Source organism: Lynx canadensis, chromosome E2 (genome assembly GCF_007474595.2).
Source record: "Lynx canadensis isolate LIC74 chromosome E2, mLynCan4.pri.v2, whole genome shotgun sequence".
NCBI lineage: Eukaryota > Metazoa > Chordata > Mammalia > Carnivora > Felidae > Lynx > Lynx canadensis.
This window is the reverse complement of record NC_044317.1, coordinates 45,422,954-45,567,132: the sequence shown is the minus strand read 5'-3', so window position 1 is coordinate 45,567,132 and position 144,179 is coordinate 45,422,954. Positions and strand designations below refer to the sequence as shown.

Sequence of the window (144,179 nt, the reverse complement as noted above, 5' to 3'; positions counted from 1 at the left end):
CTCTTTAATTCCCATCACCTATTTCACCCATTCCCCTACCCCCTTCTCCCCTCTGGTAATCATCAGTTTGTTCTCTATAGTGAAGAGTCTTTTTCTTGGTTTCTCTTTTTTTCCCCTTTGCTCATTTGTTTTGTTTCTTAATTTCCACAAATGAATGAAATCATATAGTATTTTTTTCTCTGATTGACTTATTTTGCTTTGCATTATACTCTCTAGCTCTATTCCTATTGTTGCAAATGGCAAGATTTCATTCTTTTTATGGCTGAATAATATTGTTTTATATATATACCACATATTCTTTATCCATTCATCTATCAATGGATACTTGAACTGCTTCCATATTTTGGTTATTGTAAATAGTGCTGTGATAAACATAGGGGTGCATGTATCCCTTTGAATTAGTGTTTTTGTATTTTGGAGGTAAATACCTAGTAGTGTGATTATTAGATCATAGGGTAGTTCTATTTTTAATTTTTTTATGAAACTCCATAATGTTTTCCACAGTGGCTGCGTACAAAGATTCCTTTTTCTCTACATCATTGCCAATACCTGTTGTTTTTTGTGTTGTTGATTTTAGCCATTCTGACAGGGGTGAAGTGACATCTTATTGTAGTTTTGATGTGCATTTTCCTGAGTATCTGATGATCCTCATGGGTCTGTTGGCCATCTGTATGTCTTCTTTGGAGAAATGTCTGTTCATGTCTTTTGTGCATTTTTAATTGTATTATTTGCTTTTTGGGTGTTGAGTTGTATCAGTTCTTTATATATTTTGGATACTAACCCCTTATTGGGTAGTCATTTGCAAATGTGTTCTCCCAGGTTTTTCTTTTTTAATTTTAAGGAGGCTTCATGCCCAACGTGGGGCTCGAACTCACACCCTAAGGTCAAGAGTCACATACTCTGCTGACTGAGGTAGCCAGGCGTCCCTTATCTTCTCCTATTCAGTAGGTTGCCTTTTAGTTTTTGTGATTTTTGTTGTTGTTGTTGTTGTGCAGAAGTGTTTTATTTTGACATAGTCCCAGGAGTTTATTTTTGCTTTTATTTCCCTTGCCTCAGGTAACATATCTAGAAAAATGCTATGGCTGATATCAAAGGTTACTGACTACGCTCTCTTGTACGATTTTTATGGTTTTGGTTTCAGGTGTCACATTTAAGTCTTTAATCCATTTTGAGTTTGTTTTTGTGCATAGTGTAAGAAAGTGGTCCAGTTTCGTTCTTTTGCATGTAGCTGTCCAGTTTTCCCAACACCATTTGTTGAAGAGACTGTCTTTTTCCCATTGCATACTCTTGCCTCCTTTGTTGAAGATTAATTAACCAATAATTGTGAGTTTATTTCTGGGACTTCTATTCTGGTCAATAGAAATTGATCTATGTAGTTTTTTTTTAATGCCAGTACCATAGTATTTTGATTACTACAGCTTTGTAATATAACTTAGAGTCTGGAATTGTGGTACTACCAGCTTTGTTCTTTTTCAGGATTGCTTTGGCTATTTGGGTCTTTTGTGGTTCCATACACATTTTAGGATTGTTTGTTCTAGTTCTATGAAAAATGCTGTTGGTATTTTGATAGGGATCGCATTAAATCTGTAGATTGCTTTGGGTAATGTGGACATTTTATTTTATTATTTTTTTTTAATTTTTTTTTTTCAACGTTTATTTATTTTTTGGGACAGAGAGAGACAGAGCATGAATGGGGGAGGGGCAGAGAGAGAGAGAGACACAGAATCGGAAACAGGCTCCAGGCTCTGAGCCATCAGCCCAGAGCCTGACGCGGGGCTCGAACTCACGGACCGCAAGATCGTGACCTGGCTGAAGTCGGACGCCCAACCGACTGCGCCACCCAGGCGCCCCTGGACATTTTAATAATATTTGTTTTTCCAGTCCATGAGTGTGGATTGTCCTTCCATTTCTTTGTGTCATCCTGAATTTCTTTCATCAATGTTTTTTATATATAGTTTTCAGAGTATAGGTCTTTCACCTAGATATTTTATTATTTTTGATACAATTGTAAATGAGATTGTTTTCTTAATTTCTTTTTCTGCTACTTCATTGTTAGTGTATAGAAATGCAACAGTTTTCTATACATTGGTTTTGTATCCTGTGACATTACTGAATTTATCAATTCTAGTAGTGTGTGTGTGGGGGGGAGGCTCTTTAGGTTTTTCTATATGTAGTATCATGTCATCTGCAAATAGTGAAACTTTTACTTCTTCCTTGCCAATCTGGATGTCTTTAATTCCTTTTTGTTGTCTGATTGCTGTGGCTAGGACTTCCAGTACTATGTTGAATAAAAGTGGTGAGAGAGTATATCCTTGTCTTGTTCCTGACCTTACGGGAAAAGCTCAGTTTTTCCCTGTTGAATATGATGTTTGCTGTGGGTTTTTCATATAAGGCCTTTATTATGTTGAGGTATGTTCTCTCTAAACCTCCTTTTTAGAGGTTTTTTTTTAGTCATTAATGGATGTTGTACTTTGTCAAATGCTTTTTCTGTGTCTATTGAAATGATCATATGGTTTTTATTCTAGTTTACTGATGTGAGGTATCATGTTGATTGATTTCTGAGTATTAAACCACCCTTGAATCCTGGGAATAAATCTCACTTACTTGTGGTGAATGATTTTTTAACATATTGTTGGATTCGGTTTGCTAGTATAATGTTGAGAATTTTTTCATCTATATTTATTGAGATATTGGCCTGTAGTTTTCTTTTTTTGGTGTTGTCTTCATCTGGTTTTGGTATCAGAGTAAAGCTAGCCTCATATAATGAATTTGGAAGTTTTCCTTTCTCTTCTATTTTTTGTTTTTGTTTGTTTGTTTGTTTGTTGTTTTTTGGAATATTTTGAGAAGAATAGGTATTAACTCTTCTTTAAATGTTTGGTAAATTTCCCCTGTGAAGCTGGCTGGTCCTGGACATCTGTTTGTTGGAGTTTTTTGATTACTGAGTCAATTTCTTTGCTAGTAATTGGTCTGTTCAAATTTTCAATTTCTTCCTGCTCCAATTTTGGGAGGTTATATGTTTCTAGGACCTTATCCATTTCTTCTAGATTGTCCAATTTGTCGGCATATAATTGTTCATAATATTCTCTTGTAATTGTTTGTATTTCTATAGTGTTGGTTGTATTTCTCCTTTTTCATTAGTGATTTTATTTATTTTCATTCCCCCTCTCTCTTTTTTTTAATGTGTCCGGCCAAAGGTTTATTAATTTTGTTGATCTTTTCAAAGAACTAGCTCCTGGTTTCATTGATCTGTTCTGTTGTTTTTTTAAATTTCTAAATCATTTATTTCTGCTTTAATCTTTATTATTTTCTTCCTTCTGCTAGTTTTGGGTTTTGATCTTTTCTAGCTCATTGAGGTGTAAGGTTAGGTTGTTTATTTGAAATTTTTTCTTGCTTCTTGAGGGAGACCTATATTGCTATAAACTTTGCACTTAGAACTGCTTTTTGCTGAAGCCCAAATATTTTGGACCATTGTATTTTCATTTTCAAGTTCCAAAATGTGGAAGTGAGTAACAGTGAAAACACTAAATGCTAAATTGTAGGACACAACTTATATAGTAGAGGGAAATGCAGCAGGGGCACCTGGGTGGCTCAATCAGTTAAGGGATTGACTTTGGCTCCGGTCATGATCTCACTGTTCCCAAGCTGTTCGAGCCCTGTGTTGGGCTCTGTGCTGACAGCTCAGAGCCTGAAGTCTGTTTCAGATTTTGTGTCTCCCTCTCTCTCTGCCCCTCCTGCTCGTGTTCTGTCTCTGTCTCTCTCAAAAATAAACATTAAAAAAAATTTTTTTTAAAGAAAAACAAAAAAATCTAAATCCGCAACTCAAAAATGTAGGGACAGAGCACACTCAAACAAAGAATTAAATTATAAACATAAAGGGCAGAAATCAATAGAGAATTAGAATAAATAAGAGAAAGGAATAGCAAACCAAGAGATAGGTTTTTAAAAGATCAATGATCAATAGGTTATATAAACCTCTGTCAAGGATGATAAAAAGTACAAAGATGCAAATAAGAAAATGAGTAAGATGGGAATGCAAACTGGTGCAGCTACTCTGGAAAACAGTATGGAAATTCTTTAAAAAATTAAAAATAGAACTACCCTATGACCCAGCAATTGCACTACTAGGTATTTATCCAAGGGATACAGGTATGCTGTTTCAAAGGGGCACATGCACCCCAATGTTTATAGTAGCACTATCAACAATAGCCAAAGTATGGAAAGAGCCCAAATGTCCATTGATGGATGACTGGATAAAGAAGATGTGGTATATATATAAAATGGAGTATTACTCGGCAATCAAAAAGAATGAAATCTTGCCATTTGCAACTATGTGGATGGGACTAGAGGGTATTATGCTAAGCGAAATTAGTCAGAGAAAGACAAATATCATATGACTTCACTCATATGAGGACTTTAAGATACAAAACAGATGAACATAAGGGGAGGGAAGCAAAAATAATATAAAAACAGGAAGTGGGACAAAACATAAGAGACTCTTAAATATGGAGAACAAACAGAGGGTTGCTGGGGGGGGAGGTTGTGGGAGGGGGGATGGGCTAAATGGGTAAGAGACATTAAAGAATCTACTCCTGATGTAATTGTTGCACTATATGCTAACTAACTTGGATATATATTTAAAAATAAATTATTAAACAAAGAAAATTAATAAGAAACCAAATGAAGTTAGAAGAATAATAAAAGAATCTTATGAATGACTATTTACAAATTTTATACCTTAGACAAATGAATATATTTCTTAAAAAATACCAAAATTGGCATAAGAAACAGAAAATTTGAATAAACCTGATAAGTTGAAATGGTATACAAACAGTTCCTCAAAGGAAAACACCTAAAGCCCAGATAGATTTACAAGTAAATTTTAACCAAACTTTTATGAATGCAGTTGTTTACATATTTGATAGGAGACAAACAAGGTAAGAAACAACATTTGATAGAGTCCAAATGACTTAGAAGTATATGAAGATATGCTCCAACTCACCAGTAGTCAATAATAATGCAAACTAAACAAACAAACAAACAAACAAAAACAACCAAGGAAGATATTATCAAGTTTTACCAGGACATAGAAAAAGGTGCTGCTGGTGAGAATGTAAACAGATGCAGCCACTATAGAAAGTAAGCTGGTTGTACCTACAAAAATTGTGTTGAAAAAACAAAAAAAAAAACAAAAACAAAAAAGCAGATGCAATACTCCTGGGTAAATATTCTAAACTAGTTCAGATCTGCAAGGGGATACACTCTGGAACGTTCTTTGTTGCAGCCAGGACTTGTATCCTTCACTTCAGCCAGAAAAGAATAAATAAAATGTAATAGATATATACTATTAATTACTATGTAAGTGTTAGAAGTGATGAATGGCATTAGGTGACTGTCCATAGAGGAACATGATATATCTAAAAACAGTGCTGAGTAAATGGATGTCAAAAGAAAGCCAGGATAGCATTATTTATATTGGACAAAATAGAATTTAAAACAAAGACTATATGTAACAAGAGACAAAGAAGGACACTATATAATCATATAAGGGGACAATCCAATAAGAAGATACAAAAATTGTAAATAATTATGCACCCATTATGAGCGCACCCAAATACATAAGACAAATAATAACAAACATAAAGGAAATAATCAATAGTAATACAATAATGGTAGGGGACTTTGACATCCCACTTACATCAATGGACATATCATCTAAATAGAAAATCAAAAAGGAAACCATAGCTTTGAATGATACACTAGACCAGATGGATCTACGTATATATTCAGAACATTCCATCCTAAAACAGCAGAATACACATTCTTGTCAAATGCACATGGACCATTCTCCAGAATATATCACATATTATGCACAAAACATTCTCAAAAAATTTAAAGCATTGAAGTCAAACCATGCATCTTTTCTGACCACAGCGCTATGAAACTAAAAATCAACTACGAGAAAAAATGTGGAAGGAGCACAGATACATGGAGGTTAAAAAAAAAAAAAAAAAAAAAGGAACACGTAAAGTGTGATCTATCTATTTGGGATATTCCATATAGATGGAATCATATAATATGTGACCTTCTGTATCTGACTTCTTTAGCATAATGGCTTGCAGGTTCGTTCATGTAAGCCTTATCTGTTACTTCTGTACTCCTTTTTATGGTTGAATAATACTCCACTGTATGTATATGCCACATTTTGTTTATCTGTTAATATTTTGGTAGAGATTTGGGATAGTTACACCTTTAGGCTATTGTGAATAGTGTAGTGCTGCTATGAACATGCATGTACATGTTCAGTTCTTTGGGATATATACCTAGGAGAACTGTTGGCTCATATGGTTATTCTGTGCTTAATTTTTTGAGGACCTGCTAACTGTTTTTCTACAGTGGCTGAAGCATTTTGCATTCCCAGTAGCACTGTACAAGGTTTCCAGCTTCTCCATACCCTAACACTTATTTTCCTTTTTAAAATTATAGCCATAGTAATGGATGTGAAGTGGTACCTCATGTGGTTTTGATTTGCATTTCCCTAATGACTGATGATGTTAAACAACTTTTCCTGTATATCTTTTTTGGAGAAATGTCTTTTCAAGTCCTTTGCCCAAATTTTAACTGGGTCATTCATCTTTTTTGTTGTTGGGTCATAAAGAGTTCTTTGTATATATTGGATTCTAGATCCTATCGTCTGTAAAAGATTTGCAAAGATTTTCTCCCATTCTGTACGTTATCTTTTCATTTTCTTGATGATGTCTATTAGTGCACAGTAGTTTTAAATTTTTATCAAGCCAAATTTACTTGAACAATGAGATGTAAGCAAAGGGGATGATTGTCGTTTCTGTGCCTGCTTTCTCTGACCTTCCTCTGCCCTACTGGCTGGGAGATACTGAGAATTTTAACATCCCCTTTTGCCCCAAAGATGGAAATTACTTGGTTAGGAAAAGCAGAGCAATTCCACCAGTCGTGGATTGCTCTTACCTAGACTCTCATATGAGGGAGGAAGAAAATATATATTTAAGCATCCAACTCTTGATTTCTGCTCAGGTCATGATCTTATGGTTTGTGAGCTTGAGTCCCACATCGGGCTCCACGCTGATGGTGCGGAGCCTGCTTGGGATTCTTTCCCTCTCCCTCTCTCTCTGCCCCTCGCCTGGTTGTGTTTTCTCTTTCTCAAAAATAAATAAACTTTGGGGGCACCTGCGTGGCTCAGTCAGTTGAGCATCAGACTTCGGCTTAGGTCATGATCTCACGGTTTGTGAGTTCGAGCCGTGCGATGGGCTCTGTGCTGACAGTTCAGAGCCTGGAGCCTGCTTTGGATTCTGTGTCTCCCTCTCTCTGTGCCCCTCCCCCACTCGTACAGGTTCTCTCTCTCTCTCTCTCTCTCTCTTTCAAAAGTAAACATTAAAAAAATAAACTTTAAAAATATATCATATATGTATTATATGATATATATTTTTTAGATCACTGTGTTTTGGGGTCTTTGTTATATCAGCTTAATCTAGACCCTAGCTTATACTGCCTCAGTGTGCCATACAAATATTCATTTTGTTTCTGTTTGTGCCGTGATGAAGGTTGGGAATCACCATGACCTGGACCATTTCTTCTTTGTCCCTTTTGCTAACTCCTCCTCCCCAGTGTCATCAAGGGGGAAATCCTTTCCCTCCTACCTATTCAGGTATGTAGCTTATTCTGGTCCCAAGATAGATTGGATACCCCCAATTCTTGCAGAAAAATTGGGCATATGGGGGTGTTGACCATTACCTTGCTTTGGGTAGCACCTGGAGTAAAGCTTGGTGAACCTCGATGCTGGAAGTCCCCAGGATGTCCCCATCCACAATCCCCCCCAGGAGCCCAGCACCCGTGAAAGACTGTACCTGCATCATGAGTTGCCCTGGCATAGTGTTTCCTCATGGGTTCCTTTCCTATCTGGGAGACAGTAGTTCTGCCTCCTCCAAGAAAGACACTTTCATTGTTGTTTCCGCAGCTCTCACAAGTCTTTCTTCTGCTCTGCCCGGTCTGAGTCGAACAGTGACACCAGGAAAACCAAGCCTCCCAAAGTTTATCTCCATGCTTCTGAGCTAGGTCATAAGGCAAGAAGCTGCCAAAATTAATATGAACTTCGGGCTCCTTGGCTTACTGGTACCTTTGGACGAGCCCCACTAGAGCGCTCCTCTCCCAGGAGGAGCCTCACACTTCCAGGGCTTCTTGACAACAGCACCTGGGGGCTGCGCTGGTGGGCAGGGGTCCATAGAACTGTCCTTCCTCCACCCTTCAGAGTTGATTCCTTTCCACCTCTGACTTCGGTGCCCTTCATCCGCCCCCCGCCAGTACCCCTTCTCTTGTGCAAGAACACCACTTGAGGCCCTAGCCCTAGCTTGGCTGGCTGGAACCGGAAGCCGAGGGGATTTGGCTCTGGGGCGCACCAGTGCCCGCCAGTTGTGCGGGTTAGATCACTCGGAGCACCTGCTTCTCCCTCCTGAACTACGAGCCCCAACGTCCTTCGAGACGGATCGGTTCCAGCCTTCCCCCAACTACATTTCCCAGAGTCCACCGGGGCCCTTTTGGGCCCTCTGAAGCGCGTGGCAGCCTGCGTGCCTGGCCTTTCTTTAAGGTGAGAGGAGGGGGCGGGGTGTGTGTGTTTCTGTATGATTTTCGCAAAGGCCTTGGGCGCTGCTTCTCTCCTGCTGCACGTGAGGTGGTGCGGCCTCCTGCCCCTCTTCCTCCCTCCCACTCCCCGTCAGGAAAAAAAGCTGTGAACTCAAACTCCCAGAGCCTAGGGCAAGTTCCGTGGAAGAATGCAGCCGTTTTGACCCGGATGCAGGCCCTCTTTGGTGTTTGAGTGACTCAAAACCAGACTTCTGGGGTTTTTTTTTGCGGGGGGTGGGGGGCGTGAAGAACCTTAATGTGTATCAGGGGCCAGAGAAGGAAGCGGAATGAGTTTGAAATCATGCATGATTGGAAGCTGCGAGACAGGTGTGGAGTCTTCTGTCTCCTTTTTCTTCCTCCAGACTTCTAGAACTCTAGGCCTAACAAGAGGAGCCTGAGGGAAGAAGTTTGCACTACTTAAAGCCTTAAAGTCTTGGCCAGGTGAGTTGTATCTTCCCTCTTTCTTCAAACACCGTCTTATTTTTCATGACTTATGCTCCATATTTTGTCTAAAGGTTGCTATCCTGACAGGCTTCTCTGGGCAGTTGGTCCTCAGTCCTCTCACTACAGTGGGTGAGAGGGCTAAAGATATGCTCGCAATTAGCCCACTCCCCACTCTGATTGTTCCTTCCCTCCCCACCCTGTCTTCATGTAATTCGGAAATTATTCCACACATCCAGGGAACTCGGTGCTCTGCACAGCTCTGATGGTGCAGAAATACATACCCTGGAGAGAATTAGCTTTGCAACTTGTGGGGTCATCTGGAGTATTTACCAGCCTATGAAGCACAGGCACTACCCAGCCAGAAAGACACAGGTCCCGGATGAAGCAAGGCCTTGGAAGCCGCCTGCTAGATCTGATGTTAACCTTTAGTTTCAAGATTGGGGAAATTGGGGAAGGGGATTTGAATAGCTCAGTTTGGAGGGTGGTTGGTGCAGCAGCTGTTTACCAACCATTTTATCAATCTGTAAGGCTCTAAGACTGACACATTCTCATTGCATTTTAACATTTCTGAAGTTGGGATGCTTGTTTTTCAGTCAGTTCAGTTTAATGAAATAACAGTAACCTTGCCAGCATCATGCATTGCAGTTTTTTTTTTTTTAATTTTTTTTCAACGTTTTTTATTTATTTTTGGGACAGAGAGAGACAGAGCATGAACGGGGGAGGGGCAGAGAGAGAGGGAGACACAGAATCGGAAACAGGCTCCAGGCTCCGAGCCATCAGCCCAGAGCCTGACGCGGGGCTCGAACTCACGGACCGCGAGATCGTGACCTGGCTGAAGTCGGACGCTTAACCGACTGCGCCACCCAGGCGCCCCACATTGCAGTTTTTAAAGCCACAAAGGAGATAGTCCTGACACCTGACAGGGGCCACCTGCTTTAGGAGGGATTTAAAACGTTTGTGATTCAGGGCACCTGGGTGGCGCAGTCGGTTAAGCGTCCGACTTCAGCCAGGTCACGATCTCGCGGTCCGTGAGTTCGAGCCCCGTGTCAGGCTCTGGGCTGATGGCTCGGAGCCTGGAGCCTGTTTCCGATTCTGTGTCTCCCTCTCTCTCTGCCCCTCCCCCGTTCATGCTCTGTCTCTCTCTGTCCCAAAAATAAATAAAAAACGTTGAAAAAAAATTAAAAAAAAAAATAAAAGGTTTGTGATTGAGGCCTTTAGCACAGATGTGGGTCAACAGGTAAGTTTGGGCAGAGAATTGATGGGAGATGAAGCACAGAGTTCATTATTTATTTCTGAAGGGTCCGGTTAAAGTTGAAGGTTTGGGCAGTGAACATGTATGTGCAACTCTGGGTCAGCCTCCCCAGTTCGTCAGGGTGTGGTGGTGTCCAGTGGACAGTTACAAGTCACAAGTAAGGAGATGATCTCCTTAACCTGAAGTTTGGGGACTCCCTAGACAAGTTCCTGGAGGCCCATGAACTCTCGATGTATGCACAGTGAGTTGTATATATTGCATGTTAGGGCCTAGCTGTATTTTTCTAGGCACCAGGTCTGAAATTTGGCTTAGATTCCTAAAGAGATATATAATTCCTGTCTTAGTTCAGGCTCCTATAACAGAATACCATAAACTGGGCGACTTACATAACATTCATTTCTCACAGTTTTGGAGTCTAGAAGCCAGATTCAGAGTGTTAGCATGGTTGGGTTCTGGTAGGGACCCTATTCCAGGCTGCAGACTGGCAACTTCTTATATCCTCACATCGCCCAAAGAATCCCTTTGGGCGCTCTGGTCCCTTTTTTGTCTTATATAAAGCACCCCCCCCCCATTCATGAGGGCTTTATCCCCAAGGCCTAATTGCCTCCGAAAAGCCCCACCTCCAAATACCATCATATTGGGTATTAGATTTCAACATGTGAATTTTGGGAAGATGTGTTCAGTCCATAACAACCCCCAAAGTGTTAAGAACCCCTAGACTATTCTGTAAGAACTGGCAAGGGTGTTTGCAATAATCTTGCCCTAAATTGGTATATAACAGTGAATGTATAGCTAAGTAATTTATACATACCATAAACATATAGCTAAGTAATTTGTACATACCATAGAACTTTGTACAGCCATAAATCATATTTGATTGTTCACAATTACAGCTGAATATAGACCGGATATTAGGTGATGTGAAGACTTATTGTTAATTTTGTTAGTGTGGTGCCATTTTGTGAGATGCTATTTTTTAGAGATGTAACCTTAAACTATTTAGAGCTGAAATGTAGTCATATCTAATTTAAAGTAGTTTAGCAATATACATAAATGAAATATGGCACTATGTGAACAATCATTAAATATAAGTGATGATTATGAGCCTGTTCATTGCTTTCCTTTGTATATTAGAAAAATTTCACAATAAAACCATTTTTAAAAATTATTATTAAAAGATTTTATTTTTTATTTTATTTTTTAAAATTTTGTTTCATTTATTTATTATTAAATTTACATTCAAGTCAGTTATCATACAGTGCAACAATGACTTTAGGAATAGATTCCCTAATGCCCCTCACCCATTTAGCCCATCCCCCCTCCCACAACCCCTCCAGCAACCCTCTGGTTGTTCTCCACATTCAAGAGTCTCCTATGTTTTGTCTCTCTCCCTGTTTTTATATTATTTTTGCTTCCCTTCCCTTATATTCGTCTGTTTTGTATCTTAAAGTCCTCATATGAGTGAAGTCATATGATATTTGTCTTTCTCTGACTAATTTCGCTTAGCATAATACCCTCTAGTCCCATCCACATAGTTGCAAATGGCAAGATTTCATTCTTTTTGATTGCTGAGTAATACTCCGTTGTATATATATACCACATCTTTTTTTTAATGTTTTTTTAAATTTATTTTTGAGACAGAGACAGAGCATGAGCAGAGGAGGGGCAGAGAGAGGGGGAGACACAGAATCAGAAGCAGGCTCCAGGCTCTGAGCTGTCAGCACAGAGCCTGACGCGGGGCTCGAACTCACAGGCTGTGAGATCATGACCTGAGCTGAAGTCGGACGCTTAACCGACTGAGCCACCCAGGCGCCCCGACATCTTCTTTATCCATTCATCCATCGATGGACATTTGGGCTCTTTCCATACTTTGGCTATTGTTGATAGTGCTACTATAAACACTGGAGTGCATATGCCCCTTTGAAACAGCATACCTGTATTCCTTGGATAAATACCTAATAGTGTAATCGCTGGGTCTTAGGGTAGTTCTATGTTTAACTTTTTTGAGGAGCCTCCATACTGTTTTCCAGAGTGGCTGCACCAGTTTGCCTTCCTACCAGCAGTGCAAAAGAGATTCTCTCTTTCTGCATCCTCACAAACATCTGTTGTTGTCAGAGTTGTTAATGTTAGCCATTCTGACCTGTGTGTATCTCATTGTAGTTTTGATTTGTATTTCCCTGATGATGAGTGATGTTGAGCATTTTTTCATGTGTTGGTTGACCATCTGGATGTCTTCTTTGGAGAAGTATCTATTCATGTCTTTTGCCCATTTCTTCACTGGATTATTTGTTTCTTGGGTGTTGAGTTGATAAGTTCTTTATAGATTTTGGATACTAACCCTTTATCTGATATGTTGTTTGCGAATATCTTCTCCCATTCCATTGGTTGCCTTTTAGTTTTGCTGATTGTTTCCTTCACTGTTCATAAGTCTTATTTTGATGAGGTCCCAATGGTTCATTTTTGCTTTTGTTTCCCTTGCCTCTGGAAACGTGTTGAGTAAGAAGTTGCTGCGGCCAAGGTCAAAGAGGTTTTTGCCTGCTTTCTTCTCGAGGATTTGGATGGCTTCCTGTTTTACATTTAGGTCTTTCATCCATTTTGAGTTTATTTTTGTGTATGGTATAAGAAAATAGTCCAGGTTCATTTTTCTGCGTGTTGCTGTCCAGTTTTCCTAGCACCACTTGCTGAAAAGATAGTCTTTATTCCATTGGATATTCTTTCCTGCTTTGTCAAAGATTAGTTGGCCATATGTTTATGGGTCCATTTCTGGGTTTTTTATTCTGTTCCATTGATCTGAGTGTCTGTTCTTGTGACAGTACCATACTGTCTTGATGATGACAGCTTTGTAGTACAGCTTGAAGTCCGGGATTGTGATGCCTCCAGCTTTGGTTTTATTTTTCAAGATTGCTTTGGCTATTCAGGGTCTTTTCTAACTCCATACAAATTTTAGGATTGTTTGTTCTAGCTCTGTGAAGAATGTGGTGTTATTTTGCTAGGTATTATATTCAATATGTAGATTGTCTTGGGTAGTATTGACAATATTTGTTCTTTCTATCCAGGAGCATGGAATCTTTTTCCATTTTTTGGTATCTTTTTCAATTTCTTTCATAAGCTTTCTACAGTTTTCAGCATATAGATTTTTCACCTCTTTGGTTAGATTTATTCCTAGGTATTTTGTAGTTTTGGTGCAATTGCAAATGGGATAAATTCATTGATTTCTCTTTCTGTTGCTTCATTATTGGTGTATAGGAATGCAACTGATTTCTGTGCATTGATTTTATATCCTGCCACTTTGCTGAATTCATGGATCAGTTCTAGCAGTTTTTTTGTGGAATCTTTTGGGTTTCCCATATAGAGTATCATGTCATCTGCAAAGAGTGAAAGTTTGACCTCCTCCTGGCTGATTTGGATGCCTTTTATTTCTTTGTGTTGTCTGATTGCTGAGGCTAAGACTTCCAATACTATGTTGAATAACTGTGGCAACAGTGAACATCGCTGTCTTGTTCCTGACCTTAGGGGGAAAGCTCTCAGTTTTTCTCCACTGAGGATGATATTAGCGTTGGGTCTTTCATATATGGCTTTTATGATCTTGAGGTGTGATCCCTCTATCCCTACTTTCTTGAGGGTTTTTATCAAGAAAGGATGCCGTATTTTGTCAAATGCTTTCTCTGCATCTATTGAGACGATCATGTGGTTCTTTTCCTTTCTTTTATTGATGTGATGAATCACACTGATTGTTTTGTGGATATTGAACCAGCCCTGCATCCCAGGTATAAATCCCACTTGGTTGTGGTGAATAATTTTTTTAATGTATTGTTGGATCCGGTTCACTAATGTCTTGTTGAGGATTTTTGCATCCATGTTCATCAGAGAAACTGGTTTTCCTTTTTAGTGGGGTCTTTGTCTGGTTTTGGAATCAAGGTAATGCTGGCTTCATAGAAAGAGTTTGGAAGTTTTCCTTCCATTTCTATTTTTTGGAACAGCTTCAAGAGAATAGGTGTTAACTCTTCCTTAAATGTTTGGTAGAATTCCCCTGGAAAGCCATCTGGCCCTTGACTCTTGTTTTTTGGGAGATTTTTGATGACTAATTCGATTTCTTTACTGGTTATGGGTCTGTTCAAAAGTTCTATTTCTTCCTGTTTCAGTTTTGGTAGTTTATATGTTTCTAGGAATTTGTTCATTTCTTCCAGATTGCCCATTTTATTGGTGTATAATTGCTCATAATATTCTCTTATTATTGTTTTTATTTCTGCTGTGTTGTTGTGATCGTCTCTTTTGTTCCTGATTTTATTCATTTGGGTCCTTTCCTTTTTTCTTTTTGATCAAACTGGCTAGCAGTTTATCAATTTTGTTAACTTTTTCAAAGAACCAGCTTCTGGTTTCATTGATGTGTTTTACTGTTTTCTTGATTTTGATAGCATTGATTTCTGCTTTAATCTTCATTATTTCCTGTCTTCTGCTAGTTTGGGGTTTTATTTGCTGTTCTTTTCCCAGCTCTTTAAGGTGTAAGCTTAGGTTGTGTATCTGAAACCTTTTTTCCTTCTTTAGGAAGGCCTGGATTGCTATATACTTCCCTCTTATGACTGCCTTTGCTGCATCCCAGAGGTTGTGGGCTGTGGTGTTATCATTTTCATTGGCTTCCATGTATTTTTTAATTTCTTCTTTAACTTCTTGGTTAGCCCATTCATTCTTTAGTAGGATGTTCTTCAGTCTCCAAGTATTTGTTATCCTTCTAAATTTTTTCTTGTGGTTGATTTCGAGTTTCACAGCGCTGTGGTCTGAAAGTATGCAAGGTATGATCTCGATCTTTTTGTACTTGTTGAGGGCTGATTTGTATCCCAGTATGTGATGTATTCTGGAGAATGTTCCATGTGCACTGGAGAAGAATATATATTCCACTGCTTTAGCATGAAATGATCTGACTATATCTGATAAGTCCATCTGGTCCAGTGTGTCATTCAAAGCTGTTGTTTCCTTATTGATTTTTCTGTTTAGATTATCTGTCCATTGCTGTAAGTGGGGCGTTAAAATCCCTTAATATTATGGTATTATCAATGAGTTTCTTTATTTTTGTAATTAATTGATTTATATATTTGGGTGTTTCACATTTGGAGCATAAATGTTTATAATTGTTAGGTCCTCTTGGTGGATAGAGCCCTTAATTATGATATAATGCCCTTCTTCATCTCTTGTTACAGTCTTTATTTTAAACTCTAGATTGTCTGATGTAAGTATGGCTACTCCAGCTTTCTTATGTCGACCATTAGCATGATAGATGGTTCTCCATCCCCTTACTTTCTTTTTTTTTTCAATATATGAAATTTATTGTCAAATTGGTTTCCATACAACACCCAGTGCTCATCCCAAAAGGTGCCCTCCTCAATACACATCACCCACCCTCCCCTCCCTCCCACCCCCCATCAACCCTCAGTTTGTTCTCAGTTTTTAACAGTCTCTTATGCTTTGGCTCTCTCCCACTCTAACCTCTTTTTTTTTTTTTTTCCTTCTCCTCCCCCATGGGTTTCTGTTAAGTTTCTCAGGATCCACATAAGAGTGAAACCATATGGTATCTGTCTTTCTCTGTATGGCTTATTTCACTTAGCATGACACTCTCCAGTTCCATCCACGTTGCTACAAAAGGCCATATTTCATTCTTTCTCATTGCCACGTAGTATTCCATTGTGTATATAAACCACAATTTCTTTATCCATTCATCAGTTGATGGACATTTAGGCTCTTTCCATAATTTGGCTATTGTTGAGAGTGCTGCTATGAACATTGGGGTACAAGTGCCCCTGTGCATCAGTACTCCTGTATCCCTTGGGTAAATTCCTAGCAGTGCTATTGCTGGGTCATAGGGTAGGTCTATTTTTAATTTTCTGAGGAACCTCCACTCTGCTTTCCAGAGCAGCTGCACCAATTTGCATTCCCACCAACAGTGCAAGAGGGTTCCCGTTTCTCCACATCCTCTCCAGCATCTATAGTCTCCTGATTTGTTCATTTTGGCCACTCTGACTGGCGTGAGGTGATACCTGAGTGTGGTTTTGATTTGTATTTCCCTGATAAGGAGCGACGTTGAACATCTTTTCATGTGCCTGTTGGCCATCCGGATGTCTTCTTTAGAGAAGTGTCTATTCATGTTTTCTGCCCATTTCTTCACTGGGTTATTTGTTTTTCGGGTGTGGAGTTTGGTGAGCTCTTTATAGATTTTGTCCATCCCCTTACTTTCAATCTGAAGGTGTCTTTAGGTCTAAAGTGGGTTTCTTGTAAACAGCATATAGATGGATCTTGTTTTCTTATCCATTCTGTTATGCTATGTCTTTTGATTGGAGCATTTAGTCCATTGACATTTAGAGTGAGTACTGAAAGGTATGAGTTTATTGCCATTGTGTTTCTTGTAGAGTTGGAGTTTCTGGTGGTATTCTCTGGTCCTTTCTAGTCTTTGTTGCTTTTGGTCTTTTTTCCCCTCCATCTTTTCTCCCCTCAGAGAATCCCCCCTTAAAATTTCTTGCGGGGCTGGGTCAGTGGTCACAAACTCCTTTAATTTTTGTTTGGGAAACTTTTTATCTCTCCTTCTGTTGTGAATGATAGCCTTGCTGGATAAAGAATTCTTGGCTGCATATTTTTTCCTATTTAGCACATTGAATATATCCTGCCACTCCTTTCTGGACTGCCAAGTTTCTGTGGATAGGTCTGCTGCAAACCCCATCTGTCTTCCCTTGTAGATTAAGGACTGTTTTTCCCTTGATGCTTTCATGATTCTCTCCTTGCCTGAGTATTTTGGGAATTTGACTATGATATGCCTTGTTGATGGTCGGCTTTTGTTGAATCTAATGGAGTCCTCTGTGTTTCCTGGATTTTGATGTCTGTGTCTTTCCCCAGGTTAGGAAAGTTTTCCGCTCTGATTTGCTCACATAACCCTTCTACCCCTTTTTCTCTCTCTTCGTCATCTGGGACCCCTATGATTCTGATGTACCTTTTTAATGAGTCACTGATTTCTCTAATTCTTAAATCGTGCTTTTTTGCCTTAGTCTCCCTCTTTTTTTCTGCTTCATTATTCTCCATAAATTTGTCCTCTCTATCGCTGATTTGCTGTTCTGTCTCATCCATCCTTGCCGCTGTGGCATCCATCTGAGATGGCAGCTCAGCTACAACATTTTTATTTCATCCTGACTAGCTTTTACTTTTTATCTCCACAGAGAGGGATTCTAATCTGTTTTCAATCCCAGCTAGTATTCTTATTATCGTGATTCCAAATTCTGGTTCAGACATCTTGCTTGTATCTGTGTTCATTAAGTCCCTGGCTGTAGTTTCTTCCAACTCTTTCTTTTGGGGTGAATTCCTTCATTTTGTCATTTTGAAGGGAGAAAGAAGTTAATAAGGTAAAAAATTAAAATTAAAAAATTAAAAACAACACACACACACACACACACACACACACAAATCAAATAAATGATGCTAGATCCTAGGTGTGTTTTGGTCTGGTTGTTGAAAGGAGCTTGACAGATTAGAGAAAAAGGGGAAAAAAGAAAAAAAAAGTTTGAAAATTTGAAAAAATGAACACAATGAAATAGAATAAAATGAAATGATGGAAGTAAAATAGAATTTGAAAAATTTACAAAAAAATAAAAAAAATATAGTAGAATTAAGGGAAAACATTTTTAATAAAAATTGAAAATAAAAATAATTTTTTTCTTTCTGTATTCAAGAAAAAAGAAATGAAAAAGAGAAAAAAAAAACAAAAAAAAGAATATTGAATAGGTGGACCAGCAAACAGACTGAAATACAATTGAAATTATATCATTTTCCCCTACAAGTCAAACTATGAAGCAATTTATAGTCCATAAACTAAGCAGGCAGAGAGACTTGCGGTGTTCCTGAAGAGCGAGGTTGGCCCAGTTGCTCGAGGCTTAGTGTAATGGCTCCATTCTCCACTAGATAGCACTGCTGAGCTTACTGGGGTGGATGGTTGTGGCGCTTGTAGGTGTGTATGTGTATGCGTGGGAGGGGTGAAAATGGCATCACCCAGCTACCCAGTCTTTAGTATCAGAACTCTGTTCTCCCTGATCAGCAATTGCGCACCCGTCCTCTGTCTCCGGCTTCTGTCACTCCCTGCTTTTACACTGTCACCGAGCCATCAGGTTGCCAGGCGGCACCTCCCTCCTGAGTTTTATCTCAGATGTGGCTGTGTTTCCCAACCCCTCACTTCTGAGAGACTGCGGCTTTGTCCCACTCAGACTTCTGGGGGAGGGTCTCACTGAGCAATGGCTGGGTGCTGACAACACCCAGGAACGTTTGAGGGACTGTGCTGCTGCCAATGCCCAGAGACTGCAGCTGGGTGCCAGCCTGCCCCAGAAAACATTCACGCGACTGTGTAGCAGCAGCATTTCAGGATTATGGAAAATCATAACACACATCTGGCACCAGGCTTCACCCTTAGTGACCTTGTTCCAGCACCAGCTAATGTGGTTTTCCTCTGGGGTCTGCTGGCACCTTTGCCTGTAGGGGGGCCACACAGCTTCTACCAAATGTCCTCCCAGTAGGGGAACCGCCTCTCCCCATGTTGCCCGAGGACTGTCTGGACTTCACTCTGCTCTTGGGGATTCGCCCTTCCTACCAGCACACCTCCAGGTATTGAGCTGCGGAGTTTCAGACTCTGTGCTCCCCTGTTTATAGAGTCTTAGTGGAATTTAAACCCTCTCCTTTCTCCTTTCTCCCTTTTTAGTTCAGTCCCTGTGGCTGTTTCCACTTTCTCTCCAGCTGCTTTTTGGGGGAGTGCTTTTCCCATACTCTCCTCCAGTCTCTGTCCTCTCTCTGCAAGCAAAAACAACTCCCTGCCCTCTGCGGCTACTCTCTCCCCCAGTTTACCTCTCCATGCCGTGTACCTGCTGAGATCTGTGGCTCAGGTTGTGCAAATTGTTGTGTTAATCTCAAATCAATTTTCTAGGTGTGCAGGATGGTTTAGTGTTGATCTGACTGTATTTCATGGATGCAAGATGAAACCTTCCGTGCTGTTCCACCATCTTGGCTTCTCCAAGACTTTATTTTTTAGAATGGTTTTAGGTACATTGCAAAGTTAAGAAGAAGGTACAGAGATTTCCCATATTTATCTTGTCCCAACACGTGCATAGCTTTCCCTATTACTAACATCACCCACCAGAGTGGTACACAGTTGATGAACTTACACTACCACATCATGTCACCCAAGTCCCTGGTTTACATTAGGGTTCACTCTTTGTGTTGTACAGTCATTGGGTTTGGACAAGTGTATAGTGACATGTATCCATTATTATAGGATCATACAGAGTATTTTCACAGCCCTAAAAATACTCTGTGCATCCCTCACCACCCCTCCCCCCCCAATCTCTGGCAACTACTGATCTTTTTACTGTAGTTTTGTTTTCTCCACAATGTCATATGGTTGGAATCATATTGTATATAAACTTTTAAGATTGACTTCTTTCAGTTAGTAATATGCATTTAAGCTTCTTGCATGTCTTTTCATGGCTTCTTAATACATTTTTTTAGTGCTGAATGATATTCTGTTGTCTGCATGTACCACAATTTATTTATCCATTTACCTACTCAAGGATATCTTGGTTATTTCCAAGTTTTGGCAGTTGTGAATAAAGCTGCTATAAACATCTGTGTACAGATTTTTGTGTGGACATAAGTTTTTAGCTCGTTGGGTAAATACCAAGGAGTGTGACTGCTTGATCAGATCGTTAAGAGTAAGTTTAGTTTTAGGGCACCTGGGTGGCTCAGTTGGTTAAGCATTTGACTTCAGCTCAGGTCATGACCTCGTGGTTCATGAGTTCGAGCCCCGCATCAGGCTCTGTGCTGACCACTCAGAGCCTGGAGCCTGCTTTGGATTCTGTGTCTCCTTCTCTATCTGCCTCTTCCATGTTCACACTCTTTCTCTCTCTCTCAAATATATAAACATTAAAAAATGAAAAAAGAGTATGTTTTGTTTTGTAAGAAACTGCCAAACTTCCAAATGGCTGTACCATTTTGCATTCCCACCATTAATATATGAGAGTTCCTATTCCGCATCCTTTTAGCATTTGTTGTCAGTGTTCTGGATTTTGGCCATTTTAATAGGTGTGTGGTGGTATCTTGTTTTAATTTCATTTCCCTGATGACATGATATGGAGCATCTTTTCATATGCTTATTTATCATCTGTATGTCTTTTTTGGTGAGGTGTCCCGGTCTTTTGCCCATTTTTAAATCAGGTTATTTGTTTTCTTATTGTTGTGTTTTAAGAGGTCTTTATAGGGGCGCCTGGGTGGCTCAGTTGGTTGAGCGTCTGACTTCAGCCCGGGTCACGATCTCGCAGTCCGTGAGTTCGAGCCCCGTGTCAGGCTCTGGGCTGATGGCTCAGAGCCTGGAGCCTGCTTCCAATTCTGTGTCTCCCTCTCTCTCTGCCCCTCCCCCGTTCATGCTCTGTCTCTCTCTGTCTCAAGAATAAATAAACGTTAAAAAAAAAAGAATTATTAAAAAAAAAGAGGTCTTTATATATTTTGTTTAACTCCTTTATCAGATATATCTTCTGCAAAAATTTTCTTGCAATCTGTTGCTTTTTTTCTCATTCTCTTGACATAGGTAGATATTTAAAAAATTCCTACTTTTTGAAATAAATCACAGAAAAATTAAACAAAAAATGTCACTAGGAAAACTATTAGCTAATATTCACCATGATGAACCAGAATACTCCAGAAATTAAATTGTATGTAAATAATATTTGTAGTAAAAAAAATTAAAAAAAAATTTTTTTAATGTTTATTTATTTTTGAGAGACAGAGAGAGACAGAGAATGAGAAGGGGAGGGGTAGAGAGAGCGAGGGAGACACAATATGAAGCAGGCTCCAGGCTCCAAGCTGTCAGCACAGAGCCCAATGAGGGACTTGAACCCACGAGCCATGAGATCATGACCTGAGCCAAAGTCGGATGCTTAACCGACTGAGACACCCAGCCTCCCTTATTATTTTTTTTTTAAATTGAAGTGTAGCTGACATATTAGTTTCAGGTGTACAACATAGCGATTTGGCAATAATGTGCATTATGAAATACCACAATAAGTGGTTACCATCTGTCACCATACAAAGCTATTACAGTATTATTGACTATATTCTCAATACTTTTCATTTTTGTGACTTATAACTTATGTTATAACTGGAAGTTTATACCTCTTTTTTAAAAATATTTTTTGGGGCGCCTGGGTGGCGCAGTCGGTTAAGCGTCCGACTTCAGCCAGGTCACGATCTCGCGGTCCGTGAGTTCGAGCCCCGCGTCGGGCTCTGGGCTGATGGCTCAGAGCCTGGAGCCTGTTTCTGATTCTGTGTCTCCCTCTCTCTCTGCCCCTCCCCCGCTCATGCTCTGTCTCTCTCTGTCCCAAAATAAATAAAAAACGTTGAAAAAAAATTTTTTTAAATATTTTTTAAGTTTTATTTATTTATCCAAGTAATCTCTACCCCCAATGTGGGACTTGAACTCATGACCCCAAGATCAAGAGTTATATGCTCTTCCAACTGAGCCAGACAGGCACCCTGGAAGTTTTTGTATCTCTTAATCTCCTTCACCTATTTTGCCTAGCCCTTTTCCCTTTCTCCTCTGGCAACCACCAGTTGTTCTCTGTATTTATGAGTCTGCTTCTATTTTTTGTTTGTTTTGTTTTTAGATTCCACAGATCAGTGAAATAATATGGTATTTGTCTCTGACTTATTTCACTTAGCATGATGTTGCCAAGGTCCATCCATGTTGTTGCAAATGGTTTTTTTTTATGGCTAACATTCCTTTGTGTATATATACCACATCTTTTTTTTTTTAAGTTTTTATTTAAATTCCAGTTAGTTAACATATGGTATAATATTAGTTTCAGGTGTACAATTTACTGATTCAACACTTACATACAACAATTTCCCTCGTTAATCCCCATCACCTATTTAAACCCATCCCCCCCACCCACCTCCATTCTGGTAAACATCAGTTCTCTATAGTTAAGAGTCTGTTTCCTGTTTTGCTTCTTTTCACCGCCCCCCCTTTGCTCATTTGTTTTATTTCTTAAATTCCATATATGAGTGAAATCATATGGTATTTGTCTTTCTCTGATGTATTTCACTTAGCGTGATACTCTATAGCTCCATCTGTGTTGTTGCAAATGGCAAGATTTCATTCTTTTTTTATGGCAGAGTAGTATCCCATTATATATATATACACACACACACCACATCTTCTTTATCCATTCATCAGTCGATGGACATTCAGGCTCTTTCCATTATTTGGCTGTTGTTGATAACATTGCTATAAACATTGGGGTGCATGTATCCCTTTGAACTAGTATTTTTGTATTCTTTGTATACCACATCTTCTTTATCCATCCATTTATCTATGGACATCTAGGTTGCCTCCATATCCTGGCTATTGTAAATGCTGCAATATACATAGGGGTGCATATATCTTTTCAAATTAGTGTTTTTGTTTTCTTCAGTAAATATCCAGAAATGGAATTACTAGGTTGTATGGTAATTTGCTTTTCAATTTTTTTGAAGAACTGTTTTCCATAGTGACTACACCAGTTTCCATTCCTACCAGCAGTGTACAATGGCTCCTTTTTCTCTACATTCTCACCAGCACTTGTTAAATTTCTTGTCTTTTTGATATTAGCCACTCTGACTGGTGTGAGTTGATATCTAATTGTGGTTTTGATTTGCATTTTCATGATGACTAATGATGCTGAGCATGTTTTCATGTGTTTGTTGGCCATCTGTATGTCGTTTTTTGGAAAAATGTCTATTTAAGTCTTTTGCCCATTTTTTAATCAGATTTTTTTTTGGTGTTAAACTTCTTTTACCCAGCAAAACTATGTCTAGTTCTTTATTTAACTGCTCCATAACATTGCAACTTTATTTGCCCACTGCCTGAGTGATGGATACTAGATTGCTTCTCTCCCACCATCAAACACCACCCCTTCAACAACACAACAAACAAAACTGATTAAAATTCTTCTATATCTCTCTTACGGAAATGTAAAAATTTCTTTGGGTTATATACCTGAGAATGGAATTGCTGTATCATAGGGCTCACTTGTGCTTCATTTGACTAAAAACTGCCAGGCCACTTTCCAGAAGAGAAGGGCTGGCTATTCCTGCCAGTAGCATATAGGAGTTCTTCTTTACCACACTACTAATCAACATCTGGCATTTATCTAGCTTTCTAATTCTTCACAATCAGTTAAGTATAATTGGTATCTTGTTTAAGTTTTATTTATCTGACTATTGAAAAGTTCAAATATTGTTTATTTGACTTGTTAACTATTTGGTTTTCCCATTCTATAAATTAATTTCTCATATCTTTTTTTTTTTTAACTGGGATATTTATCTTTTTCTTTTTGGTTTGTATAGCTTAGCTGTGTATTCTACTTCATAGACTAGTTGATATTTATGTTAGTGTTAGATGTTACAAATATCTTCTCTTAGACTGTCCATTTTTTTCCTGGTAACTTTGGGGTGCTTTGCTTAATAAACATTAATTTATTAGTAAGTTAATTATTAATTATTTTTTGTTATTAACTATTAATTATGTAGTAAAAGCCATTAATTCCTTTTTTCTTTTACTTACAATTTCTGCTGTTCTCGGCTCTTGTTTAAGGTCTCCCCAATTTAGGTCACAAAAATATTCTATAAGACTTTCTCCCATTAATTTTATCTTTCACAATTAGGAGTTTATTCCCCATGGAATCGTTATTTGTATATGGCACATGGTAATAACTCACTTTTATTTTTCTCTGTAATGAGCAGTTTCCTAATACTATTTTCTAAAAGTTTATCATTTCCTCATTGACAAAGAGAGTGTGTGTATTTATTCCATTCCATTGGTCTATGTTTAAGTGTTGGTTCTCAGCCTCTATAGTTCCCCATGTGAAATTTGAAATTGGCCCCTATACACAGAGGGCAAGGAGAGACTCAAGAAAGAGGCCCACCACTCCAGATTGGGTAGGTGGCAGGGTTTTGTTGTTGTTGTTTATTTTTATTTATTTTTTTTTGTTTTGTTTTTAGGTGGTAGTTTTAATAAGCAAGGGAACTTACATATGAGGCTTGTCTTGGGTGGCTGTAAGACCAGTAGATCCCCGCATCTGCCTGCCAGAATCCTAAAGGTTTATATAGAGACCTTAACAGGATTCAGTCACATATACCATCCAGATGGTCTCAACAACACATGACTCAAGGCTTGTCCTTGAAGTGGCTTCTAGTATGGGAAGAGTGGTGGAATGTACATCCCAAGGACGGGAAGGAGGTAAGGAGCTTCCAAGTGTCTGAGTCCACTCATGGGTCAACTGGAGTCTTGAAGACCTCCTCCTACAGAAAGTAAGCAACTATTAAGTTAGAGGAAGGAGTCCACACAAAATCACACTCACTTCCAATACCAATTGCAAGTTGGGGGGGTTCCTAAAACTACCCTCAGTTCTCATAATTTGCTAGATAGGCTCAGAACTCACTGAAAGCTTTTATATTCACAGGTATGACTTATTACAGGGAAAAGATATAGATTAAAATAAGTCAAGGGAAGAAGTACATAGAAATGTATCCGGGAAAAGGACCAGATGTGAAGCTTCTGTTGTCCTCTCCCTATGAGGTCAAGACAGTGTTTTTCCAACACTGATGTGTAATAACACACAGAGAATACTGCAATCAGGGAAGTTCACCTGAGCCTTGGTGTTCAGAGTTTATACTGAGGCTCCAGCACATAGGCATGACTGATTGTGCGTGTGGTAGATCTGAGTCTCTTGTCTCCAGCCCCTCCAGAGGTTGATTGAGCCCACATGCCTGAAACTCCCACTTTAAATCACATTGTTAGACTCTCCAGTGTGATCTAAAGCCCCTAAGCAAAGACATTCCTACTATGCATGACATTCAAAGATATGTTGAGAAGCTGGAACTAGTGTATTGAATTAAGAATATGGAGATTATGACCTGATGAATGAGGGGGCACAGGCCACCCACATGGGATTGATAGGTAGTTCTCTCAGCATCCAGGCTCCCCTTCTGGGGAAATGGGACCCACAGAGTAATTTTGATTGAAAGTGTAGTTTCAGTACCCCCACATAAAGGAAGTACAGTCACAAGATTTCTTATCACTTATGGATCCCAGAAGTGAAAGGGTGAAGTTGAAAGCCAGGGGGAAGGGGAGTCCTCCATCCCAGGTGAGGAGCAAGCAGGAGGTAATGAGGAGGGTAGTGAGCACCTATTACTTACCAGGTGGTTGGGGTGGAGGTCACTAACTTTTCATAGGCTTACCTCTAAGTGGTTATTTAAAAAGGTGCCTCCGAAAATAAAGTGGGAACTTGTGTTTGGCATCCTAAACTCAAGTCCTTATCTAAATGTTTAGACTCTGGGTGTGAGCAGGGTTATCGTACTATAAAATGCCTAGGCAGCACCTCAGAAAAACAAAATTGTTTTCCTCAAAGGTTGTTTTCTCATCACACAAGGGCCTAGACACTACCTCTTGGAAGCCAAGAGAAAAGGCCAGAACTCCTTTTGGGCAAGGTTAAATTCTTTACTACACAGTCTATTTGTCTGATCTTATGCTAGTACAATGCCATTTTCATTACTACATACAGCTTTGTAGTTTGTTTTAATCTGGTAAGGCAAGTCACTTCCTGATATTCTTTTCTGCAGTTGACTTAGCTATTCATGGATTTTATTCCTCTGAATAGATTTTGGAATAAGATATTAAGATAACTCAAAAGTCCCACTGGAATCTTCTTGGGAATCTCACTGGATTTATATATTAATTTGGAGAAAATTGGTATCTTTATTTTGCTATGTCATCTGATCCAAGAACATAGAATATCTTTATCTTTATTTAAAATTTCTTCTTTAAGAATTCAAAAGTTTTTCCATAGAGGTTTGTGTGTTCTGTGTTAATTCCTAGATACTCAGTGCTCATGTAGAGAAATGCTGTTGTTTCTAATAAAATAATCTTGAATCCAGCAAACTAGCTAAATTCTTTTAATTGTCTAATAGTTTACATGTTGATTTGATTGGACTGTCTAAGTAGATGATCTTAGTTTCTTCAAACATTGATAGTTTTATTCCTTCCTTTCTAGTCCTTGCACATCTTACTGTCTTAGAGCATTGTTCAGGAATTCTAGTAATATGTTACAGTAGTGGTCATTCTTGTCCTATATTTATATTTAAAAGACTGACTCTAAAGTTTCTTCATTATGAACTACATTTTGCCATGTGATTTTGGTAAGTTGCATCTAATTATCAAAGATCTCTTTTATCTGTAATTTGTTAGAGTTTTTTTTGCTTTTGTTTTTCAGTGACTAGTTCTTGAATTAAATCAATTCAGTATTCACCTATTGAGATAATTGTATTTTTTCCCTTTACACTATTAATGTGGGGAATTATTTAGTTGGCTTTTGGTGTGTTGAACCATTCTTATAGTCCTAGAATAAAATTTACCTGAATGAGAAGTAGGCTTTGATTACTATTTAAATTCCTTTAAATGTTATTGATACATTCTAGTGTTCTATTTCCTCTTGTACCTAGTTTCGTATTATAAATAATTTGTCCAATTCATTTTGGCTTTCAAAGTTAATTGTGTATAGTGGCTCCTAATATTTTATTTCTTTAATGTCTCCTTTGTTGTTAGTTATTTCTGACTTTCTTTCCTATTACTATACAATATTCAGGATTTTACTTCTTATTTAATTTCTGTGCCTCCTTGCCCTTGCCACCTAGGCTGGTGTCATCAGTTTCCTTGTGGGTGTAATTTTTTGGCTTTGTGGATGAGAGCAAACTTGGAAATCTATTTGTTCTGAGTACAGATTTGAAACAAACTTCCTATTTTCAGCCTCCTTTTTCTTGCATCTCCTGAGTCTAGGGCTCTGTTGAGGCAAATCACCTCAAATTTCACACTGGTATGTCTTTTTACATGTACTAAATTGCAGAATTTTATGCTATGCTGAATCAGTCATCAGTATTCCATACTTTAATCTTCTTTGAAAAACTATACAGTCTCTATATACAACATATGCAGTCCTAAAAATCATCATGTTATGCTAAGTTACCTGATAAAAACCATAAGGCTTTTAAACAAGGATAAAGGCACAATGTCCAAAAATTTCACCAGTGACTCATTAGAAAATACAGGAACTTAATAAAAATGGCAGCACAGGGGGCGCCTGGGTGGCGCAGTCGGTTGAGCGTCCGACTTCAGTCAGGTCACGATCTCGCGGTCTGTGAGTTCGAGCCCCGCGTCAGGCTCTGGGCTGATGGCTCAGAGCCTGGAGCCTGTTTCCGATTCTGTGTCTCCCTCTCTCTCTCTGCCCCTCCCCCGTTCATGCTCTGTCTCTCTCTGTCCCAAAAATAAATAAACGTTAAAAAATGGCAGCACAGTTTTAAATGGCTAAGTACATTAAGTATTACAATATATAGTAATTCACCTTGAAAAAGACCTGAAGTTTTGGATGTGGGTATCTACAACTCTCAGTGGCCAGCCAATCCCGCTGTCACTCCCGCCACCCCATGTGCAAGAAGTAAATGAAAGAGAGAAAAAAAGTAACAGAAAAGACAGAAATACAGCAAAAGACAGAGGGAAAATACCAAACAGGTTGAGAAGAAAGAAGGGGAAATGAAAGGGAGGTGTGAGGCTGCAAGGCCCTGAGGACCATCTTGTTACTGTGAAGTGGTGGGAGGATGCTTATCTGAAATTGGACGGAAAGTTGTAACACATGCATGAGTGTGGCTCATTGTTTTTATGAGGTGTGTGTCTATATGTGGTTAGTGTTCTATATAGCTTGGTTCAGCTGAGTGCACTTTTTGCATTCACTTAGTGTTTCTCAAATGAAATTACACTTAAATCAAAATTCATAGTAAACTCCAATTATTTCCTTATAATCATGTTAATACATTTTAAAAGGATTATTACAGAACTGACAATATTTGAAATCTTTACCCATGTTTTCTCCTTACTTGTTCTCTTTTTCCATGTGAATTAATATCTACTGTTATTTTATGTGTTTCCAGGAGGAAGACATGTAGTCAATTTATTATGCTTAACCAGAAGTCCTAAAATGACTGTTCTTAAAATGCTAGCTCTGTATCTTGTGGTGTGGAATTAACTAAGGTATGGAATTAACCTCCATTGAGCTTTGGCTCTTTATTTGTAAAAGGAAGGCAATAACTTTAACCTAATTGTGTATTTTTGAGATTAAAATGCATGCACCTGATGTAGAATAAATAGAAGGAACTAAAAAGGTTGTTACACATACTACTTTTATAGTTGTCAGTTTCTTTATGGAAAATGTAGAATTTATAACAAAAGTCATATGGTGAGAATTATGTTTTTTTAGTCTTTATTGTAGTATAGTTAACAAATATAAACTATACATATTTAAATGTACAAGTCAAAATGTACATTTTGACATATATATACACATGTGAAACCATCACAGTATTGCTAACATATCCATTACCTCTGAGAGTTTCCTCGTGCCTCTTTGTAATCCTACCCTCCTATCCTCCTGTACCTCCTCTCAAATCCCTGTTCTGTCCCAATAGATGATTTGCATTTCCTAAAGTTTTCTATAAATGGACTCATATGATATGTACTCTCCTTTCATCTGGCTTCTTTTTTTTTTTCTTCAAGTTTTTTTCAAGTTATCTGGCTTCCTTTGTATATATATGGTGTTTTCTTTCTTTTTTTAAAATTTATATTCAAGTTAGTTAACATACAGTGTAGTCTTGGCTTCAGGCATAGAAGCCAGGGATTTATTTCTTACATATGACACCCAGTGCTCATCCCAAAAAGTGCCATCCTTAATGCCTATCACCCAGTTAACCCATTCCCCTGCCTCCAGCAACCCTCAGTTTGTTCTCTGTATTTAAGAGTCTCTTATGGTTTGCCTCCCTCTTTTTTTTTTTCTTCCCTTCCCCTATGTTCACCTCTTCAGTTTCTCAAATTCCACAAGTGAAATCATATATCTTTCTTTGACTTAAATACCCTCTAGTTCCATCCACATTGTTGCAAATGGCAAGATTTCATTCTTTTTCATCGCTGAGTAGTAGTCCTTTGTGTATGTATGTACACACCACATCTTCTTTATCCATTCATCAGTTGATGGAGGGCTCTTTCCATTATTGACTATTGTTGATAGCGCTGCTATAAATATCTGGATTCTTTTATGCAGCATGATTATTTTGAGATCCATCCATGTGGCAATAATCCATTCCTTTTAATTATTGGTGAATGGAATTCCACTGTGTAGATACTACAATTTATCCGTTTACCTATTGATGCAATTGTGGTTTCTCTTCCCCTTAGGACCTGGCTGTTGTAAACATAGCTGTTTTGCACATTTGTACAAGTCTTGATATGGATATGTGCCTTCATTTCTCTTGGTAAATATCTAGGAATGGAATGCTTCAGTCATATGGTAGTTACATGTTTAACTTTAAAAATATTTAAAAAGTTTTCTAAACTGTTTTCCAAGGTGGTTTACCATTTTATATTCCCAAAAGTATTATATGAGAACGAGTTCCTCCACATCCTTGCCAACACATGGTATGGTCAGTCTTTTTATACACATTATAATAGGTACATAAAGTATCTCATGTGGTTTTAATTTGCATTTCCCTAATAACTGATGATGTTAGAATGTTGAACATGTTGATGTTTATTTGAAATCTGTATATATTCTTTGATCATATCTAAATGTTTTGCCTTTTTTGTATATACATTAAAAAATTTTAAGTATAGGGGCACCTCAGTGGCTCACTGTCTGACTTTTGATTTCAGCTCATGATCTCACAGTTCATGGGATCGAACCCTGTGCCAGGCTCTGCTTGGGATTGTCTCACTCTCTCTCACCCCCTTTCCCACTTGGATGCTTCCTCTCTCTCTCTCAAAATAAATAAATTAAAAAATTTTTAATTTAAGTGTAGTTGACACATGGTATATTAGTTTAAGGTGTACAATATAGTGCTTCAACAACTATATGTTATGTTATGCTTACCATGAGTGTAGCTACCATCTGCCACCACCCAACGATATTACAATATCATTGACTATATTCCTTCCCAATGCTCTTTTATTCCCGTGACTGATTGATTCCATAATTGGAAGCCTGTTATCTCCTCCCTCTCTAACATTTTGCCCATCCTCCCTCCCTTTTCCCTTCTGGCAACCATCATTTTGTCCTCAGTATTTATAGATCTGATCCTGCTTTTTGTTTGTTTTGTTTGAAAAATTTTAATGTTTATTTTTGAGAGAGTACATGTGTGAGTGCGGGAGGGACAGAAAGAAAGGGAGACACAGGATCTGAAGTGGGCTTGGTGCTGACAGCAGAGATCCCCTTGTGAGGCTCAAATTCATGATCAGTGAGATCATGATCTGAGCCAAAGTTGGACACTTAACCAACTGAGCCACCCAGGTACCCCATTTGTTTTTTAGATTCTATGTATGAGTGAAATAATATGCTATTTGTCTTTCCCTTGTCTGACTGATTTTACTTAGAATAATATCACTTAGTTCTATGCATGTTATTGCAGATGGCATGATTTCATTCTTTTTATGGCTGGGGAATATTCCATGTGTGCAGGTGTGTGTATCTTTATCCATTTATCTATTGATGGATACTTGGGTTGCTTCCATATCTTGGCTATTATAAATAATGCTGCAGTAAACATAAGGGTACATATATCTTCTTGAATTAGTGTTTTGTTTTTGTTGGGTAAATACCCAGTAGTGGAATTACAGGATTGTAAGGCATTTCTATTTTCAATTTTTTGAGGACTCTCCATACTGTTTTCCAGAGTGGCTGTACTAATTTACATTCCCACCAACAGGGCCCAAGGGTTCCTTGTTCTTCAAATGCTTGCCAACAATTGTTATTTCTTGTCCTTTTTATTTTAGCCATTCTGACAGGTGTAAGGTGATATCTTATTGCGGTTTTGATTTGCATTTCCCTGATGATTAGTAATACTGAACATCTTTTCATGTGTCTGTTGGCCATCTGTATTACCTTCTTTGGAAAAATGTCTATTCAGGTCCTCTGCCCATTGTAATTGGATTATTTGTATTTTGGGTTTGGATTAAGTTCTTTATATATTTTGGATATTAACCCCATATCATATATATCATTACAAATATCTTCTCCCATTCAGTAAGTTGCCTTTTTGTGCCTTTTTGTTTTGTTGGTTTTCTTCACTGTGCAAAAGCTTTTTATTTTGATATGCTCCCAATAGTTTTCCTGTTTACCTTGCCTTACGAGACATATCTAGAAAAATGTTGCTATGGTCGATGTCAGAGAAATTATTGCCTGTGTTCTCTTCCAGGAGTTTTGTGGTTTCAGTTCTCATATTTAGGTCTTTAATCCATTTTGATCCTTTTATGTATGGCATATAAAACTTGTCTGATTTTTTTGCAGGTAGCTGTCTAGTTTTCCCAGCACATTAAAAAAATTTTTTTCATCATTATAAGTGAACTCTTTAATCCCCATCAACTATTTCACCCATCATCCCACCCACCCCCTCTCTGGTAACCATCAGTTTGTTCTCTATAGTTGAGTCTATTTATTGGTTTGTCTTTTTTTTCATTGCTTCGTTTCTTAAATTCCACATATGAGTGAAATCATACGGTATTTGTCTTTCTCTATTTCACTTAGCATTATACTCTCTAGCTCCATCTATGTTATTGCAGATGGCAAGATTTCATTCTTTTTTATGGCTTAATGGTATTCTATTGTAGATATATCACATTTTCTTTATCCATTCACCTATTGATGGACACTTGGGCTGCTTTCATAATTTGGCTATTGTAAATACTGCTCTAAACATGGGTGCATGTATCTCATTGAATTAGTGTTTTTGTACTTTTTTTTGGTAAATACCCAGTAGTGTGATTACTGGATTGTAGGGTAGTTCTATATTTAATTTTTTGAGGAACCTCCATACTGTCTTCCACAGTGGCTCCACCAATTTGCATTCCCATCAATAATGTACGAATGTTCCTTTTTCTCTACATCCTCTCCAACACCTTGTTGTTTCTTGTATTATTGATTTTAGTCATTCTGACAGGTTCGAGGGGGATATTTTATTGTAGTTTTGATTTGCATTGCCCTGATGGTAAGTGATGTTGAGTATTTTTTCGTGTGTCTGTTGGCCATCTGTATATCTTATTTGGAGAAATGTCTGTTCATGTTTTCTGCCCATTTTTTAGTGGATTATCTGTGTTTTGGGTGTTGAGTTGTATCAGTTCTTTTTTAATTTTTTAAGTTTGTTTGTTTGTTTGTTTAGAGAGTGAGCCATCCAGATGCTCCCCTTAGTTGCTCTTTTAAATTGTGGCTTTCTTGGGGCACCTGGGTGGCTCAGTCAGTTAAGAATCCAACTCTTGATTTCAGCTCAGGGTCATGATCTCACAGTTTGTGAGTTTGAACCCTGCATCATGCTATGCACATTAACAGTGTGGAGTCTGCTTGGGATTCTCTCTTCTCTCTCTCAATTAATTAATTAAACTTTAAAAAAATAAAAATAAATTTTGGCTTTTTTTCCATGCCCCAGCATATCCATGCCCTAGCGTAAGCTAGGAACGTGGGGCTCAGTGAGGTGACAGGCCAGCTACATATCGGGACCCTGCTGCAGTCTGCACTCTCAAGGTGGAAGAGTAGTATAAACCATAGTGCTCACCAACCCCTCTAACCTGGAGAGAGTTAAAGTCACTCTTCTGTTCAGTGGGTTCTAGGGCTGGATCTTTTATGTATTAATTGCTCTTTTAAGCCATGGCTTTTTATTTGTGCCCCAGGGCAGATGAATTTGCTTCTGGCCCCCTGTACTATCCCTCTGCACTGCAGTTTACTTGTTTGGACATTACCATGTCGCAATCTCTCATGCTAGTCTCTGTTGTTTTAGCTTTTGTTTTGCAGAAGCTATTCAGTTATCCATCAGTTTTTCAGGAGGAAATGATCTGTAAATAGGTATTGATTCTGGTCTGTCTGGGGAGTGAGTTCAGTGTCTTCCTACATCACCATCTTGGATTGGAGTTTCATGCATTAAATATGTTTAAGTACCTATTTACATCAACAGTGGCAGAAGATATATTCCCAGGCAGGGATAATTACCAAAAAATTGCCGAATTAATCATATAGACCATCCTTATGACAAATAGGAGTTTTATTGAGTCTTAAGGACAAAACATTGTATAGTAACTATTCTGTGGTGCCAACTAGATATGAAATTGATTCCTTGCTATGCCATTTTCTCCATGTCCTTGGGAAAAACTTATATCTCTAAGCCTCAATTTCCTTATCTGTAAAATGGGGTAGCTGTGAGAATCAAACTGGAAAAAGACTTAAGCAAACTGTACCAAGAATTGGTAGCAATTATTATTAAAGACAGGATGCACAGTATTTGGGTATAGGGGGTGAGTAGGGATTCTTGGTGAAAAGTGAGTTATTCTTCAGAGTAAAATCATTTGACTAAATTAGAAGGTTATTTAATAAGTTATATTTAATAATGTGGTTATGTGTATTCCAGATGGCATGCAGCCTCAATTGCCTCATCCAGAACATTCTCAGACTTACTGACCTACAAGAGTGGCAGGCAGTGTTCTCTCCCCTGAGCCTTCAACACATGGTTGCTTACAGGGTACCTGGAAGGTGAAGGTAAGCCTTGATGATGGAGGCTTTAGCCATATCAGAGGCTCAAATATTCTGACTTCCTAGAGGCTATCCTTACTTTTCCTTTCCCCTTCACACTCCAAGGAGCATCACTGAGGTAGCACTTTTTTCTCTTATCCTGGGGAGACAGGATATTATTTCTTTTTCACCCCTAACTTTCCTGTATCTCTGTCTTTAATGCAGGGCTTGTCCTTCCACTAGTACAGATATAGGACACTCCACATCCTGCCCTTCCCACGCACAAAATGTCAAACCTACCCTTGACATTTCTTTGTCATTTGCTTGCTCTGGAAGCAACTCTCTTAGAATCAACAAGGTATAATGATGGATTAAAAATGAGCCAGGAATCATTTGACATTTTTCTCATTGTAAAGAGATCTCCAATTCTGCCTCTTGAATCTGGGATGTTCTTAATGGTTTGCTTGACCAGTAGATTATGGCAGAAGTAATACTCTGTGATTTCTGAAGCTAGGTTATAAGAAGCCTATAGCTTCTGCCTAGTTGTCTTGGAACACTCAATCTTGGGATGCTCCATATGGGAACCAAACCACCGTTAAAAAAAAAAAAAAAAAGCCAAAACCCCCCTGGGGTCGTATGTGAGTGTTGTCAAATGCACCAGTTGAGGTAATCAACCACTGGCATTAACTGCCATCCATATAAGTGAGCCACAGTGAGTGTCCCAGATTATATGAAACTACACATTGAAGAAGCTCAATGAACTCTAAGGTAGATAATCTCAGAGGTCCATGCTGAGACACAGTATAATTGTTGGAATACAAAGAGAATATCTTGAAAGCAGCGAGAGGAGAGACTTGTCACAGACAAGGGATCGCCAATAAAATTAATAGCTGATTTCTCATGAGAAACCCATCTGGCCCAGAAGGCAATGGGATAAAAAATTAAAGTGCTGGGGGGGAAAAGCACTTTCAACCAAGTCTCTGTTGGCAAAACTGCCCTTCAAAAATGAAGAAAAAACTAAGATAAACAAAAGGCAAGAGAATTGGCCTCTACTAGACCTCCCTGCAAGAAATGCTAAAGGGAGTTCTAAAGGCTGAAATAAAAGGACATGAGACAGTAATTCCAAGTCATACAAAGAAACAGATTACCAACAAAGGTAACTGCACAGGTGTATATATGAAAGCTAGTGTTACTGTATTTCTAATTTATCTCATTTTGTTTCCTACATGATTAAGAAGACAAATGCATAAAACAATAATTTGAAACCTGTGTCAATGGGCACATAATGTATAACGATGTAATTTGTGAAATTTCAACAAAAATTTGGGATGGAGTTGGACAGGAACAGAGGTACTGTATTATTGAACTAATTTGGTATCAATTCAATGTAGATTGGTATAAGTTAAGAGTGTTAACTGTAATACCCATAGTAACCCCTAAGAAAATAAAGAATATACTAAAAAGAAATAAAGAGGAATAAAAATGGTACACTAGAAAAAAAAAAGTATTAGGAGAGTTGAGGAACAAACAGCAGAATGAATCCTGCATTATCAGTAATCATTTTAAATGTAAATGAACTAAACTTACGAATTAAAAAACAGGAATCATAGTGGGTTAAAAAAACCAAAAAAACCCAACAATGCAACTGTATGCTGCACACAAGAGACTCATTTTAGAGCCAAAGACACTAGTAGATACAACATTAAGTTATGGAAAAAGAAACTCCATGCAAATAACAACCAAAAGAGATCTGGGGTAGCTCTATTAGTATACAAATGGATTTTAGGCTTAAATTTTTACACGAAACAAAGAAAATTATATAAGGGTCAATTCATCAAGAAGATATATGCACCAGCCACTCAAAATATATGAAGTAAACCTGGACAGAATTGAAGGGAGAAGTAGTTCCACAACAACAGGTGGAGACTTAAACACTTCGCTTTCAATAATGGATAAAACATATAGACAGCAGATCAGTAAGTAACTGGAGGACTTGAACACTAAAACCCAGCTAGCCCCAACAGACACATTTGGACACTCCATCAACAACAGCAGCTATACATTCTTCTCAGGTGCACATAAACATTATCCAGTATAGCCTGTGTGTTAGGCCATAACGCAATTCTCATTTAAAACAACTAAAAGAATACAAAGTATCTTCTCTGACCAATAGAATGAGGGTAGGTTGGGGCGCCTGGGTGGCTCAGTCGGTTAAGCGGCCGACTTTGGCTCAGGTCATGATCTCGCGGTCTGTGAGTTCGAGCCCTGTGTCAGGCTCTGTGCTGACGGCTCAGAGCCTGGAGCCTGTTTTGGATTCTGTGTATCCCTCTCTCTGACCCTCCCCCATTCATGCTCTGTCTCTCTCTGTCTCACAAATAAATAAACGTTTATTTAAAAAAAAAAAAAAAAGAATGAGGGTAGGCATCAATAGAAGCAAAACTGTAAAATTCACAGATGTATGGGACTTACAGTCTTAACCAGTTAGTCAAAGAAATCACTGTGTAAACTGGAAAATACTTTGAGATGAAGTACAACAAAAACATCAAAATTTATGAGAGGCAATGAAGGCAGTGCTCAGAAGGGAATTTACAGCTGTAAATGCCTACTTAAAAAAGAAAGTCTCAACCTGACTTTACATCTTAACTAGAAAATGAGGAGCAAACAAAACCCAAAGCTGGAAGAAGGAAGAAAATAGATGAAAACAGATAAACAATATGTAGAATAAAAAAATAGAATCAATGAAACCAAAAGTTGGTTCTTTGACATGATCAACAAAACTGACAAACTTTACATAAACTGTTTAAGAAATAAAAGATAATGCAAATGATTAAAATCAGAAATGAGAACATTACCATCCTTACAAGAATTAAAAAGGATTATAGGTGAATATAAACAATTGTACACCATCAAATTAAATAATGTAGATTAAATATGTAAAATTCTTACATACACAGAAATTACCAAAGTTGACTCAAAAGAAACAAAATCTAAAGAAACCTATAACAAAAGACTGAGTTGGTAGTTCAAGAGCTCCAAAAAAGAAAAGTCAAGAACTACATGACATCATCAGTGAAATTAAACATTTAAAGAAAATTTAACACCAATCCTACTCAAATGCTTTCAAAAGAAGAGGAAGGAATGCTTCCTAACCATGAGGCTAGAATTATCCTAATAACAAAGCCAGACAAAAGTACCACTAGAAATGAAAACTATAGATGAATATCTCTCATGGCCATAGATAAAAAAATACTGAACAAAATATTAGCAAATCATATCCAATAGCACATTAAAGGGATTCTACACATGATCAAGTGGGATTTTTGCTAGGAATGCAAAGTGGTTCAATATATGAAAATAAATCTATATAATACACTAAATAGAACAAAGGGCAAAAAAAAACCCCATATCATCCTCCCAATTGAATTTGAAAAATTCAGCACCTTTTCAGGTAGCACCACTCAGCAAACTAGGAATAGAAGGGAATTTCCTTACTATGATTAAGGGTATTTATGAAAAACGCACAGCTAACATCTTCCCCAATAGTAAAAGATTGAAATCTTTCTCCTTAACATGAGGATAAAAATGAGAATATTAGCTTTCACCACCAATACTCAATTTGGTACTGGAAATCCTAGCCCAAGAAATTAGTCAAGAAAAATAAATAAAAGATATCCCAATTGGATAGGATGAAGGAAAACTAACTCTACTTACAGATGACCTGATTCTCATTATAGAAAACCCTAAAATATCCACACACAAAAACTATTAGAGCTAATAAACAAATAGAGCAAAATTATAAGGTACAGGGATCAGCACATAAAAATCACTTGTGTTGGGCGCCTGGGTGGCTCAGTTAGTTAAGCGTCCAACTTCAGCTCAGGTCATCTGCATTCTGTGAGTTTGACCCTCGCATTGGGCTCTGAGCTGACAGTGCAGACCCTGGAGCCTGCTTCAGATTCTGTGTCTCCCTCTCTCTGCCCCTCTCCTGCTTGTCTCTCTCCCTTCTCTCTCTCAAAAATAATAAACATTAAAAAAAAACTTTTTAAGTCCATTGTGTTTCTATTCACCAACAACCCCAAAGGAAATTAAGAATATGATTCTATTAATAATAGTGTCCAAAAGAAAATACCTAGGAATGAATTTAAAGAAATGAAAACTTCAAAATATTTCTGAACACAATTGAAAACATAATTAAATGTAAAGACATTTCATTTTCATGGATTGGAAGACATAATCTTGTATTAATGTTCTAGGGCTACCATAGCAAAATACCACAGACTGGATGGCTTAAAAAATTTATTTCTAACAGTTCTAGAGGCTGGATATCCAAGATCAAGGTATTGGCAGATTTTTCCTGGGGTCTCTCTCCTTGACCAAAGGCAAATGGCCTTTTCTCTTTATGTGTGTTTTCCTCTTCTTATAAGAACATTATTCCTATTGGATTAAGGCCCCATCCTTATGCCTTCATCTAACTTTGACTCCTTAAAGGCCCTATCTCCAAATACAGTCACACTATGGGTTAAGGCTTCAACATATGAATTTTGGGGATACAATTCAGTTTATAACAACTGGTAAGATGGCAACATTCCCCAAAGTAATGTAGAGATTCAGTGCAGTTCCTATCACAATTCAGTCTTTTTTTTTTTGCAAATTGGAAAAGCTGATCCTCAAAATCAAATGGAATTTCAAGAGCCCCCAAACAGCCAAAACAACATTGAAAAGGAAAGACAAGTTGGAAGACACACTTCCCAACTTCAGTATTTACTTCTACACTACAGTAATCAATACAGTGTGGTACTATTATAAGGACAGACATAGAGACCAATGGGGTAGAGTTGAGAGGCTATACACCACCTTAAGAAAATGGGGTATGAAAATCATATGATCATCTCAGGAGATACTGAAAAAAAAATTTACAAAATTGAACATGCATTCATAATAAAAACAACCAGATTTAGAGGGAATATACCTCAACATAATGAAGGCTATATATGAAAAATCCACAGCTAACATCATACTCAATAGTGAAAATAGGCTTTTCTTCTAGGATCAGGTACAAGAGAAGGATGCCCACTCTCACCACCTTTATTCAACATAGTACTGGAATTTCTAGTCATAGCAGTTAGAGAATAAATAAAAGAAATTAAACTGTCACTACTTGCACATGACATGATAGTATACATGAAAACCCCAAAGATGCCACAAAAAAATTACGAGAATAAGTGAGTTCAGTAAAGTTGCAGGATACAAAGTTAATACCTGGAAATTGGTTGTGTGTCTATAATGCTCATAACAAAATAGCAGAATGAAAAATTAAGAAAACAATCCCATTTATAGTTGCACCAAAAAGAGTAAAACAAATAACTAGAAAGATGAAAGACCTATACTCTGAAAACCCTAAAACACTGATGAAAGAAATTGAAGATGACACAAACAAATGGAAAGCTATCCCAGGCTCAAGGATTGAAAGGATATTGTTAAAATGTCCATACTACACAAAGCAAACTACAGATTGAATGTATTCCCTATCAAAATATCAACAGCATTTTTCACAGAATTAGAAAAATTTATATGGGGCCACAAAAGACTGAGAAAAGCCAAAGCAATCTTGAAAAAGAACAAAGCTGAAGGTATTCCAATCCTGGATTTCAAGATATACTACAAAGCAATGATAGTCAAAACCATATAAAATTGGCACAAAAATAGATCAATGGAACAGAGAGCCCAGAAATAAACCCACACTTATATGGTCAATTAATCTATGATGAACGGGGGGGAAAGACAATCTCTTCAATAAATGGTGCTAAGAAAACTGGACAGCTGCCTGCAAAAGAATTGTACTTGGACCATTTTCTAAAACCATACATAAAAATAAACTGAAAATGAGTTGAAGACTTAAATGTAAGACTTGGGGCACCTGGATAGCTCAGTTGGTTAAAAGTGTCCAACTCTTGGTCTTGGCTCAGGTCATGATCTCACGGCTTTGTGGGTTTGAACCTGTGTTGGGCTCTGTGGTGATGGTGTTGAGCCTGCTTGGGATTCTCTCTCTTTCTCTCTCTGTCTCTGGTTATCCTCCACTTGCATTGTCTCAGTCTCTCTCAAAAAGAAAGTTAAAATAGATGTAAGACTTACAACCATAAAAATTATAGAAAAGCACACAGACAGTAATTTCTCTGACATCAGGCATTGTAACATTTTTCTATATATATCTGTTAAGGCAAGGGAAACAAAAGCACAAATAAACAACTGGGAGTACCAAATAAAAGTTTTGTGCAGTGAAGGAAACCATTAACAAAACAAAAAGGCAGCCTAATGAATTGGAGATGATACTTACAAATGATATATCTGATAAGGGGTTTATATCCAAAATATATAAAGGACTTATACAACTCAAAAACCTAAAAACAAATTATATGATGAAAAAATAGGCAGATGACCTGAATAGTTTTCAAAAGAATACACAATCAGGGAAATGCAAATCAAAACCACAATAAGCAATCATCTTACACCTGTCAGAATGGCTGAAATAAAAAAGACAAAAACAAGTGTTGGTAAGGATGTAGAGAAAAGGGAACCCTCATGCACTGCTGTTGGGAATGTAAATTTGTACAGCCACTGTGGAAAACAGTATGGTGGTTCATAAAAAAATTAAAAATAGAAATACTATATGATCCAATATTTCCACTATTATTTACTGAAAGAAAATAAAAACAGTAATTCAAAAAGATCTATGTATCCTATGTTTATGGCAGCATTATTTACAACTGCTAAAATATGGGAGATGTGGTACATATATACAATGGAATATTATGTAGCCACAAAAAGATGAGACCTCACCATTTGCAACAACATGGGTGGAACTAGAAGATATTATGCTGTGAAGTAAGTCACACTGAGAAACAGAAATACCATAAGATTTCACTTATATGTGGAATCTAAAAAAACAAATAAACAAAAATAGAATCATACGTATGAATACAGAGAACAAAGTGATGGTTGCCAGAGGGGAGGTGGGTTGGGGGTATGGGAAAAAATAGGTGAAAGGGAGTGGTGGGAGATACAGGCTTTCAGTTATGGAATGAATAAGTCATGGGAATAAAAAGCATAGTACAGGGAATGTAGTCAGTGATCATGTAATACTATTTTATGATGACAGATGGTAGCTCCATTTCTGGTGAGTATAGCATAATCACTATGTTGTACACCTGAACACAATGTAACATTGTGTGTCAACCACAGTTAAATAAGAAAAGTATAAAAACAATTGTAGAAGCAATAGTTTCCCAGCTATGCAAAACCTAAAGGAATTATTTACCACTAAATGAGCTTAAGAAATATTAAAGGGACTTCTTTAATCAGGAAAGGAAAGGCCATATCTAGAAATAAAATATATGAAAGAGAAAATCTCATTGGCAAAAGTATGTAATGTATACACACACACAAAAAAACAAATATGACATAAACAATATATGGGGTTGTGTGTGAAAAAATGTAGTACTTTTAGAATGTGTTTGAACTTAAGTGACCACCAACCTAAAATATACATAGGTTGTTATATATGAACCTCATGGTAATCACAAACCAAAACTAAAGGTATACAAAACTAAAGAGAAAGGAATTCAAACATAACACTAAAGGCATTAAAAGAGGCGCCTGGGTGGCTTAGTCAGCTAAGCATCTGACTCTTGATTTCGGCTCAGGTCATGATCTCACAGTCATGGAAGTGAGCCCCACATTGGGTTACACACTGGAGCCTGCTTGAGATTCTCTCTCTCCCTCTCCCTCTGCCCCTCTTCCCTACTCGTGCTCGCTCTCGCTCTCTCTCTCTCTCAAAATAAATAAATAAGCAAACAACAAAAAATAAAGTCATTAAATCAGAAGGGAAGGGAGAGAAGAAGAAATGAACTACTAAAACAACGACAAAAAACCCCCAACAAAATGGCAATAAATATATACTTGTCAATAATTACTTGAAATGTAAATGGAATAAATGCTCCAATCAAGAGATAAGGTGGCTGAATGGATTAAAAATCAAGACCAACCTACATTCTGCCTACAAGAGACTTACTTCAGTTATAAAAGTTACAGACTAAAGCAAAATGGTTGGGAAAAGATTCTACCAAATGGAAATGAAAATAATACTGGGGTAGCAATATTCATTGAACAAAATAGTCTTTAAAACCAAGGTGTGACAAGACACAAAGAAGGGCATTATGTAACAAATGGATCAATCCAACAAGGTATTACACTCGTATATATTTATGTGTTCAGCATTGGAGTATGTAAATATATAAAGCTAATATTAAACAGACATAATGAGAGAAACGGACAGCCATACACTAATAGTAGGGGTCTTTAACACCCTACTTACATCAGTGAATAGATCATCCATATAGAAAATAATTTAAAAAAAAACAAGCAAGGTCTCAAATGGCTTGAAGATGGTGGCGTAGTAGGACGCTGGGCTCACCGTGGTCCTGCAAATCACTTAGATTCCACCCACACCTGCCTAAATAACCCAGAAAACCACCAGAAGACTAGCAGAACGGATTCTCTGGAGCCAAGCATAGACGAGAGGCCCAGCGAAGAGGGTAGGAAGGGCGGGGAGGCGGTGCGCACCACATGGACTGGCGGGAGGGAGCTGGGGTGGAGGGACAGCCCACCGGCAAAGCAGAGCCCCCAAGTCTGGCTTGCAAAAGTGGAGGGGAAGGATGGAGTATGTTCTGACAGCAAGCAGGACTTAACATCTGGAAGGTTATAAGCTAACAGCTCTGCTCGGAGAGCGGGAGGGCTGGAGGGCAATGGGAGGGAGAGTTGTTGAGCTCCAGACGACAGAGCGCAGCTTGGCGGGGCACAAAGGCGCTCGCCAGCACCATCTCCCTTGCCCACCCCCCAGCCAAAATCCCAAAGGGAACCAGTTCCTGTCAGGGAACTTGCTTGCACCGTGCAAACACCCAACGCTGTGCTTCTGCGGATCCATCCCTCCAGTGGCAGGTCTGACATCCTCCTGGTGCCGCAGGGCCCCTCCCGAAGCGGACCTCTGAAGGAAAAGCGAGCTGAGCCTGCCCTCCCGCCCCTGTGCACCTTGCTGATCCACCCCAGCTAACATGCCAGATCCCCAGCACCACAAGCCTGGCAATGTGCAAGTTGCCCAGATGGGCCATGCCACCCCACAGTGAATCCGGCCCCTAGGAGAGGGGAAGAGAAGGTACACACCAGTCTGACTGTGGCCCCGGCGGTGGGCTGGGGGCAGACGTCAGGTCTGACTGTGGCCCCGCCCACCAACGCAAGTTATTCAAGACAGCACAGGGGAAGTGCCCCGCAGTTCGGCACCATTCCAGGGACTATCCAAAATGACCAAACGGAAGAATTCCCCTCAAAAAAACCTCCAGGAAATGACAGCTAACGAACTGATCAAAAACGATTTAAACAATATAACAGAAAGTGAATTTAGAATAATAGTCATAAAATTAATTGCTGGGCTTGAAAACAGTATAAAGGACAGCAGAGAATCTATTGCTACAGAGATCAAGGGACTAAGGAACAGCCAGGAGGAGCTAAAAAAATGCTATCAATGAGCTGCAAAATAAAATGGAGTCGACCACAGGTCGGATTGAAGACGCAGAGGAGAGAATAGATGAACTAGAAGATAAAATTATGGAAAAAGAAGAAGCTGAGAAAAAGATAAAAAAATCCAGGAGTATGAGGGGAAAATTAGAGAAGTGATGCACTAAAGAGAAATAATCTACGCATAATTGGTATTCCAGAGGAGGAAGAGAGAGGGAAAGGTGCTGAAGGTGTACTTGAAGAAATAATAGCTGAGAACGTCCTTGATCTGGGGAAGGAAAAAGGCATTGAAATCCAAGAGGCACAGAGAACTCCCTTCAGACGTAACTTGAATCGATCTTCTGCATGACATATCATAGTGAAACTGGCAAAATACAAGGATAAAGAGAAAATTCTGAAAGCAGCTAGGGATAAACGTGCTCTAACATATAAAGGGAAACCGATAAGACTCGTGACGGATCTGTCTACTGAAACTTGGCAGGCCAGAAAGGAATGGCAGGAAATCTTAAATGTGATGAACAGAAAAAATATGCAGCCGAGAATCCTCTATCCAGCAAATCTGTCATTTAGAATAGAAGGAGAGATAAAGGTCTTCCCAAACAAACAAAAACTGAAGGAATTTGTCACCACCAAACCAGCCCTACAAGAGATCCTAAGGGGGATCCTGTGAGACAAAGTACCAGAGACATTGCTACAAGCATAAAACCTACAGACATCACAATGACTCTAAACCCATATCTTTCTATAATAACATTGAATGTAAATGGACTAAATGCGCCAACCAAAAGGCATAGGGTATCAGAATGGATAAAAAAACAAGACCCATCTATTTGCTGTCTACAAGAGACTCATTTTAGACCTGAGGACACTTTCAGACTGAAAGTGAGGGGATGGAGAACTATTTATCATGCTACTGGAACTCAAAAGAAAGCTGGAGTAGCCATACTTATATCAGACAAACTAGACTTTAAATTAAAGGTTGTAACAAGAGATGAAGAAGGGCATTATATAATAATTACAGGGTCTATCCATCAAGAAGAACTAACAATTATAAATGTCTATGCGCTGAATATGGGAGCCCCCAAATATATAAAACAATTACTCACAAACATAAGCAACCTTATTGACAAGAATGTGGTAATTGCAGGGGACTTTAATACCCCACTCACAGCAATGGATAGATCATCTAGACACAGGATCAATAAAGAAACAAGGCCCCTGAATGATACATTGGATCAGATGGATTTGACAGATATATTTAGAACTCTGCATCCCAAAGCAACAGAATATACTTTCTTCTCGAGTGCACATGGAGCATTCTCCAAGATAGATCACATGCTGGGTCACAAAACGGCCTTTCTTTTTTAAAAAAAATTTTTTTTTCAACGTTTATTTATTTTTGGGACAGAGAGAGACAGAGCATGAACGGGGGAGGGGCAGAGAGAGAGGGAGACACAGAATCGGAAACAGGCTCCAGGCTCTGAGCCATCAGCCCAGAGCCTGATGCGGGGCTCGAACTCCCGGACCGCGAGATCGTGACCTGGCTGAAGTCGGACGCTTAACCGACTGCGCCACCCAGGCACCCCACAAAACGGCCTTTCATAAGTACACAAGAATTCAGATACCATGCATACTTTCAGACCACAATGCTATGAAGCTTGAAATCAACCACAGGAAAAAGTCTGGAAAACCTCCAAAAGCATGGAGGTTAAAGAACACCCTACTAAAGAATGAATGGGTCAACCAGGCATTAGAGAAGAAATTAAAAAATATATGGAAACAAACGAAAATGAAAATACAACAATCCAAACGCTTTGGGATGCAGCGAAGGCAGTCCTGAGACGAGAATACACTGCAACCCAGGCCTATCTCAACAAACAAGAAAAATCCCAAATACAAAATCTAATAGCACACCTAAAGGAAATAGAAGCAGAGCAGCAAAGACACCCTAAACCCAGCAGAAGAAGAGAAATAATAAAGATCAGAGCAGAAATAAACAATATAGAATCTAAAAAAACTGTAGAGCAGATCAATGAAACCAAGAGTTGGTTTTTTGAAAAAATAAACAAAATTGATAAACCTCTAGCCAGGCTTCTCAAAAAGAAAAGGGAGATGACCCAAATAGATAAAGTCATGAATGAAAATGGAATTATTACAACCAATCCCTCAGAAATACAACCAGTTATCAGGGAATACTATGAAAAATTATATGCCAACAAACTGGACAACCTGAAAGAAATGGACAAATTTCTAAACACCCACACACTTCCAAAACTCAAACAGGAGGAAATAGAAAGCTTGAACAGACCCATAACCAGCGAAGAAATTGAATCAGTTATCAAAAATCTCCCAACAAATAAGAGTCCAGGACCAGATGGCTTCCCTGGGGAATTCTACCAGATATTTAAAGCAGAGATAATACCTATCCTTCTCAAGCTATTCGAAAAAATAGAAAGGGAAGGAAAACTTCCAGACTCATTCTATGAAGTCAGTATTACTTTGATTCCTAAACCAGACAGAGACCCAGTAAAAAAAAGAGAACTACAGGCCAATATCCCTGATGAATATGGATGCAAACATTCTCAATAAGATACTAGCAAATCGAATTCAACAGCGTATAAAAAGAATTATTTACCATGATCAAGTGGGATTCATTCCTGGGATGCATGGCTAGTTCAACATTCGCAAATCAATCAACGTGATACATCACATTAATAAAAGAAAAGGTAAGAACCATATGATCCTGTCAATCAATGCAGAAAAAGCATTTGACAAAATTCAGCATCTTAATAAAAACCCTCAAAAAAGTCGTGAGAGAAGGAACATACTTAAAGATCATAAAAGCCATTTATGAAAAGCCCACAGCTAACATCATCCTCAATGGGGAAAAACTAAAAGCTTTCCCCCTGAGATCAGGAACACAACAGGGATGTCCACTCTCACCACTGTTGTTTAACATAGTGTTGGAAGTTCTAGCATCAGCAATCAGACAACAAAAGGTAATCAAAGGCATCAAAATTGGCAAAGATGAAGTCAAGCTTTCACTTTTTCCGATGACATGATATTATACATGGAAAATCTGATAGACTCCACCAAAAGTCTGCTAGAACTGATACATGAATTCAGCAAAGTTGCAGGATACAAAAATCAATGTACAGAAATCAGCTGCATTCTTATACACTAATAATGAAGCAACAGAAAGACAAATAAAGAAATGGATCCCATTCACAATTGCACCAAGAAGCATAAAATACCTGGGAATAAATCTAACCAAAGATGTACAAGATCTGTATGCTGAAAACTATAGAAAGCTTATGAAGGAAACTGAAGAAGATATAAAGAAATGGAAAAACATTCCGTGCTCATGGGTTGGAAGAATAAATATTGTCAAAATGTCAATACTACCCAAAGCTGTCTACACATTCAATGCAATCCCAATCAAAATTGCACCAGCATTCTTCTCGAAGCTAGAACAAGCAATCCTAAAATTCATATGGAACCACAAAAGGCCCCGAATAGCCAAAGTAATTTTGAAGAAGAAGACCAAAGCAGGAGGCATCACAATCCCAGACTTTAGCCTCTACTACAAAGCTGTCATCATCAAGACAGCATGGTATTGGCACAAAAACAGACACATAAACCAATGGAATAGAATAGAAACCCCAGAACTAGACCCACAAAAGTATGGCCAACTAATCTTTGACAAAGCAGGAAAGAATATCCAATGGAAAAAAGACAGTCTCTTTAACAAATGGTGCTGGGAGAACTGGACAGCAACATGAAGAAGGTTGGAACTAGACCACTTTCTCACACCATTCACAAAAATAAACTCAAAATGGATTAAAGGACCTGAATGTGAGACAGGAAACCATCAAAACCCTCTAGGAGAAAGCAGGAAAAGACCTCTTTGACCTCAGCCGTAGCCATTTCTTACTTGACACATCCCCAAAGGCAAGGGAATCAAAAGCAAAAATGAACTATTGGGACCTCATCAAGATAAAAAGCTTCTGCACAGCAAAGGAAACAATCAACAAAACTAAAAGGCAACCAACGGAATGGGAAAAGATATTTGCAAATGACATATCGGACAAAGGGCTAGTATCCAAAATCTATAAAGAGCTCACCAAACTCCACACCCGAAAAACAAATAATCCAGTGAAGAAATGGGCAGAAAACATGAATAGACACTTCTCTAAAGAAGACAGCCAGATGGCCAACAGGCACATGAGAAGATGCTCAACGTCGCTCCTCATCAGGGAAATACAAATCAAAACCACACTCAGATATCACTTCACGCCAGTCAGAGTGGCCAAAATGAACAAATCAGGAGACTATAGATGCAGGGGAGGATGTGGAGTAATGGGAATCCTCTCGCAGTGTTGGTGGGAATGCAAACTGGTGCAGCCACTCTGGGAAACAGTGTGGAGGTTCCTCAAAAAATTAAAAATAGACCTACCCTATGACCCAGCAGTAGCACTGCTAGGAATTTACCCAAGGGATACAGGAGTACTGATGCATAGGGGCACTTGTACCACAATGTTTATAGCAGCACTCTCAACAATAGCCAAATTGTGGAAAAAGCCTAAATGTCCATCAACTGATGAATGGATAAATTGTGGTTTATATACACTATGGAGTACTACGTGGCAATGAGAAAGAATGAAATATGGCCCTTTGTAGCAATGTGGATGGAACTGGAGAATGTGATGCTAAGTGAAATAAGCCATACAGAGAAAGACAGATACCATATGTGTTCACTCTTATGTGGATCCTGAGAAACTTAACAGGAACCCATGGGGGAGGGGAAGGAAAAAAAAAAAAAAAGAGGTTAGAGTGGGAGAGAGCCAAAGCATAAGAGACTGTTAAAAACTGAGAACAAACTGAGGGTTGATGGGGGGTGGGAGGGAGGGGAGGGTGGGTGATGGGTATTGAAGAGGGCATCTTTTGGGATGAGCACTGGGTGTTGTATGGAAACCAGTTTGACAATAAATTTCATATATTACAAAAAAACAAACAAACAAAAAAACAAGCATTAGCCTTAAACACATTAGAACAGATTGATTTAACAGATACATACAGGATATGCCACTCCAGAATACACATCCTTCTCAAGTGCACATGGAACATTCTCCAGGATAAATCACATTTTAGGGCAGAAAACAAGGCTCAGTACATTTAAAAGACTGAAGACAAATGAAGCATCTTTACCAACCACAATGGTATGAAACTAGAAATTAAGTAGAAGAGGAAAACTGAAGAAACAATATGTGGAGACAAAACAACATGGCTATTAAACCAATGGATCAACAAAGAAATCAAAGAGGAAATTTAAAAATACGTTAAGGCAAATAGAAATGAAAACACAGTACTCAAAATCTGTGGAATGCAGCAAAAACTGTTGTAAGAAAAGTTTACATCAATACAGGCCCACCTCAAGAAACAAAAGGAAGGAAAGATTCCAAACTCATTCTATGAAACCAGCATTATACTGATACCTAAACCAGTCAGGAGGGAAAGGGGTGGGGGGAAGGAGGGAAGGAAGGAAGTAAGAAAGGAAGGAAGTTAGCAACAATTATCCCTGATGAGCAAGGATGCTAAAATCCTCAATAAAATACTGGCAAACTGAATTCAAAAATACATTAAAAGAATCATACACCATGATCAAGTAGATGGTTCCATATGTGCAAATCAATATGATATACCATATTAAGAAAACAAAGGATAAAAATCATGAGATTGTCAACAGATCCAGAAAAAGCATCTGACAAAATTCATTATACATTTATGATACAAACTCTCAACGAAGTGTTTATTATACAGGGAATGGACATCAACATAATAAAGGCTATATATGACAGACCACAACTAACATCATATTCAGTGGTGAAAAGCTAAAAGCTTTCCTCTGAGATCAGGAAGAAGACAAGGATGCCCACTCTCACCACTTTTATTCATGATAATATTGGAAATCCTAGCCACAGTAATTAGGCAAGAAAACTAAAAGGCATCTAAATCAGAAAGGAAGAAGTTAAACCATCACTACTTGCAGATGACATTATGCTATATATGGAAAATCCTAAAACTCCACCAAAAAACTAATAAATGAATTCAGTGAAGTTGCAGGATACAAATGAATATACAAAAATCTAAAAAAAAAAAGATGAGTATACAAAAATATGTTGGCTATCTATATGCTAATTATCAGAAAAAAATTAATAGTCTCATTTACAATTGCATGAAAAAGAATAAAGTACCTAGGAATAAATTTATCCAAGGAGATGAAAGACCTGTACTCTGAAAACTGTAAGACACTGATGAAAGAAACTGAAGATGGGGCGCCTGGGTGGCTCAATTAAACGTCTGACTTCGGCCCAGGTCATGATCTCACGGCTCCTGAGTGTCGAGCTCTGTGCTGACAATTCAGAGCCTGGAGCCTGCTTCAGATTCTCTGTCTCCCTCTCTCTCTGCCCCTCCCCTGCTCGCACACTGTCTCCCTCTCTCTCTCAAAAATAAATAAAAAACATTAAAAAAATAAAAGAAACTGAAGATGACACAAACAAGGGGAAAATACTATGCTTGTGGATTGGAAGAATCTATACCCAAATGTCAATGGTGGTTTGCACAAAATTAGAACAAATGATTCTAACATTTGAGAAGAACCACAAAACACCCCAAAACATCCAAAGCAATCTTGAGAAAGCTGGAGGTATACTGATTTCTAGCTATACTACCAAGCTATAGTAATCAAAATAGAATGATACTGGCACAAAAACAGACATATATATCAGTGGAACAATACAGATAGATAGAAATATACCCAGGTTAATATTGTCGATTAATCTATGATACAGGAGGCAAGAATATACAATGGCAAAAAGTCTCTTTTATAAATGATGTGGGGAAAACTGCACCAGTTTTCTTATACCATATACAGAAATAAAATCAAAATGGATTAAAGACTTAAATTTGAGACCTGATACCATAAAATTCCTAGAAGAAAACACAGGCAGTAAACTCTGACACCAGTCTTAGCAATCCCTTTCTGGATCTCCTTAGGCAAGGACAACAAAAATATAAAAATGGACTACATCAAACCAAAAAGCTATTGCACAGCATAGGAAACCATCAATAAAAAGAAAAAGCAACCTACTGAATGGAAGAAGTTATTTGTCAGTAGTATATCCATTAAACAGTTAACATTCAAAATATCTAAAAATCTCATACAACTCAGTATAAAAATAATCCAATTAAAAGAGGGCAGAAAATCTGAATAGGCATTTTCCCAAGGAAGATGACACATGAAAACATGCTCAACATCACTTAACCATCAGGGAAATGCAAATAAAAACCACAATGTGATATTACTTTGTATCTACCTATCAGAATGGCGCATATATATATATATATATACACACACACACACACACACATATATATATACACACATATATATATGTGTGTGTGTGTGTGTGTATATATATATATATATATATATATATATATATAGACAAGTGTTGGTAAAGATATGGAGAAAAGGGGGCCCTTATGCACTGTTGGTGGGAATGTAAATTGGTGTAGTCACTATGGGAAATACTGTGTAGGTCCTCTAAAATTTAAAAATAGAACTACCATAAAATCTAGTAGTAGGTAATTACTTGAAGAAAATGAATGTATCAACCCAAAAAAAATATTTGTACCCTTACACTCATCACAGAATTATTTATAATAGCCGTAATATGGAAATAACCTAAATGTCTATTGATGGAGGAATGGATAAAGATCATGGTTTGTATACAACAGAATGTTACTTGGCCATAAAAAAGAACAAAATTGCCAACTGTGACAACATGGACAAACCTAGATGATATCATGCTAAGAGAAATAAGTCAGACAGAAAAAAATACTGTATTATTTCACTTCCAGGTGAAATATAAAAAAACAAAAAATAGAAATAAACACTCATAGATATGGAGAACTGATGGTTAGTGGGCAGAATGTAGTTTGGACAAAATAGTGAAGGGTCTTAAGTACAATCTTTCAGTTATAAAATAAGATGGGATGTAATGTACAGCATAGGGAACATAGTCAATAATACCGTAAGAATTTTGTATTGTGACAGATAATAACTAGATTACAGGTATGTATATAAATATTGTCATGTATATAAATACATGTATATAAATATTGTCATGTATATAAATATTGAATCACTATGTTGTACATCTAAAACTAACATTGTATGTCAATTATTCTTCAATTTAATCAGAAGGGGAAAAAAGAATGAAAGTATAAAACTCTCAGAAAACAGAAGTAAATCTTCCTTATGTTGGATCTGTCCATTGATTTTTAGATCTGACACCAAAAGCAAAAAAAGACAAATTGGAGTTCATAAAAACTACAAACTTTTGTCTATGAAAGGACTTTGTCAAAATGAAAACATACAGAATAGGAGAAAATGTTTGCAAATCATACATTTGGTTTGTCTTCTGGTTGGCTTTTTATTTGATTTTGATAAAGAACAGGGAAATGAAGCTGAATTAAAAGTATCTACTGAAAATATCTACTTACCCAGATTATTAACTAGAAAATGGAAATTCTTCCCCCTCCATTTTATTGCGATACAGTCAGCACACTGCACGTATAAGTTTAAGATATAAAGCATAATGAACTTACCTATGTTGTGAAACAACACTTCTATAGGTAAGAAAAAAAAAACTGCGATGAGAACTTTTAGGATCTACTCTCTTAACTTTAAAATATATAGCAGGAGAGCCTGGGTGGCTCTGTTGGTTAACTGTCTGACTTCGGCTCAGGTCCTCATCTCACAGTTCATGAATTTGAGCCCCACATCAGGCTCTGCACTGACAGTGCGGAGCTTGCTTGGGATTCTCTCTCACCCCATCTCTTTCTGCCCCTCTGCCACTCTCTCAGACTTAAAAATAAAACCATATAGCAGTGTTAACCGTAGTCTTCATGTACATTACATCCCTAGTACTTACAACTGGAAGTTTGTATTTTTTGGCCACCTTTATTCAATTCCTCTTTGCCCTGTTCCTCGCCTCTGGTAACCACAAAACTGACCTCCTTTTCTAGGAGTTTTTTTGTTTTTATTTTTTAGATCCCACAGATAAGTGTGATCGTATGGTATTTGTCTTTCTCATTTGACTTCACTTAGCAAAATGCTCTCAAGGTCCATCCATGTTGTCACAAATGGCAGGATTTCCTTCTTTTGGATTTCCTTTCTTATGGCTCAGTATTCCACTGTGCGTATGTGTGCACGCACCACAAATTCATTATCCAGTTCATCCACCCAATCCATACACTTAGCTTGTTCCCTTATCTTGGTATGAACACGGGAGTGCACATACCTCTTCAACATAGGGTTTTTGTTTCCATTGGATATATTCCCAGAAATAGAATTGCTGGATTATACAGTTGTTGTTTTTTAAAAAACTGCATACTGTTTTGCATAGTGGCCATACCAATTATACCACCAACAGCGCACAAGTGTTCCCCTTTCTCCACATCCTTGCCAGCATTTATCTCGTCTTTTTGATGATAGCCATTCTAACAGGAGTGAAGTATTATCTCATTGTGGTTTTGATTTCCATTTCCTTAATTACTAGTGATGTTGAGCATCTTTTCATGTACCTGTTGGGACATTCATGTATCTTCTGCACAAGGGTTTCAAATCCTAACAACTCAGCTTGGTTGTAGCTCTGGCCATTTCAATTAAGTAAAAAAAAAAAAAAAGCAATCAGCGTTTCACCCTCCCCTTTATCAGAGCCCAGTGCAGAATTCAGTTTCTATTCCTACCCAACAAGCTCTAGCAACAAGGTGTGGTGTTATCACTGTTTCCTCTCCATCCTCCACACCTCTGTTTTAGCTGGGCTGAATGGGGAGGTGAACTTCTATCCCTACCCACTGAAAATGAAGTGGGTATCAGTGCTCCACTTTTGCTTGGGTTGAGTCAGTGGGGCTCAGCAGGAACATCCACACCCACCTGTACACTAAAGCTATGCCTAAACTTACCTGCAGAAAGGAGGTTAAGTAGGAGCTAGAGTCTCAGAACACAACACACAAAATGTCCAGGATAAAAATGAAAATCATTCATACATCATATCAAGGAATAGGAAAATCTCAAGCTTAATGAGAAGACAATCAAGAGACATCAATACTAAGGTAACTAGAGTTATTTGGCAAGGAATTTAAAGCAACCATCATAAAAGTGCTTCAGGTGAACAAATCATGTACACACTTGAAACAAATGAAAAAAAAGCTCAACAAAGAAAAATATAAAGAACATGAAATAATTTGAAATGAAAATTACAGTAACCAAAAGACTCAATGGATGTGTTCAGGAGTAGAATGGAGAGTACAGAGGAAAGTATCAGTGAACTTGAAGATAGAACAAAATAAATTACCTAATATGAACAACAAGAGGAAAAACATGTTGTCTTACAAGGGAAGGATAAAAAGTATGAGGCTGGAAAAGCAGTAAAAGAAATAACAGCAGAAAATTCCTCAACTGTGGCAACAAACCTAAGTCTTCAGATTCAAGAAGCTGAGCAAACCCTAAACAGTATAAACCCAAAGAAATTCATGCTGAGATACATGATAATCAAACTTAAGAATACTGAAGACTAGAAACAATTTTTGAAAGCAATTAGAAATGACACATTCCTCTGATAGAGGAATGGTTCAGATAAGAGATTTCTTATCAGAAAAAAAAAGGTCAGAGTGAAGTGGCCCCTTTTTCAAGTACTGAAACATCTGTCAACCAGAATTCTCTACCAGCAAAAAAACATCCTTTAGGAATGAAGGTGAAATGAAAACATACTCAGACAAAGGATAACTAAGATAGTCTTTTTGTTGCCAGGAGACCTATACTAAAAGAGTGGCTGACGGAAATTCTTTCAGCAGAAATGATGAAGGAGTATAGAACATCTGGAATGAGGATAGAACAGAAACAGTACTAAGATATGGGTACATTTAATAGAATACCTTTCTCCTGTGGTTTCCTAAATTATGCTAGATGGTTAAAGCAAAAAATGGTTAACACTGTCTCATATAGTTCTTATGGTATATAGCGGAAATACCTGGTACAATTATATAATAATAAAGGGGGAAAATAAAGAATCTTAGTTGAGATAAGGTTTTGAACTGGTTGAATGACAGTAGATTGTTGAAGTTATATATGTATGGTGTTAATACCTAGAACAACTACTAAAAAATCCATAGAGATACACTCAAGAACTCTAAAGTAGAATTCTAAAAAAATATGCTGAAGTAACCCACAGTAAGGCATGAAAAGTGACAGAGGAACAAAATAGACAGAACAAAACAACCAAATGACAGATGAATGTTCATAGCAGGTTTTTGTAATTACCCAAAGCTGGAAATGCAAATGTCTTTCAAAGGCTCGATGGTTAGAGAAACCATGGTATATTGATACCATGGAAAACTACTTGAGAAATTTTAAAACCAGAAAAATTTTATCTGTAATAACTGGGATTTATCTCAGGGCATCAGGTTGAATAAAAAACACCAATCTCAAAGGTTATATAGTGTAGGTTCCATTTATAAAACACTCTTGATATTAAACAGTATATTATAGAATATAATAATCTTGAGATTATCTATTAGTGCCTGCCAAAGGTAAGGAGTGGGAAGCACAGAGGGGAAAAGGGTTATGGGTGTGACTACAAAGGGACAGAACAAGGAATATTTGTGGTGTCAGAAGTTCTGTATGTTGATTGTGGTGGTAGAGAAAAAATTGGAGTGGTAGTTAGGAGATAAAATTGTATAGAACTACATTAACACACACAAGCGCACGCAAAACCAGTGAAATCTACTAACGTACAGATTGTGCCACTGTTAAATTTGATATTGCACTGTAGTTATGTAAGATTTAACATTAGGGAAAATCGGACATAGGGCACACAAGCTAAACAGTACTATAGGGTATTGTTTCTGCAACTTCCTATAAACCTGTATTTCTAAATAAAAACATCTTTTGAAAGTCCCAGTAGAAAACAAATAGACAAAATATATGAATGAGCTATTCACAGAAAAGTTAATTTGAGTTCCACATATATTTGAAAGGTCTGAATATATAACATTTTAGATGTGGTACAAGAAGAGCTTTCACACCCACTGGGCACGTACGTCACACATATAAAATCACCAGCATGTGCATGACCATTTAAGGATTCAGAAACCAAATAAAGCTTTGTTGAGATATGCGAAAATTCCCTCTGGTCTGATGCAGGCATCTATCCTTGGCTTGCTTGACATGTCAGAACATTATTCACATTTTACAGTAGGTTTGAATGGCCCCTACTCAATCTGAAACCAAGCCAAATATAGGTTTTGGTTTTTTTTCCCCAAGTGGAGAGCCAGTTATTCCAACAATTAACTATTTCTTTAGTTTCTTCACTGCCTTCAGCTAAGGAAGAATTTGTGTTTGAAATAAACAATTTTAAAATTGGCATCAATACACACACACACACACACACACACACACACACACACACACATACACACACACTGAATCAACATTGTGAGGAGAGGGTAAGCAAAGTGTCATCTTAATTCAGGTTTTGTTTGTGTATCAGTAAAGAGAATTTCCTACAAATTTTAGTTTTGACCATAAAGAATCCATTTTCAAGTTGTTTCTATAGGTCGTGTGCCATTTTGGTTCTTATTTTAGAGAAATTAGGAAAATAAGGAAAGGCAAAAAAGAATACAAAAATAGCTAACATAATCTTGACAACCTGATTTGTTACCACCATTATATTTGCTTTCTTTCCTTTTTATTAAAGAAATGTTACAGGTAAACATAACAATTCCATCTAAAACCCTCCCATTTCCTGAAAGGCAACCAATGTCATATGTGGATTTATGACCAATACACAGTACTGTTCTTTGCATTATTTTATTAAACTTATACAAATGTTACATCTTCTCATTGTACATTTTGCTTTTTCCTCTCAATATTATATATTGTGATCTACGTAACTATATTTCACATTTATACCTTCTAAATATTGTATTCTATCATAGCAATAATTACGTGGTATTAATTTATCATTCTACTGAGAATTTATGTCCAATTTAGTGTAATACAAACCACAATGCAGTGAACAGAGATGTGTATCTCGTGCCTCTGTATGTGTGCCTCTGAAGCCAATACACCAAAAGAGAAATGACAGCTTCATATTTATGTGTTCTTAGAGTAATCCTTTTACTCTAAAATAATAAATCTATTTTACTTTCATCATAGTTTTAGAATTTTGCTTTTTATATTCTGGTCTTCAATCTATCTGGAGTTTATTTTTGTATATGGTATAGAGAGCTATCATTTTTTGTTCATATGAATCTTCCATTTATTGAATAGGCCATTCTTTCTCCAGTGACTTCAGTAGCACTATCATACACAAAATTTCCATATCTCCTTTCTCCAATCCTTGTATCTGCTAATTTACTTAACAAGAACACATTTAGACACCAGCTTTAAATAAAAGTACGTGATGCTATCTAGTAGACTGTGCCTTCTCTTTTTTCACTGTTGTCTCTGCTATTTGTGGTCCTTCATATTCCTATGTAAAACTTTAAATCAGTTTGAGAAATTCTTAAAATATAATTAGCGAAAACTTTGAGTGGAAATACCTTAGAGATGAGAGAATTTTTGTTTTTAAAAATGTCACCTTTTTCAGACAATGTTATTTTTCTCAAAATTTCAGGTGTTATTTTGTGCCCTTGAAAATGTTTTATAACTTTATATGTATATATGTGTGCCTGGTAATTCACTGTTGTGTTTATCCTTAGACATTTTATATCAACATATTTTTGAATCAAATATTTCTTGTGTAAGAGGTTATTTTTATAGCTTCTCTTTTCCGCCAATCTTCTTACTTAACACATTGGCTAGGAGCTCAATTGTAATATTGATATGCTGATAGTAGATATCTTGTTTCACATTTTAATAAGAATGCTGAATAAATATCTTTAGATATCTGTGAAGGTTTTTGATGTTCAGCTTATTTGTTTCACAGTTTGTCACCTTGGCAAAAATACTCCTTGTTTCATAAATGTGTGACTTCTTCAAAAAGGCTTTCCACAGTCATAGTTTTCTGTTCTAGAACTGATTATGTGAAAGGAGATGCTAATTCTTTCTAAAGGCTTTTCCACATTCACAATATTCATAGTGTTCTACTGAGTATGAATTCTCTGGTGTCTAACAAGGTGTGACTTTTGGCTGAAAGCCTTACCACACTCATAACAATGATAAGGCTTCTCACCTGTATGTTTTCTCATATGAAGTGTAAGAGATGAGATTTGAGAGAAGGCTTTTCCACATTTACTACAGTCAAAGGGCTTCTCACCTGTATGACCTCGTATATGTATAGTAAGGGATGAGCTTTGGGAGAAGGCTTTTCCACATTTATTACATTCATAGGGTTTCTCACCTGTATGGCCTCTCATGTGCACAATAAGAGAAGTTCTTTGAGAGAAAGCTTTTCCACATTCATTACATACATAGGGCTTCTCACCAGTATGACTCCTCATATGTAAGTTGAGCAATGAGCACTGAGAGAAGGCTTTCCCACACTTATCACATTCATAAGGCTTTTCTCCTGTGTGACTTCTCAGATGAAGAGTAAGGGATGCAATTTGAGAAAAGGCTTTACCACATTCATTACAATCATAAGGTTTCTCTCCAGTGTGAACTTTCTGATGTGTAATAAAGTTTTGCTTTTGGCTGAAGGCTTTACCACATTCATTACATTCATAGGGTTTCTCTCCAGAATGAATTTTTTCATGTGCAATGAGATTTGATTTCTGGCTAAAGGCTTTGCCACATTCCTTACATATGTATGGTTTTTCTCCAGTGTGAATTCTCTGGTGTCTAACGAGATTTGACATTTGAATGAAAGCTTTCCCACATTCATTACATTCATAAGGTTTCTCTCTAGTATGAATCTTCTGGTGTGTAATGAAGTTTTTCTTGTGGCTGAAGGCTTTTCTACATTCCTTACACTCATAAGGTTTTTCACCAGTATGACTTCTCATATGTACAGTAAGGGCTGAACTTTGAGAGAAGGATTTTCCACATTCATTACATTCATAGGGTTTCTCACCCGTATGAATTCTTACATGTATAATAAGCATGGAAAATTGAGAGAAAGCTTTTCCACATTTATCACATTTATAAGGTTTTTCTCCTGTATGACTTCTCATGTGAAGAGCAAGGGATGCAATTCGAGGGAAGGCTTTACCACATTCATTACATGCATAAGGTTTCTCCCCAGTATGAACTTTCTGATGTGCAGTGAGGCTTTGCTTCTGACTGAATGCTTTCCCACACTCATTACATTCATAAGGTTTCTCTCCAGTATGAATTTTTTCATGATCAATGAGATTGGATTTCTGGCTGAAGGATTTCCCACATTCCTTACATGCATAGGGTTTCTCCCCAGTATGAATTCTTTGATGCCTAATGAGATTTGACATTTTAATGAAAGCTTTCCCACATTCATTACATTCATAAGACTGCTCCCTACTATGAGTTTTATGATGTTTAATGAGTTTTTCCTTGTGGCTGAAGGCTTTTCTACAGTTTTTACATTCATAGGGTTTCTCTCCAGTATGAATTCTGAGGTGTCTGATGAGGTCCAAAGTTTGACTGAATCCTTTCCCACAGTGATTACATTTAAAGGGGGTTACTACAAGATGGGATGGATTAATGACAAATGATTTCATAGGTTCATTATATTCAGAATGTTCCTTTCTTATAAAGATTCTATCACTGTTATGACAGTCAAAATCATTATGTTCTAAACACTTTCCAAATAAGTCATATTCATAGAGATTGTGACTGGAAGGAAAAAAGTCCAAGTTAAGAGGAAATGCATTGGCAAATTTCTTATGACATTCAATGACTTTTTCTTCAGTCAGTGTTTTTGTGAATTTATCTTCAAATTGTGTCAAAAGTCTGTCCTGGATTTTCTGACGCTCATCAATTCCCCATACTTCTCCTAAAACAGATTGCAAATAAATATCACTTGAAATATTTTCCAGTATTGTAACGTGAAGAAAATTTCAGAAAATATGCTATCATGGGATTGATTCTTGGTTTAAGATGTAGTTTCCCATTATAAAGCAAATTCCAAGTGCATGTATCTCCTATTTCCTTAGCTTTAGGAAATTCCAGGAAAAATACGAGTGGAGGAAGATAGTTAGGAATACAAATAGCTTTGATTGTGTTTAAAAGTGGGATCTGAAACAAAACAGATAAACTGTTGCATAAATAAAAGGAAGAATGCAGATGTACAAATAAAGTTAGAAATGACACAGGAAAAAACAAAAACAGGAAGTTAAAAATCATAAAACTATTTTGCAGGACTCTATTAAAAATATAACTTTATAAACTGCTTGACATAAGTAATTTTCTGGAAAATGCAAATTACCAAAACTGTACCTGTAAGAGGTAGAAACCTATATAAACCAACTTCCACAAAATGAACAGAAAAATACAGGGGCGCCTGGGTGGCGCAGTCGGTTAAGCGTCCGACTTCAGCCAGGTCACGATCTCGTGGTCCGGGAGTTCGAGCCCCGCGTCAGGCTCTGGGCTGATGGCTCGGAGCCTGGAGCCTGTTTCCGATCCTGTGTCTCCCTCTCTCTCTGCCCCTCCCCCGTTCATGCTCTGTCTCTCTCTGTCCCAAAAATAAATAAAAAAAAAAAAAACGTTGAAAAAAAAATTAAAAAAAAAAAAAAGAAAAAGAAAAATACAAAAAAGCAATCCCTCAAAAACAAAACAAATCAAAAGGTCCAGATGGGTATTTGAACAAACATTTAGGGGACATTTGCTTTCATGCTCTCCAGAATGTTGTAAAAGAAAAAAAAAGGAGAATTCCCATTTTTGTGCATGTGAAACAAACATAACATTAACACCAAAATCTGACAAAGATGACAACCAAAAAAGCAAACTATATACCAATTTTACTTATGAATATCAATGTAAAAATTCTACCTAAAATATCAAAATGACCCAGAAGGAAAAAAAAGTGACATAGAGCACATTAAATATAAGATACATCATAACTGAGTAGGTTTTTTTCCAAGTACATATATATGTTTTGCTACTAGAAAAATCTGTTTCTAATCAGCAAATACATTAATAGGTCAAAAGTAAAAAATCAAGTAATCATTTCCAAAGGTATATTTAAAAGTTATAAAACTAAATATCTGTTTTCCATAAAGAAACCTTCAAAAAATGGGACTACTTATTTAACTTCAGAAAAAGTACAGTACAGCTTAAACACTTACAGTACACTTAAATCACAATTTTTAATAAGAAAAATCCCCCCCTCCACAAAAAGGAAAATCCCAAAGTACTACATTAAAGTTAGTACTACCACCACTACAGTACTGGATAGTGCATTAACAGAAGAAGAAATCAGAGGTATAAAAACTTGGAAAGTATAAGATTAACATTTTGGTCAACAATAAAACAATTTACCTACAAAATCAAGAGTGAAAAATCATTATAAAATATAAAAACTTCATTATATTCACTATATAGGAAATTAATATTTAGTTTCAATAACATTCATATATACACAACTATTTAGAAAACATAAGAATCATAATCACAACAAAAAATATGAAAAATATGTGAACAAATTTAATAAGAAATGTTGCAAAATTACAGAAAACTAAAATGCACACACAGATGTGACCAAATGGAAAGGTGTTATGGGCTGAACTGAATGTACCACAAAAAAGATATGTTGAACTCCTAATGCCCATACCTCAGAATGTGAAGTTATTTGGAAAGAGGATCACTGCAGATGCAATTAGTTAAAATGAGGTCATTCTGGAGTTAGGGTGACTCAATCTACTATGACTGGTGTTCTTGCAAAAAAGGATTCAATGTGAAGAGACAGAAACACAGAACACCATGTGAAAATAAAGACACAGACTGGAGTTATGGTATCACAAGCCAAGGAATGTCTGGGGCTACTAGAAGCTGAAAGACACGAAGGAAGGGTCCTTCCACTACAGGCTTCAGATGGTACATGGCCTGCCAACACCTCGATTTAGTATTTTTAAGCCTCCAGAACTGTGAGAATAAATTCCTCTTATTCTTTTTTTTTTTAATTATTTTTTTTTTTAATGTTTATTCATTCTTGAGAGACAGTGTGAGTGGGAGAGGGGCAGAGAGAGAGAGACACAGAATCTGAAGCAGTCTCCAGGGTCTGAGCTGTCAACACAGAGCCCAATGTGGGGCTCGAACTCATGAACCACAAGATCCTGACCTGAGCAGAAGTCAGATGCTTAACCTGACTGAGTCACCCAGATGCCCCTAAATTCCTGTTATTCTAAGCCACCCAATTTGTTGTACTTTGTTATGGCAGCTCTAGGAAGCTAAGAGTAAAGGCATTATCACATTGCTGGAAAAGAACATTCAATACCGAAAATAACACTTACTCACAAGCTAACCTAATTTCAATAAAAATGTTTGAAAATACAGGTAAGTAACAGCTCAAAGGAAAATGAAGATAGCGGTTGTCACCTTAGGAAATGTATAAGAGAATAACTACTTTTCAATGTGTCCTTTTGTACTATAAGCACGTATTATGTATTTTAAAAAGTAAATAAAGTTGTTCTGAATACTGCAGTAATAAAGTGAGAAAAAAAAGGGCAGGTTAAAATTGGATCAGAGAGCTGGAACATAAAGCTGGAAGAGCCTACTTAGCATGACTGGATAAGGAATACATATGTACTGTGAGCAGAAGGGAAAACAAAGAGTGAAAAATTGAGCTTAAATACGGTAGAAGAAATACATGAATTTATCTCATCCCACTCCCAAGCACACCAATGTGAGATAAAGAAGGAAAAACATATCAACTAACAAAGACAAAGACCACTCTACCCTAAAGGAGATGGAGGATCTCTTAAGAAATGAAAGCAGAGTGGCGGTTGCATGGCTCAGTCAGGTTAAGCATCCAACTCTTCATTTAGGCTCAAGTTATGATCTCACTGTTGTGGGACAGAGCCAAGCCCTGTGTCAGGCTCCATGCTTAGCTTGGGATTCTCTCTCTCCCCCCCCTCCCCCTCCCCTGCTTGCTCAGTGTCTCTCTCTCTCTCTCTCACTCACACACACACAAAATAAACAAACATTTAAAAGAGAAAAAAAAACGAAGCAGACATGCTGTAGAGTCAGGGACATGAGGCAGAGGAATACAGAGAAAAGGAACTGGCTCAGCATAGAGAGAATAAGTGCAAGTCTACGTACTGAAGGATTACATTCAGTTCCCTGTTGCTTCTTAGATCCGAGATGGGAAAATGGAGATTTTTCTCTCTCTGCCAGACTGATAATAAAGGAAGGGAAAAATTACTGTGAAATTGTAAAGCAGGTAAAGTTAGAGAGTTGGTTGCAGATTACAAATGTAGAAAAGAAGGCAGAATACTAAGCTTTTGGGTCACTTCAGTTAGGGAAAAAAGAGCTTAATTAAGCAGAAGATTTTGAAGAAGGTACAATTAGGTTGCCAAAGTACTATCCCAACAGAAGTGAAAGGGGCAGAAAGATGTAGGGGAAAAAAAGCCAAAAACAAAATAAAGGAGAATTTCTAAAAATACAAAATACTGCTACTGAATTTTTTTTTTTAAAGCAAATGAGTTAATAGGGAGCTGCAGAGAGAAGAGTAATTTGGAAGATATATCCGAAGTAATTACTGAGAAGGCCACATAGAGAAATAAGGAGGCAAAAAATAATAAAGGAAATGAAAAAAAAATATGGAGGAAAAAAGATCTAGCTTCTATCTTTAGGAGTCCCAGAATGAGAGTGTTGAGAAAATGAAGAAAAGCCAATATCTGATGATGTTAGCTGAGGAATGTGCAGAATTAATGAGGACAAAACAGGAAAATACTATGGTAATTTTATACCAACAGATTGGAAAATACAGATAAAATAAGTTGTTATACAGACTACCCTGGAACTTTAGTATATGGTAAACCTTTACAGATAGAGAACAAACTTAAATATTTATAGAAATTACATTGTTCAACTCTGTGAAAATTAATTTGAAAACCAGAATTAATTTTCTAGAACAATACAACCTATTATGTCAAAAACTAATGCCAAAAGAGACAAAACATCTGCGTAAAATTTATAAAGTAATAATGGAAAAAAGCCATCAAAGCACTTTCCCTTGATAATCCAAAAGGTCCAAATGGGCAAACAAGTAAGATAAACCAAAACTTTAAGGGAGTTATACACCAGTGCTATTATAAGTATTCCAGAACAAGAAGAAATGGTTCTAAATTCTATTTAGGAAACCAGTGTAAAATTGACTTCAAAGCCTGAAAAAGTTAGAACAATTATTTAAATTCATGGCAAATATGTGAGGATGAGTAATTGCTAAGCAATGTGTAAACATAATTCACGCATATACATAAAAGGAAAAGATCACAGGATAATCTCCTGTAAAAAAGATTGTTATTTTAACTAAATGAACATTAAAGAAACTTAGGGTGGCAAAGAGTACTTCAAAGAGGAATGACCAACTGTGAAAAAATACTGGGACAACATACAACAAAACCATTTTTAAGCATATGAAAACATCCTTGACAATACCATAATAAAGGAAATACAAATTTAAACTATAATAAATTGTTTTTCACCTATTAAATTGGCAAAAATTTTTAAAATTCTAAGACTGTGTTGGCAGAAATTTTTGGTAGAAATAAAAATGTTTCCTTGGAGGGCAAAAAAGACTTGGCAATATCTACCAAACTAGAAATATATGTATAAGTGTATGTATGCATTGTCTACATGTGATGCATGTATATATAAGTATGTATGTATACATGTGTGTATAACAAATGTGTGCACAAATACATGACAAATGTAGCAGAAAATGGAAGCTAAGAGAAAAGTATCACAGACTTTAAAACTTATTGAGTAAAAGGGTTGTAGCCATTACTAAAGTATGAGAGCAAAAGCTAAAAATACACTGGGAAATGTGCCTATGAGCACAAAATATAATGCTATGGCATTTACAATGAAAGGAGAAGATAAAATAGAAAGGGCTATGAACGTCAACAGTATCCGAACAACTACAATTCTGTGAATATCTGAATGCAAAGGGAAAGGATCCTATGTAATAAGGTGGGCAGAGACTGAAGATGCTAATAATAGAATGACTGTCAAAGTAAAGATGGAAATGAGTTAGGAAATATTGATATCTAGCACACAAGTAAAAAGGCCAACTGGTCCTTTAAGTTCTGAGGAAAGAAGAATGTTATCTAGAAAAGACATCTTAAATTAGTAAAGAATTCAGAAGTTCACAGAAATTATCTCTATTAAAGTCTACAATCTTTAAGAAAATATTTTTGAAGAATATTTCAGAGGGTCATGGATTAACCATTAAAGGGGCATGGCCCCTTCTCACCTGTCTGGTTCCCTCCCTGACTAACCTGGACAGTGTCTCCTTAACACTTCTTCCTCCACCACCCAAGGTTCTTCTTCTTGCTCCAACTTGAAAATCACATCAGGTTTGGTGAATGGACAGCCTGTCAAAGAGAAGTAACATAACATTTGGGCACAAATACCAGGAACAAAAAAATCATTCATGAATTGAGGCTAGCCCAGACAAACCAGGCTTTCTGAAGGACAAGAAAAGTGTGGTTTTGGGGATGCTGCCTCTGAAACATAAGCAAGGATGACATTTTATTTTAAAAGCTGCAGCATGCACACTCATACAAGCAAAGGCACCTAAAGGCCAAACTCACTCTAACATTTAAAGGTTCCACAAATTTCAGAAATTTGGAGGAAAAAAGGTACTTCACTCCCAGAATTTGAGTTATACAGGAAACTACCCTTACCCACTGTGATTAAGTTGTTGTAGTTTTCTAGCATCACATTCCGGTACAGGTTCCTTTGAGCAAGATCCAACTGTTGCCACTCTTCCTGGGTGAAGTCAATAGCCACATCTCTGAATGTCACTGTCCCCTGTAACAACATACTCCTACTCAACCTGAAGTCATCCATCTTAAATGATGTGGACAAAACAAATTGAACCATGTTCTCACAGTATGCAAAGGTAAGACGTTATTTAAAAATTTTCCTGGTTTTGCTATTTTCTAAAAGAAAAAACATTAGCAACATTCTGTCAGTTTATGTTCATTCACAAAAAAAATTTTTTAATGTTTATTTTTGAAGGAGGGTGAGACAGAGTACGAGCAGGGGAGGGTCAGAGAGAGAGACAGGGAGGCAGAATCTGAAGCAGGCTCTAGGCTCTGAGTTGTCAGCACAGAGCCCAACCCAGGGCTCAAACTCACGAACTGCAAGATCATGACCTGAGCCAAAGTCGGATGCTTAACTAACTGAACCACCCAGGCACCCCAACAAGCACGTATCTTTAGTACCTACCATGGGTTAAAGAGATCCGGGGGACCAATTTATAACTGAGTATAGAAAATGGGGGAATATAAAACTTAACTGGTCTGGGAACTCACTGGATGCCTGTGACTCACTGAGGCAAGAGAAAATGAAAACTTGTTTGGATGGAAGCAGAAGCAGGGAGAGAATGGTATGCACAATTTGAAGTACAGTAGTAGCTGAAAGTATGGTTCATCAGGAGAAATCTAGAAAAATTAGGATTTATTGTTCGTAAGCCTAAAATAAGTGCCCGCAGGAATGAAAACGGGATATGATTGCTAACAAAGTTCACATATATTGAAAAAGAGGACAATAGACAGCATCATACAAATATCAACAGATAAATTTAAAAACTCATTAAAAAAGTTTTTTAAATAGTCTGAACTGGAATTACAACTAAAACCATGAGAAAATAGTATCAAGAAAGCTTTAGAATACTTTCCAGAAATGAGATGCTGGTGACAAGTTTCTTGAGAGCAGTAACTGAAATGTTCAGAAGAGTATAAACATAAGGAAAAAAATCTTCAACAGCAATAGAACAAAGAGGGCTGTCTAAATTTCCTGCCCTTTGAAGAATTTCTGAGAGACTGGGTGGGATAAAAAGGGAGCTAATTCACAATCAGTGTTTCTAGCATTTTATTTCTAGGTTTAAAAGGACCCAGTGAATATGAACATCTACTAACACTAAGGGTTCAGAGTAGGCTGTGGGATTGATACAAATCCTCTTTTGGAATCCTTCCTAATAAGTATCAAGGCCTTTGAAATAAACAAGTTTAAGAAACCAAAGGCCGTGTGGCTAAATAAGACATCCCTCATTTGTTTCCCTGCCTCAGCAACAATCTGGCTTCCATCTATGGACATGAAGTACCTTTGCGGGAGCTGTTGGGTACAGCACCATATGTCAAGAGACTCAGGGGGAGACTCGCCTACTTATGCATTGGGTAACAGGCATACAAGACCTCAGCCCCTGTGTGGACCCTGTAGTGACCCATGAACCAACTCTAGCCCCTCTTGGCTGTGGTCCAGGATTCCTGGAAAAAAACTGTCTTAAACAATCACCCATGAACAACAGAACTTTTGTGGAAATCCAGGTTTGCAGCAGAGAAGTTCCAGCATATTGTCAGAGCAAAAACTGGAGGAGTTTGGACTCATCACAGAGGGCAAGAGGAAGAGTTTGACTTTACTCACATCATCTATCCCTCAAGGCTGCACAGCTTAGGACCATGAGGGATTTTCTTGGCCAATGAATTCATCTGTGGAGTGTGTATGAGTGACTTGGTTTCCTAGCTATGTGGGACAGTGCCAGAGTGGCTCATCTCTCTCTTACCCCATCCAGAATACTGAATTCTGGGCTACATGACTAAAGGGTAGAATGAGTATGGGAAAGCAACAGATAGCAGTCTCAAAGGGCATTAAAGGGATCCATATCTGGGGCACCTGGGTGGCTCCATCTGTTAAGTGTCTGACTTCGGCTCAGGTCATGATCTCACAGTTGTGGGTTCAAGTCCCGCACTGAGCTCTGTGCTGACAGCCAAGAGCCTGAAGCCTGCTTCGGATTCTGTTTCTCCCTCTCCCTCTGCCCCTCTCCTGCTCATGCTTGCTCTCTCACTTAAAAAGAAACAAACATTAAAAAAATTACATTAAAAAAAAAAAAGGGGATCCAGATCTCACTGTGTTACAAACTCCACTAAGAAGCCTACTCATGAACTGCTGCATGTACTTTGCCTGTAGATCCTCCTCCCCCATGGGCACCCTCAGAATTCTGTAGGCTTCACCCCCCCCTCCCACTCCTATCTTGTAGCAGAGAGCCCCAATCTGAGTGCAGACCAGGGAGAGACCACAAACATGAGCTTTAGTGCCACCTTTGGGAAAACAAAGAAGCAGCTGTCAGCAAGCATCCTGCGTGGTGTGCTGGCAGATCAAGAGAAGGCATCCAAGCTTCAGAATTCTGCCACAAGGAGGAGCAAGAAGAGCGGAGCAGGTACATCCATAGAATCTGAGAAAGCCTCAAAATCCCTAGCAGTGCTGACAGAAGTTATTTTTCTCCTGAACGTAAAGACTGGAGGAGGTGACTGCTACTTCAAATGTGAAGACAGCAATGCAAAACTTTAAGGAACATGAAAACATCAAGGATACACGATACCACAAAAGAAGCACAATAATCTACCAGAAACTGATCTCAAAGACATGGAAACATGCAATTTACTCAATAAAGAATTCAAAATAGCTGTTTTATCTATTTTTGATTTTTATGTATTTTTAATTTTTATTTCTTTTTGAGAGAGAGAGAGTATGAGTGGGGGAGGGACAGAGAGAGAGGGAGACAGAATCCAAAGCAGGCTCCAGGCTCTGAGCTGACAGCACAGAGCTCAACACGGGACTCGAACTCACAAGCTGTGAGATCATGACCTGAGCCGAAGTCAGGCACTTAACAGATGGAGCCACCCAGGTGCCCCATTATTTATTTATTTTTAATATTTATTTATTTGGAGGGGAGGGAGAGAGGGAAGGAGAGAGACAGAGAGAGAGAGAGAACATGAGCAGAGGAGGGGCAGAGAAAGAGAGAGGGAGAGAGAATACCAAGCAGGCTCCACGCTCAGTGCAGAACCTGACATGGAGCTCAATCTCAAGATGGTGAGATCATGACCTGAGCCGAAATCAAGAGTCAAATGCTTAACTGACTGAGCTACCCAGACACCCCTCAAAATAGTTGTTTTTAGGAAACTCAAAGAGCTATAAGAAAACATAGAAACATAATTTGATATCAGAAAAACATACATGAACAAAATGATAAATTTCAGAAAGAAATCATAAAAAAGAACCAAACAAATTCTGGAGAAGAATACAAAAAAATGAAATGAAAAATGCACTAAAGAGCACCAACTTAATAAATGACATAAATGACAAGCCTACATGTAACACAATACTTAATGGTAAAGGGTCAGTAACAAGGTGAAGGTGCCCACTCTCACCACTCCTATTCAACACGGTCCTGGAAGTCCTAACCAGACCAATCAGGCAAGAAAAGGAAATAAAAGGTATCATGGGGCACCTGGGTGGCTCAGTCAGTTAAGCATCCAACTTCGGTCAGGTCATGATCTTGCAGTTCGTGAGTTCAAGCCCTGCATCGGGCTCTGTGCTGACAGCTTGGAGCCTGGAGCCTGCCTCAGGTTCTGTGTCTCCCTCTCTCTCTGCCTCTCCCCCCTCATGTTCTGTCTCAAAAATAAAAATAAAACATTAAAAAAAAAAAGAAATTAAAGGTATCCAAATAGAAAAGAAAGAAGTAAAACTATCTTTGCAGATGATATAATCTTACATATAAAAAAACTGGGAGTTTTTTTATGACTCCAACAAAAAACTGTTAGAACTAATCAATGAATTCAGTAATCAACATACAGAACTCAGCTACATCTATACACTAACAACAAAGCAATTGTAACAATATGAAAGAAAACCCTATCCATAATATCATCAAAAACAATAAAATACTATGAAATAAATTCAACTGAGGATATGAAAGATCTGTATAGTGAATATTACACTTTGATGAAAGAAATGGAAGAAGACACAAATGGAAAGACATCCCATGTTCATGGATCAGAAGAATTAATATCGTTAAAGTGTCCATACTTCCCCAAACCATCTACAGATTCAATGAAATCCCTATTAAATTCCAACAGCTTTTTTTTTCACAGAAATAGAAAAAGAAAAAAACACTAAAATTTGCATGGAACCACAAAAGACCCCACATACCCAAAGCAATCCTGAGAAAGAACAAAGCTGGAGACATCACCTTTCCTGATTTCCAACTATAATACAAAGTTAGAATAATCAAAACAGCATGGTACTGGCATAAAAATAGACATATAGGCCAATTAGAATCAAGAATATAGAAATAAGCCCATGTATACAAGGTCAATTAATATTTGACAAGGGAGTCAAAGGACAGTTTCTTCAACAAATGGTGTTAGGAAAATTGGATAATCACATGCAGAAGAATGAAATTGAACCCCTAGTATAACAGCCACTAAAATTAACTCACGATGGGTTAAAACTTACACATAAGACCTGAAACTATAAATCTCCTCAAAGAAAACATAAGGAAAAGACTTGACATTAGTTTTGACAACGACTTCTTTGGATATGACCTCCAAAGCAAAAATAATTGAGACAACAATAAAGTAAAAAGCTTCTACAAAAAAACAAAGGAAACAATAAACAAAGTGAAAAGGGGATCAGTAGAATAAGGGAGAAATTATTTGCAAAACATGTATCTGATATGGGGTTAATATCCAAAATACACAAAACTCATACAACTCAATATCAAAAAAATCAAACAATCTCTTGGGATGCCTGGGTGGCTCAGTAGGTTGAGTGTCCGACTTTGGCTCAGGTCATGATCTCATGGTTCATGAGTTCAAGCTCCGCATCGGGCCCGCCACTGTCAGGGTAGAGCCGGTTTGGAGCCTCTGTCCTCCCCTCTCTCTGTCCCTCTCCCACTTACACACTCTCTCTCTCAAAAGTAAAAATAAACATTTATGTATATATATATATATACACATATATAGAGAGTGTGTGTGTGTGTATATATATATATATATACACACACGTATATATACACACACACACACACTCTCTCTCTCTCTCTCTCTCTATATATATATATATCAGACAATGATTGGAGGACCTGAATAGACACTTTTCCAAAGAAAACCTACAAATGGCCAAAAGGTATATGAAAAGATATATGACATCACTCATCATAAGGGAAATGATGATTAACTCAAAACTACGAGGTTTATCTCACACCTGTTAGGATGGCTGTCATCAAAAAGACAACAGATAAGAGATGATGAGGACGTGGAAAAAAGGCAACACTTGTGCACTGTTGGTGGTACAGGCACTATGCAAAAGAGCATGAAGCTTCCTTAAAAAATTAAAAATAGAATTGCCATATGACCCAGCATGTATTTTTCTGGGCATATATCCAAAGGAAATGAAATCAGGATCTTGAAAAGATATCTGCACTTCTATGTTCACTGCAGCATTATTCACAGCAGCCAAGATATAGAAACAACCTATCTATGGATGAATAAATAAAGAAGATGTGGTACACACACACACACACACACACACACACACACACACACACAGTGTTATTCAGACTCAGCCATGAGAAAAGGAAATCCTGCCATTTGCAACATGGGTGGACTCTGAGGGTATTATGCTAAGTGAAATAAATGAGACAGAGAAAAACAAATACCCTATAATCTCACTTAATATGTGAAATCTTAAAAAGCCAACTCTCAGAAACAGAGTGGTGGCACCAGGGACTGGGGGCAATGGGGGAGATGTTGGTTAATGGGTACAAACTTCTAATTATAAAACAAATAATTTCTAGAAATCTAATGTGTAGCAAGGTGATCATAGTTAAGAATACTATATTATATACTTGGAAGTTGCTAAGAGAGTAGGTCTTAATGTTCTCAACACAAAAAAGAAATAATTATGTGACGGAATGGAGATGTTAGCTGATCCTGTGGTGGTAATAATTTTGTAATATACAAATATATCAAATCGACACTTTTGTATACTTTATTTTTTAAGGAATCCCTGTGCCCAGTGTGGGGACTGAACTCATGACCCTGAGGTCAAGAGTCACATGCTCTATAAATTGAGCCAGCCATTTGACCCATCATTGTAATTTAAAACAACACAGTATTATATGTAAATTATAGCTCAATAAAGCTGCAGAAAGAAAGAAAACTGTCAAATTTTTAAGATCCTAAAATTCAGGGAGTTGTTGGGAATTCCCCTTAATTGGGATAAAGACCAAACTAAGCTTGAACAAAGCACCTGGTTAAGAAGTAGGGTTGAAGAGAAAACAAAATGTAGAAAGCTGGTCCTAGTAACTTCACTAATCACACTGAAGGACAGGAGCATGTAAGATGAATTCTTGCTAACGCTGCCTCAGTCTCAGATTTCTCCTCAGGAAGATGGATCAATAAACTAGTAAATAAAGTTTAAAAACCAACACCACAGATTTGGCAAGAAAATTCTAACTGCTCAAGAGTGAGAGAACTCAGAAAAAAATTATTAAAATTAAAAAATATTTAAGAAAAAATTTAGTAAATGTGAAAATATAAATGTCTTAAAATTAGAAGTCCAGAACTTATATACATAAATCTCTATATTTAAAAGTTGATATTTTAAGCATAAATAATACAGGCAGCAAATGTTTAACAAGTTTAATGACGGAAACACGTTTAATGATGTTTAAAAACATACAGAATTAAAAATAAATACAGAAACAATCTCAATGAAAAATTTCAAGGAAATGAATAATTTCAAAGGTAATTTGGGAGGAAGGAGGAAAGATGGCAGAGTAAGATGGTCCTGAGCTCACCACTTTGTCACACAGACACACTGAGGTAACAGCTACATACATTTATGCAACTAACCGAAAGCAATCTGAAGACTGGTAGAGACTGGTAGAACAAGCCTTCCACAGCGAATCACATAGAGAGAGGGCCACTTTCAAAAGGGTAAGAGAGGTGGAGATGTGGTTGAGAACCAAACCCCTGGTGTGACTAACCGCAAAATGGAGGGACGTCATAAGCACAGAGAAGCGTTAGGATCAGACACCACACCAGACACTCCAGGCACTGGAGACAGGCACTGGGAACATGAGGCCTAGTAAAGCCTGTATTGAAAACCAGGAAGGCTTGGGGCGCCTGGGTGGCGCAGTCGGTTAAGCGTCCGACTTCAGCCAGGTCACGATCTCACGGTCCGTGAGTTCGAGCCCCGTGTCAGGCTCTGGGCTGATGGCTCAGAGCCTGGAGCCTGTTTCCGATTCTGTGTCTCCCTCTCTCTCTGCCCCTCCCCCGTTCATGCTCTGTCTCTCTCTGTCCCAAAAATAAATAAACGTGGAAAAAAAAAAAAAAAAAAAAAAGAAAACCAGGAAGGCTTAACTCCGGGATCTTTAAAAATCAGTGGGATTAACTCTGGGAAAGCTGGAGGGCAACAGGAAACTGCCCTTAAAGAGCCAGCATACTAAATAAGTTGGTCTGAGAGAAAGCACAGAAACAGCAGTCTAAAAAGCACCTTGGGTATATGTGAAGAAGATTACTGACTAATCTTAGGAAGTGCTTGAGGGACAGGAACAAAAGTGCCGGTGGGAGCCATTTCTCTTCCCCTTTCCCAACCTAGATAAGCCAGGGGCTTGCAAAAGCCAACACTAACATTCTCCATCTACCTGCTAGCCCTGGTGCCCCAATACAATGTTCCCCTACTGACCTTCTCCATCCAACTCATCTACCTCAGAAGGCATCCCTCCAAAGCAGCTCCTATTTCCCCATCCTTGCAGGCAGCTCTGAACAGACTGGTGCCACTCCAATGGACTCCTGTCCCCACATACCAGTGCACATCAGGTTCTGCAGCAGAGTCTCTTAGCCCTTTGTTCAGGGAGCAAACCTGCCCTTTAGTGCACCTGCAGCTGTAGAGAGGCTAATTGTAGGTAGACAGGCTAAAAGCTGGCCCCACTCACCAACAAGCCCATGCTGGTGGCAGCCAGGCCTCTCCACAAATCAGGGAGCAAACCCTGCCCACTGTGCCCACAACAAGCAAGGCAGGTCATTGCAACTGGCTTGGCTTAAGACAAATGCAGCAAGGGTACTACATAATGATAAAGAGATTAGTCCAATAGGAGGATATAACAATTTAAGTATCTATGCTCCCAATACAGGAGCACCTAAATACATAAAAGAAATTAATGGATATATCTGTAAACTTAATTCAATTCAATGTCAATACCTCAGTAGTTTTAATTATGGAAACAGAGTAATTCTAAAGTTTATATGAAAAATATAAATAGCTACAAGTAGCTAAGGCGATGCCGAAGAAGAACAAAGACGGAGGATTCATTTGCATTATCAGATCAAGATTTATAATATATGGTAATTAAGATAGAGTGGGAGTGACATAAGGAAATCAAAACAATGGAAAAGGACATAAAAGTCAGAGATACATATATTAACATGAATAGGTCTGAAAACACAATGTGGAGTGAAAAAAAAGGAACTGTAGAACTGTAAGCCCATTATGTTCTCAGTTATTTAAAAATCTCAAACACAGAGCAACATATGTGGTGTTCACATATACAAATCTGTGTGATAAGAATATAAAACCATGAACTCTATGGGGGCGCCTGGGTGGCTCAGTCGGTTAAGTGTCCGACTTCAGCTCAGGTCATGATCTCGCGGTCCATGGGTTTGAGCCCCACGTCGGGCTCTGTGCTGATGGCTCAGAGCCCGGAGCTTGTTTAGGATTCTGTGTCTCTCTCTCTCTCTCTGACCCTCCCCCGTTCATGCTCTGTCTCAAAAATAAATAAACGTTAAAAAAAAAATTAAAAAAACAAAAAAAAAACCATGAACTCTATGGATATAGGGAACATTCATGACAGTGCATCTGGGGACAAAGTATCTGTAATATTCTAATTATTCTGTTGAAAAAAATCTTGAGGCCAAAAGGACAAAATACTAAAATATGCTAATTTGGGGAGCTGGGTATGTGGCTATTTATTCTACTTCTCCCTCCCTCTTCCTAGATTCTTTTTTTTTTTTTTAATTTTTTTTTCAACGTTTTTATTTATTTTTGGGACAGAGAGAGACAGAGCATGAACGGGGGAGGGGCAGAGAGAGAGGGAGACACAGAATCGGAAACAGGCTCCAGGCTCCGAGCCATCAGCCCAGAGCCCGACGCGGGGCTCGAACTCACGGACCGCGAGATCGTGACCTGGCTGAAGTCGGACGCTTAACCGACTGCGCCACCCAGGCGCCCCTTCTAGATTCTTTTTTAAGAGAGAGACAGCGTGCGTGAGCGGGCTAAAGGGTCAGAGGGAGGGAGAATCTTAAGCAGGCTCCCTACTCAGTGCAGAGCCTGAGTGGGGCTCAATCCCATGACTCTGGGATAATGACCTGAACTGAAATCAAGAGCTGGACATTCAACTAACTGAGCCGCCCCATAGATTTTCAAATAATAAAGAAAGGAAGAAAAGAGAGAGACAGAGGAAGAAGCAGCTCTTTATTAGTTATACTATTTTGTGTTTTTCTAACTGACTTGTATTGTATTCTTACCAATTCCTTTATTTTCTTATTTTGTTTCTAATTACCAGAACTGTGTATTTTGCTCTTTCATTCTTTTGCTTATTAACATATTGTTTTCAGCTTGTGCAATGCTTTACTTATTAAAATTTTTTTTAATGTTTTATTTTTGAGAGAGAGAAAACGCGCACACATGCACATGCACGAGCAGGACAGGGGCAGAGAGAGCCCAATCTGAAGCAGGCTCCAGGCTCTGAGCTGTCAGCACAGAACTCGATGCGGGGCTCGAACTCACAAGTGGTGAGATCTTGACCTGAGCCGAAGTCGGATGCTCAACGGACTGAACTATCCAGGCGCCCCATGCATTGTTTTATTTTTTAAGATGTTATGTAACATAAAGTTTTATGTCTCTGTTGATTTGAGTTGATTATCCTAGTTTAAAAATTTCTATGTGAATGTTTTTCTTTTTGAATCTTTTATTATTTACTTCATATTTAAATGTATTGTAGAACTATCACATGTATAGTTTCTACGTTTGAAATTTATTAAATTTTATTCAGGCCTAATACATGGTCAGTTTTCAGGTTACTACATATCCAAATAAGGGATAGTAACTGTTTCCAGGCTATAAACTATCTTAATCTAGTAGCTCAATCAAATTTTTTTTTACCATTTTTTAAAAACTTTTTATTTTTTAGAGACAGAGTATGTGCATGTGGGCTGGGGAGGGCAGAGAAAGAGGGAGAGCAAGAACCTGAAGCAGGCTCTGCGCTGTCAGGACAGAGCCCAATCTGGGGCTTGAACCCACGAACCGTGAGATCATGACTTGAGTCAAAGTCAGATGCTCAAATGACTGAGCCACCCAGGTGCCCCAACTCTATCAAATTATTATTGGTAAATACATTCTTTTCTTGGTCTAGTTTGTCTAGCATGAGCTAAGACAGATCAATGAAAGTTTCCTATGGATATATATCTTCTTATTTTCAGTGTTCTTTTATTTTTTTATTTTTTTATTTTTTTTAAATTTTTTTTTTTTTTCAACGTTCATCCATTTTTGGGACAGAGAGAGACAGAGCATGAACAGGGGAGGGGCAGAGAGAGAGGGAGACACAGAATCGGAAACAGGCTCCAGGCTCTGAGCCATCAGCCCAGAGCCTGACGCGGGGCTCGAACTCACGGACCGCGAGATCGTGACCTGGCTGAAGTCGGACGCTTAACCGACTGCACCACCCAGGCGCCCCCAGTGTTCTTTATAGTAACTTTGCTGCAGGTTATTTGATAAAGAAGCAGTCCTAAGCCATTTATCTTTATTAGCTATTGCACTCATCATTTTATTTTTTTAGAGTTTATTTATTTTGAGAGAGAGAAGGACAGCATGTGCATGTGTGAGTGGGAGAGGGGCAGAGAGAGAGAGAGAGAGAGAGGAGGGAGAAAGAGAATCCCAAGCAGGCTCTGTACTATCAGCACAGAGCCAAATGTGGAGCTTGAACTCCTAAACCCTGAGGATCGTGACCTGAGCCAAAATCAAGAGTCAGAGACTTAACCAACTGAGCCACCCAGGACCCCTGGACAACCACTTTGGAAAACTGTCAGTATCAATAAAAGGTGACATATATATATATGGTCTATAACTTAGCAATTCTAGTTTTGGTTTATATACAAAAGAATGTGTACATATATGCAACAAAAGACATCTACGAGACAATTCATAGCAATAGTATTTGTAATTGTCCTGAAATAAGAACTACCTAAATGGCAATCAATAACAGAATGGATAAATAAAATTATGGTTTATTTACATAACTGAATAATATACAGCAATCTGAAATTAACTGAACTACAACTACATGCAATAATTCAACATGAACCTGAGAAACATAGTATTAGGCAAAAGAAATCAGACACAAAGTATATAGATGAATAGAAATCATCTGTGGTGACAGTAGTTGAATAGTGGTTACCCTGGGGTGGGAGTAATGCCTTGGAAATGTGCAGAAGGAATCTCATGGTTTTTTAGATCTATTTCTTGATCTACTGCTTATGCAGGTTACACAGTGTGTTCACTGAAAATTAACTGAGTTTCAGGAAAAAACTAGATACACAGAGAAACTGCGAGATAGGGACACACCGTCAAAGAAAGGTACATGTCAGTATAGGAAAGCTTTGAGCTGAGGGTGAAAAGGCAGTGAAGTGAGATATGTTTAACAGCTAAGAGTGCAGGATAAATCTGAAAGAGAAAGATTCCAAAGGAAGTATAAAGAAAAAGATGAAGTTTTGAGGAAAAGGAATTATCCTTGAAGAGGAGGCAAACATCACTTATTCTAAGAGTGAAATAAAGAAGAAACAAGGAAACATGGATTCAATTCACTAAAACCATAAATACTCACAAAAACTATGTATACCAGGCATAGAATGTTCTAGGGGCTGGAGACATATCAGTAGCCAAATAAAAAATACTCTCTGGGGGCGCCTGGGTGGCGCAGTCGGTTAAGCGTCCGACTTCAGCCAGGTCACGATCTCGCGGTCCGGGAGTTCGAGCCCCGCGTCGGGCTCTGGGCTGATGGCTCAGAGCCTGGAGCCTGTTTCCGACTCTGTGTCTCCCTCTCTCTCTGCCCCTCCCCCGTTCATGCTCTGTCTCTCTCTGTCCCAAAAATAAATAAACGTTGAAAAAAAAAAAATTAAAAAAAAAATACTCTCTGTTCACATTTCAGTGGACTAAAATTATAAGAATTTACCAGAAATTATTAGACTGTGGCCCAATCTACAGCAAATACCCATTGAAAAATATAATTATGTAGGGTCATTTGAAAGACACACATCTTGTCTATTTCTTAGGATATTCTAGTATTCTTCTTTACTATTACGTATGATACATATAGAACAAATGGCAAATATACTAATCTTAAGTGCATAACCTGATACATTTTTATACATTTATATATTTGTGTACTTAGGTCAAAATAAGAACATTTTCAGCACTCCAGAAGATTCTCTCATATCCCCTCCCAGTAAATATCGTAGGGGTACCTACTATTCTGATTTCTATCACAAGGGATTAGTTTTCCCAGCTTTTAAACTTCATATAAATGGAACCATATCTTTGGTTTGTGAATTTACCTATATTGTTGTGACTAACCAGTATCTGCCATTTTTTTATTGTTGTGTGGTCTCCCTTTGCGTGAAAGAGATAATTTATCATTTTTCCTGATACTCTTCATTTCCATTCTTTCCATTGCTGGCTATTTTAACGTACATTCTTTGTTTTCTCCTTCATCAAAACAGACCATCAAAATAGCTGGGTTTTTCAACTACAAGAGGTCACACTATAATATATTCACTGACCTACAACAATAGGTGCCAATGACAAACATACTTCTAAAAAATGTTCATTTTAATTCTTATTTACAATGCAAATTATGTAATGAATTTCTGCTCTGGTTTGGTAATAATAATGAAATTGAAAGTTGAAGCCCAACTTTAATCTCTCTGAATGAATGTTGCTATTACCATTTTCACTCTTTCCTGGTCTTAAACTTCCAACTCTGTTTCCTCTGAAAATGCTTATGTATATACGGTTTTCCAATTTACTGTATGGATTACTGTAATCCCCTTAAACTACACTGTAGAATAAAGGAGAGAATATACTATTTAAAATTTACCTGGGACTCAGTCATTTCCTCTTCTGTCTGGTAATGGACAGGGCTTAAAAAGGCAGAGCTGGGAAAGAGAAGAAAAGCCATTAGACCAGGTGTGCTTTGTGGTTTCAGAAACCTGTATCCACAAGGTGGATTAAAGGTCAACCTGTAGCAAAATGATTCTTGGATCCATCAGAAAGGCCAAGAATATTCACGCCAGAGGTGCTATAAGGATGACTGGTAAGATCATGTATAGCTTAGGCATAAGGTGGATAAGAATACGATTTCACATGTGGGGGATGTCCCATGAATCTGTCAATAGCTCTGTATCAGAAAATAAATAGTTCACAGGAAGCAGGAAGACACACAGCTTCATGAACGCACATAACCAAGAAAATCAGAAAACTGACAAAACACCTAAGGTATTTTAATGTATTGAGACATTACCAACTAAATGAGAATTTAAACAAAATGGTAATATAATTATATCCTTTCAAGGTAGGAGTAAGGAGAAGTTTGTGTGTCTGTGTGATATTTATTGGAGATATTGGTGGTGGTAAGAGAATTTCTTTTTTGCCATAGTAAAAAAAATATATAAGAAATCACACAAGAGCTGAAAGAGGTTTAAGAAAAGGTGAAAGTGTTTTTTTCTGGCAATAGGAATTAGGGATGGGAAAAAAAAACAGTACAGTTTTCCTTCTTTTTATTTCAAGTCTAGTAGCACTATTTCATTTTTTTTAAATAAAATTCATATTAGGGTGCCTGGGTGGCTCAGCCAGTCGAGTGGCCAATTCTTGATTTCAGCTTACGTCATGATCTCACGGTTTAAGAATTCAAGCCCTGCGTCAAGCTCTGCACTCACAGCACAGAGCCTGCTTAGGGTTCTCTCTCTCCTCTCTCTGCCCCTCTCCCGCTCATGCACGTGCTCTCTCAAAATAAACAAACAAACAAAAAAAAAGAGAGGACAGAATAAGATGGTATCTCAGTAGTTTCCCAGCACCAACAGTACAAAATTCTGTAAAGAAAATTTGATACTTCGCTAAGCATAGAGAACCAGCATACTCCGAGAGGCCACATGTGGCAGATAACGTTACTAACAATAGCCATTGCCCTCATTTTATTCCTTGAAAAATAAACCTTAATTTTTTCACATGCCAATATACCTTCTCCCAAGGATGAATCATGATTGATCTAGGTCAATGAGGGTAATCCTACTTCCCTTTGCCAGTTACTCACTTTCCCAGCATCCCCTGCAGCTATGAGTTACAATGTGACAAAATATTGGCTAAGAGGAGAAGGGTTATGGAAAAATTTGTGATATATATATATATTTTTCCCCCCTGCACATATCTCTTGCACACAGCCCCTTTGGCCTGAGGGTGCATACCAGCACATTCTGTTGTCCGGACAGTTCTGGCTCTCGTAGTGGACGTGGGTCTATGTGGGCATAGGTTAAAAAAGGAATTATCATATTAAGGGCATTTGCTTAAAGTGAACTGAAGTCGTCAACTAGCCAGAAAGAAGACGCCAATCAGGAAGGACTCCCCCCTACTGTCTTTCTTCTTTCTCTGAATCATCAAATTTCTCAAGTACAGGCAAGAAATGGAAAGTGGAGAGAAAACTCCAAAATTTCTTTGAGGCACCGTATGATGAATTTCATTGTAGAATTTCTAATAGCAGTATGTGAACTGGAAGGATGGTTCAACAAAAATGACTTTATATATTGTTAAGGACTTACAAATGATGAAAAGAAATGAGAGCTCTTATTTAAAGAGAATTTCTTCCCCATCACCTTCAATGAAGTTATGCCACATTTATATTACAGTACAGGTAAATATATTTGTCTCATTCTGCCTTGCATTTTGGGTTCTACTTCCATCCTCATTGATATCTATAAAAAAGATTGCTAGGAATTTTTTTTTTTAATTTTTTTTTTCAACGTTTATTTATTTTTGGGACAGAGAGAGAGACAGAGCATGAACGGGCGAGGGGCAGAGAGAGAGGGAGACACAGAATCGGAAACAGGCTCCAGGCTCTGAGCCATCAGCCCAGAGCCTGACGTGGGGCTCGAACTCACGGAACGCGAGATCGTGACCTGGCTGAAGTCGGACGCTTAACCGACTGCGCCACCCAGGCGCCCCAAGATTGCTAGGAATTTGATTGGGATTGCATTTAACCTACAGATCAAAGAGACATGAAAACATGAGTCTTCCGATCCACGAATGTAGTATGTTTCTGCACTTATTTTTTATTTCTTTCATCACAGTATTTTTTTTTTTTCGTTTTCAGCATACAGTGTCTACACATATTCTGTGAGATTTATTTTTAAGTATCTTATTTTGGGGAATGTTACTAAATTTTTTTATTTCAAATTCCAACTGTTCATTGCTGGAATGTAAAAATGATTTGACTTCATATACTGATTATGTATCTTGCAACCATGCTACATTCATTGAAGAGATCTAGGAGCTTTTCTGTAGATTCTTTGGGGTTTTCTTTTTGTAATTTTTTAGTTTCAAACTATATAAATACATATCTTTTTTTTTTTTAATGTTTATTTTTTTGAGAGACAGAGACAGAGCATGAGCGGGGGAAGGGCAGAGAGAGAGAGGGAGACACAGAATCCGAAGCGGGCTCCAGACTCTGAGCTGTCAGCACAGAGCCCAATGCAGGGCTCTAACTCATGAACCGCAAGATCATGACCTGAGCTGAAGTTGCACGCTTAACCGACTGAGCCACCCAGGCGCCCCTTGGGGTTTTCTATCTAGATAATTACGTTGCCTGCAAATAGAAACAGCTGTATTTCTTCCTTTCTGATTTATAGGTCTTTGTTTTTCTCTTGCTTTATTGCACTGGCTAGGATTTGCAATACAAGGGTAAATAACGGTGGTGATAGAGGACATCTTCACTTTGTTGCTAATCTTAGAGGTAAAGCATTATCTCACCACTAAGTATAAATGAAACTCCAGTATTCAGGTTTTTTTAGATGACCTTTAGTAAAGAACATTCCCTTCTGCTCCTAATTTGCTGAGAATTATTTTTTCATGAATAAATGTTGAATTTTGTCGTGCTTTTTCTGCATCTATTGAGATAATCATATGGTTCTTCTTTACTCTCTTTTGGTGAAGTACAGTCACTGATTTTCAAATAATGAACTTAAAATTCATCTTGTATTCCCAACATGAATCCATTTAGTCATGTTATATTATCCTTTTTATATTGCTAGATTCAATTTTTCAATTCAATGTTAAGGATTTTTGTATCTAAGTCCGTGAAAAATACTGGTCTGTGGTTTTCTTGTCATGTCTTTGTCTGGTTTTGATATCAGGGTAAGGCTGGTCTCATAAAATAAGTTGGAAAGTGTTCTGCTTCTTCTACTTTCTGGGAGAGTTTACATAGAATTGTTATAGTTTCCTCCTTAGATGTTTGCTATTTCACTTGTGAAATTATTTGGGTGTATAGTTTCCTTTTTAGAAAGTTTTTTCGTTTACTGAGGTATAATTGACATATAACATTATATTGGTTTCAGGTGTACAATATAATGATTTGATATTTGGGTACACTGTGAAAGGATCATCAAAAAAGTCTAATTAATATACATCATCTTACATAGTTACAATTTTTTTCTTGTGATAAAAACTTTTAAGATCTATTCCCTTAGCAACTGTCACATATGCAGTAGAGTATTGCAAACTATAGTCATGATGCTATACATTACATCCCAGGACTTGTAACTAGAAGTTTGTACCTTTTGACTACCTTCACCTATTTGTCTTATCCCCTACCCTACCCCCTGCTTCTGGCAACCCCCAATCTGTTTTCTTTACCTATGACTTTGGTATTTTGGGGAGGGGAGGCATTTTTAATTTTTTTTTAGATTTCACATATAAATGCAATCATACAGTACTTGTCTTTCTCTGTCTGGCTTATTTCACTTAGCATAATGCCCTCAAGGTCCATCCATATTGTCACAAATGGCAAGATTTTATTCTTTCTTATGGCTGAATAATATCCCATTGGATATTATCTGGATCTACTTTACTCCGATATTCAGGATGTTCAAAAATCACCAAGCTGGCTAAACAGCAAAAATCCATACATAAGGATATCATACTCATGGAAAATCAAAAAAGAAAAAAATTTCAAAGAAGCCAGTAAAAAAGAAAACACCTTATGTGTATAACACGACAAGAATAAGAATTACAACAGAATTCTCATCAGAAACCATACAAACAAAAAGACAGTGGAGTAAAATATTTAAAGTATTAAAAGAAAATCCTACCAACATAGAATTCTCTAACCTGGGAAATTATCCTTCAAAAGCAAAGGAAACTAATATTACACTGTATGTCAACTAACTGGAATTTAAATTAAAACTTTAAAAAAAAGTGGAGAAATAAAGACTTTCTCAAATGAACAGAAACTGAACTTTATCACCAGTAGACCTGCCTTGCAAAAAATGTTAAAAGTTCTTCAGGCAGAAGAAAAATGATATAGGTCAGAAACTTGGACCTATATAAAGAAAAGTAGCGTATCAGAGAAGGGATAATGAAGTTAAAACAAAATCTTCTGGCTCTTTCATTCTTAATTTTTCTAAAAGAGAAATGTTTATTTAAAGAAATAATTATATTAGGTGATTATATGTATTAGGTGATTTTATAGCACATGCACAAGTAAAATGAATGACAGGAATGTCACAGGAATGAGAGGGAGGACTTCAGAATACAGTTGACCCTTGAACATCACAGCTTTGAACTATTTGGGTCTACTTATATGGGGATTTTTAAAAATAAATATAGTACAATACTGGGGCGCCTGGGTGGCCCAGTTGGTTAAGCATCCGACTTCAGCTCAGGTCATGATCTCGCGGTCCATGAGTTTGAGCCCCGCGTCATGCTCTGTGCTGACAGCTCAGAGCCTGGAACCTGCGTCACATTCTGTGTCTCCCTCTCTCTCTGCCCCTCCTCTGCTGTGCTCTACCTCTGTCTCTCAAAAATAAACAAAACAACAAAAAAGTTTAAAAAATACAGTACAATACTGTAAATGTATTTTCTCTTCCTCATGATTTTAATAACTTTTCTCTAGCTTACTTTCCTGTAAGAATACAGTATATGATACATATAACTTAAAAAAAATACATGTTAATCAATAGTTTACACTATCAGTAAGGCTTCCAGTTAATAGCAGGCTATTAGTAATTAAGTTTTGGGGGAGTTAAAAGTTATAGGTGGACTTTGAACTTCACAGTGTTTGACACACCTAACTTCCATATTGTTCAAGGGCCAACAGTACTGTTATAAAGCTCCCTGCACTTTATCTGAAGCACTATAGCATTTTTTGAGAGTGAACTCAGATTAGGTAAAAATATATATTGTAGGGGCACCTGGGTGGCTCAGTTGGTTAGGTGTCCAACTTCAGCTCAGGTCATGATCTCACAGTTCCTGAGTTCGAGCCCTACATCGGACTCCATGCTGACAGGTCGGAGCCTAGAGCCTGCTTCAGATTCTGTGTCTGTCTGTCTGTCTCTCTCTCTCTGCCCCTCCTTTGCTTGTGCTCTGTCTCTCTCTCAAAAGTAAATGAACATTAAAAAATTAAACAAAAAAGAATGATAAAAATATATATAAACTCTAGAGTAATACCAATTTTCTTTTTACAAGGATAAATGATACAGTAAAAGAGTGGACAAAATGGAAACATGCTCAGTGAAAGACAGAAGTCCAGAAGGGAAAAAAAGAAACAGAGCAAATGGAACAAATAGAAAAGAGTTACAAAGATGACTGATATTAATTCAACTATATAAATAATCATATGGGGGCGCCTGGGTGGCTCAGCTGGTTAAGCGACCGACTTCGGCTCAGGTCATGATCTCACAGTTTGTGAGTTTGAGCCCTGTGTCGGGCTCTGTGCTGACAGCTCAGAGCCTGGAGCCTACTTCAGATTCTATGCCTCCCCCTCTCTCTACCCTCCCCTGCTAATGCTCTGTGTCTCTGTGTCTCACAACAAATAAAAACGTTAAAAAAAATTAAAAATAAATAAATAAACAAATAAATATATAAATAAATAACATTAAGTATAAATGGTCAAAATACAAAAATGGAAAAACAGGTTGGTACCAGTGGGTAAAAACACCAAGACCCAACTATATGTCCTACAAGAAACACATGTTAAATATAAACATCAGATAGGTTAAAAGAAAAGGAATAGGAGTGACATCAGCAAAAATATAAGAGTAGGAAACTCTAGGGGTCCATGTCTGTTCAGAAACTGAAAAAACTAGCAAAACCTGTCAGGATCAGCCTGATAGTAACTCTGGAAGACAGTCAAAGGATACAAACAAGTAAATGCTTAATCAGGAGAGAGGTGAATTAAACACAGTAGGAGATCTCTGTGGTATTGTAACTAACCTATTCACAATCACAAAAGCAAGAAAAACACTAAGGTACTAAGAATAATGCAAACAAAAGCTGTGTAAGAGCCATTTATTCGATTTACTGATGTTCATTAAAAGTGGTCTTAAATAAATATCATGCTTTAAAATAGAAGTGAGCATGGTAATGATGATACCTTTCCCAATATTATCTATAAAATTAACATAATTCCAGTAACCTTTCAAAAAACACTTTTCATTCAACTTGTCAAGTCAATCTTCAAATTTATTTAAGATGATCTGAGAAAAGTGAGATTAAAAAAAACCCTAAAATTTATCTAAGAGGGATGATATGAATATACACATATCAAGCATATTTACTCATATTAAAAAATGGAATAGAACCCAAAAAAACTAAAAAATTTTTTAAAGTTACTAATAGGAGTAGAGAGAAACAAGGTAATAGAGGCACAAATATAATATAAACAAGACTTCTTTACCTTATCTGACCACAATGCTACGAAACCAGAAATGGGTCACAAGAAAAACCACAAATGCAGGGAGGTTAAACAACATGCTACTAAACAATGAACGGGTCAACATGGGAAATCAAAGAAGAAATAAAGAAAAAAATACAAGGAAACAAATGAAAATGAAAACATGGCAGTCCAAAACCTATGGAATACAACAAAAGCAGTCCTAAGAGGAAAATGTATAGCTATACAAGCCTATCTTAAGAAGCTAGAAAACTCGGGGCGCCTGGGTGGCGCAGTCGGTTGGGCATCCGACTTCAGCCAGGTCACGATCTCGCGGTCCGTGAGTTCGAGCCCCGCGTCAGGCTCTGGGCTGATGGCTCAGAGCCTGGAGCCTGTTTCAGATTCTGTGTCTCCCTCTCTCTCTGCCCCTCCCCCGTTCATGCTCTGTCTCTCTCTGTCCCAAAAATAAATAAAAAACGTTGGAAAAAAAAAAAAATTAAAAAAAAAAAAAGAAGCTAGAAAACTCTAAAATAAACAACCCAATCACCTAAAGGAGCTAGGAAAACAAATGAAGCATAAAGCCAGCAGAAAGAAGGAAATAATAAAATTACAGCATAAATAAATGATATAGAAACTCTACTTCTGAAACCAATATTGCACTGTATGTTAACTAAAGTTAAAAACAAAAATAAAAACCAGACAATAGAACAGATCAATGAAACCAGGAGCTGGTTGTTTGAAAAAAACTGTAAAATTATAAACCTCCAGCCAGACTTATCAAGAAAAAAAGAGACAGGACCCAAATAAATAAAATCACAAATGAGAGAAGAGAAATAACTAACACCACAGAAATACAAACATGAATAAATGAGCAAACAGAAGATACATTACTAAAACCAAAGTAAAAAGTGGGTAATTCTGAATTTTTAAAATTGGAAATAGCAATATGAACTCATGAAGTCCATTCTATTAAGAATATACTTCCTGCTACAATATTAATGAACACTGAAAACATGCCAACTGAAAGAAGCCAGTCACAAAAGATGATATGTTGTATGATTTCATTTATACCAAATGTCTGGAAAAGGCAAATTTATAGAGACAGAAAGCTGATTATGGTTGATTACACTGGGATGAAGAAGGGGAATAGGAGACTGATTGCTAATATGTATTTCTTTTTGGAGGGGCAAAAATGTTCTAAAATTACATTATGATGATGGGTATACCTGTGAATATAGCAAAAAAACAAACATTGAATTGTACACTTTAAATGGATAAAATATTATCAAGCTATTAAAAAATAAAAGAGTGTATTTCCTAGCTCTGTCCACCAAAAAGGAAAAAAAAAAGTCTAGAAACAATGACCCTGCCAATAACAATAAGCACTGTAACGGTGGTCTCAAAATATCATTTCCTAATAAAAGGAACCAGAGCACCATAAAGAAATGCCTGATTCCATGCCTAAGGCAGGAAATATTCAAAATGATCTTGGAATAACCTTCATACCAGAAATGTAGGACACTATCAAAGACTTCCAGAGATGTGTTAAAAAAAAAAAAAAAAAAAAACTTAAAAGACATCTTGAAAAGACAACCAAAGATGGGAAAATTTGAGCTTAACAAAGAAAATAAGCACAATGGTTTGAATTACATCAAATATGCTAAAATCTATGAGTACATAACAGTAAAAATAACAACTCATTGGGAAATGTTAAGGAATCAATTCAATAGCCTGAAAACCTATAAAGGGAAAGAATCAATTTATTCTGCTTTTCCTATAAAAACTTTCTTCAAGGTAACCAAAGGGTTGATGAGGGAAATTTTTTTCTTTACAATATTCCAGCCAGTAAATGAAGAAGGAATGCAGAACTCAAACACCATTTATACCAAATACCATTTTGTAACCCCTACTGAAATATAGCTGGTAATCTTCCATGTTTTCTTAAACTGATACAGTGGTAAAAAGAGGGATTGTTCTATTTTGAAAACATTTGACAAGTAAAGGAAAAATATGCCCCCATCTCTCTACCTTACTTCCTCTAATATTTCAACCCAACAGTCCTTCAACCCCATCAGGAACTTTGTTCATTCTACCAATTTTTCACTGTCCCTCACCTCCTTCCTATCCTCACTTTTCTACTTACCTGGCCTAAAATTCAGTCAATCAATATAATTAATTCCTGCCAACTTAGACACCCTTGCCTCACATTACTCCTAATTAGTTCATGAAACCAACACTCTGGTTAAATCCAACTCCATCTACCCCTCTATTTCACTCCTCTTCCATTTAAAGAAAAACTTAAAGAATTATCTATATCAGGTATCTCCAAACTTTTTTCTCTATTTCTCTCTTTAGCCCCATACTCCTCTGAAACTCCTCTTCAGGGTCACCAATGACTTTCATGTTGCTAAAGTCAACATTCCTTTCTCAGTCCTCTTTTCACTTGGCCTATCAGCAGCACTGACACAGTTCTTGTTAACACACATTTTTCCTTTGGTTTCCAGGGTATCAAACTCACTTAGCTTCCCTCCAACCATTCTAGCTAGTCCCTTCCAGTCCTTTTTGCTTGTTCCTTCTCATTTCCCAGGCTTTGTTGGAGTGACCCAGATATAAGTCCTTTACCTCTATCTTTTTCTATCTATCCTACCCTTTAAGTGATCTCATTCAGTCTATTCACTTTAAATATCTACATATTGATAATTCCCAAATTTATGTCTCTAGCCTAGATCTCACATAATTTTTTTAAAAAAATGTTTATTTATTTTTTGAGAGAGAGTGTGCACGTGTGAGCACACAGATATGCATGAGAGCGGCAGTGGGGCAGAGAGAGACAGAGAGAAATCCCAAGCAGCCTCCGTGCTAACCTAACCACTGAGCCACCCAGGCACCCCTCAGATTCTTCTTTTGAACTTCAGACTTGTATATCCCACTGCCAACTTAATATCTCTACTTGAATGTCCAATGGGCATCTCATGCTTCATATACTATATTCCAAACTGAAATCTCACTATCTCCCTTTGCCCCAAGTCAGTTTTTCCTACTTTTTTTCCTTTCTCAGTTAATGATAACTCTGTTCTTCAAGTGTGCCAGATTGAAAAATACTGTGTCCTCTTGTCACAATTATACTCCACATCAGTTCCTTCAGCAAACCCCATCAGCTCTATCTTTAAATTATATCCAATACATGACTACTTCTCACCATTTTTACTACTCTGTTCCAGGTCACGGACATCTTTTCCCTAGATTATTGTAAAGGTTTCCTAAATGGTCTCTTCTGCCCTTGTCCCCCCACCCCCATCCTTCTTCGTATAGTTCCTCATCAGAGCAGCCAAAGTGATACTCTTACATTGTAGGCAAGATAATGTCACTCCCATGATCAAAACTCTCCAACAGCTTCCCACCTCATTCACAGTAAAAGCCAAATCATAATATGGCCCATGTTATGAACTTGATCTACCCTTCTTCCCTCCACTTGCCTTTTTTCTCTCATTTCCCACTAGTCTCCATCTCATTTGCTCTATTTCAGCCATACCAGCCTCTCTGCTGTTAACAGGCAGGTTCCCACCTCAGGACTTTTATAACTGTTGTTCACTCTGCCTGGAATAACCTTCCCTCAGTTACATGCATAAATAGCTCCTTTACTTCCTTCATATCTTTTGTTTTTTACTTTTATTTTGAGAGAGAGAGAGAGCGCACACATGAGCAGGGGAAGGGCAGAGAGAGGGAAAGAGAGGATGCCAAGCAGGCTCTGCAATGCCAGCATGGAGCCTGACTTGGGGCTCGAAACCATGAACCATGAGATCATGACTTTAGCCGAAACTGAGTTGGATGCTTACCTAAGACACCCCGGTGCTCCACTTCCATCATATCTTTATTACCTTTTCAGGATGCCTTCCCTAGCCACCCCATCTAAAACTCGAATTCCCTTCTCTCACTGTATATACCCTTCTGTTTTACTTTTTCTCTTAGTATTTTTCACTACTGAATGTATGTTATACTTAACTCACTTACCTTATTATCTGGTCCACGACAATGTAAGTACCATGACAGCAGAGAGTTTCTCTTTTTTTCACTGCTATATCCCAAGCATCTAGAATTATTCCTTTCACATAGACAGCATTCAATAAAGGGAGTGCTGATGGATAAATGAATTAGTACCTGAAGAATCTAGAAAATAAATTTGAAAAGAGAATACTGCTTCAGAAAAATATTTTAGAAAACACTTATTTCACAAAGATTTTTAAAATGTAACCAAACTGCAAACTAATGAAATTTTACATCTATGAGGTTAGCAAAGATTACTAATAGTGGATAACCATTGTTATCAAGGGTGTATGAATACAGCAATCTTATACTATGCCAATAATACTGTAAATTATTGGAACCTTACAGGAGAATAACTGGATAGCTTTAAGGAGCCTTTAATAACCACATACATTTTGACCTATCAGTTCCCCTTCTAGAAGCCTACCCCTTCACCTCCTCCCCCAAATTAGTAAGTGCATTATAACATATGACAACTAGTTGTGATAAACACATTGTTCATAATGGCAAGAAATTGGAAAAAACAAATTACCCATCAACAGGGGTAAATGTATTAAACTGTAGAGCATGAAAAACTTTAAAATGACGACATACATTTGTAAATGTTTAAATGGGAAGATATTGTGTATTGTTAAATGACAAAGGCAGGTTACAGAACTGTATGTGTAGTGTGATACCAATTTCTTAGCTATTATGGACATATATAATAATATAGCAATGCATGAATGTATTCACAGAGGAGTGAAAAGATGAGAAGTAAATTTCGACGGTGGCTGGCAGAATTATGAATGTTGTTTTCCATGACCTTTTCTGTATTTTGCGATATGGGGCGGGGAGTCGGGGGCAAGGAGCATGAAGTTGGTACGCTCACAAACAACGAGGCTGATACACAAAAATAAAATTTAACGTAAATAAATACCAAGTGTTGGGGCTATCGATGTCTCACATAAAAACACATTTCCAATTACCATAACCAAAGAAATGAGGCACTGATACAAACAGTCGCACAAACCTACACACACAACCGTGCTCTACCTTTCATCCACCGAGTTTATCATTCACTCACGATCCCACAATCACGCACGTTCGCACCCACATTCATACTGAAACGTAAAAGGAAAAGCACACCCACAAAATCCGCTTACACACACGTTCTCACGGCCACACTCAGTCACAAATGTCTGGCAAACAGTTCCATCACGCGCCACTCCCACGGCCGCAGGGAACCACCCGCACCTGCACAGCCCTGCCGGCATCCTCCTCCAGCACGGAGGCACGGGGTCCGCAGGCCCCTACTCCCAACCAGCACAAAGGGTCCAGGGCTCAGAGCGCGAGGCCTCCCGAGGACTCACCAAGGAGCCCGCGGATACAGGCCCAATCCTACAGCTCAGTGCCGCCCAAGTGGCACAACCCCTGCGGGCTGAGTCGGAGGCTCCTGTAAGGTCAGCGTCGGCTGTGACTGAGGGCAGCACGAGCCTCGGTCCGTTAGACGCCGGACAACACTTCCCAGAGGCCCCCGCGGCTCACGGGGGTGGGGGCGGGCCGGCTTTCTTGTTGGCGAGTAGCTGTAATTAGCGTACCGCTGCGTTTAAGGGCGCCAAGATCTGCCCTGGAGGCTCAACAGTTTTGCTGCAGCTGCTTCACTTGAGCCCGGCACTCCACTAGGAGCCTGGAAGTGCAACTTGGTGTTGAAAAGAATCGGAAAAGGTTAGAAACTTTTCGGCCGAGGACTACATTTCCCAGAGGCCTTCACGGCCAAGTCTATTTTCTGCGCAAAGCGCCTGCCTTCTTACGGTTGGCTGGGTCGCCGGTTTCCCGGGGTTACGGTGCCTAATACGTGAAGGAAGCTCCGCTGAGTGGGTTTAGTTCCGTCTTGTCCGGGCCCCACAAGGACTTCATCAGGGTGAAGACTGGGAAAAGTCAGGGGCCCGTGGCGGGACGAGATGGACCAGCTTGACCCTCAAGTTCCTGGCAGGCAGAAGAGGGGAGTGGTGTTGTGTCACCGTGTGTGGCAGATTTAGGCCGTGGACCTGGTGGTAGGGCGTCTATGGAGTCCAGAGACTCTCAGGTCCAGTGACTGAGGGTCGTGCGAATTTGCGACCATTTGTTTGACAATGGTGGCGTTGTATGTTCTTGTGACCATTTGATTCTGACCCTGCAGTTTTTTCAGATACTGTGTGCTTTTGTCAATTCTTTGTGTGTTTCTGCTTTTCGGACTCGAGCCTGTTACAATATTGAAACTTACAAGGTTCCGTTTATAAACCACAGTCACCAAGATATTAAATGGGAGGAATTTTAAACGTTTGTGAATCCATGTAACTGAAATACCCATGCTTTTTTATTCTGTTACTCCACTACTGCCCTAAAGATTTTTCCTTTTTTTCCAGCATTTCATATGGGTCAGGCTCTGACTTGAGTAATTTTGCAGTAATTTTGCAGAAGAGACTAAAATGGAGAAAGTGCCTCTGAAAACACTAGCCCAATGCTTTTCTGCTATGATAGGCTGGCAATGAGAACAAAATGCTGCAGACTACAGCATGCTAAATATCGGGAACTTGTAGTTGTTGGAGATTATCAGAGAGGCTACTGACTCATAAGCTTACCATGAAGCTATATAAAGCCTGTAGGACTATGGTACCTCTAGGATGTCTTCCTTTCACTAGATGATATTGGGCGCTGTTTCAGAGAGTGTGAATTGGTCTGGGAAGGAACAAGAAACTCCAAACACTACATAAAAGGAACGTGCCCTCCAAATGAGTTTTGTTTGTATTTTGTCTTTACCAATAGTAAATTTTTTCCTGTCTGCTGTAAGAATTATTTTTGCTTATCATTTTGTTAAGAGATGATAAAAGAACAGAATTGGGTGTTCTATGTCCATCCAGCTTCCTGATTTTTTATACTTGGAGATTTGTCTAGATCTCCTTTTATTTCTGTTAACTTTGCCTTATATATTTTGAAGCTCTTATTGGATGGTATACATTTTGAGTTGTTTGAATTGTAATAATTTCCTGTTGGATCAGTCCTGTTGGAGTTTACTCTTTATAATAATGGCTTTTTTTAAAATTCTTGGTCTATTTTGATATTACTATAGTTTCACCATCCTTCTTTTGGTTAGTGCATGGTTTATCTCTATCCTTTTGTTTTTAACCTGTTTTATTTTTAAAGCATGTCTGTTATTAAACAGCATTATTTTAAAATCAATAATGACAATCTTAATCTTTAATTTGACATATTTAGTGAATTACATTTAATGTAGTTGGATTTTGGTCTACCACCTTAGAATATATTTTCTTTTTTGGCCTAGCTTTTAATATTAATTTTTTATTTTGAGATAATTCTAGATTTGCATAATTCAGAGATCCTGTGTGCCCTTTATCCAGTTTCCTCCAATGGTAAGTAACATCTTCCAAAATTATATATAGTGTCACAACCTGGATATTTACATTGATACAGTGAAGGCTTAGAATATTTACATCATCACAAAGATAGTGCATGTGTTCTTTTGTAGCCACACCCACTTCCTTCCTGCCCACAGCCCCCTGTTTAAGGCCCCACAACCCTAATCTGTTCTCCCATCTCTGTAATTTTACCTTTCAAGAATATTATATAAATGGAATGATATAATGTGTAATTTAGGCATTGGCTTTTTCATGCAGCATAATTCCCTGGAGATTCATAAATGTTTTTACATGTGTAAGTAATTCATTTTTATTACCGAGTGGTATTCCATGTGGATATACCACACGTTTAGTCAATCACTCACTGAAGAACATGAGTTGTTTCCAACTTTTGGCTGTTGTAACTAAAGCTGCTGTACACATTCATGTACAGTTTTTTGTGTGAACATAAATTTTCATTTCTTTTAGGTAAACACGTAGGAAGGATTTTAGAAGGAAATTGTCAATGTATACCAAAAGTACAAATGAAAAAAAAAACTATCTGGGATTTTGATTGAGATTGTGTTGAAAATACAGATCAATCGGGGGAGAAGTGCCATCTTTTAAATGGTGAATCGCATGACCCATGAACATAGTATATATCTCCATTTATTTAGATCTTCATTCATGTCTCTCAGCAATATTTTGTAGTTTTTGACATAAAAGTAATGAAATCTTTTGTCAGACTTACCCCTAAGTATTTCACAGTTTTTGATACTATTTTAAGTGGAATTTTTAAAAATTTCACTTTCCAATTGTTCCTTGCCAATTTCTGATTGTACCTTGTATTTCATATAAAAACACAATTGATTTTTGTACCTTGATCTTGGAGCCTATTAATTTGCTAAAGTCGCTTAGTGTTTCTACTAGAATTTTGGAGGTTCCATTGGATTTTCTACATTAAATGATTATGTCACCTGTGAAAAAAGACCTTGGTACCTTTTCCTATCTGTTGTGAATTGTGATACCCATTTATTTTCCAGTATGCAGGTACCACCCACAAAATTTGGGTGGGGTGTTGAGACTCTTAATGCCATACACACACCAAGAGGGTATGAAAAGTTTTATTACTCACATAATGAAGCTTCCTAGGAAAAGCAGGACAGGCTTCCCAAGAAAGTCTGCAAATGGTTTGCAAGAGGAAGGAAAGGAAACTGGCAGGGAGGGTTTTTTTTTTTTTTTTAATATTTATTTATTTTCTTGAGAGAGAGAAGAGAGCAGGGGAGGGGCAGAGAGACAAGGGGACCAGGGACCTGAAGCAGGCTCTGTGTTTACTGGATTAAGGTTGGTATGATATACTTTGTTTTCCTTTTAATATTTGTAGAATCTGTAGAGATGTCACTTCTCTCATTCCTGATATGGGTAGTTTATGTTATTTCCCTTTACTTCCTCATCAGTCTGGCTAGTTTTATCATATTTATTAATCTCAAAGAACCACTTTTTGGTTCCATTGATTTATTTGTCAGTTTTCTATTTCACTAATTTCTGCTCTGATCTTCATCATTTCCTTTGTTTTACTTACATTGTGTTTTATTTGCTCTTCTTTTTCTAGTATGTCAAAATGGAAAAGTCATTGATTTGAGACTTTGATTTCTTCTTTGCTAATATAGTATTTGTTTCTATAAATTTCTCCCTGAATACTGCTTCAGTGGTCTTCCATGATTTTTATATAGTTTTCATTTTCTTTTGGTTCAAAATACTTTCTAATTTCCTTTTTGATTTCTTCTTCAACCCATGGGTTATTTTGAAATGTATATGTTTCTGGGGTGCCTTGGTGGCTCAGTTGGTTAAGCGTCTGAATTCTGACTTTGGCTCAGGTCATGATCTTGTGGCTCTTGAGTTTGAGCCCCACATGGGGCTGTCTGCTGCCAGTCAGTACAGAGCCTGCTTTGGTTCTTCTTTCCCCCCCTCTCTCTGCCCCCCCTCCCCTGTTTGCATGCTCTCAAAAATAAACATTAAAAATATTTTAATGTATATGTTTCCAAATTTAGAGAATTACCCACATATTTTTCAGTTACTGATTTCTAATTCAGTTTCATTGTGGAAAGAGGCTTGTTTTCTGGTCCAGTATATGTTCTACCTTTGTAAATGCTCCAGGTACACTTGAAAAAAATGAGTATTTTTTTTTGCTATTTTTGGTTTTGCTCTGTAAATATCAATTAGCTCAATGACAGTGTTTTCCAAATCTTCTGTGTTTTAGTTTATTTACTGAGAATGGTATTGGAATCTCTGACTTACCACTGTGGATTTTCTCTTTCTTAGTTTTATCAGTTGTTGTTTCATGTATTTTGAAACTATTGTTAGGTGCATTAAACATTTACAATTGTTATTTCCTCTTGATGAGCTGACCACTGTATTATTATGAAATTAACTTTATCCCTATTGTTTGCTCTGAAATCTTCTTTGTAGATATCAATACACCTACTCCAGTTTTCTTTTTTTTAATAGCTTTATTGAGATATAACTCACATGTCATACAATCCACCCATTTAAAGTATACACTTCCATTTGTGGTATGTTACATTATTAAATTTTTATATGACCATAAAATGTATAACACAAAATTTGTCATTTTAAGAATTTTTTTATGTGTACAATTTAGTGGCATTAAGTATATTCACAGTGTTGTACAATCACCAATACTATCTATTTCCAAAATTGTTATCAACTTATTTTTTTTTTTTTTTCCAACGTTTATTTATTTTTGGGACAGAGAGAGACAGAGCATGAACAGGGGAGGGGCAGAGAGAGAGGGAGACACAGAATCGGAAACAGGCTCCAGGCTCTGAGCCATCAGCCCAGAGCCTGACGCGGGGCTCGAACTCACGGACCGCGAGATCGTGACCTGGCTGAAGTCGGACGCTTAACCGACTGCGCCACCCAGGCGCCCCTTATTTTTTTTTTTTTAACATTCATTTTTGAAAGGCAGAGAGAGACAGAGCGCGAATGGGGGAGGGGCAGAGAGAGGGAGACACAGAAACAGAAGCAGGCTCCAGGCTCCAGGCTGCAGGCTCCAGGCTGCAGGCTCCGAGCTATCAGCACAGAGCCCGATGTGGGGCTCCAACTCACGGACCATGAGATCATGACCTGAGCCGAAGTCAGCCACTTAACCGACTAAGCCACCCAGGCGCCCCCAAAATTGTTATCAACTTAAATGGAAGACTCTGTAGTCACTAAACACACTAGGCAATCAACTCTCAATTCCTCCCTCCCCACATCCCCTGGTAACCTCTTATTTTCTTTCTCTATGAATTTGTCTAATCCAAATATTTCATATAAGCAGAATACAATATTTGTCCTTTGTGTAGGTTCAGTCACTTTGCATAATTTTTTCCAGATTCATCCATGTAGTACCATATTATCAGAACTTTATTCCTTTTTATGGCTGAATAACATTCCATTACATATATATACTACATTTTGTTCGTCAATTTATCTGTTGATGGACATGGGTTGTTTCCACCTAGTGGCTATTTTGAATAATGCTATAATGAACATTAGAATACAAGTATCTGTTCAAGTTCTTGCTATCACTGCCTTTGGGAGTGGAATTTCTGGGTCATATGGTAAACTATGCTAAGCTTTTGAAGAATTGCCAAACTTTTTTCTTTAAATTTTTTTTTAATATTTATTCATTTTTGAGAGACAAAGACAGAGCGCAAGTGGAAGAAGGGCAGAGAGTGAGAGGGAGACACAGGCTCTGAGCTGTCAGCACAGAGCCAGACACGGGGCTCCAACCCACAAACTGTGAGATCATGACCTGAGCCCAAATCAAGAGTTGGACGTTTAACTCACTGAGCCACCCAGGCACCCCTGTTTTCATTTTGGTGAAGTCTGATATATCTCTTTTTTTCTTTGGTTGCTTGTGCTTTTGGTGTCGCATCTAAGAGTCCATTGCCAAATCCGAGGTCATTCCAGCTTTCTCTACACAGCATTAGCATGGTGTATCTTTTTCCATCCTTGTACCTTTAACCTATTGGTGGAGTTAAATTCAGTTTCTCATAGGCAGTGTATGGTTGAGTCTTGCTTTTTTATCCCCTATGATACTCTGTTGCCTCTTAATTGGATTTTCAGATAAATTATATTTAATCTGATTATTGATACAAACCTTCCGTCTTGCAATTTGTTTCCCATCTGTTTTTTGTTCCTTTCTCTATCTGACTTCTTTTGGATTGAGTGATTTATGATAATTTATGATTCCATTCTATCTCCCTTGTTGGATTATTAGCTATAACTTTTTGTTTTATTAGTTTAGTAGTTGCTATAGGACTTAGAGTATACGTCTTTCACTTATAGTGTTTGTTCAAGTGATATTACTTCACACAGAACGGAGGAAACTTCCAATAGTTTATTTCCATTTACTTCTCTTGGTCTTTGTGCAATTGTTGTCATATGATTTACATTCACATCCTAAACTACATTGTTTATATTTTTGTTTAAACAACAATTTATCTTTGGACAAGATTTAAATAATATAAAAAAGTCTTACATATTTACCCAGTAGTTATTATCTCTGATGCTCTTCATTCCTTGTGTAGATCCAGATTTTTATTTATTTTTAAAAAATTTTTTTAAATGTGCATTTATTTTTGAGAGAGAGACAGAGTGTGAGCGGGAGAGGGACACAGAGAGAGACAGACAGAATCCAAAGCAGGATCCAGACTCCCAGCTATCAGCACAGAGCCTAAGGTGGGGCTCGAACCCCTGAGCTGCAAGATCATGACCTGAGCCAAAGTCTGATGCTTAACCGACTGAGCCATCCAGGTGCCCCCAGATTTTTGTTTTTAAATGTTTATTTATTTTTGAGAGCGAGTGAGTACAAGTGGGGGAAGGGCAGAAAGAGAGGGGGACAGAGGACCCGAGGCGGGCTCGACGCTGGCAGCAGAGAGCCCGATGTGGGGCTTGAACTCATAAACCGTGAGATCATGACCTGAGCCAAAGTCGTATGCTTAACCAACTGAACCACCCAGGCGTCCCTGGATCCAGATTTCTATTTGTTACTCAATTATACATGTAGGGACCCATGGGTAGCTCAGTTAAGCATCCAACTCTTGGTTTCAGCTCAGGTCATGGTTTCACGGTTCTTGGTTTCACAGTTAGGGGCTCATGGTTTCATGGTTCTGCACTGGTAGCATGGAGTCTGCTTGGGATTCTCTCTCTCCCTCTCTCTCTGCCCCTCCCTGCCCTCTCTATCAAAATAAGCATTAAAACAAAATTACACATGTATTAAGCCTCTTGAGGTTACCCTTCTACTCACTTTCTATTTGCTATTTTTATCTTTATTTTTGTATTAATATATATTTTTTTACATTTATTTTTTAGAGACAGAGACAGAGCATGAGCAGGGTTGGGGCAGAGAGAGAAGGAGACACAGAATCTGAAGCAGGCTTCGGGCTCTGAGCAAGCTGTCAGCACAGAGCCTGATGCTGGGCTTGAACCCACACCCATGAGATCATGACCTGAGCCAAAGTCAGATGCTCAACTGACTGAGCCACCCAGGAGCCCCTCTATTTGCTATTTTTAAAAGTTTATTTTGTTTATGTCTATCCCAGCACCTCCAAGAGCATCTGGCACCCACTAGGTGCTTTCTAATTTGATACCACAAGGAAAAATTCCACACACCATCCACATCCACTAGTATAATCCTCAGGATCTGTCCACACACACTATTATATCACACTTCTACTCCACTTTACACCAGGCAGTCCCTTTCTATTATAGCACATTCTCACACACAACACAATCTCACACATGGTCACAGAAAAACAGCATGCCCGCCCCAACACCTAGAGTTTTACACGGACACACAATGACAGAATCAAAGGGTCGTGGCACCACTCACAAAATTAGCCAGGTTACAGAACTTGTTCAAATTTAAACACCATTCTAAGGGAGTATAGAGTCAGATTAAAGTGGTCAGAGTGGTGTGATCAGGGAAGGCATTTTTGGAGATGTGACATTTGTATCTGAATGGACAGAATAAGAGAACTTGGAAGACACCGGTAGAAGAGCCATTTTAGGAAGGGAGGACACATTCACACCCATCATCACCAAATCACAAATACAAGAACGGTATGCAAGGGTGACACTTTATACCCCGACCCCTTCCCTCCGATCTTCGAGGTAACCATTTCCGAAGCTGAAACGCTCTACGGAAGTCGGGACCTGCGCACTCTACTCCCTGCCCTCCCTGTGCCACACACTTTTTCGGGTACCCCAGCACTACTGTAGGTGCTCGCCCCTCACTCCGTTTGTGTGGGTGCGCGCTCCCGAACCGCACCCCCTGCGGCTGCTCCGCGACTCTAAGTTCTGCGCCTGGTTGCTAAGAGAGGTGGACGGAGCACTTGTGTCTGCGCACTTCAATCGTAGGCCATCTAGTTGACACTCTACACCGTTCCCGTGGCGGACCCAGGCTCCGAAGTGAGATCTGGGCTCCCACTGTAGGGACAGGAAGAAGTCAGCGTGGGAGGACCCAGGGCAGAGGGGCGGTGTTACGAATCCCCCAGCGGAGACGCGCCAGTGTAGTCGGACTCTGCAGCGCCGCTTTTTCTGGTCCGGACTACATTTCCCAGTGGCCCCTGCGATTACTGGGCCGGCGGCCCCTTTGTGTCCTCCGGAGGCCCAGTAGCTTCTTTCCGGGCCCGCGGGGGTGGGTTCCATCAGACTCTTAGGGCAGGAGGTGGGCCGGGGTAGAGATTGCCTGAGCATTCAGGGCGGAGACGGGATCTTCCCGCAGTTACTTCTGCAGGTAGGGAATGGGCTGAGGAATGGCTTGTGGGTCACCCGGTCGTCGGTTTCCGGGCCCTCGGCGTGACTCTAGGTGCGAGATCGTGGTTGGTTGTCATACAGTGTGAGACTGTCATCCGATGTGCCTGTGCACGTCGTATCTGTGACTGTGGGTGCGAGTGAGTCGATAGTTGATGCTACAGAGTGAGACTGTGAGGGGGGTGGGGGGTGGAGGGTATTGTGTCCCCCGTTTGTTCCAGTACCCTCGGCCTCTTTGTGACTGGGGTTGTGAGTGTGAACGTCGGTTGCGATACTCTAGTGTTTGAGACTTCAAGCTTTGGGAGAGCGTGACGGTCGTGGCCGCTGACTGTTCTGTGTCAGCAGACGGTGGTTGGCGCTATAGTTTTTAAGAATGAGTATGTGGGGGTACTGATTGAGACTATGAAGCCAGCCAGGTGATGCCGGTGTGCCACCAACTTTCAGAACCACTGGTCTATTGGAGAGGAGAGAGAGTGTGGAGTCAAGAAGACCTTTATTTGATCTTGGTACAGTTAGTCATTAGTTGTGTGCCTTTATGTAAATGATTACATTCCTCAGAGTCTTTATTTGTAAAAATCGAGAAAATCTACTGTTAAAATAATAAGGAAGTGATTTAGGCATGGGTTAACTTGTATGCAAACAAATTTCTAGGTCTCCAGTATGCTTTCTTTCTATTGGAAGGAAGGGTGTAACAGAGGAAAGAGAAGCCGAAAAATTCTAGGCTGGTGATTCTGGATGCTATAGGGAAACACTACCTTTTCTTGTTCTTTTCCCCATCTCAGTCGTCCAAGGACACTGCCATTTCCCAAGAGAAGAGCCAAGAAGAGGAAAGAATGGCTGTTGGACTTCTTAAAGCCATGTACCAGGTGAGTTGGTGTTTTCTATTTCCTGAATGATTTTCCTGCTCTTCAGATGTCAAAGCAGACATTAACTTTGCTTATGCTGACACTTTACTGGGTAACTAATCTCATGTCACTTATTAAAACTCTCCAGCAGTTGATTCCCACCTCATTCAGGATACATGCTGAAGTCCTTGCCTTGGCCTGCAAGACCATACATAATCTGGTCCCTGACTATCCTTCTGACCTCATTTTGTCACTCTGCAACTCACCTACTCAGTTCTAGCCACACTAGCTAGCTTCCTTGTAGTGAACGGAGTACATTCTTTTTTTTTTTTTTTTTTTTTTTTTTTTTTTGCTGAGTACGTTCTTAACTCATGACCTTGGCACTTGCTGTTTCCTCTGCCTGGAATGGTGTTCCCCAAGATACAGACCAACTTCTTCATTAGTCTCTGTCCAAACATTCATTCACTCAACATTTTTTTATTAAGCACCTATTAAGTAAAAGGTCTTAGTCTTTGGTCCTCTATCTTCTTTTCTCTATCTACACTCACTCCTTTGGAGATCTCAGTCTGTTTTATGGCTTTAAATGCCATCTATATGCTGACAACCACCAAATTATATACAGCCCAGTCCTCTCTCCTGAAATCCAGACTTCTATATTCAACCAACTAGACTTAGTATCTTCACTTGGTTATATAATAGATATGTCAAACTCAAACATCTCAAACTTGGTGAAACAAGCCACTGTAAGTTTGCGGGCATAGAAGTGACATATCTAACTCTCATTTAATAAAATCACTCTGGCTACTATTGAGAATTAACCGAATGGAACAAGGATAGAAACAGGGAAACCAATTAGGAAACTCTCACATACTTCCTTATCTCAGATGCTCAACTTAAAAGTCTTCCAATCGTGAAGTTCTATTTGTTCTATGTTCAAAATGTATCCAGAGGTTGACGACTTTTACTGTTGCTTCCATTCTGGTCTGAACTGTCATCTCCTACCTAGATTACTGCTATAGTCTTCTAACTTTTCTGTCTGCTTCCACCCTTCCTTTAGTCTATTCTCAACAAAGCAGTCAAAGTGATTCTGTTACACATGTTCCGTTATGTGATTCTTGCAGGAATAGAAATAATGGAAAATATAGACAACTCTTTCAAATAATTTAGCTGTAAGGAAGTAAGAGAGATGGGTGGTATCTGAAGGATAAGCTGGTCAACAAGGTTTTTAATTTGAACTGTAATTTTTAATGTTTATTTGAGAGAGAGAGAGTGTACATGTGCAAGTGAGTTGGGGAGGGGTTGAGAGAGAGGAGAGAGAGAATCCCAAATGGACTTCATGTTCAGCATGGAGCGCAGTGTGGGCTTTATCCCTTGACCATGGGATCACAGCCTGAGCTAAAACCAAGAGTTGGTTACTCAACCAATTGAGCCACCTAGATGCCCCAACAACATGGTTTTTTAAAGATGGGTTTATATCTGTATGCTGATGTTCAAGATTCAGTAGAAAGGGAAATTTGAAGATGAAGAGAAGCAAAGAGGGGAGTGATGGAACACTGCTTGAGTAGGTGAGAGGAGCTGAGGTCTAGTGGACAAGTGGAAGGGTTGGCCTTTATTAGGAGAGTGGCTGTTCATATAGAGTAGTAATAGGAGCAAGTTAGAGTATGTAGGACAGATGCAGAAATATGTGTAGATGTTGTAGGAATTTCTGGAAATTCTCTTTGAATGGCTTTCGGTTTTTCTAGTGAAACAGCAAGATCACTAGTAAGGATGAGGAAGGAGATGTTGAAGACTTGAGGAGAGAGGAAAATGTATGTAATGGTCATTTAGGAGAGTGGGGAAATGAATGGACTAGAGAAATGTATCATATAGGTAGCATTTTGGTCCACTTGAAGTTAGTGTCATGAATTTAAAGTGAGACCAGATAGCATGATTGGTGTGACTTTCTCCAGCAAAGTTCAGCTGTTCAGGGTACAGAAGTAGAGTATTCTGAGAGATGGCTGTGGTTTAACCAGGTGGCTAAGGGCAGGGAAACTGAGGGTATATCCATAGCAAATGGTTGTGGTAGGAAGTGAGGGAATGTGGGGTTGAGAAACATTGAAAATGTGGTAAGTAGAACATGATTTGTAGGTTCTAGTGGGGTCAGAGAATTTTCCTCATTGGGGTACTAGAGGGCAAAAGTTGGAATATAGGAGGAAGAAGTCAGGGTAGGAGAGTTGAGATTATGGAGGGTTTGCTACTTATTGGTAATGACAAAGTCTGGGGCATGGCAATAGAAGTGAATGACTATACAAGTGTGGAAGACAAGACTACTGGAGGAGAGAAGCGACACAGCTGAGAGCCCTGGATGTTGGGAGGATTATTTATATAGATATTGAAATGACCAAAGATTATATATGATAGGAGTAGTGCTGGAGAGAGTGACAGTGAGTCAGGTGCTGAGGTGTTAAAGGAATGACAGACTATTGGTATCTACCAGGAATTGGTAGGTAACTAAAACAGGGATGATAGAGTCTGATTTCATGAATGTTTAAAACTAGGTGGCTTTTAGGTAGGTGGGGGGGTAATGGTCTAGATACAAATTTAAGGAGCAAAGAGGTCTCCGGGTGCTGTGGTACAGGAGTGTGGGAGATAAAACAGTCACCACATGACAGGGCTTCAGGGGAAGTAGTAGGTCCTCTCAGGTGGGAGCCATGTTTCTATGAAGGCAAAAAGGTGAAGGGAACTGTTGACTTTCTTCATACTGGCTTGATTATAATTATGAATGGATTTTGAAACCACACGTATTTGGTTAGAGGTTAAATTTATTTATTTTCATTTACTTATTTTTTTAAATTGCAGTGTAGTTAACTTCCAGTGCTTAGTTTCAGGTGTACAATATAGTGATCCAACAGTTCCGCACATTACTCAGTGCTCATCAAGACAAGTGCACTCCTAATCCCCTTCATCTATTTCACCTACCTCCCACACCTTTCCCCTGGTAACCATCTTTTTGTTTTCTATATTTAAGAATCTGTTTTTCCTTAAGAGACTCTTAAATACAGAGAACAAACTGAGGGTTGCTGGAGGGGTGTTGGGTGGAGGGACAGGCTAAATGGGTGATGGGCATTAAGGAAGGCATTTGTTGGGATGAGCACTGAGTGTTATATGTAGGTGATAAATCACTGAATTTTACTCCTGAAATCATTATTATACTATATGTTAACTAACTTGGATTAAAATAAAATAAAATAAAATAAAATAAAATAAAATAAAATAAAATAAAATGTTTGCTGGTTTGTCTTTTTCCCTTTGTTCATTTGCTTTGTTTCTTAAATTTCACATATGAGTGAAATCATATGGTATTTGTCTTTCTCTGACTGGCTTATTTTGCTTAGTATTATACTCTCTAGATCAATCATGTTGCTGCAAATGGCAAGATTTCATTCCATTTTATGGCTGAATAATATTCCATTGTATATATAGAGGTCAAATATTTTAAGAGATCATTTGTTAGAGGTCAAATATTTGAAAGTAATACTTTAAGCTCATTATATTGACATTGTCATTATTTTCATTAAATTTCATCAAAAGAATCATTGAGGGGTACCTCCTGGGTATCTCAGTTGGTTGAGCATCTATTAATTTTGGCTCAGGTCATGATCCCAGGGTTGTGGGATCGAGCTGTGTTGGGCTCCACGCTGACTGTGGAGCCTGCTTAAGTTTCTCTCCCTCTCTCTCTCTCTCTCCCCACCTCCCTCCCTCCCTCTCTCTCCCACCTCTCTCCAAAATAAAAAAATAATAAAAAACAGAATCCTTGAAAACATGTATGTCATATATTAAAAATAGTTAGACATTTATTATATATATTTATATAAGGTAAGGAAAATGTTTTTGGAAGCATATATGTAACATATGAGGGATGTTATTGTTGGTAGAGCAGAGATGAAGAAACTCACAATCTACTTCATATAATTAAATAAGAAAAAAATTATTGAGTGTTGTAAAATACTTCAATAATTTTTATTCTGTAGAGACAGTTTAACTATGACAAAATTTTATCAAATGCCCAATAAATATTTTCTTGCCTTGACAGATTCACCTCTTTTAATTTTGTAATATATAGTTACCTATATATAAATGTATGCATACATGCACACAAACACATATGTTAGTTTTCATCAGCAGGTGGTCACATTATAGACATCTAGAAATCCAGAATCCAGCTTAATCACAGCATAGCCCAAGTTTTTAAGAACTTTGCCCAGGCCCTGTAGGTAGAACCAGTATTATAAGCAGAACACCCATTTCTTTGCACAAAATTTTAAGTACTCTGGATTAAAGTATTTGAATTAAAATGTTTCTTTAATTTTATTTTTTTAATTTACATCCAAATTAGTTAGCATATAGTGCAACAATGATTTCAGGAGTAGATTCCTTAATGCCCCTGACCCATTTAATCCATCCCCCCTCCCACAACCCCTCCAATAACCCTCTGTTTGTTCTCCATATTTAAGAGTCTCTTATGTTTTGTCTCCCTCCTGTTTTTATATAATTTTTGCTTCCCTTCCATTATGTTCATCTGTTTTGTATCTTAAAGTCTTTATATGAGTGAAGTCATATGATATTTGTCTTTCTCTGACTGTCTAATTTCACTTAGCATAATACCCTCTAGTCCCATCCACATAGTTGCAAATGGCAAGATTTCATTCTTTTTGATTGCCGAGTAATACTCCATCGTATATATATACCACATCTTCTTTATCCATTCATCCATCAATGAACATTTGGGCTCTTTCCATACTTTGGCTATTGTCGTTAGTGCTACTATAAACATTGGGGTGCATGTGCCCCTTTGAAACAGCATACCTGTATCCCTTGGATAAATACCTAGTAGAGCAATTGTAGGGTAGTTCTATTTTTAATTTTTTGAGGAACCTCCATACTGTTTTCCAGAGTGGCTGCACCAGCTTTCATTCCCACCAGCAATGCAAAAGAGATCCTCTTTCTCCACATCCTCGCCAAGATCTGTTGTTGCCTGAGTTGTTAATGTTAGCCATTCTGACAGGTGTGAGGTGGTATCCCATTGTGGTTTTGTTCTGTATTTCCCTGATGATGAGTGATGTTGAGCATTTTTTCATGTGTTGGTTGGCCATCTGGATGTCTTCTTTGGAGAAGTGCCTATTCATGTCTTCTGCCCATTTCTTCACTGGATTATTTGTTTTTTGGGTGTTGAGTTTGATAAGTTCTTTATAGATTTTGGGTACTAACCCTTTATCTGATATGTCGTTTGCAAATATCTTCTCCCATTCTATTGGTTGCCTTTTAGTTTTGCTGATTGTTTCCTTCGATAAAAAAATTTTTTTTTTTTTAATGTTTATGTATTTTTGAGAGAGGGACAGAGTGTGAGCAGGGGAGGGGCAGAGAGAGAGGGAGACACAGAATCCGAAGCAAGCTCCAGGCTCTGAGCTGTCAGCACAGAACCCAATGCAGGGCTCAAACTCATGAACCGTGAGATCATGACCTGAGCCGAAGTCAGACACCTAACTGACTGAGCCACCCAAGCACCCCAAAGTATTTGAATTTTAATGGGACTGGTGATTTTCTCTGCTTGGTCTAGCACAATTTTCAGAGATATAGCAAGCACTTTCTCATCTCATTTTTGATCCTTTCATAGTTTCTTCAACTTTTCAAACCATTCTTTCATTAATTCAATTTATCCAGCAAATATTTGAATGCCTCATGTGTGCTAAATACTCTTCTATAACTAGGGATATAGCAGTGAGCAAAGCAAAAATGTACTCTACCCTTATGGACTTCACATGTCAGTGGAGGTTGGGGCAGACAATAACAAAATAATTAAGTGCCATGGAGAACAATAAAGGAGGGCTAGGAAATGGGGAACAGGGGTAAGAGTTTGCTATTTTTATACAGAACGATCTGAGAAGTACAAAAGGCCTGAGGGGGAACATGCTTGACATATAGTTGAGGATGTAATATAAAGGAGAGCCCAGTATGCTTGGGGCAGAACAAATAAAGTGAGTATGTTAACAGATGAACTTATTTCACTTCATTTATTGATTTCATTTCAGGAGTTGGTGACCTTCAGAGATGTGGCTGTAGACTTCTCCAGAGAAGAGTGGGATTGTCTAAATTCTTCTCAAAGGCATCTGTACAGTAATGTGATGTTGGAGAATTATAGGATCTTGGTGTCCCTAGGTAAGAATATTTCTTCCAAAATTGAGTTTCTACTCATAAGGGCCTCTTTGCTACCACCATTATGAATCTTTGGATAGCATCCTCAGTGCTTGGCAGAATATCTGTTGCTGTGCCAAAGTAATGGTTTAATATTTGTGCAGTTGCCAGTGGATGGGTCTATTATTAATCTGTGTTGGAAGCTTTAGCTTTCCTGTACTTTGAACACATGTCTTTACACATTTGTCTCCAACTTACTGTAAGCTCCCTCTTCCCCGTTAATCAAAGGATTGGTTATTAGTTCTGGGATATCACAGCATGACCAAATTGTTTCTTTTCATATACGCAGGACTTTGCTTTTCTAAGCCAAGTGTGATATTATTATTGGAACAAGGGAAAGAGCCCTGGATGGTGACGAGAGAGCTGGCCAAAGGCTTGTGCTCAGGTGAGTGAAGAGGAAATAGAAATAGGCAGGCAAAAACCTCTGCAGGTGACAGCTCTGCTGGACATAGAGGTGTCACCCCTTCACTCTTCTTTGGTGGCGTGTTCTTGGATGTTCTAGGTTTTACTAGACACTGGGACCTTTTAGAGCATTCTCACAAATTTGTTTTTCTTCCTTTTAATGTTTATTTATTTTGAGAGAGAGGGAGAGAGAGAGCAAGACCCGGGGTGGGGGGGGGGGCGCAGTGGGCAGAGAGAGGGAGAGAGAATCCCAATTGGCTCCACCCTGTCAGCGCAGAGCCTGACACAGGGCTTGATCTCACAAACTGTGAGATCATGGCCTGAGCCAAAATCAAGAGTTGATGTTTAACCAACTGAGCCAGGCACCCCCCGAATTTGTTATTCTTAACTATCTCTCCTTTAATACTTTGCTCTCTCCTTTCTAAGAACTCTTCCAGTCTTCAAAAAATCTTTTCCTAACCTGATAAGCTTTTGAACTTTACAGACACCTGTAACTCAAGTGCCATGTTCAGATCTTGACACTTACAGGCAGTAAAATTTTGGGCAAGTTACTTAACCTTTCTATAAAATAGGATAATTCTTTTAAAGTACTTGAAGAGTTCCTGCCTCATACTGTGAACTCAAAGGCTGTTACTTGCTATTGCTGTAGTAGTAGTGAATCTCCAAATGCCTCATTTTTCTCTCAGTGGTCAGTTCATTCATTGTTTCATCAACATTTATTGAATTAAAATTTTTTTTACTGTTTATTTTGAGGGGGGGAGGGGCAGAGAGAGATGGAAACACAGAATCTGAAGCAGCCTCCAGGCTGTGAGCTATCACCACAGAGCCTGACACAGGGCTGGAACTCACAGACCGTGAGATCATGACCTGAGCTGAAGTCAGATGCTTAACCGACCGAGTCACCCAGGTGCTCCAACATTTACTGAATTTTTAAACAAAGTACATGCAAGATATTAGAGCGCTACATATTTGTATAAGTAATCAAACAATTGATAGACTAGTAGCAGAGATACAGTATTAACTATAAATAGCATATTTGAAAAGAAAGCTGGTATAAGGACGATCAGACAAAAAGGTGAGAGGCCAAGGAACCTGGGTAACTGAGAAGATGATGGTCTGTAACAAAAACACAGGTCAGGAACACCTGGGTGGCTCATTTGGTTAAGCATCCAACTTTGGCTCAGGTCATAATCTCACAGCCAGGGAGTTCAAGCCCTGCCTTGGGCTCTGTGCTGACAGCTCAGAACCTGGAGCCTGCTTCGGATTCTGTCTCTCTCTCTCTGCCCCAACCCCACTTGTGCTCTGTCTCTGACTCTCAAAAAATAAAAAATAGAAATATAAATAAAAACAAATTAAAAACAACAACAAAAACACAGGTCAGAAGCTAGAAACCATTTCAGAGAGAAGAGACTAAAGAGTTTAGGGTTGTGGCATAGGAAGGATTTTTAGGGGCACCTGGGTGGTTCAGTCTGTTAAGCTTCCAACTATTGGTTTTGGCTGGGGTCATGATCTCTTGGTTTTGTGGGTTTGAGCCCCACATAAGGCTCTGTGCTAGCAGTGAGGAACCTGCTTAGGATTCTCTCCCTCTCTCTCTCTCTGTCCCTCCCCTGCTCACACTGTCTCCGTCTCTCTTAAATTAAATAAATAAAAACTTAAAAAAAAAGGAAGGATTTTCAGATAGACATAGGAAGCATTAAGGTAAAATGGAGGACTAAAGTTCAAAAGAAAGTTAGGGACATTGTAAACATCTCTTGTCACTACCACTCCCCAACTCACCCCCCGCCCCCCGCTACCTCTCTCCAGTCTTTTATGTCCTTGTTCAGTTTTTTAAGAAAAATATTTGATGTGGAACTGTAGTTTCAAGGAATATATGGTTAAATTTTATTTATTAATTATTATTAAATAAATCACACACAGGAATGTATATTAATATATGTATATAGCTTAAATATTAATAGAACAAAAACCCAGGTACATACTTCTTAGCTTAAGAAATAGAAAATTGTTGGGGCACCTGACTGGCTCAGTAAAAAAAAAATAAAATCTTAAAAAAAAAAAGAAATAGAAAATTGTCAATGTTATTATAGACTCATGAGGGCCCCTGCCTAATGGTATACTATTCTCCACCTATGATCCATCCCCAACCCTCACTGGAGAAACCATTTTTCTACAATTTTGTTATCTTTTCTTGCATTTTCTTTCTTTCTTTCTTTCTTTTTCTTTTCTTCTTTTTTTTTTTTTTTTTTTGAAAGAGAGAGAAAGATTGAGACAGAGCATGGGGGAGGGGCAGAGGGAGAGCAAGAGAGAGAATTTTAAGCAGGCTCCATGCCCAGCTTGAGCACTATTCAGGGCTTGATTTCACAACTGTGAGATCATGACTTGAGTCGAAATCAAGAATTGGACACTTAACTGACTAAGCCACCCAGGCGCCCCATTCTTGCCTTTTCTTTAGTATACCATATACTCCTAAACAAAATATTATATTTTTGTGTTTTCAACTTTTTACATGTGGAAATATATTATGCATGTAATTCTGACTTTTTTTAAACTCAAAATTATATTCCTGAGATTTATCTGTGTTAATTTTAGTAGCTATGGTTTCCTGAATTTTTGTCTGCTCAAATGTAATGTATTCCACCATGTAAACCATAATTTATCCATTGAAGGTCATTTGAGTTGTTTTCATTTTGTGCTATTATAAATGTTAACTGCTGTGAACCTTATACGTGACTATTGGTGTACAAATGCTGGAGTTTGTATAGAGAACATAGCCAGGAATTTACTAAATAATGCTATTTACTTTCCAAAGTGCTTGTATTAATTTACATTTCTCATAGTTGTGTGTGAGAGTACTCACTGCTCTATACTCAAAATTGACCAATTAAAATTTTTTTTGCCAATTTGATGAGTGTGAAATATTATCTGCTATACTTGCCATCTGAATTTCTTTGATTACAAAATAAATTGGGCATCTTTTGGATTTGGATTTCCACTTTTGTGAGGTGCCTGCTCAAGTCTTTTGCTCATTTGGGGGAAGGTTGTCTTTTATATATATGCTTGTAGTTTATATTTTTGATTTTGGTATTTTGTTTTAAGTAAACTTTGTATTCTAAAATCATATAGATATTCTCAAATTGTCTTCTAAAGATTTTCCTTTCATATTTAGGGCTTGAATCAATTGAAATTGATTTTTGAGATTAAAGTAAGAATTTAATTTCTGTGCCTTAGTGGAAAACCAAATGTCCTAGAGTTATTGAAGAAATGAGCTCTCTTTGATCATTGTTCAGAATGTTACATGACTTGAGTCAAAATCAAGAATCAAATGCTTAACTGACTAAGCATCTTAATGTATCGGATGATAGTATATTTATGGGTCTGATTTTGAGCTCTATTCCATTTCATTGATCTCTGTTTCCTTATGCCAGTACCACACTTTCTTAATTAAAATACTTTATTATAAGATGGGATATCTGGAGCCACCTGCGTGGCTCAGTCAGCTAAGCATCTGACTCTTGATTTCAGCTCAAGTGGTGATCTTACAATTCGTGGGATGGAGCCCCATGTCTGGCTCTATGCTGAGCATGGAGTCTGCTTGGGATTCTCTCTCTCTCTCTCTCTCTCTCTCTCTCTCTCTCTCTCTCTCTCTGTCCCTCCCCTACTCATGTACACTCTCCCTCTCTCTCAAAATAAATAAATAAACATTAAAAAAAAAAAAAAAGAACAGGATATCTGTTAGGGCAAGTCCCCTACACCTTGTTTTATGTTCTTCAGAATTTCTTCTTTGCCCATTGGCCATCTGAATAGTTTAGAGCCAACTTGTCAATTTCCACCAGAAAACAACAAAAAAAGTGATTGGCTTTTGATTGAAATTTTACTTATACTCTATATCAGTTTTGTAAATTTTTCTATTTGTAAATTTTTTATTCTGTAGTTTATCTCTCCATTTATTTAGGTATTAAATTTTCCTTTGGTATGTTTTATAATTTTCTTCATAAAGGCCATGCATATCTTCCGTTAGAATAATTCCTAGGCATCTTAGTTTTGTTACTATGTTAAAATATTATATATATATTTTTTATTTGTTGCTCATGTTTTATTTTTTTTTTTTAAATTTTTTTTTTCAACGTTTATTTATTTTTTGGGACAGAGAGAGACAGAGCATGAACGGGGGAGGGGCAGAGAGAGAGAGAGACACAGAATCCGAAACAGGCTCCAGGCTCTGAGCCATCAGCCCAGAGCCTGACGCGGGGCTCGAACTCACGGACCGCGAGAACGTGACCTGGCTGAAGTCGGACGCTTAACCGACTGCGCCACCCAGGCGCCCCAATTGTTGCTCATGTTTTAAAATGAACTTAACTTTTATACATTGACCTTATATCTAGCAATGCTGCCAAGCTTTCTCATTAATGCTAATAGTTTTTAGATTTCTTTGGATTTTTTTCTGTGAATGATTCTGTGAATCATTTTAAATTCTTATACCTTTAATTTCTTTTTCCTATTGCCCTATCTTAGATCTCCAGTACAGTATGAACTAAAGTAGTGATAGCAGGCATTCTTTTTTTAAAGTTTTTATTTTAATTCTAGTTAGTTAACATATGTTGTATTAGTTTCAGGTGTACGGTATAATGATTCAAAAATTTCATACATCACCCGGTGCTCATCACAAGTGCACTGCTTAATCCCCATCACCTAGTTAACCCATCCTCTAACCCCCCCTTACCCCCAGTAACCATCAGTTCTCTGTATTTAAGTCTATTTCTTGGTTTGTCTCTTTTTCTCTCTTTTTTCCTCTTTGCTTGTTTGGTTTCTTAAATTCCACATGAATGAGTTATATGGTATTTGTCTTTGTCTGACTTATTCCACTTAGCATAAGACTATCTAACTCTATCCATGTCATTGCAAATGGTAAGATTTCATTCTTTTTTATGACTGAATAATATTCCATTGTATGTATGTGTATTTGTGTATATATATATATATATATATATATATATATATATATACATACCACATTGTATTTATCCATTCATCAATCAGTGAACATTTGGGCTGCTTCCATAATTTGGTTATTGTGAATAATGCTGCTATAAACATAGGGGTGCATGTATCCTTTTGAATTAGTGTTTTTGTATTCTTGGTAAACACCCAGTAGTGCAGTTGCTGGACCATAAGGTAGTTCTATATTTAACTTTTTGAGGAAGCTCCATACTGTTTTCCACAGTAGCTGCAACAGTGTGCATTCCCAACAGTGCATGAGGTATTCTTTTTCTCCACATCTTTGCCAACACCTGTTGTTTCTTGTGCTGTTGATTTTAGCCATCCTGACAGGTGTAAGAAGTGATATCTCATTGTAGTTTCCATTGCATTTCCCTGATCATGAGTGATGATGAGCATCTTTTTATGTGTCTGTTGGCCACCTGTATATGTTCTTTGGAGAAATGTCTGTTTATGTCTTCTGCCCATTTTTTAAATGGATTATTTGGGGGTTGGCTATTGAGTTGTATAAGTCCTTTATATATAATTTTGGATAGTAACCCTTTATCAGATATATTATTTGCAAATATTTTTGTGTATGGTGTAATAAAGTGGTCCAGTTTCATTCTTTTGCATGTTGCTGTCCAGTTTTCCTAACACCATTTTTTGAGGTGACTATCTTTTTTCCATTGGATATGCTTTCCTATTGTGTTGAAGATTAGATAAACATATAATTATTGGTTTATTTCTGGGTTTTCTATTCTATTCTGTTGAACTATATGTCTATTTTTGTGCCAGTACCATACTGTTTTCTTTTAAAGATTTTATTTTTAAGTAATCTCTACACCACATGTGGAGCTCAAACTCACAACCCCAAGATCAAGAGTCAGTTGGCTCCACCAACTGAGCCAGCCAGGCACCCCTGGCACCATATACGGTTTTTATTATTACAGCCTTGTAATGTAACTTAAGTCTGGAATTATGATGCCTTCAGCTCTGCTTTGCTTTTTCAAAGTTGCTTTTGCTATTTGGGGTCTTTTCTGGTTCCATATACAAATTTTAGGATTATCTGCTCTTCTTCTGTGAAAAATGTTGTTGTTATTTTGCTACGGATTGCATTAAATGTTTAGATTGCTTTGGGTAGTACAGACACTTAAACAGTATTTGTTCTTCCAGTCCATGAGCATGGAATATCTTTCTGTTTCTTTATGTCATCTTTAGTTTCTTTCATCAGTGTTTTATAGTTTTCAGAATATAGGTCTTTTACCTCTTTGCTTAGGTTTATTCCGATGTATCTTACTGGTTTTGGTACAGTTGTAATTGGATTGTTTTCTTAATTTCTCTTTCTGCTGCTTCATAATTGGTGTATGAAATGTAACAGATTTTTGTACATTGATTTTGTATCCTGCAACTTTACTGAATTCATGTATCAGTTCTAGCAATTTTTTGGTGGAGTCTTTTGGATTTTCTATATAGAATATCATGTCATCTACAAATAGTGAAAATTTGACTTCTTCCTTGCCTATTTGGATGCCTTTTATTTCTTTTTGTTGTGTGATGATAGCAGGCATTCTTTTCCCCTTTGGTCTTAATGAGAGTGCTTTCATATTTTGTTATTAATAATTCTGATGTTTAAAGGTTTTTGGTAGATACCTTTTTGTTCCTGTTTGCTAGAGTTTCATTGTGGAAAGCTTTTGAGTTTCAATAAATGTTTTTCTTTATCCATAGATGATTAGATGGTTTTTAGTTTTTTATCTGTTAATGTGGTGAATTACATATTACATTTTTAATGTTGAACCAACTTTGTAGTCCTGATACCAATCCATTTTTACAGCTTTTTCATTCATGGCTACTTGCTCTTTGCCAATATATTTAGTATTTTTTGCATCTGTGTTAATCAGTGAAGTTGACCTGCAGTTTTTCCTTCATGAACTCTTCTTGTCAGATTTTAGAATCAAGATACTAGTCTCATAAAATCTATTGGTGAGTATTCCTCTTTTTCTTCCTTAGAATAATTTATGTAAGATCAAAATTCTTTGTTTTTTGAATGTTTGGTAGAACTTTGTTCATCTTGTCCTGTGATTTTCTTGTAAAAAGAATTTCTTGTGAAAAGAACGAATTCAGTTTGTTCTAAGATTCTGTTTCTCCTATAGTAATGAAGTTATAGCATTTTTTCCTGAGAATTTTTATGTCCTATGTAAATTTTCAAATTTATTAAAGTTGCCCATTATCTTCTCTTATCTAAAGTTGGTAGTATATGTAACTATGACCTCTTTTTCCTCCCAAAAAGGGAGAAACAAATTTTTCCATGGATTTATCATTTTTTTTTAGTATTTTCAGTCATTTTTCTCTTCACTGACGCTCTCTAATTTATCTTTTTAAAAATTTCATTTATTCCTCCTCTTTATTATTTAATTCCTCCTGCATTTATTTATGCTGTTCTCTCTTTTTAAGTTTTGGTTTTTTTCAAAAAATTTTTTAGTGTTTATTATTTACTTTTGAGAGACAGAGCACAAGTGGGGGAGGGGCAGAGAGAGAAAGACACACAGAATCTGAAGCAGGCTCCAGGCTCTGAGCTGTCAGCATAGAGCTAGATGCGGGGCTTTAACTCATAAACTACTAGATCATGACCTGAGCTTAAGCTGGATGTTTAACCAATTAAGCCACCCAGGTACCCTTCTTTTCTTAAGTTTTAAAGTTAGATAATTCATTATTTTTGAGGCTTTCTTTTTTCTATTATAAGCACTTAAGACTATATTAGGGATATATTCCACATGTTTTGATATGTCATCTTTTTGTTGTCATGTATATCTAATCATTTTCTAATTTCCATTGATTTCTTCTGGACCCATGAATTAAGTGGAATTTTTAAGTTCCAAATTAAAAATTTTTTAATTGCATTGTGGTTAGAGAAGATGGTCTATTTAATTCAAATTCTTTGAAAACTTATTTTATGTCTTAGTGGTTAAGTGGTTGTTGTGTCCTAAAAAATATTATCTGTTTCTGGTTGTGGAGTGTACAGCATTTGATATATGTTCATTGGATTAAGCTCATTAATTTTGCTGATCAAATCTTCTGTGTCTTTATTGATTTAAAAAAAATCTCTGAGGGGCACCTGGATGGCTCAGCTGGTTGAGCGTCCAACTCTTGATTTTTGACTGAGGTCATGATTTCATGGTTTCATGGGTTCAAGCCCCATGTCAGGCTCTGTGCAGTGACCCTGTGGAGCCTGCTTTGGATTCTGTCTCCCCTTCTCTCTGGCTCTTCGCCATGCACATTCTCTCTCTCTCTCTCTCTCTCTCTCTCTCTCTCTCTCTCTCTCTCAAAATAAATAAACATTAAAAAATTATTTAAAAAATTCTGATGATGAATATATACATTTTTTTAGAATTCTGACAATTGGTTATTTCTGTTTTGAAAATATTTTATTAGGTCATATGTTTTTGGATTGTTCTATCTTTCTGGTAAATTCTTCCATATATTATTGTTACCCTTTTTAAATCTACTGATGATTTTTCTCTTAATTATTTTGCTTGATATTAGTGTAGCTATATTAGTCTTCTTTTGTTAATACTTGATGTAGTTTTTCTATCCCTTTATTCTCTTATTTTCTGTGTTTCTCTTGTAAACAGTATATATAGCTAAAAAGTTTTTTATTCTATGATAATCTGTGTTTTAACTAAATGATGGCAGTCAATTACATGTTTTGGTATTACTAATTGAATTGGACTTATTTCTACCATCTTATTTTCTTTTATAAATTCTTTTTCCATTTTTTTCTTGTTTCTTGACTTTTTCTCCATCTGCTAATTTGAAAGTTATACAGTCTATTTTTTTTCTTGTATTGATTAGCTTAGAAAATTTAACATTTATGGGACACCTGGCTAGCTCAGTGAGCAGAGCCTTCAATCTTGATCTTGGAGTTGTAAGTTAGAGCCCCACATTGGGTTAGCAATTACTTAAAAATAAAATCTTTAAAAAATTTTAACTCTATAATCATCTTAACAAAGTCTAAAATCATTCTTTACCTTAATTTTTTCCTCCCTTAAAAATATAAGAACCTTAGAATGTTTTAACTTCACTTACTCTCATTTCAGTTCTTATTTCTTTTAATCTCATAAATGGTTATTTTGTTTTATGAAGTTACAAAAGTAGACCATTAATTTTAGTGTTGTTTAGATTTACCTACGTTTCATTTTCTTCATTCACCATTCTTCTCTATATACCAGAACTTTTACCTGTGTCAAATCCTTTATCAATAAATACACTATATAAACTATTTTGTTATTTATTCATTTGTTTTGTATATTTATTTTGATATCATGCATGTAAGAATCTTTTTATATATGCATTCATAAATTGACAGTTATTTTTCTCAGCACCTTAAAGATAACACTCTATACTTTTCTGGCTTTTATTGTTACTATTGAGAAGTCAGTTCTCGTTAATATTTTCTTCCTTGCTTCTTTTAAAAACTTCCTTCTCTTTGTTCATGTTACTGTATATTTTCACTGTGGTGTATCTAAATGTAATTTTTTAAAGTTTATTTATTTGTTTTGAGAGAAAGAGAGAGTGGGGGCAGGGGAAGAGAGAGAGGGAGAGAGAAAGAATCCCAAGCTGGCTTTGCACTGTCAGTGCGAAGCCCTGTGTGGGGCTCCAACTCACAAACCGTGAGATCATGACCTGAGCGAAAGTCAGATACTTAACTGAATGAGCTACCCAGGCACCCCTAAATGTAGATTTCATTAAAAAATTTTTTTTTAAATGTTTTTACTTATTTTTGAGACAGAGAGAGACAGAGTGTCAGCAGGGAAGGGGCAGAGAGAAAGGGAGACATAGAATCCAAAGCAGGCACCAGGCTGAGCTGTTAGCACAGAGCCTGATGTGGGGCTCGAACTTGTGAACCATGAGATCATGACCTGGGGTGAGGTTGGAGGCTCAACCAACTGAGCCACCCAGGTGCCCCATATTTCATTTTAATTGCTCTACTTAAGATTTATTATGATTCTTGTATCTGACCATTCTGGTCTTAACAGTTTCTGGGTAATGATCAATGGTTATTTCTTCACATATTATTACTCCCCTATTCACTGTATTTTCTTTTCCTAAAACTCCAGTTAGATGTGCCTATGACCTTCTTTCTCATCCAGGTTAAACTGATGCTTTAAAGTGATCCAGGTTAAACAGTTGCCCCTTACTGACTCAAAAGTAACTTTTGAAGTCTTTTTGACCTCTGGGAGTTTACCTTAATTTTTTGCCAGATTTGCAACACATCTAAAAAGATATTTTTTCTCTTTTACACAACATCTTAAGTTTGTTTCAATATGTCTGGTTTGTCATTTTTTTTTTTTTTAATTTTTTTTTTCAACGTTTATTTATTTTTGGGACAGAGAGAGACAGAGCATGAACGGGGGAGGGGCAGAGAGAGAGGGAGACACAGAATCGGAAACAGGCTCCAGGCTCTGAGCAGTCAGCACAGAGCCCGACGCGGGGCTCGAACCCACGGACCGCGATATCGTGACCTGGCTGAAGTCGGACGCTTAACCGACTGCGCCACCCAGGCGCCCCTGGTTTGTCATTTTAACTAGCCTGCTGTATTGCTGGACAGGGATCCTGTGTACTGTTAAGGATCTAGTTACTCACTACCATGTTGCTCTAATTTTATACCCATATACACTCCCTCTGAATGAGAAAGGATGCATCTACACCTTTTGGTAATGTGGTAGATTAAATATACTATCATAATGTGTTTTCTTAATTTTCTTTGAACACATGAGATTGATTTTGTTACATGCCTTTATTACCCAGTTATTTTTAAAATTGCCTCTTCACATCATTTGTCTGCTTTTAATGGACCATAGTTCTTTTTACTTATCTATAAGGTCTCTTCCTTATTCAGGATTTTATTCTTTTGTCTCACATTAAAAACAGATTAAAATTATTTTAATTATGGTAAGACACATATAACAAAATTTACTCTTAACTGTTTTTAAAGTAATGTCTATTCACTATCACTAAGTACTTTCATAGTGTTGTGCTACCGTCACCAGCATCTTGCCACAGAACTCTTTTTATCTTGTAAGACTGAAACTATACACATTAAACAGTAATTCTCCATTCTCCCTTTCCCCAGTCTCAATAACCATCATTCCACCTTCTCTCTGTGACTTGCACTGCTGTAAGTACCTTATATAAGTAGAATCATACAGAGTTTGTCTTCTTTTGACTGGCTTATTTCACATGGGGTAATCAAAGTTCATTCATCTCGTAGCGTGTGTCACAATTTCCTTTTTCTTTAATGTTTGCTTATTTATTTTGAGAGAGAAAGAGAGAGAGCGAGCAAGCCAGGGAGGGGCAGAGAAGGAGAGAGAATTCCAAGCAGGCTCCACGCTGTCAGCACAGAGCCCAACACGGGACTTGAACTCATGAACCATAAGATCATGACCTGAGCCCAAAATCAAGAGTCTGATGCTTAACTAACTGAGCCACCCAGGTGCCCCACAATTTCTTCCTTTTTAAAAGTGAAATAATATTCTATTGTATGTATATATCACATTTTGTTTATCCATTTAATGACATATGTTTTGGTTGCTTCCATCTTTTGGCTATTGTAAATAATGCTCCTATGAACATATGGGTAAAAATACCTGTTTGAAACCTTGCTTTCAATTCTTTTGGGTATATACTTAAAAGTGGAATTGCTGGATCTTATGGTAATTTTATTTTTAATTTTTGAGGAACTGTTATACTGTTTTCCACAGAGGCTCTCCCATTTTACGTTCTCACCAACAGTGCCAAGGGTTCCAGTTTCCCCACATTTTCACCAACACCTGTTCTTTTCTTGTTTGTTTTTAATCTTTTTTTTCCCCTTTTTTATTTTAGAGAGCGCACGAGCAGGGGAGAAGGGCAGAGGGAGAGAGAGACTCTTGAGCAGGCTCCACACTCAGTTCAGAGCCCAACATGGGGCTCAGTCCCACAACCCTGGGATCATGACCTGAGCTGAAATCAAGAGTTGGATGCTCAACCAACTGAGCCACCCAGCCACCCTTTTCTTTCTTACTTTTTTTTAACAGTAGCCATCCTAATGAGTATGAAGTGGCATTTTGTGGTTTTGATTTGCATTTCCCTAATGATTAGTGATGTTGAACATCTTTTCATGCTTGTTGGACATTTGTATCTCTTCTTTGGAAAAATGTGTATTCAAGACCTTTGTCTATTTTTAAATTGTGTTCTTACTGAGTTGTAGGAGTTCTTTATATATTCTGGATATATATGCATTTTCAGATGCATGATTTGCAGATGTTTTACCCCATTTTGTGGGTTGCTTTTTTATTTTGATGATTTTAATCTTTAATGCATAGAAGTTTTTAATTTTCATGAAATTCAGTTTTTTTACTTCCTCTTTTGTTGTCTATTTTTTTTTAATTAAATTTTTTTTTTTTAACGTTTATTTATTTTTGGGACAGAGAGAGACAGAGCATGAACGGGGGAGGGGCAGAGAGAGAGGGAGACACAGAATCTGAAGCAGGCTCCAGGCTCTGAGCCATCAGCCCAGAGCCCAACGCGGGACTCGAACTCACGAACCGTGAGATTGTGACCTGAGCCGAAGTCGGACGCTCAACCGACTGAGCCACCCAGGCGCCCCGTGTCTATGTTTTATAGTATTATAACCAATAAATCATTGCTAAAGTCAATGTTATGAGGATTCTTTTTCTCTATGTTAACACTAAAAATATTTCAGTTTTAGGTCTTACATTTAGGTCTTTGATCCACTTGGGGTTAACTTTTGTATATGATGTAAAGCAAGAGCCCAGCTTTATTGTTTTGCATGTGGATATCCAATTTTCACCGCATTTGTTAAAAAAGCCTGTCCTTTCCCCATTGAATGGTCTTGGCACCCTTATCATCTGTATGTCTTCTTTGGAAAAATGTCTATTCATGTTTTCTACCCATTTCTTAACTGGATTGTTTTTTGGCTGTTGAGTTGTATAAGTTCTTTACAGATTTTGGATACCAAGCCTTTATCAGATATGTCATTTGCAAAAACCTTCTCCCATTTTGTAGGTTGCCTTTTAGTTTTATTGATTGTTTCCTTCACTGTGCAGAAGCTTCTTATTTTTATGAAGTCTCAATAGTTTATTTTTGCTTTTGTTTCCCTAGCCTCAGGAGTGAGAAGTTGCTATGACCAATGTCAAAGAGGTTACTGCTTGTGTTCTCCTCTAGGATTTTAATGGTTTCCTGCCTCACACTGAGGTCTTTAATCCATTTTGAATTTACTTTTGTGTACGGTGTAAGAAAGTGGTCCAGTTTCATTCTCTTGCGTGTTGCTGTCCAGTTTTCCCAATACCATTTGTTGAAGAGACTTTATTCTGTTGGATATTCTTTCCTGCTTTGTCAAAGAATAGTTGGCCATATAGTTTTGGGTTCATTCCTGGGTTTTCTTTTCTGTTCCATTGATCTATGTGTCTGTTTTTGTGCCAGTACCATATTGTCTTGATCACTACAGGTTTGTAATATAATATGAAGTCTGGAATTGTGATGCCTCCAGCTTTGCGTTTCTTTTTCAAGATTGCTTTGGCTATTCAGGGTCTATTTTGCTAGGGATTGCATTAAATGTGTAGATTGCTTTGGGTAGTATAGACAGGTTAACAATATTTGCTTTCCAATTCTTAAGTATGGAATGTTTTTCCATTTCTTTGTGTCGTCTTCAATTTCTTTCATCGGTGTTTTATAGTTTTCAGAGTATAGGTCTTTTCATCTCTTTGGTTAGATTTATTCCTAGGTATCTTATTGTTTTGGGGTGCAGTTGTAAATGGGATTGATTCCTTGATTTCTGTTTCTGCTGCTTCATTATTGGTTTATACAAATGCAACAGATTTTTGTATATTGATTTTGTATCCTGAAACTTTACTGAATTCATGTATCAATTCTAGCAGTTTTTTGGTGGAGTCTTTTGGATTTTCTGTATAGAGTATCATGTCATCTATAAATAGTAGATCCTTGCCAATTTGGATGCCTTTTACTTCCTGTGGTTTCTGATTGCTGTGGCTTGTACTTCCAGTTCTATGTTAAATATTCGTGGTAAGAGTGGACATTCCTGTCTTGTTCCTGACCGTAGTGGAAGAGTGCTCAGTTCTTCCTCAATGAGAGTAAGATTAGCTGTGGGTTTTTCCTATTTGTTGGCACCCTTATCAAAAGTCATTTGACTATACATGTGAGGGTTTATTTTTGGACTTTCTGTTTTCTATTCCATTAGTCTGTGTGTCTCCTTATGCCAGTACCACACTGTTTTGATTACTGTAGAACTTTGAAGAAAGTTCTGAAATCAGGAAGTGTGAGATCTCCAACTTTGTTCTTCCTTTTCAAGATTGTTTTGACTATTCAGGGTCCATTGAGGTTCCATATGAATTTTTCTTATTTCTTGAAAAAAACATAATTGGAATTTCGATATGGATTGCAATGAATCTGTAGGTAGCTTTAGGTAGTATGGCTGTCTTAGTAATATTAATGTTGTAACCATGAATTCAGGATATCTCCATTTATTTACATTTTCTTTAATTTCTTTCAGCAATGTTTTATAGTTTTTTCATTGTACCAGTTTTTCATCTCGTTAATTCCTATTTTATTCTTTTTCATGCTATTGTAAATAGAGTTGTTTTCTTAATTTCCTTTTCAGATTGTTGATTGTGCATAGAAATACAACTGATTTTGGTGTGTTGACTTTGTATTTTGCTACTATGCTGAATTTGTTAATTAATTCTAAGTGGTGGGGGTGATGTAGAGTCTTTAGTGTTTCTACATATAAGAGCATATCATCTACAAATTTTAGTTTTTCCTTTATAATTTGGATTTTTAAAATGTATTTTTCTTGACTAATTGCTCTGGCTAGAACATCTAGTACTATACTGACTATAAGTGGTCAAAGTGGGCATTCTTGCCTTGTTCCTGATCTTAGAGGAGAGTTTTCAGTCCTTCACCATTGAATATGATGTTAGCTGTTGGCTTTTCATATATGGCTTCTATTATGCTGAAGTAGTTTCCTTTTGTTGCCAGTTTGTTCAGTGTTTTTATCATAAAAGGGTGTTGAATTTTATAAAATGCTTTTTCTGCATCATTTGAGTTTTTTCCTTCATTTTGTTAATGTGTGTTACATTAATTTTTGCTGAACCATCCTTGCATTCCAGCAACAAATTCAACTTGGTCATGGTGTATAAGCCTTATAATATGCTGTTGAATTCAGTTTGCTAGTATTTGTTGATGAGGTTTACATCAGTGCTCGTAAGGGATATTGGTCTCTAGTATTCTTATGGTATCTTACTTTGGCTTTGGTATCAGAGTAATGCTGGCCACACAGAATGAGTTTGGAAGTCTTCACTCCTCTTCATTTCTTTGGAAGAGTTTGAGGAGGATTATGTGAATTCTTAAACCTGTGATAGAATTCACCACAGACGCTATCTGGTCTTAGGCCTTTATTTGTTGGAAGGCTTTGGATTACAGATTCAGTCAACTTACTAGTTATGGGTCTGTTCAGGTTTTCTTTCTTTATGATTCAGTCTTAGAAGGTTGTGTGTTTCTTAGAATTTGTCTGTTTTATCCAATTTATCGGCATGCAGTTGTCCATACTACTCTCTTATAATCCTTTTTATTTCTCTATAATTGGTAGTAATGTGGCCCCTTTCATTTCTGATTTTAGTTACTTAAGTCTTGTTTTTCCCCTAGTCAGTCCAACTAAAAGTTTGTCAGTTTTGTCAATTTTTTTGAAGAACTAACTCTTGGTTTTGTTGATTCTATTATTTTTCTATGTATTTTGTTGATCTCTACTTCAGTATATTCTTTTTCCTAGCTTTGGGTTTAGTTTGCTCTTTGTCTAGTTTGTTCACATGTAAAGTTAGGTTGTTGATTTGCAATCTTTCTTTTTTAATGTAAGCATTAACAGCTTTACATTTCCCTTTTAGCACTGCTTTTGATGTATCCCATAATTTTTGGTATGTTATATTTTTCTTTTCATTGGTTTCAAGATACCTTGTGATTTCTTCTTTGATCCATTGGTTGTTTAAGTGTGTGTTGTTTAATTTCCAAATATTTGTGGATTTTTCCAGTATTATTTTGCTATTGACTTCTAGTTTCATTTCATTATGATTGAGAAAGATAATTTGTATGATTTCAGTCTTTTAAAATTTATTAATGCACGGGGGCACCTGGGTGGCTCAGTTGGTTGAGCATCCAATTTCGGCTCAGGTCATGATCTCGTAATTCACAGCTTCCAGCCCCATGTTGGGCTCTGGGCTGACAGCTCAGAGCCTGGAGCCTTCTTCAGATTCTGTGTCTCCCTGTCTCTCTCTGCCCCTCCCCCATCACGCTCTGTGCCTCTCTCAAAAATAAATAAAAACATTAAACATTTTTTAAATTTATTAATGCATGTTTTATGGACAGCATATAGTCTTATCCTAGATACATGTTTACTATTTTGATAAACTTTAGGATTTAAAAAAAAAAATTCTTGAAGTCAGTTTGCCAAACTGAAAAATCTGAGAGAATGGTGCTCCACAAAGACTGTGCTTATTTCAGATAGTTTCTGCAAGTTTGGGGATCTTCAGGGCCACTCTTATTTGACTAGCTGGCTACAGATAAGAGGGTGCCTACAGTCACCCTCAGGTTTGATAACTCACAACAGTGACCTCCAGAGGTCAGGAAAGAACCATATTATGATTACAGTTTTATTGTAACAAAAGATAACAAAGAACCAGCCAAAAGCAGAGCCACCAATGGCAAGGTCTGGCAGAGTTGCAAACATGAAAGGGCCTTCCAGACATCTCAATATTCAAGAGAATAAGCTTTCAAGAGAGCTTCAGTGTTACAGAGTTATTTGTTTGTTTGTGTTTTGGTTTAACTAGGTAGGTATGATTGAGTGGATCATTGCCCAATGACCAACGTGATTCAATCTCCAGCCTCCTTCCCTTCCCAGACTGATACCATGATAGCTCAAAGCACCAACCCTTTAATCACATGGTTGGTCTTTCTGGCATGGCTAGCCTCCATCCTAAGTCATCACATTAGCAAAAACTATCTAGGGGCATGCCATGAGTCATAAACTATAGCTATAGACTATCAAGTATGGGGGCACCTGGGTGGCTCAGTCAGTTAAGTGTCTGACTTTAGCTCAGGTCATGATCTCACAACTCGTGAGTTCAAGCCCTGCATCAGGCTCTGTGCTGAAGCTCAGGGCCTGAGCCTGCTTCAAATTCTGTGTCTCCCTCTCTCTCTCCCCTCTGTCTCCCCCCATTCGTGCACTCTCTCTCTCTCTCTCTCTCTCTCTCAAAAGTAAATAAAATATTAAACTATCAGGTATGGTCCAAGGGCCTCACAATTATACTCCTTCCAGTAACTTAGAGTGGTTAGAGGGTTACCTCTTGGAACTATGGACAAAAGCCTGCCAAATTCTTTATTACCCAGTTTTTTAAAAAATTCACTATGAGGCTCTGACTGTAATTGAATGAAAGTAATAGGTTAATTTTAGAATTAATGGCTTTACGTTTTGGTTCTTCATATAGAAAAACAAAGTATGCATCTTCTCCCTTTATTCAAATTTAAGGTGGGGGGCAGGTCCCTCATTAGAATTGTAAAGCTTTTTGCTCATTTCTTGCAAAGTTTATTTTTAGGGTATTTTCCCTCTTCATTGTTGTTGTCAATGTTAGTTATCTCCTGATGTTATTTTCTTTATGCCTTCTTCTGTTGCTTTTTAAAATTGATTCAGAAGTTGCAAAATGATACAATCTTATTTGAAAAAAATAAGTATAAATAGTATAGTAATCTCCCTTCTTCTACATAGCTGCTACATTCTTATTTGCCTTTTATTTATGGTATGATTCATTTCTGGTGTTTTGCAAGTCACAACATATTCATAATTCTTTTTAATGGTCACTATTATTAGCTGTTGTTATTATTACTTTTGTGACATTTCTTGACTAATATTCCAGTACTGTGTGTGTTTTGTGATTCTGTATTTTAATCTTTTTCAGTATAAATCATTGAACAAGTTGATTTTCAAAAAAAATTTTTTTAACATGTATTCATTTTTGAGAGATGGAAAGGGACAGAGCATGAGTGGAGTAGGGGCAGAGAGAGGAGACACAGAATCTGAAGCAGGCTCCAAGCTCTGAGCTGTCAGCACAGAACCCAACACGGGGCTTGAACCCACAGACTGTGAGATCATGACCTGAGCTGAAGTTGGATACTTAACTGACTGAACCACCCAGGCACCCCAGAACAAGTTGATTTTCATTACAACATTTAATTTCATATCATGTGATATTAATATTCTTAGCCATGATTTTTTTGGTTTACATTTGTTCCTTCTTAATCTCTTTTGGTTTGTTCTCTTTTCCCAAATATCTTAATGTTGGAGTGCTCTGGGGTTCATTACTTGCTCCTTTCTCTTCTCTTTATACTCATTCTCTTGGTAATATATTCTCTTTAACTGCCATGTATATGCTGGCAATTTCTAGTTTAAAATCTCTAGTCCAGACTTCTATCTTAAATTCAGTCTTATGGGTCCATAACGCTGCCTTCTCAGCATTTCCATTTCAATGTCTAAAATCAACTTGGCTGGGTGGTTGTCAGTTAAGCGTCTGACTCTTAATTTCGGCTTGGGTCATGATCTTGCAGTTCGTGAGTTTGAGCTCTGGATCAGGCTCTGTGCAGACAGTGTGGAGCTTGCTTGGGATTCTCTCCCCCTCTCTTTCTGCCCCTCCCCCGCTCATGGCATCTCTCTCTTTCAAAATAAATAAATATTTTTAAAAATAAAAATTAAAAACACTTTAAGTTTATTATGTTCAAAACTGAACTCCAGATCTTACATATATCCCCACCTAAACCTGCTGTGCCCATGGCCTTTCCCATCAATGTTGATGGCTAATCCATTCTTCTATTGCTCAGAACATAAACTTTGAAGGCTTGCTCATCTCTTTTTACTGTTATTTTCCATATCCAATCTGTCAGGATATCCTCTTGGCATTTCCTACAAAATACATCTAGAATCTGGCCACCTCACTATACCTCCATTGATAGCTCTCTGGTCTGGATCCTCATCATCTTCACCTGGATTACTACATTCATAGGTCCCCTTACTTCTTCCATATTTGCCTCCATTCAGTATTTTCATTGAACTGTACATAAGTATCACTCCTCTACTCCACAGACACTTCAGTGGCTTTCCATCCCACTCAGGATAAGAACCAAATTCCTTAGAAAGTATATGAACCTTAAATAATCTTATCTTTTATTTCCTGACTTCATCTCCTACAACACCTCTCCAGACACACTGGCCTTCTTGCTATTCCCTAAACATATCATATGTGCTTCTACTTTTAGGCTATTTCTTCTGCCCACGATGCTCTTTCTCAATATCTAAGTGACTGACTTCTTCACTTATTTCAAATCTTTTCTTAAATGTTAATTTATTAATTATTCCTACCTCTGACTTTACCAACATTCCTAATCTCTTTTACCCTGCTTTTCTTTTTCTGAAGCACTTAGTACCTTCTAACATATAATAAAATTTACTCATTTAGCATTTATTTCCTATCTCCCCCAAGAATATAAGGTCCATAAAGGTAAGGATCTTTGTTTTGTTTAATATCAAAAGCATTAGAAGACTTTGGCACAAGGTTTGATAAATATTCTTGCAAGAAACAACTATAATAATGGATGTTATTTCAGTGCTTCTATTATTCATACATGCATAAAATTATAACCAAGTCCATCCATCTCCATAATTCCTTATTGACATGAGATTTACCTTTCTGATTTTTAAAAAAATGTTTATTTTGAAAGAGAGAGAAAGTGTGAGGGAGGGGCAGAGAGGGGGGCAGGGACAGAGGATCCAAAGTGGGTTCCATGCTATCAGCACAGAGCCTGATGCAGGGCTTGACCTCACAAACCGTGAGATCATGACCTGAGCTGAAGTTGGATGCTTAACCGACTGAGCTACTCAGGCACCCCTACCTTACTAATTTTCTTATAATTTCTAATCATTCCTCTTCAAGTTTCTGTATGATCTATTTTCAGTTTCTTACAAACATCAGAACTACAAAAGCCGATGTTCTTGTGGGTTTTATTTGTTATTAAATTCACATACTTCACTTTATGAATGTAAATTCAGAAATGTTCCTTCTGGTACATCATAGAGGAGACATGTTTTTAAATTATTTTTCAGGCTGGGAATCTAGGTGTGAGACTGAAGAATTAACCTCAAAGCAAGATATTTATGAAGCACAATCATCCCAGAAGATTCTAGAAAAACTTACAAGCTGTGGCCTTGAGTATTCCAGTTTAAGAGAAGAATGGAAATGTGAGGACCATTTTGAGACACAGCCAGTAAATCAGAAGGCATGTTTCAAGGAAGAGACAATCACTCATGACGAAGCCCTTGTTAATAAAAGAGCACAAGAATATAACAAATCTTGGGGAAATTTCCATCCAAACACACTGCTTCATACACAACAGATAACCACCAAAGAGGAGAAAATACATAAACATGATACACATAAGAAAAGCTTTAAAAAAAATTTAATGGCCATTAAGCCCAAGAGTATCTATACAGAGAAAAAACTTTTGAAATGTAATGACTGTGAAAAAGTCTTTAGCCAGAGCTCATCTCTTACTCTTCATCAAAGAATTCATACTGGAGAGAAACCATATAAATGTGTAGAATGTGGAAAAGCCTTCAGCCAGAGATCAAATCTTGTTCAACACCAGAGGATTCATACTGGAGAGAAACCCTATGAATGTAAGGAATGTAGGAAGGCCTTCAGTCAGAATGCACACCTAGTTCAGCATCTGAGAGTTCATACTGGAGAAAAACCTTATGAATGCAAAGTGTGTAGGAAAGCCTTTAGCCAGTTTGCTTACCTTGCTCAACATCAGAGAGTTCATACTGGAGAGAAGCCTTATGAATGTATTGAATGTGGAAAAGCATTTAGCAATAGATCATCCATTGCTCAACACCAGAGAGTTCATACTGGTGAGAAACCTTATGAATGTAATGTCTGTGGGAAAGCATTTAGCCTTCGTGCATACCTTACTGTACACCAGAGAATACATACTGGAGAGAGACCCTATGAATGTAAGGAATGTGGGAAGGCTTTCAGCCAGAATTCACATCTTGCTCAACATCAGAGAATTCATACTGGAGAAAAACCTTATAAATGTCAAGAATGTAGGAAAGCATTCAGCCAGATTGCCTACCTTGCCCAACATCAAAGAGTTCATACTGGAGAGAAACCCTATGAATGTATTAAGTGTGGGAAGGCTTTTAGCAATGACTCATCCCTTACTCAGCATCAGAGAGTTCATACTGGAGAGAAGCCTTATGAATGTAACGTTTGTGGAAAGGCTTTCAGTTACTGTGGATCCCTTGCCCAACATCAGAGAATTCATACTGGAGAGAGACCCTATGAATGTAAGGAATGCAAGAAAACTTTCAGGCAGCATGCACACCTTGCTCATCATCAGAGAATCCATCTTGGGGAGTCACTCTCACCACCCAATCCAGTCAATCACCAAGTTCTCTAGACACTATCTCATAAATATATCCAGAATTTATATTCTTTTTTTTCTATCTCTAAAGTCACTGTAGATTCATCTCACCTCAATCACCATACTGTAGCTTTCCAAGAGGTCTTCCTATATCAACTTTTGATCCCCTTAAATTCATTCCCACCATGCCCCAAACTGATTTTTTTGAGTATAAGAATACATCACTGCCTCCAGTTAAAACTTTTTTTTCTTTTTTGGCTTATTATTTTCTTAAGCTAACATCCTCAGTCTTTAAATTGTCTATGAGGTGCTTCATTATCTGGTTCTTACATACCTTTCAGTCTTATTTTATTTATTCCAGTCTCCTTCACTGAGCACTAGGCACTTCCCAGGACTAAGAGCTTAGATTCTGGAAAATCAGCTCTACAACTGCTGTGGCATTGTACGACTTTGAGTAATTTGTTTGACTTATCTAAACCTCAGGGTTTTCTTTAATTCTTAAAATAGGGATAATAAAGGATACTGTATTGTAGAACTGTGATTATTAAATGATATAGTGTCTGTTGTAGACTGATGCATATAAAGGAATAAATTTGCATGTAAAGTGCTTCACGTAGCACATCAATTGTAGCAGATATTCAATAAATCATAATAGCTAACGTGTATTGAGTGTCTACTCTGCACCAGGCACTGTTCTACATACTCAGCATATGTTAAGTTACTTACTCCACAGCTAGAACGAAATTCTGCAGTGGACAAAGTAGAACATCCCTGGGAAGCAGCAGGTCAGAATTAAGAAAACCTAAAAATTTTAGAAACATAAGTGGGAGTCTTTGCACTCTAGATACGTAATCAGGATAGACAACAAGTAGTAGAACTACTAACACCTACAACCAGTTTTAGGAAGTTTCTAAAGAGAATTGGATAAACAATATAAGGAGAATGATGATTGAGAAGAATACAGAACTCACATTTAGATCAAGAAAAGAATAGAGGATCACAACTCCAAAAAACCAATAAACATAGAAATTCATACTGTCCCATAAAAATATACCAGGCCCATGCAATTGTATGGGTGAATCTAAGTAATTTAAGAAGCATTTAAATTGTTCTACACCACAGAAAAAGTATAAAGTTTGTGAATGTTTTAGCCAGTGGTTGTAAAATTTAAACCAAATAGGAATTAAGGGTAAAAAGCTACAGACAAATATATATAGGGTTTCCTATATATATATAATATAATATATATAATATTATATTATATTATATATATATTATATATATAATATAATATATATAATTTCTCCTTCAGTGAATATTGAGTACCTACTGTTTGCTGGACATGGTTTTAGACACAAGGAGACAATAGTGATCAATACTAAGACTATGTCTTCATGGAGTTAAATTTCAAAGGCTAAAATCATTAACACTTAAATATAAAACAATAGATTTTCTAGACCTAGCAAAATGAAAAATAATAAACTGAGGAGTATTATATGGTCCAAGCTGAGGAGACAGCCTAATAAAAGTTGTCAGCTATTCCTAATTCACAAATTCACTCCAATTAGAACAAAATTCCTCAGGTCTTTTTTCCTTTTAATTTCACAGCTTTGTTCTAAATTCATCTATGAAGTGTGAACTCTTAAGCAAGACAGCTGTCGAGTCTGACCTATTTCTAGAAATTCTGCTTATGATTAAGATGGCTTAGACCCATAGAGAAAAGATGCATTTGGGGTTATTAGAATAATTGTTTATATCCATTACAGTAAGGGAAAAGCAAATAATATCATAGTGAACTATTTCAAAATCATTACATTGGCAAAAGCATCATAGTACCAATTACTGGAAAGATGTGGAGCAGTACGAATGTTCATACAGTGCTATTGGAAGTAGTTGTATTTAGGATAATTTAGCAATATCTAGTAAAGTTGAAAATGCGTATACTCTCTGACCCAGCAGTTCCACACTTAAACCTCTTATAGTCTCTCCTCTCTTGTGTCTAGAGAAGTATACATGAAAGTCTATTTCAGTATTATTTAAGAATGAAAAGCTTAAAGCAATCAAAATAACCATTAGGGTGAATAGAAGTTAGATCCCAAGTTAAAAAGAATGAAGTAGAGATATTTCTGTCAGCATGGATAAATCTTAAAACAATATTAATGAAATTGAACTAGACAGTATTTTGTATTATATGGTACCATTTATATAAAGTTTGAAAATATGCAAATTGATGCTATGTGTATTTTCCATGGCTAAATACCATATAGATTTAGTATAACAACATTCATGGAAATAATAATTAAATCCAAAACAGTGGTGACCTCTGGAGGGGGAGAAAAATGAGCTTGAGAAAAGGATGCAAAAGGAGATATCTGTTAATCACTCACTTCTTTAAAAAATAAGCAAACATGGCCAATTCTTATAAATTGATAAAGCTGGTTGTTGGTTTATAGGTAGGTTCTTATTCTCTATATCTTTCTGTATATTTAAACTACTCCATAATAAAAAAATAACATTTAAGTATTTGCTTTTGTCAAGTTACTTCCTTACTATATCTCAGGCATGCCACTGGTGTTCCCATCCATATTCATCATTCCCTTCAGAAAGAAGCTGACACATAATTGATTTCAGATGCAATCACTGTTAACAATTTGCTATATCAGTGTTTTGACAATGACTGTATTCTTATGCTGACGGTTTTGTGACCTACTTATTACACATTTTCCCCCATCAGTCTTTTTCTTCCTCCCCAGCTTTACTGAGTTGTGACTGACAACACTGTATGTATAAAGGTGTACAGTGTGATGTTTTCATATATTTATACATTGTGAAATGATTACTACAATCAAGCTAATTAACATATCCATCACCTTACATGTTATCGTGTGTGTGTGTGTGTGTGTGTGTGGTGAAAACACTTGAGGTCTCTGCAAATTTCAAGTATACATTAACTATAAGTTACCATGCTTTACATTAGGTCTTCAGCACTTACCCTTATAACTGAAAGTTTATACCTCTTGATCAATATCTCCCTTTCCCCCCACTCCCCAGCCACTCATCACCATTCTGTCACTGTGAGTTCAACTTATTATAGTCTACATGTAAGTTAGATCATACAATATTTGTTTTTCTGTGTCTGGCTTATTTCAGTTAGCATAATGTCCTCCAGGTTCAGCTATGTTTTTGTAAATGGCAGGATTTTCTTTGTTTTTAAGGCTGAATAACATTCCATTGGACGTGTGTGTGTGTGTGTGTGTGTGTGTGTGTGTGTTTTCTTTACCCGTCTACAGACACTAAGGTTTTTCCATATCTTGGCTACTGTAAATAATGCTGCAATGAAGATGGGCATGCAGATAAGTTTGAGATCCTGATTTCATTTCTTTGGAATATATACGCAGAAGTGAGGTCATATAGCAGTTCTATTTTTAATTTTTTGAGAACACTACATACTGTTTTCCTTAATGCCTGTACCAATTCACATATTGACCAAAAGCGTACAAAGGTTTCCATTTCTCCATGTCCTCACCAACAGATATCTTTTGCCTTTTTGATAACAGCCATCCTAACAGGTGTGAGGTGATAACTCGTTGACATTTTTGTGGTTTTGATTTTCATTTCCCTTATAATTAATGATGTTGAGCACTTTTCATGTACTTGCTGGCCATTTTTATATCTTCTTTGGAAAAATGTTTATTTGGGTCCTTTGCCCATTTTTGTTATTGTGCTTTTTTTTTGCCATTAAGTTACATTAGTTCCTTATATATTTTGGACATTAATCCCTTACCAGATATGTAGAATCATATTTTATGTATCTGGTAAGGGGTTAATATTTTCTCCCATTTCATAGATTGCCTTTAATTTTGTTGATTGATTCCTTTGCTGTGCAGAAGCTTTTTAGTTTGTTGTAGTTCCATTTGTTTATTTTTGCTTTATGTTGCCTGTGCTTTGGTGTCAAATACAAAAATCATTGCCAAGACCAAATTTAGTGAGCTTATTCCCTATGTTTTCTTATAGGAGTTTAATGATTCCAGGTCCAAATGAAAGTCTAATACATTCTGCATTAATTTTGGAGTATGGTATAAGATAAAGATCTAATTTTAATCTTTTGTATATGGGTAACCAGTTTCCCCAATACCATTTTTTTAAAGAGATTATCCATTCCTCATTGCATTCTTGGTGACTTAGTAAAAAACTAGTTGACTGTATATGCAGAAATAAATCCATCATCATTCTTAACATTTACAGAGAACCTTTCTGTATGCACCATGATTTATTAATTCCCTGTTCTTTCCAACATTTTTAAATGTCTAGATTTTTCATAGGCCAATTACTATCCTTTCAGAACTTTTTCTCAGATGTTAAAAGGAGATAATACCTTTTTCATAGAATTGTTGTATGAATTATCATCACACATATTAATGCCTAGCAATGCTTAATGTTAACTGTTACTATTCTATAAAATGTATGGGGGCAGTGGAAAGGGAACTGGAGAAGGGAAATGGTGTGAAGTCATTATAGTAGAAACAGGAGATTGAAATTCACTTAAGACAGGTATGTAGCACACAGGAACAAAGATATGTAGTAACTCTGGATTAAAAGATGTATGCCTAAATTAACTTGGTCACTATGTTTATAATCACTGTCCAGCATAATTTTTATTTCTGGTGACTTAGATTTTTTCACTATACTTTTCTTATTTATAAGTCAAATGTAAACATAAGCAATTAAAATATCAAAGAACTTATTTACCACTGTCAGAACTTAAAAGAAGCCCCAGACCTATATGCCCGCATGATTGGGAATATTAACAGGGGATAGGATGACAGAATGAAGCAGAGCACTTATCTACCACACTCCAGGGAATGAAAATTAGTAAAAGCAGTTAAAAAATAAAGTGACTGCCCTCATTTCATGTCTATTACCTCATTAATAGCCTTTAGATGGAAATATATAGATGCACAGCACTATAGCTCAGTCCCTTATAGTAGCTTAGGAAAGAAATACTGTACTTAAATACTTTTGTCATAGGTCCCTAGGATCTGGAATGTCACTGTGCTTCTTATAGTCTATGCTCATAAACAGCTCTGAGGTGGGCTATGTTCACCAGGCAGCCAGGTACTGAACAGGAAGGAATATACTCCTAAGTTTTTAGACTGACAAGTAGATACAAAAGAGAGAATCCAAATTTAAACTTCCCAGTTCCTAAGGCAATTCTCCATATATCTCTAGCCCTACTGAATTACAAAAAAAAATACTGCATTACTAATTGTCAGAGAATACTTAAAATAACTCTAAGCTCTTGCCATTTTTTATCTGGAGTCTTTTCCATTTCTTTAAAAAAAAATTTTTTTTTAACATTTATTTATTTTTGAGACAGAGAGAGACAGAGCATGAACGGGGGAGGGGCAGAGAGAGAGGGAGACACAGAATCGGAAGCAGGCTCCAGGCTCTGGGCCATCAGCCCAGAGCCTGACGCGGGGCTCGAACTCACGGACCGCAAGATCGTGACCTGAGCTGAAGTCGGATGCTCAACCGACTGAGCCACCCAGGCGCCCCAGGAGTCTTTTCAATTTCTGATGGGTTCCTTCTCAGCTATATTGAAGTAACTAGATCAGCACTGCCCAATAAAAATATATTATGAGCAATAGAACAATATATGTAATGTCAAATTTTCTAGTTGCCACATCAAAAACATAAAAGTAAAAGAAATAGGTGAACTTAATAGTAAGATATTTTACAAACTATATCTAAAATATTATTTCAACATGTAATAAAAAAATAGTGTGACATTTTACATTCTTTAATTGACTGACCACCTTTCAAGTGCTCAATAACCATGTGACCGGTGTAACCATATTGGATAGCTAGAACTAGACCTTTATCAGAAGGAACAGGCAGGTAGAGAAAAACTGCTAAATATACAAAAACACTCCAGGAATCTAACAGAAGGACACCAAATAGAAAAAATGATACTCAATGAAACAGAATTGAAAGAAAAAAAGGGAGAGAATTTTTCTAGAGCTCTAATTGTATTCTCAGTGTACTAAAAAGAGAGCATTCTGAAATTTTTTTTTTAAATCAAAGATGATTCAAAGAAGGAAAAAGAAAGAAAATGATTATCAGAATAGATATTGTAGCTATTTTAAATGACTTTCTGAAAAACTAAAAATCAAATGGCAGGAGTACTAATAACCTCATTTGAAGAAGTAAAATATCAGATACTCTGCAGAAGGGAAAGAGGGACACAAACTCACCGACAATGGTGCAGGATCCTTGTGTTTCCCTCTCTCTTTCACTGTTTCTCTGGATTCCTTAATATTTATTGTGTGAGAAACCACTAAAAGAACTGAAACCAGGAACGGGTAAAAGATACTGTCTCTTAAAGGTGAGAGTGTAAATAAAACCTCTTTGATGAGTAACTTGGCAGGATCTTCAAAAATATAAAATGCAAATACCCCAATTCATGCCCATGTATGTATCTACCTTGTACATTACAAATAAACATAATAATTCACCCTGAGTAGTGAAAATGAAATATAAGTTGGTATAAAAGGCATGGAAAGAAAGGTGGATAGGAAACAAAATATGATTAAAATACTATTTTTTAAAAATAAAATTTTTTCATTAATACTTCACTTCTCAAAGAAGAAGCCTTCAATCATTCCTACCTTCACTCTTAACTTCTGGTCTTGTCACTTTACTTTGAAATATTTGTCACCAAGGACCATTTATTTTGTAATTCCAAAGGTCTAGGCTTTCCCTTTTTCTGAGTTTGGTACTTTTCTAACTCCCTTTCATATACTATTCTCTTCTTTCTTCTTAATAGCTAAAATCATATTGTCTTAGTTCTTCTATTTTATTTAGACACCCATAAGTCTTTTCTCTCAGTATTCATTCTTCATAACTGACCTCATTACCTCCCAAAATGTCAAGCATGTGGTTGATGCCACAATCATATCTGTAATCCTGAGGATGTTTTGATATTCAGTCTCAATTATCCACTTCAATTTTGCACCTAAATCTCAAAATCTCAAACCTTAAGTTTCCCAAGCCAATTACATTGTGTGTGTGTGTGTGTGTGTGTGTGTGTGTGTGTGTAGGTATTTACCAAACCAACACTTCTGATGTCCCTTTATATGTATGTAAATGTCACAGTTTCCCTTCCAATCAAGCTTAAAGCTAAAATTTCAAATGTTTTCTAGGCTGTCATCTATAGTATCCTTTATTGTTGGAACCTTATGTGAATAATATTACATGGACATATTATTATTCTCCATTATTTTATGCATTATTTGAAATTTCTGATCAAGTTTAATGTTCTCCATAAAGATCAAGCACATCTTTGCTACATTTTAAATTGTGGGTTTTTTTAAGTTTATTTATTTTGAGAGAGAGAGCACGAGTGGGTCAGGGACAGAGAGAGGAGAGAGAGAATCCACGCTCTCAGGTGGATTGAACCAATGAACTGTGAGATCATGACCTGAGCCAAAATCAAGAGTCAAAGGCTCAACCAACTGAGCCACCCAGGCAGGCGTCTTTGTAAATTGTGTTTTTTAAAGTTTTTATGCTGATACATAAAATACAATAGATTTTTGTTTAGTATTATATTCTGCACCTCTCTTAGTTCTAATATTTTTTCTATTGATTTAGATTCTCTTGGGCTTTCTATATCTTCTCTGAATAATGACAACTTCTCTTTTAGTAATCTTTCTATTGTGTCTTCTGGCCTTCCCTTCCCTTCTTCCTCTCTTCCCTTCTTCCTTTTATATTTTATTTGCTTTGCTAGAACCTCAGTATAATGGTGAATAGAAGTAGTATTGCTAGATATCCTTGTCTTATTTTGAATTTTTAAGGAAAAATAATTCTAATATGTTACACTTTAAGCGTGATGTTTACTGTAGGTTTTTAAAGATAGATATCCTTTATCAGATTAAGAAATTTACACTCTTTCTGGTTTAATTTAAAAAAAACAAGAACAGTTTTGAACTCCAACGAATATTTTTTTCTGAGATTCTTAATATGGTTTTTACTCTTTAAGTCTGTTAACAGATTTTTCTAATGTTAAGCTAGCCTTGCATTCCTAGGACAGACCACCTTGGTTGTAATGTGTGTATATATGTGTATAAAAGCCATATTTAGGGGTGCCTGGTGGCCTAGTAGGTTAAGCATCTGATTTCAGCTCAGGTCATGATCTCATGGTTTGTGAGTTCGAGCCCCACATCGGGGTCTGTGTTGACAGCCTGGAGCCTGCTTCAGATTCTGAGTCTCCCTCTTTCTCTCTCCCTTCCTTGCTCTGTCTCTGTCTCTGCCAAAAATAAGTAAACATAAAAAAATTTTTTTAAGCCATACTTATTTTCTAATATTTGGCTATAATTTTTGACTTTATAATCATATGACTGATATTTAATTTTCCTTTACTTTTCTCCCCATTTTTGCCTTTATGGTATTATTGGTTTTATACAGTGAATTAGCTGATGGGCATTTACTCCTATTCTTTGGAAAATTTGGAACATAAATGTAATTATTTGTTTTTTGAAAGCTTGGGGAAACTCAACAGTAAAACTGTTTGGCCTGATGTTTCTTTTTGGAGGTGTTAAAGTAGTTTTTCAAATTCTTTATTATCTATTTAAATGTTCTATTTTTTGTAGCTTTGGGAAGTTATTTTTCTGAGAAATTTTTCATAACAACTATATTTTCCAACTTATTAGCATGGAGTTTTTCATATATTCTCTTATTTTGTGTATCTACAGCATCTCTTGTTGTGTCCCTACTTTTACTCCTAAAAATATTTGTAGTTTTGTTCTAGTTTTTAAAAACCCTGGCAACAGATCTTACATAGTTGACCCTTGAACAACACAGGAGTTAGGAATGCCAACCCCTCTGTGTAGAAAGAAATCTGTGTATAACTTTTGACTCTCCAAAAACTTAATTATTAGTAGCCTACTACTAACCAGAAGACTTACTCATAACATAATCAACTAACATTATTTTTTTGTAATATTTAAAAAAAAATTTAATGTTTATTTTTTGAGAGAGAGCACAAGCAGGGGACAGGCAGAGAAAGAGGGAGACACAGAATCTGAAGCAGGCTCCAGGCTCTGAGCTGTCAGCACAGAGCCCCATGCAGGGCTGGAGGTGGAGATGATGACCTGAGCTGAAGTCGGACACTCAACCAACTGAGCCACCCAGGCGCCCTTCAACTAACATATTTTTTATGTTATATGTATTACATAGCATATTCTTACAATAAAGTAAGCTAAAGAAAATTTATTTATTTCTGAGAGAGAGAGTGCATGCACGTGAGTGGGGGAGGGACAGAGAGACAGGGAGAGAGAGAATCCCAAATACGCTTCATGCTGACAGCATAGGACTCAAACTCATGAACGGTGAGATGATGACCTGAGCGGACATCACGAGTTGGATGCTCTACTGACTGAGCCACCCACGTGCCCCAAGAAAAGAAGAAAATCATAAGGAAGAGAAAATATTTTAACAGTACTTTACCCTAGTTATTGAAAAGATCTGTGTATAAGTGGACCCATACAGTTCAAACCCATTTTGTACAAGGGTCACTATGCTTCAATAGTGTCTTAATTAAAAAGCTTTTGTCTGTATCGGTCCATTCTTGTAGCTATACTTTCTAGTTCATTAATTTTTAAACTTACTTTTATTTTCTTTCTCCTATTTTTAGTTTTCTTTAACTCTTTGGGAAGAGACACTTCTGTCAATTCTGAGTGGGCTGCTATCTATATCTAAGTGTGTTTGTGAACAGATACATACACTGAGGTCAGCAGGCCAGGATACACTTGCTGTGCTTTCCAAATTAATCCTTCCCTTGATTTTGGATTTAGCTACCTCCTACTTCAGCTTCCACTCATTCTGGTTATGGGATACTCTTCAGGGCCTGCCTTTTGTGGTGTTAATATAGTATGATGGAAGATAGTCTGAGCTGCCATTTACCTCTTTAATTTTATACACATTTTTAAAGTTTATTTATTTATTTTGAGAGAGACAGAGACCGCATGAGTGGGGGAGGGACAGAGAGAGTGAGAGAGAGAGAATCCCAAGCAGGCTCTGCACTGCCAGCACAGAGCCCAATGCAAGGCTTGAACCCACGAAATCATGAGATCATGACCTGAGCCAAAGCCAAGAGTTGGATGCTTAACCAACTGAGCCACCCAGGCACCCCTTTCTTTAATATCATTTTATATTCATTCAATCTCTCAAAGATTTCTCAGTTTTGTGAGTGGTGATACTTTGTCTTCTTGTTTTTGAGCATGACTATATTTCTAACACACTGGCCTTTACTTTCTCAAAAAAAAAAAAAAGTTTTATTTTCTGACCAGTTATTATTCCCACTATTTTTCTAACTAGTTATTATTCCACTATTTATTATGCATATTTCTTTCCTCCAGAGCACTTCAAAAGTTGTATTTTAAATATATTTATTTGTTTATGAGGAACCTGGTCTGAAATTGAAGCTTTCTCCCTCACTCTCTCTTTCTTTCTCTTACATGGAAAAAGAACTTTGTGTATTCATTAGGCCCATAGTCTTCTCACTCCATGGTGATTTTTATATATTGAATATGGGTAAACCACGTTTAAAAACCTCCAGTAAATGACTATCAGTATCTGTCTCCTGATCTGAGTAGATTCTCATGAAGAACCCATACACTGAAAATCATCCATACTGTAACACAGAGACAAATACATAGGAGGTATTAATGCTGATTAACCTGTGCAGCAAGGGAAGTGATGTGCCATTACCAGTCTGATTCCTGAATTTCAGCACGTTGGTGCTGTGGAGAAGAGATAAGCAAATGCATATTCTCATTTAGTGTTTATAATAATGCTGTGAGAAAGGGATTTCATTCACATCCCTATTATACAAAGAAAAATCTGAGGCTCAAAGCTGTTCCTAAAACTTTAATACCAATTTTCAAAATGAAATACTAGAAGTCTGATGGAAAATACAAGAACAAAATTATTTTATTGCTACCATTATCTTTTGTGAATGTGATGGGATCATGTCAAGGATATGAGAGGATATTGGAATAAGGAGAAAGGATTATATAATTCTTTGAGCTGTGTTTTTATAGATAGATAATTAGTAAACTGCTGTAAGACTTTTTAAAAATGTTTTTATTTATTTTTGAGAAAGAGAGAGAGACAGAGCATGAGTAGGGGAGGGTCAGAGAGAGAAAGGGAGACATAAAACCTGAAGCAGGCTCCAGGCTCTGAGTTGTCAGCACAAAGCATGACACAGAGTTCGAACTCATGAACTGCAAGATCATGACCCGAGCCGAAGAGAGACTTAACTGACTGAGCCACCCAGGCGCCTGCTGAATTGTACTTTTTAAAGGGTGAATTTTATTGTGTGTGGATTATATCTTAATAAAAGTAGATTAGAAGAAAACAATGTGCCTCATTTAAAAGTCTTACATTGGGGCGCCTAGGTGGCTCAGTTGTTAAGGGTCCAACTTTGGGACCAGGTCATGATCTCAGGGTTCATGAGTTCAAGCTCTGCTTGGCGCTCTCTGCTGTCAGCATGGAGCCCACTTTGGATCCTCTATCTCCCTCTCTCTGCCCCTACCCCATGCTCTCTCTCTCTCAAAAATATACACTAAAAAAAAAAAAAATACAATCCAGCATTTTAAACACACACACACATGCACACACACACACACACAGTACGGCAGCCAGGCTCTGGCAACCACTAATCTACTTTCTGAGTCTATGAATTTGCCTATTCTGGATATAAATGGAATCACAGAATATGTTGTCTTTTATGATTGGCTTCTTTCCACTAGCATAATATATTCAAAATCCATCCATGTTGTAGCATGTAACATGCAGCATTTAAATTCATTTTCCTTTTTATACAAAAACACTTTATGCTTTAGAGAAGTTTTAGGTTCAGAGCAAAATTGATTGAAAGGTACAAAGATATCCCATATATCCCCTGTCCCCATACACATGTACCTGCCCCATTATCAACATCCCCCACTAGAGTGGTACATTTGTTATAGTTTATGAATCTTCATTGACATATCATTATCATCCCAAGTACATAATTTACATTAGGGTTCATTTTTGGTATTGTTTATTCTATGTGTTTGAATAAATTTATGATGACATGTTTTTACCATTACATTATACAGAGTAGTTTCACTGCCCTAAAACTTCCCTGTGTTCCTTTTATTTATCCATCCCTGTCCAACTGACCACTGGCAACCACAGATCTTTTTACTGCCTCCAAAGTTTTGCCTTTTCCAAAATGTTATATAGTTGGAATAATATAGTGTGTTGTTTTTTTTTCAGACTGATTTCTTTCACTTAGTAACATGCATTTAAGTTGCCTCCATGTCTTTTCAAGGCTTGATATGTCATTTCTGTTTAGCATTGAATAATATTCCATTGTTGGATGTATGACAGTTTATTTATTCATGTTGCTGCTGAAGGACATCTCGATCACTTCCAAGTCTTGGCAATAATGAATAAAGCTCATATAAACACTGTAAGCAGGTTTTTGGGTGTACATAAGTTTTCAACTCCTTTGAGTAAATACTACCATATGATGATTGCTGCATCATATGGTAAAAGCTTCATACCTTTTTATTGCTAAAAAAAATATTCCATTGTATGGCTATGACACTTTATCTATCCATTCATCAATGGATGGACATTTGAATTAATTCCACATTTTGACTTACATGAATATTGCTGCTGTGAACATTTGTGTATGAGGCTCTGCATGGACATATGTTTTCATTTCTTTTGTATATATAACATAGAGTAGAACTGCTAGGTCGTATGGTAATTCCATGTCTAATTTTTTGAGGAACTGCCAAGTGTTTTCCAAAGTGACCACATCATTCTCAACACCAGTGTATAATGGTTCCAACTTCCCCATATCTTCACCAACACTTGTTATTGTACATCCTTTAGAGTATAACCATCCCAGTGGGTATGAAGTGCTACTTATGATTTTGATTTGCATTTCCTTAATGACTAATGATGGTGATCATCTTTTCATGTGATCTTTTAATCATTTTTCTTATTGGCAAAAAAAGGGGGATGCCTGGATGGCTAGGTTGGTTGAGTGTCTGACTCTTTATTTCAGCTCAGGTATGATCCAAGGGTCATGGGATCCAGCCCCACATTGGACTCTGCACTGAGCATGGACCCAGCTTAAGGTTCTCTCTCTCCCTCCCTCTCCTTCTCTCTCTCTCCCTCTGTGTGGGGCTCTCTGCTGTCAGCATGGAGCCCACTTTGGATCCTCTGTCTCTCTCTCTCTCTCTGCCCCCCCCCAACTCCTCTCTCCTGATTGCACACGCTTTTTCTCTCAAATAAATAAACAAAAATAAATAAATCACATGTTTATTGGCCATTTGTATATCTTTGAAGAAATGTCTATTCAAATCTTTTTTCCAATTTTTAAATTGATGTCTCAGTTCAGGCTAATATAACAGAATACCATAGATTGGGTGACTTAAACACATATTTACACAGTTATGGATATTAGAAGTCCAAGACCAAGGCCCTAGTTTGTAGATGGCCATCTTCTTGTTGTATTCTCACATGGTCAAGAAAGAAATCATCTCCATGTTTCTTTTTATAAAAGCACTATTACATTCATGAGAGCTCTACCTTCATGATCTAGCTACCTCACAAGTGCTGTACCTCCCAATACCATCACATTGGAGGTTAGGATTTCAACATATGAATTTGGGGAGAACACAAATATTCAGTCTATAATGATTGGGTTCTCATTTTGTTGAGCTTAATATATATATTCTGAACATACCTTCTGCTATGGTTTGAAGTTTGTGTTGCCCCCCCCCCATCCCAGCCCACCCAAATTCATACATCAAATCCTAAAGCCCAATGTGATGGTAACTGGATGATGGGAGGCTTTGGGAAATGATTAGGTCATGAGGGCGATCTTTCATAAATGAAATTAATGCCCTTATAAGAGAGGCCCCAGAGTGACCCCTTGCCTCTAACTATGAACCAGAAAGCAGGTCCTACTAGACATGCAATCTGCTGCCATCTTGATCTTAGACCTAACCTCCAGAACTACAATAAATTTCTGTTGTTTATAAGCCACCCAGCTATGGTAATTATTTTTATTTTTTAATTTTAAGTGGACTCCACACCCAGCATGGAGCCCAACAGGGGGCTTGAACTCATGACCCTGAGATCAAGACATTGAGCTGAGATTAAGAGTTGGATGTTTAACCAACTGAGACACCTAGGTGCCCCTACTGCAGTAGTTTTTATAGTAGCCAGAAGGACTAAGACAAGTCCCTTATCAGATATGTTATTTGCAGACATTTTCTCCCATTTTGTAGGTTGTCTCTTGTAAACAAAAAATTTCAAAAATTTCTAATGTATCTATTTTATCTTTTGTTGCTTATGCTTTTGGTATCAGATCTAAGAAAACATTACTCAAAGGTCACAAAGATTTACACTTATATTTTGTTCTAAGAGATTTAGTTTTTGTTCTGACATATTTCTGTAGAAATTGATATGATCATATAGTTGTTCTCTTCATTCTATTAATGTAGCACATTACATTGATTTTCATAGGTTGAATGAACCACCCTCAAAGGACTGGGATAGATTCCATTTGATCATAGTATGTAATTCTTTTACTAGGCTGCTGAGTTCACTAGAATATTATTATTGCTAGTGTTATGTTGAGGATCTTTGCATCTATATTCATCTATATTCACAAAGGATACTGGCCGATAGTTATTTCCTTACAGTCGTTTTTTTGTTTGTTTTTGTTTTTGTTTTTGTTTTTTTACTTATTTTTTGGCTTTAGTAGCAAGGTAATGTTGACCTCACAGAATGAGTTTGGAATGATCCCTCTAATACAAGTTTTGGGAAGAGTTTGAGGAGTATTGGTGTTAATTCTTTAAATTTTTGTAAGAATTCACCATGAAACCATTTGAACCTGGGCTTTCCTTTGTTAGGAGGGTTTTGCTTACTGATTTAATTTCCTTTTTTGGTTATAGGTCTGTTCAAATTTCCTATTTCTTCTTGGGTTGTTTATGTAGTTTGTGTATTTCTAGGAGTATATTTCTAGGAGTTTGCCCATTTCATCAAGGTTATCAGATTGTTTAGCCTACAATTGTTTATAATATTATAATCCTTTTTATTTCTATAAAATTGGTAATGTCCTACTTTCATTTCTGATTTTAGTAATTTGAGTCTTCTCTCTCTTGTCTGTTTTCATAGTCAACCTAGCCAAAAGTTTGTCAATTTTGCTGTTATTATCAAGGAACTGACTTCTGGGTTTGCTGATCTTTATTTTATATTGTTTAGTTTATCTGTGCTCTAATCTTTATTATTTCTATTCT

At 37.4% G+C, this 144,179-nt stretch overlaps 2 protein-coding genes and 1 long non-coding RNA gene across 4 annotated transcripts; 2 read left to right on the top strand and 1 right to left on the bottom strand.

Moving 5' to 3' along the window:
* Positions 1–39,969: 39,969 nt before the first annotated feature.
* On the top strand, positions 39,970–58,202 carry LOC115502531. The gene is made up of 3 exons (XR_003965120.1): positions 39,970–39,980; positions 43,770–43,778; positions 58,151–58,202. It is a non-coding gene; the product is annotated as an uncharacterized LOC115502531 (long non-coding RNA).
* LOC115502501 (zinc finger protein 569) lies at positions 56,470–91,367 on the bottom strand. Its single transcript, XM_032591440.1, has 6 exons — positions 90,974–91,367; positions 89,589–89,744; positions 78,759–78,816; positions 65,443–65,569; positions 65,035–65,130; positions 56,470–59,588 (listed from the first exon to the last, which is right to left on the bottom strand). The coding sequence occupies exons 3-6, from the start codon at positions 78,771–78,773 to the stop codon at positions 57,763–57,765; spliced, it is 2,064 nt and encodes a 687-aa protein (XP_032447331.1). The 5' UTR covers positions 78,774–78,816; positions 89,589–89,744; positions 90,974–91,367; the 3' UTR covers positions 56,470–57,762.
* A 1,552-nt stretch (positions 91,368–92,919) lies between these two features.
* On the top strand, positions 92,920–129,470 carry ZNF570 (zinc finger protein 570). Of its 2 annotated transcripts, none has more exons than XM_032591448.1 (5): positions 92,920–93,013; positions 100,606–100,689; positions 106,737–106,863; positions 107,189–107,284; positions 127,490–129,470. In XM_032591448.1, exons 1-5 carry the CDS (start codon positions 93,011–93,013, stop codon positions 128,845–128,847), a joined length of 1,668 nt encoding a protein of 555 aa, XP_032447339.1. In that variant the 5' UTR covers positions 92,920–93,010; the 3' UTR covers positions 128,848–129,470. The 2 variants fall into 2 exon arrangements, with proteins under 2 accessions (XP_032447339.1, XP_030153824.1); XM_030297964.1 differs by lacking the exon at positions 92,920–93,013 and adding an exon at positions 99,669–99,806.
* The last annotated feature ends 14,709 nt before the right edge of the window (positions 129,471–144,179 follow it).

What these genes read in the sequence shown, in the direction of transcription:
- ZNF570 (XM_032591448.1), top strand. An exon ending in TTCTTAAAGCCATGTACCAG is followed by an intron (nt 100,690 to 106,736) that starts GTGAGTTGGTGT and finishes ATTTCATTTCAG; the next exon opens with GAGTTGGTGACCTTCAGAGA. An exon ending in TAGGATCTTGGTGTCCCTAG is followed by an intron (nt 106,864 to 107,188) that starts GTAAGAATATTT and finishes TCATATACGCAG; the next exon opens with GACTTTGCTTTTCTAAGCCA.
- LOC115502501 (XM_032591440.1), bottom strand. An exon ending in CAACAACTTAATCACAGTGG is followed by an intron (nt 65,131 to 65,442) that starts GTAAGGGTAGTT and finishes TCTCTTTGACAG; the next exon opens with GCTGTCCATTCACCAAACCT. An exon ending in GTTAAGGAGACACTGTCCAG is followed by an intron (nt 59,589 to 65,034) that starts GTTAGTCAGGGA and finishes AATCTGTTTTAG; the next exon opens with GAGAAGTATGGGGAATTGAT.